At 39.8% G+C, this 144,179-nt stretch overlaps 4 protein-coding genes across 4 annotated transcripts; 2 read left to right on the forward strand and 2 right to left on the reverse strand.

The window, feature by feature from the left end:
* Nucleotides 1–14,676: 14,676 nt before the first annotated feature.
* On the forward strand, nt 14,677–33,065 carry rspo1 (R-spondin 1). Its single transcript, XM_040030379.1, has 6 exons — nt 14,677–15,115; nt 20,391–21,053; nt 22,999–23,193; nt 25,452–25,595; nt 26,189–26,413; nt 30,357–33,065. The coding sequence occupies exons 2-6, from the start codon at nt 20,957–20,959 to the stop codon at nt 30,524–30,526; spliced, it is 831 nt and encodes a 276-aa protein (XP_039886313.1). The 5' UTR covers nt 14,677–15,115; nt 20,391–20,956; the 3' UTR covers nt 30,527–33,065.
* Nucleotides 33,066–52,514: 19,449 nt separating this feature from the next.
* On the reverse strand, nt 52,515–80,866 carry fhl3a (four and a half LIM domains 3a). The gene is made up of 6 exons (XM_040030380.1): nt 80,652–80,866; nt 59,582–59,746; nt 58,429–58,603; nt 55,208–55,377; nt 54,870–55,056; nt 52,515–54,246 (listed from the first exon to the last, which is right to left on the reverse strand). The coding sequence occupies exons 2-6, from the start codon at nt 59,735–59,737 to the stop codon at nt 54,095–54,097; spliced, it is 840 nt and encodes a 279-aa protein (XP_039886314.1). The 5' UTR covers nt 59,738–59,746; nt 80,652–80,866; the 3' UTR covers nt 52,515–54,094.
* A 6,374-nt stretch (nt 80,867–87,240) lies between these two features.
* On the forward strand, nt 87,241–90,761 carry utp11 (UTP11 small subunit processome component). The gene is made up of 8 exons (XM_040030381.1): nt 87,241–87,445; nt 87,601–87,662; nt 87,755–87,857; nt 87,959–88,078; nt 89,810–89,903; nt 90,043–90,173; nt 90,308–90,418; nt 90,512–90,761. Exons 1-8 carry the CDS (start codon nt 87,386–87,388, stop codon nt 90,593–90,595), a joined length of 765 nt encoding a protein of 254 aa, XP_039886315.1. The 5' UTR covers nt 87,241–87,385; the 3' UTR covers nt 90,596–90,761.
* Nucleotides 90,762–113,143: 22,382 nt separating this feature from the next.
* Nucleotides 113,144–116,660, reverse strand: pou3f1 (POU class 3 homeobox 1). Its single transcript, XM_040030382.1, has one exon. The coding sequence runs from the start codon at nt 116,584–116,586 to the stop codon at nt 115,462–115,464; it is 1,125 nt and encodes a 374-aa protein (XP_039886316.1). The 5' UTR covers nt 116,587–116,660; the 3' UTR covers nt 113,144–115,461.
* Nucleotides 116,661–144,179: the final 27,519 nt, after the last annotated feature.

The following is a 144,179-nucleotide window of genomic DNA, read 5'->3' on the forward strand; positions in this document are numbered from 1 at the left end:
GTGTAATTATATATTTAACAAAAAACTAAGCCAAAATACAGAATCACTGTGTCAATAAACAAACTATTTGTATTGATTTCTTGTATCACTTCCTTTATAATTTCCTATATGGCCTGTATGACTAAGGTTGCTTCACTTATTGACATTGGTGGGCTTGGAGTCATTGTTCTATTTAGCTTTAGTTAGAGAGATGCTCTCACATATGACTCTGAATTATTTTGGCATACGGAGGAATTCATGGCCATCAGTGACTCAAAGGTGACCAGGTCCTGTTGCAGAAGTCTTCCAGAAGTCTTGTAGTTTGGTCAGATGCACGTTTTAAAGTTAAGCTGTGCTGCCAAGAGTCACATACAGTACTATAGACACCATTCCTAGTAATTTAAATAACTATCTCTTAATCTCATCTATATTTACTCTAAAGGATATATGTACAGGACATCAGAAATGCAAAAGCCGTGTATGTGGGTTTTTCCTGTAAAAGTGTGGAAAAGTATATTTGTTGAACTAAGGTTAAAAGAGTTGTTTCAGATGTTTTTGGTTCATCTGCCAGATTGGACATCTGTCTGGCCCAAAAGAGAGAAGAAATTCCAAAAATGTGTTTATTTTGGAGTGCATTTTCAGTGACCTCTCCAATCCTAACAAGATGTCAAGTATATAGCAGGTAAGGAAATAGATAATGCTGGCTTTAGACCTGTTCAATGATGTGATCAGAATTTCAAGCAGGGTACACATTTTCGGTCAGATTGAAAACTCAAATAAAAGTACATCAAAAAAGCATTTTGTGGTTGTTTTGCAGGAGATTTCTACTGCTTGGTAATAATAATAACTGCCTGTTTAAACAGTTATTAGGATGTTATTGGTGATTATCAATAGATACAGAAAACAAAAGAGAAAACAGGAAAGGTAGAATGACTCAGCAATTTTCCAGCAATTTAATCCAAATTTAGCTTTACGTCTTCCGTCAGAGAAAAGCATTAGTGTGAGTCACAGCTTTCTTCATCAATGTGTAGAGCTTTTTTCTGCAGTACCATTTCCACATCACTATTATTCATTCCTTATCACTACATTATCAACAAAGTGTGAATAGGGGAAGTGTTTCCTATGATTAATAGCTGAGTTCAGAGATAAATAAACATTATGCTATTATCCTTCAGTCCAAAACCTGTTTTAAGGGAAAGTTATGCTCTTTACGCAAATGCTTCCCTAGAGAGAGACAAAAAGATGCAATGACTTCACAGAAACACTAGCCTTTAGTTGTTTTATAATTGAGCGACTAGCTTGATGAACTTGAAAGAATTCATTAACTTAAAACCAGAAGTTTTAACCTAATTTTTCAACTGGAGAACAGTGACTGGATTTCTGAAACAGAATTGGCCTGAAAACTATATAAATAAGTGGAAAAACTTGATGGACAAATATTGTTGCCCATTAAAAAAAACTGACCACAACAAAGAGTGGTCCCAGCATTGTATTTGCTTCCATTCCCTGGCACTGCATAAATACCACAATGCCACACAAGCATAACTGCCCATAACTGCCCGTAGGTCACGTTGTAGGCTCTACAAAGCTTCCCTGCAGAAGTATCGATCACGCCTTAGGTTAATTTGTGATTCTCAAGTAGACGTATCTTGATGTGAATACCAGTTTTCGTCCGTCTCTATTTGTTAGCCCTGCGACAGACTGGCGGCCTTTCCATGGTGTACCCCACCTCTTATACTGTAGTAGCTGTAAGAGGGCCCAGCCTCCCCAAGATACTGAATTGTATAAGTGGAAGAAAATTGATGGGGTGGATGGATGGGATCAATAAAGTTAGTAGGAATTGTTTTCCTAGGCTCAAATATATCTGTAAAAAAATATTATGGCAATTTATTCAATAATTGCACAACATTAGTTTTTGCTAAAGTGGTGGACTGACCAACAACCAGACTAACAATGAAAGAAGAAAAGGGAAAAAAAAAACTTGTGAATTTAACCAAAATGTGTCCTTTGTGTTGTATTACACCAAACAAGAATGGAACATATTTAGATCTGGCAAAAGCCACCCTCTTACTAATGATCTCGTGTCAGCTTCAGTAAACAATTTAAAGGATGAAATGACCCATTTTTTAAAATATGTTTTGGTTGACATTCTAAGTGACTTTATAGTGGGGTTTTTCTTTTCTTTCTTTCTTTTTTTCTGTTTAAAAAAAACTTTTAAGCAGACTTTTTCATCGATTCCACTGAAGTTAAAAGAAGCAAAGCCATTATTCTGTAATGATCTTCTAATACAAAGACGATGAAGTCAGAATGATTAGGGTCATCCCAATAACTGATACAGTGTCTCTTGCCAAAGCTTAAATGAGCTAAAGACCACTAACACATGTGAATTAATATTAGGATGCTCTTCTATTTCCTTTTTTATGTGGGGTTAAAGCAAAATAAGGGATTCCCATATATAATAGGATTTTTCTTTGAAAGTCCATGGTAATTAGAATTCCATTGAAAAAGGCAGAGTTAGCAAACATCTATTGTCTTATGTAAAAAATAAAATACATGCATTGGAAGGTAAACTGATGGCTCTCTTAATAGGAACTGATAACAAGAAGATATTGGCTAAATGCAAAGCATGTGAAAAGCTGCATTTGTGTTTGCTACTTCTGGATATTATCCTTAAGAGTTGTTGAGAGTCAGTGGTTTATTTATTTTGAGAATGGCTGCAAATGTGCAAAGCATGTGCCATAACTGACTTCAAACATTTTCATAGTGTATGGATTTGTCTTTTGTGAAATAAGTGATGCAATAAAATCTGTTCAACAGCACAATAGCTGTTTTCTTTGCAACATAAATGTTTATATTTATTGTTGATTATTGTTGACTTTTATATAGTGTATATTTAGTATAACTTGTACAGCACTTTAGTCTATGGAGGTTATTTAAAACGAACTATATAATTAAACTTTCACTTGACTTATGAAAGTATGCCCTGATTCGGATTAGTTAATATATAAATACAGAGCAAAAATCTTTAATATGCTTTGAAGAAAAAATTGGTGAAGAAAAAATATGTAAACATATTAATATGTCTGCTTTGATGTGAGGGTTAGTCTTTATATATATATATATCATCGCTCGAAAGTACTCCAATCAAAACCACTGATTTCTTCAGAAGTTTCATTCAAACTGCATGCCTCTACAGATCCATTTAGCCTGCTGCTGCTGCTTGTACATTTTGTGGTGGTCTGTCCACACTTACCACAACCATGACAAGTCCTCAGTGTTCCCTGAATTTCTGATCAACCCTAATGAGAGCAGTTCACAGGCATGTCTAACAGAACCCTGGTGACCATCAGACCTGTGGCTTTTAGTTGCTTTTCAAACTGGCAGAGGGCGGAGGTTACATATCTGAAGGCAATTTTGTAAAGTCACGCAAGGCAACCTAGTTTCTTAACGCTGACATCATCCAGCCGTGCTATAGAGATTTTCAGGAAACCTTTGGTCTTTGGTGTGTTTGTGTGTGTTGCATTGTGAAACTGCACTTTTACTAAAATCTCACAGTTGCTCATGTTTTTCAGTTTACTAACTCTATAAACCAATTATCCAGCTCTAAACACTGAAATTAAGATTATTTATTTGAATTTTTTTTTGGTGAATGTTACAACTACAGCCCAAATGTGTTCATTTGGGGAGTGGCTTAGCAGTACTATATAACAGCTTGACATAGACCTAAGAAATATTTGCATTATTTTACTTGTAATTACACAATTTCTTTATATTCTGTTATGTGGGAATCATCCATCCATCCATCCATGGCGGCAGTCTAAGCAGAAATGCCCAGATCTCCTTCTCCTTGGCTACATCATCCAGCTTTTCTGGGTGGGCACTAAGGCATTCCCAAGGCAAAAAAGAGATATAATCTATCCAGAGTGTTCTGGGTCCCTCCAGGCCCACTCCCAGTAGGACATGTCCTAAATATCCTGCCCTAAATATCCTGCTAAGGAGGCACCCAGAGGGCATTGTAAAAGGTCTGAATCACCTTGTTTGGCTACTTTTGATGTGGAAAAACACTGGCTCTACATTCAGTCCCTCCTCAATGACCAGAGGCACTGTACCCAACTTCAATGTGAAGCTGCGGAGGCATGTCAACCAAGACAGCCCCACAGCATCCAGAGCCTTAAAAAACTCACATCCACATGCTGCCCAAAGTGATGGACAAGTCATCACCTTTGTCCCCAGACTGTGCTTCCACTATGGAAGGCATGTCAGCAGGATTGAAGAGATCCTTGAAGCATGACTTCCAGTACCCCATAATACCCTCAGCTGAAATCAGTAGCACTCATCCCCACTGTATACAAGAAGCATCATTTCCCTCCTGAGTCCTCTGACAGTTTGCCAGAATTGCTTTTAATTCTCACAGAAACCCTTGACCTCATTAAAATCCTCACACACCAATGTTCTTGTGTTAGCTCCTGCCAGAGCCACTCTTCCAATTATATCTACTCAGTACCTTTCAACCTTGTGTGCTCCTTCCCCTCGGAAGAGGTAACATCCCAAGTCCTGATGCCCAGTTTTAGAAACTAGGAATAAGACCTATGTCTATCCTCAATTCTTGTTTCTTTACACAGGTTTTCTAAATATTGCTTAGTATCACTCCTCATTTAGGACCAGTCTGTCTTGTGAGACTCAACCAGGGGAAAATTGCCCCCATCACCATTAATGTTTTGCATAAAAATGTTTTATAGTAAGTAATAATAATAATACAATACATAGTCTTTTATCTAGTAAGTTTAGTGCCTTTCAGAGGCCTCTTTGAGTTTGACGTGGTAATGAACTCATTAGCCTTTGGATGAGAAAAACACACCAGCCTTATAGAAGAGTTTTGGGTTGAAATCACGCCAGGCTCCTTTACACCACGGAGGACGTTACTTGTGATTAACACCCTGGACAGTTCCAGAACATCTGTGGGAGGCGAATCGCGGTTGAGTGAAACATAAACAATATCGGTCAGAGAGAAAAAGCATGACTGGAGATGTGTAATCCATGCACCACGCGGTGAAAGTGACGAAGGAAGACAGCAGATAGAAAGAAGTAGCAGAAAAAAGAGAAGTAAAAATTCAATAAAAGGAGAGCAAAACTGGGATATAAAACTATTAACTTGTTATTTTTTCTCTAGTATCTCCATAGGAATAACATTTTTAATACATCAGATCAAAATGCAAGTTAGACATTTTGATTAAATGAAACAGTGATGGTTGTCCTGGATGGCATCTGAATACTTATTCTAAAAGAAATTTTTTTTTATTAAAAATTCTTAAATGCAAGGCTTGTAGTCACGGAGGCCATCATTCACTCTTGATTTTATCCATGTGTGAGAGAAATCAGCCAAGACACAGTGGGATTTGGAATTTTGTCTGGATATCGCAGTTATTTATTTAATTACTAGCTTATTTATCGGTTCACAGCTCAGTATATCTGTGTATATGATTTGGCATTGGTCTTAGTCTTAATACAGGATAAAATGACAGTATAGATTTGTAAAATACACAAATAAAAGTGTATGGGTTATACTCTTGTCAGAAAATGCCCATTCAATGAACAATGGGCTGTGAGGTCATTGTGCAAATGTACAGTTTCTAAGGTTGGACTTGGACGACTGACGAAACGTTTCTGCCACTGAAAACGCTACGTCCAGATGAACAGAATCAACCTTTTGGGATTTACTTACCTGCATGCAGACATTAACAGTGCTGTGTATGTCAAAAAGCATGATATAAAACAAAGCACAGTTTGAAAATAGATTTTGTTATAACATGAGACTGTCACAAACTGGGACATGGGCAACCATTTAACTTCCCTGGCACATGGGATTGCAATGACAAAGAGAACAATGGGAACAAGTTTGCAAGACCACTTAAGCATAACATTCTTGAAATCCAAAAACACCAAATGCATCATTATCCTTGAATCTGATATATCAAACTGTCTTATGTTTTTAAACAGCTGAAACTGAAACCAATTTGTGGCTATGTCTGCAATCAAAAAGAAAATCAGTTTTCAGTCTAACAAACCAATGTCAAATTCCCAGTTTGATCCTCTGTAAAAAACTTGGATGAACACTGCACTAGCATTTTTGACACTGTTTAAACCCCATTGAGTATGACTTTTACAGAGCCATATTTCTTCTATTATATTTGTTTTGTTGTTACATAAAAGTGATTATATGGTATATATCAAGTTTTTAGTTACTTACAGGACACATTCAATTATTTCGACGATATTAAGGCAAACATCAGACAGAACTGTCGTAGCTACTTCAGGAACAGTGCACTGAATTTTGTAATTGATTTTAGATGAGTGGCTGAGAATGGATCACTAGAGACCAAAGGTTGACTATAAAGAGTTTATATGATTCCCAATCTCTTCATTTTAGAAACAATATATCAGACACTTACCTTATAGTGCACTTGGAAAATAGAAAATAAATATATTCATTAAAGGGTTCGTCGGGGGACTCCCTCAGACTAGCTTCTGGAGGGTATGAAAATGAAACAAGATTTACTGATATGAGACTGTGTGGAATCTCAGCCAGCAGCCAAGTTGTCTATTCGTGTGTTTCTTTTTATGATCAATGGAGTAATGTTCACTGTTGATTAGCTGTACCTTCATCAATTTTGCATAAAATCCCAGAGAGCTATTGTTTTATGTTCCACTGGCTAATGTAGATCATCTTCTTGCGCACCTGCCAGTGCACAACAGCAGGTTTATGGCACTAACCGCTACGACCATGCTCACCTTAAAATACCTTTGCCTTGGCTTTGGAAGTGTCAGCCAAACACAAGTGCACCTTGTATGGGTTTCTCATACTACTCTTTTTAGTATTTCTCTGTTATAAAAGCAAACAGAAATTTACATTAAAGTTTTGACAAAATGTTTGCATGTACACATTCTGTACTTCTGTTTCAGAGCAACCTATCCTTACATTAAAAGTAATTTGTTTTGTCTAGTGGGAAAATGTATTTAGCTGCAATAATAGACACTGTGACCACGATAAATCTGCTTTGCCATTCTAATAGCTGCTAGCAACAATTTTTCCTGTTTGTGAATTCAAAAGACACATTAGCAATAATTTGGAGTAATGTTTCTCCCTTTAGCTTTGTTTGGGTGTCCACCAAGCATGGGGAATAATAACTGTCTTTCCATAACGCTTGGCTGGCCACTCACTATTCCAGGTACTCTAATTTCTCAGGCAGTCCAAAAACATGCCTGTTTCGTTATTCTAAATTGGCTGTAAATGTGGCTATGAGAATGTGTAGTTGTCTGCCTCTCTGTGTTAACACACAAACACACACACATATATGTGTAGCGAAAGACAGATAGAGAAAGAGGGACAGAGTTGTTTCCCACCAAGTACAAACAACAGTGTATAGAAAATGCCATTTTGGTACTTACGCTTTCACATCTGGATCCTTCAAACATCTGTTGCTATTTGCCTCATGCATTTTGAGGCCCCTCTGACTCTCTTTCTCAGTTATATTATGCCTGAAATCTTCATGTTATGGGACCGCATCTTTGACCTAGACTTTCACATTAGCTAATTCCCTGAAAATAAAACTTAGCTTTACTTTAATTCAAATCGTATGGACCAAGGTCAGGTTACAGGTGGATATTTCAAATGCTTTGTAGTTAGTAAATTAGATTGAGACTTTTCTCACAGTTGAAATCTTAGAGCATGCAGTTCACCTGGTTTAAATTGTCTGAGTAGAACGCTAAATGTTTGTGTCATTCAGGCCTGCAAAAGGGGGGAATTTAAAATAAATGACTTTTGAAATATACTTCCTGTCTTATTTTCTCTGCCCTGCATAATTAATCTCTATTGAATTCACAGATTTTGCGTACACACTTTAAGAACTGAAATATGTTGATGTTGTTTACATTTCATACATTGTTATGTTGATTACAATAACTTCAAAATCAGAAATATCAACGTATAGAAAACCGAAGAAGAAAAAATCTGGGGATAGTCACAGCAGCAACATACATTTGAAACTGACTCCTTTCTTTATAGTTTAAATCTGTAGTTATGTTAATAATTTAGGTGAAGGATGTATTTCTGTCAAATGTGCACCCAAAGAAAGAGTACATAAATTTCACTGGAGTTGTTAAAAGAAAGAAAAAGTTTGATTATTGATAAATTGATGAATCAAAGTATTACTTTTTCATTAATACACTTTAAAAAACAAAACAAAACACAGTATTCTGTGTGTTCTATGCATTTACCTCATAGCTGTTATTCACTTGCTTGATTGCTGCCTCCTAAACAGTCCATGTGTCAAAGTAGGATGGGAATCTATACTAAAAGTAGTATGTGTCTACTTAAATGAAGATTTTGACTGCATGCTTAATGAATACTTGGTAAGCTGCAACACTGTTTATAAAGCACAGCCCCAAAACAAACCTGTCTGTGGATTGGTTATCCTGAAAATTGCGTAAGTTTTTGAGTAATGACAGAGTAGTGTTGTCACGCTTAAATGTCAATACTGATAGTACCCATCAAATCTTTCAAAGTTTTTCCTTAAACCAAACAGGATTAGAATTTAATTTCAAGATTAATGTTACTTATTTATATTTTGCATTATTTTTTGTGGTATCATTCTTGATTTATGACTGGTTAAGAACAGCCTCCTCCCTTTTTTTTTTTTTTTTTTTTTTTTTTCCATCTGTATTGTTTAATTTCAAATCTACTGCAGCATACAAAGCTAGAATTATAAAAATTGTGTTGTTGACCAAGTATATATGAAGCTATTTGTATTTCTTCACTACAAAAATATTTAGATAATACTCCACAGACTAATCCAGTGCCCAGTGATCTCCATTAGCTTTCTGTGAAGTCAGACAAAATTTACTAACAAAGAATGTGTTAAGTATTTTTCATATATTCTGTTTTTGTTTTTCTTCATTTGGATTATGATAATAGTTTAACTATTTGTAATTTTATACCTGTTTAATACTTGTATTTGTACACATAGTAAAAGTAATATGCCATATAGTGTTAGGTGAGGCTGTGTGCAGACAGGAATAGGACCCAAGGTGCAGACTCCGGAGACAGTCATAAACTCAAAATGGCTTTAATGTGATACTCAAAATATAACATAACTGAAAAAACTCAAAACAAACTTAACCTGGAGAAATGACAGAACACACAGCTAGGAAAACGGTAGATCACGACACAGACACAGAGAAACACAGGGCTTAAATACACAGAGGGAGCAATCAGGGAATGAGTAACAGGAGGGAAACACAGCTGGGGCAAATCAGGCCTAACGAGACAAGGGGAAGCAAAACCAGACACATTAACATCAGACATGGACTTTCAAAGTAAAACAGGAAACACATAACACAAACTGAACAACGACACAGACTCGCACGCACTGCAACAGAGGGAACAGAGACGTGGGACCAGGGCAGACACAGACACTGACTGGACACGGGGATATAGGAACTAAGGATACACAGAGACGCGAACTAGACAAGGGGATACAGCTGACAGGGGAGACAGAGCAGCTAAAGAAGACAGAGACATAAACCATAAGACAGAACTCAAAGAAACCAAAAACTAGAAAGTATAAATAATATAATAAACTCAAAACCCCTGGGTCAACGACCCAGGCATCCTAACATATAGTTTTGTTTAAAAATAATTAAAAAAAAAAAATTCCACTTAATGTAATATAGAATGAACAACTTGCTGGGCAATTTTATAAATCCGAGCAAGTTTAACCTTTTTAAGTTTAACCAGTGCAATGATGTTAAGCTAATGTAATGTAACTGTTTGCTTTAGCATTTCATTAACAATATAATTAAATCCATGTAAAACATATTACTACATTTAACTGTATATTACGTTTCCCATTAAAATAGGCTGGCTGGATAACTGGATTAAGTAAATACAACATTTCATTTCTTAGCGTGCAGGAATTGTGTTTGGCGATTAAATAATGACATGGAAACAATTCAAAAGACCTGTGACCCATGCCATTCTTATCTAAGAGTGCATACTATCAATCTGGCATTACTTAGGTAAGTTTATAATGATGGAATATGGTGTGTATGTCTTGTCTTTCAGATTGACTGACATACTGTAATATGTTTACTGGTATTGCACATCCTCTCAAAATGCCTTGACCAATCTGGCAAACACATGCTAACCTTCTGGGCACATTGTTTCAGATGTCATTAATCTTTATTTTCAAGTATTGGGACTAGAGTCAAAGAAAACACTTCCCGTTAACATATGAGCTTCTATTCACTTGACAAGAAGGGTTTTATTGAAGTTTACATGCTCATAATGTTGATGTAGAATAAATTAATGTGATAAATTGTGCACATGATGTTTATGACTTCTCAGATTGTTATGAATGAATTGTATGTTCAAAAATGAAACGGTTCCCCTCTTTAGTAAACATAGCTTTGCTAGGGTTTCAGCGGAAATGTAGTCGCAGTAAAAGCTGAGGTTCAACAAGTCCTACGCAGTTAAAACAAAAAAATCACATGCGGTTATTTAGATGGCTTTAAAATACAACTAAGACCAAGAAAATATTGTGCCTCTGGACAGCCCTCACCCTATTATGGAAACACTAGAATAGATGGCGAAAGTTTGTTTTCTTCCTCATTTTCATATTATTAGTTGTGAATTTTTCTTTAATTTTACACACTCATTTGTTAGTTTGTATAGATAGATAGATAGATAGATAGATAGATAGATAGATAGATATCCAAGATGCTGATTTTGTGTTTGTCTCAGGTGTCGCTGAAACAGCTACCAGAGTACAATAAAACCGAAATGACAACAAAAAACTCTAAAGTGTAAAATCACAAAAGTTTTTTTTTTTTTTTAATCAGGAAGATCCAGGATTTTCTGAAGAAAGAATCTACTCTCTTTAAAAAGGAGCAAAAATGAATTCTTTCTCCCTGTTTGAGTAAAAGGGAACTGAGGCACATGGATGTCCATATATTTCTTTAGTGGAAAGCTGTAATCAGAATATGATAAACAGTGCTGTCTTTTTTTCAGTTTTTTTTTCTTTGTGCAGTGACGTGAAGTTGTTCCATACACAACAGTCTTCCTCACAAAAACATGACGTGAACACAGCAGTGTTCATCGATCTCTGGTTACAATATTTAACCATTCATCTATCAGCACCACTGCAGAAATGGTGTGTGTTTTCCCAGGAGGGATTATTGTGTCTGCACTTTACCATGACAAAGTAGACAAGAAGCCTGGTGTTACAGTAAACAGCAGGCAATGGTTCAGGATATCTTTCTTTGTTTACTTAAGTTATGATAGGGTTTCACAGCCGTAATTAAACCTTTTACTTTGTAATTCTGTAATCATAGTTTTTCAGTCTTATGTTGTTTGTTAAACACAAAAATGACAACAGTCCAAAAGAGGAGTCAAATTAGCCTTGAGACATAGACAAAGAGACTGACGCCAAAAACACTTTTTTGCTTTCCATAAATTGTGTTTTCATTCTAAATTTCCTTATTGTTCTCCCAGGCTTTTTAATGGCCCTTTGGCAATGAAAATAAATTGCTGGGTCAATGAAATTAGTCACTTATACTATTTTAACTCCTATATTTTTTGCTTAAAGAAGAGAAACGAAACGGTCATTGAATCAGTCTTTTGCACAGCTGTGACCAACATCTGCTCAATCACTGGCCCATGAATAATTCAGTCACATTTATCTCAGTCAGCGCCACATCGTTTCACAATTTAGTCTCATGTGTAAAAAAAATGCTGAGATCAAATTTAGCATTTGTGCAGTGGTTCTCCACTGGATAGGACCAAATTAGATATTCGGGATGACTTTACTCTTGGCTATGGTGTGAGTGTCTGCAAAAGCAAATTTGGATTTTGTTCTATGAACATTTTGTTGAGCAACAAGCTTTATGGTTAAAGGTTGGGAAAAGGCCAATCTGTTTACAGTAATCAGATCACAACCGTAAATATTTTAGCCAAAATTTTGTCACTTTTAAAACAACAGAAAACTCTGTATGAACTGTAAGACTCATCATGCTGATGAATTCAGGCAGTTGGTGACAGTGGGTACTGAATGTTCTGTGGAATAATACACCATATTTAATTTAGATTTTAAGCTTCCAAGTACAAGGACTGGTGATGAAAAGTCTGGCTTTGGAAGTTCATACAGCATTTCCATCATATTTCAGACTTCCTGCTGATCCGTCTTTTTCTTGTTATTCTTTCTTGATAGCTGAAGTATTGCTCAGCTCTTTCTGTGATATGTAATTGTCATTTTGGTCCACAAGTTTAAACTGCAGAAACATATCCTAAAGTATGTGATAATAGTTCATGTGAGCGCTGAATAATGCACATATGGTAAGTTTGTATGTACTTTGGAATTGGCATGGGCCCTGGCGGTTTTTGCACTGATGACTGGCAGACATTGGTGCAGGCCTGAAAAGTCTCAGACAGTTTAAAGTTGTGAACGGTGCGCACACACACACATGCACGCATGCACATGTGTCTATTTACTTTTGACACATCCAGCAGTCAAAGTCTAAGATCATTTTTTTTGCATGAAAAAGTGTGTCAGAGCTTGGGTCCTGTAGGACTTGGAAAGTTAGGTATCTGTCTATCACCTTAGCTTTTGTCTGGAAAGCCACCCCCACTATGTGTGTGTCTTTGACAGCCTATAGTACTCTGTTTATGACTGGTCAACTGTGACTTTGCATTTGGTTTTTGAATGACATACTACAATATGTCAGTCAATCTGAAAGACAAGGGTTTTATCAACCACCCAACTTCTTGGTCTTCTTAAAACTGCTCCAATTGCCAGACATTACTGTCAGATGGGTTTGCCAAAACTAACACAGCTCCACAGGTTCATTATTAATATCCAATCGGGGTTGGATTAGGTTGTTACTAATCATTAAAACAAAATACTGATTACATGTGAAATTGAGGCCTCAAAACTCAATGAGACTTTAGACTCAGAGGCACAAAGCAGAGGAGAAAGACTGATCGACAGCAATGTAATCAAGGTACTCTTTTTATAGAGGTTGAAGACCTGAAACTGCCTGAACAAAGAAAACAACACTGACAATAAATAGATAAAGGGTATCTTGACATAAATACACCACCGGAAACTTCGAACAGGCTGTGTTTTGTTTGTTTTTTGTATAATCATTAATAATCTACCTATAAATCACTGCATTTTGCAGAATGGTTTTAACATCATCTCACTTTGATTTACATTTTTAGGGACAATAGTAACACTTTTCTTGTATATCTTTTTCAGCATTCTCAGTGTTCTGCACAGTCACAGTGTTGGAGTCATAAACCTATCATTAGTCATTAATAATTCCCTCTCTTTAAACTGCTTGCTCTGGAGTCTACCCTGGAGGTATTGCATTGTCCAAAACTACCCTTGGCTTTTCAGCTACGACAGAAATTATGACCTTAATAAAGTTGACTTTGTAATATTTGCATGCATAAGCATCTTAGAACTGATACAATAATGACTGTCTGGCTCTGTTTTAGTGCTCCTGTGGGATATCACTTGGCAGTCAGTGGATGTCCTCATGACTTTACAGCCTGTCAAAGTCACTACAGAACTTTAAGAATAAAGTCTGACTGTCCAATTCAGAAGTGCTGCTTGTCACTAATCTTCTTGTTGTAAAATAGTACCTAGCATTAGACAGTTTATATGATAAGATGCATTTTATTCTTTGGATTTGTTTACATTATCTATCTATCTATCTATCTATCTATCTATCTATCTATCTATCTATCTATCTATCTATCTATCTATCTATCTATCTAAACACCAGCTGGCAGAATACTATGACCAACTGCTTTAAATCTAACCTACAGTATCGTCCGTTTCAGATGTTATATCTTTGTCTACATCACTGGCCATCATCATGATGACGTGATCGCATATTGTTTGGGTTTATTTCTTGGTGACTTTGAAAAAAACAAACTCTCTGGACTGTAACTTAATTCTCATGATAAATCCTTCAGCAAGATGAGGGTAACTGAATGTGGCTGATGTTTATCCAGTAGTTGTTCACATAGTAAGTGTTGATAAACGCTGCAGTCTCAAAACAAGGAATTCTGGTCTCTGATCTCCAAGAATTGTTGTTTATGGCCCCCTGTTGGATAGCAAGAAAACGAGGACTGCTCATATCTAATACTTGTTATTTGTAGATGGGTTTAGTGATTTTGTGTTGATAGTAACATATATGTGTGTGTCTCTCTCTATATAGACACACACATGTATAATTTTCTTATCAAAAACAACTTTATTCCTCCACTCAGCTGACAGAAATCAGTTATCTGATTCTCATCTAAAAGGCACATTTCATGGAACTAAGTGGGAGGTACTGAAGATCATCTGAAAGCATCCTTATTCAGCAACTTGAGCAAAATGCTTTATATTCTTTATCTTATATTTTATGTTTAACCATAAATATCAAAGACAGAACTTATTTTACATTTCAGATAAAAGGTCATAAATAAAAGGCTTTATCAGTAACATCGAATACAGAAATAAATGGAAACTTGCATTAAACAGCTACATTTAACCTACACAACACTATCGCAGGTTTTGTTTCTCAGTAAAATTGTAAGGGGTGTGGCCTCTAATGCCCGCTGGCAGTGCTGGGGTTTGGATGCACATATCGCGGCTTTGCAAGTACTTGCCTGACTTGGATGCAGTTCGAGCTTCAAAGTGGACTTAAAACGCGCATCTCGCAGGAGCTCCAGTGCACACACGCGCACTAGAAAAGTCAGAGTGGCTAACTTAATCGGAATATAGTATATATGTATATATACAGTGTTACTGTATACTTTTTTTTATGTAAATCCTTTTTGTCGGAGGCATGGAATTTTAATCCTCTGCACATTTTCTGCCGTGTGCGTAAATCCGCCTTAAAGGCAGTTGCATCGCATTTAACGGATCATAAAAATCATGTCTTTTTAAATGATGACAGAAAAGTTGCATGGGGGTCTCATGGAGGAGGAGTTTTTTGTGACCAAACCACTAACAGATTTTCGCTTATAAAAAAGGAAACGGAGACCGGAGCGTTCATAAACAGTATTTTCGTGGGCTCCGGTGTGCAGGTGAGTCTGTTTGTTTTTCAACGTTTTGTACTTGCCGATGTCGTAGGATTACACACACATACACACACACACACACAGACACACGTGTGGGTATACACACCTGTATATATCACACATTAGTGTGGTATAGGTTCATTTATATGCCAGCATTTAATTTTACAAACGTTTCGAAGTTGTAGAACTTAAGAGTTTTTTTTATTATTTCAAACTATTGTGAATGCCAGTGTAGATGTATTATAGTTTAAATATAATACATCTTATCTCAGTGGCACGTGGAATAGAGGGAATGCCGCCTATCTTGGCACATGAGTATGGACTGAGATGATGAGACTTTTATATAAAGACTAAAATTTACCCCGAAGTATAATTAAGGTTATTATTATTTTTCTCACGCTATTTTTACATTACACAAATGTATTAATCTGTATATCTACTTATGGATTTGACAGCTGAGCACCACTGAAGAACAGCAAATAGCTTTTAACTAGAATGTGTGGTGCTCCAGAGAGAAAGTAAGTGTGTAAAGCTTATTTATAAATCTGCTTTTACAGACATGCAGCCACAAAGTGCTGGACAGCAAAATAAATAAAAGCTAGCATTAATCACAGTAATATATAACAGAAAAGCTGAACCGTGCCCAAATGAGCTGTGCAGAATCAAACCTTCAGACTGCTGGAACTGTGCAGTCTTGAGTCCTACATGAAAACTTCAAAAAAAAAAAAAAAGAGAGAGACAGTTTGCTTGTGCTTACATTGTGGGAAGATGCCAGAGATACTTTTGAGTGCTCTGCTCTAAGAGTTGAGTGTGTTACAACTGCTGCATATTTGACTTCTCACTCCCTTTACTCCTTAAGCCACAGAGGAAGTGATTACCAAAATAGCTGAGGCTTCTGTGGGTGCTGCTGGTGCAGCCAGGTGTTATGCCATACTATAGAATGAGTACAGGTTACTTATTATTCATACATTCAAACCTAATCAAAACCTAATCAGTGTATATGTGATTGTGAGTCTGGTTCTGTTTCTCTTTAGAGCCTCAGCTTCAGTAAACACTTATTTTCCCCTTTGTGTTGCAAATTTGATAATGTGAATTGGTTAGCTCAAAGCTCAGGTCTTGGCTATACATGTCAGGGATTTTACAAATATCAAAATAAATTTAGAACGAATATGAAGTATGACTGCTTGAACTCGCCCACAAATTGCCGTTGCACTGTTTCCTGCATTCATGAGCGACCACATTTTGGGGGCGTAAGTAAATAAATAGTCCAGAATTCACCACTAATTGCTTTTTTTATTGTCTGTGTGGCAGATGCTGTGTTAAAATTATGTAATTTTGAAATCGAAGGTTTTCAGATTACTGTAAATTAGTAGTAAATGGTAAAATGTGCCTCTAACATTTTTTCCTATTTTCATGAAGGGAAAAAGCTGATTAAATAAAATCTGTAATCGCTGCCTCTTTAGTTTATCGCCTTCTATGTTTTAGACTTACAATTCCGCTATCGCCGTTGTTCTATAACCCTTTCAGCAAGTCTCTGTGTAATTGAGGAATTCTGGCACACATTTTACCTACAGATGATCATTGTTTAGCTCTGAGGTTGAGTTACAGGCACTTGCAACTCTGAGCTCAGAGTTGTGGCACCTTCTCGAGTTCAATAAATTCCCAGTGTGAGAGCTTCCTTTCAGTATTTGAATAATTGATAGATCAAACTTAGGAGGCAATTTAATCTCCTGACTATTTGATGAGCTGGGCTTAGTTCCATTGTGCTCATTTGATTGTGGCTATTGTTGGGTAAAGACAGACTGTTAAATGGACGAGGAAGCAGCTTCAGAGAACTATTAAAGCTGAAGTGCCAGACTTTCCTAGAGAAATGACTGATTGTGATGTGGCACGTTAAAAGTGGCAGCAAAGACCTTTTCCTGATTGATGTGCTCTGTAGCCCAGTGCTTCCTCTCTGCAGCATGTGAGAGCACATATGGAGTGGGATGAGTTAGGTTTTTGACAGTTGTGGGAGTGCTGGGTGAAAGAGTCTCTGGCACATGTCTTGAGTTGATCCAGTCTTAGCATGTCCTCCAGTCACCACTCTCAAACCCAACAAACAGGTGTTGTGGAAGACTGGCTGCAAGCCACATTTTTGGCTCTTTCCTGGAAATAATGCTTTAGCTGAGATGTGTCAATGAGATAGTGTGTCATTAAGAATGAAGAATTAAATAAACTTAGGGAGACTTTCAACATTTTCCCCATTTAGGAAACCCATGTCTCGTGCCCAGATCAACAAGTTGCAGATTCTGTGGCACAAATGTTTGGTGGACCCTAACCAGCTTGTTTTGATGACCAGTTTTGTGTTTTTTTCTTTCTTCAGTAATGAGGTTTATCATGCAGGAGTGTGGACATACATGTACACTTAATAGTACTGTACTTACTGTACTTCAAGTAACCATCAAAATACATTTCTTTGAAGTACCTTGAGTTAAACGGAAAATGAAGCAGTCAGAGCTTTTTTTGTTTTTTTTAAAACAATAATATTGTATTTAATGTACGTTTTCGCGAACAAAACTGCTACTATCTTCTTTATCTCTCATTCTCTCTCTCCCTGTCTGTCTGTCTGTTTTCCTGTCTGTCTGTTATCTCCCCCTCCTTTCAGTGACTCTCGCCACAGCCCCGCTCCTGGATGAGTATTGAAAAAAATAATGAATTAGTCTAAGCTTTTCTCAGGAAAAGTACTTTTGGGATGCGTTCATTTAGAAAGGGAATGAACTTTTTGGTTTCCATGTTAAAAAACACAAAATAGAACTGTTTACTGGTTATTTGGATATTTGGTTGTTAGGTTCAGCTAGGCCTCCACGGGTGATGGCAGCCTGCCCCCTTCAACCAAAGTTTTATTATGAGCTACACTGCTACGACTAATTTACAGCTTGCAGGACATCTTACTGAATGTCTCAACAACTTTAAAGTTAACTGCAGTGTTTTCATGTTGAATTGCCTGAACAAAAATTGAATTTTTAAAATTTTTTTTTGCTTTGATTTCCATTTCATTTAGTTTGGAAGTGCTGTATCCACTAGCTAGCTGAGTTTGGGAGAGTCTGCTAGCCTTAAAGGATAGGGGAGAAAGATGCAGATAAAATCTACGGACATCTACCAATTATCATTTTCTTAAATCAGAATCAGAATACTTTATTGATCCCTGGGGGAAATTATTTTTTGTTACAGTGCTCCATTATAAACCAACATTAACAAGACAGACAATATGCTAACTAAGAATAGTACAATATATACATATATATATATATATATACATAAGTCACTCATTAATAAATAGCTAAGAAAAGAAACATGTGTAGTTGTAGCAGTAACCCTTGAAGCTCTTTTCTAAACTGAAGGGGTTTTGTCATATTTCAGGCCTTCTTATGCCGTTGACGGAATGACAAATGACGGAACGTTCATTGTTCGGTTATTTTTGCCTGTGCAGCTGTACTTGAGAAAACCCCCAGAAACTATCGTAATAGTCACAGAGCCACACCTTTATTGATACATACTGAGGGGTCAAAACTCATCATTAAAGGTACAGGGGAGGCCATTAAAAGTTGTCTTTATGAGAGTAAGCGTTAAGAGAAAACATTCCTGGTAATTTGTTTCTCATTTCTCTCTTGGATGGGCCTCCAACTGTACATAGTGCCCTAGGCATGTGCCCAGAAGCCCCATTGGCCCAGCCCTATCCTGAAATAATACTATCAAATTTTAATGTCTACTAAAGTAGTTTCCTCTTTTCAATACTAATTATTAGAAATGACAAATTTTGTGAGATAACTAACAGCAACTCTATTAAACTAAGCAGTAAATTATTAGTAGTAGTTTCAGTTTGTTCTTAGTGACTCTCCTTTCTTTCGTATAGTTGTGTAAATAACTTCAGTACTACATTTTCAGTTGCTTGTGTTCATTAGTTTGAAATGAAACAAACTACAAAAAATGATATGACATTTAGAAACTGTAAAACTATAGCTGTAAGTTCGATGTGCATGATCAAAATGTTTTCGTCTCCGGCCACCTAAAATAAATCTTGTGAAATTATCGAAAGGGACGAAATTATTTCATCCCTTTTGATTTGTATTTTAGCAACGAGTGCAATGTTGCCTCCTGGAATGTTTAAACACACCAAATGGCGTTGTCCTTTGTGTGATTCAGAGCCACAACCGACTCAACACCCAAATATGGTCCTATTTTTCTTTATTGGGCTGCGAGGGAGGACCTCCCATTGTTCCGATGCTAACATGTTCTGTGTGTCCTCTTCACACAAGAGCTGTAAATACAGGCAGCACATGACACTATCGAAAAAAGATCTCAGCACCAAATATGACAAAGGCCTTCAGTCTGACTGTGTGGTGCGTTTCTCAGAAGAAACTTACTTCACTGCATTTCCAAAGGATAAACATGTTCAATTTGTTATCCAAGTCTATGTTTGTTTTGTGGGATTTGGTTTCCTTTTTGTACGACTGATCATTTGATTTATCCAGTTATGGCTTTAGTTCCTCAAATTACAGAAACCACTAATGTTAAAGAGAAAAAGTATGCATCACACTGCAGTGAATGCTGTTTGGGCCAACTAAAACATCTTTGTTGTTTAATGTTGCTGGTTTGTGCATATAAATGCAGTGATAGCAAGCTTTTCTCTTATTGCTGGGAAACATAATAAAGCAAGTGAGATTTTGGAAAATATGAAACTTAAATATTGACTTTCCTGCTGTGAGTTAGATTGAAGCTATTCTGCTATGTGAACAATGAAGATGTAGTTAGAGTCACCAACTGGCTGTCTTAACTTGGCATAAAGGGTGGATAAAAAGGCAAAAATTCAATATTAACTTAGTGTTATTTGCAGTTTTGTGAGCGGTTAAGTGGGGTAGGGGCAATTTCCTGGCTAGGCACTTAAACTCCTAGTGTTCTTTTATAACCCTTAAGATGGGCAACTTGAAAAACCTAAGAGGTTAAGTTAAGCGGGAGGTAGGATAGCTGGTTGGATCCAAAAGACTGCAGCTTCTCATTTTTATACCGCAGATTTATAGTGATTAAGTGACATGACATTGTACAAGTGACCTTTTCACCTTTTGATCGAGCCAATTAAACCACCAGGCCACTGGCCTTAGCTTTATATTCATATTAGAGACATGAAAAGGGTTTTGAGTTAAAGTGTTAAAATATTGATTTACCATTTCTTCAACAACTAGTATCTATCTGTATCTAGAAACAGTCCAGTTCCTCAACATGTTTCTGTCTTCTTTTTTTTCAGCACGCTCTAATACCAGCAAATCTTTATTCAGCTGTAGTCATAATCAGCCAGTCTTCTTTTGTCACTCTGCAACCATTTAGTCGTTCAGTAACTGACAGTAAACCCGCCTTAAACAGCAGATCCGCTGTTACCGATCGAAAGCTCAGCCCAAGCTTCCTGTGATGACCCTGTTGAACTCCATCACTCTGCTCTTCTTCAGTCTCTGCACAACCCCGTGACCCCCGCCTCCCTCATCAACAGCTGTGCCCTTTTTACTGCCTTGCCAGTGCAACCAACACCAGCGTGATGGCTTGTTGTGCCGCGGGGACATTTGGACAAGCAACTGCGGCATCACACACCACTACACAGACTTCTAGATGCGTCAGCCACTAGACTGAACGATACAGAGAGACTGGGGAGGAGGGACAGACACACAGAGAAGAAGTGCAGTACTACAAGAGAAAGGAGGGATCATCTATCCCAGTAAGATAAGCATCCACCTGTCCCGCATAGGAAGGTGGCCCCCCCACCTGATCCATCTCGTCGCAGGGGGGGGACCCTGCATAGCCTGGAAGGCAACAGAGACTATGCAGCTGGGACTGGTGGCGCTGGCAATGGTCTTTCTCAGCTCCATGGGTCACAGTGATGTTCTGAAGCTCTCCAAGGCGAGACGGCATAGACGCGGTGAGTTCTCACTTTGTCAGTTTGTTTTGATTTCCTTTTTCTTTCGTAGCAGCACTGCTGCTTCTCGTTTCTGTGGTCTGAGTCACTGTGGTGGACGCCTTATAAACATTTAACAAGCAAAGTAAAGATAACGTTTTGTTTATTTTCTCATCATTCCTATTTGTTTTTCCTAGGTGGGTTATGTTCGGTTCAGTGCTTCCCCAGAATGGCTCGTGTTTCTTCCTCTTTTTAAGATTATGCCTCTCTCAGTTTATGTGAAGCTTTTCTGGGTATTAGGGTTGTTTATAAAGGGGTTTTTGATGGATTCCCTCTCAAAGCCATCGCTCTCTTCGTGTCTGGCTCCGTGGGCACATAATGGAATGAGTACCTGACAGTTCTAGCTCTCAATTGGACCATGCTGCCGATATTGTTGTAAGCATTTTTCTAACCTCACGCAACCGCAAAGACAGTGTTCAGGTCGGCTCGCAGTATATCTCTGGCTTCAGAGCCTTAGATCTGGTATTACTGTCAGCTTTGAAATAATTCTTCCCTTACACACAAGGAGCTTTCAGCCAATGCCAAGCTAACCCCAACCTCCCTGAACCAGAATTCATATAATACCAAGATTATCCACAATAACAGATGTGACATTATTAAAATCACACATACTGGTAAGGAATAGCTATTGTTTGTGTCAGTTTGTGTTAAGTCCGCTGATGTATATGTAGACAGTGACGTCGTTGCAGTTCATCTAATTTAGACAGAAGGATTGAGGTCACTCGCCATATACACGAGTGCCATGCAGACTGCGACAGTCTTATTCCCTCTAGATACTAAATAAATGTTTGCAATTTGCACTTCTTCTTTAGTTATTTGATTTAATGATGTTCATTTTTTTTTCATCCATCCCCCACAACAAGAAAATGATAATAAACAAAGGACAGAGCGACTTGTTCTGCTGTCTTAGGGCTGTTTGTTTTTCTTCTTTGAAAGGATTTAGTATCGTGCAGACTTGACTAATCAAAGCAGACTGATCAATTTTAACATACCGAGAGCACAAACTCTCTACACTGTTTACCAAAAAAAGTTCTTGAACTTATATCATTTACTGTCGCTAAAGATGACACCCAAGCTACTTTTATAGTTGCTAGTGGTAACAATAAGACTTGGCGGTAACTGGATAACGATAGACTAATCTGTTCATAGAAAAACACTTTTAATACTTTTATCGGACGAGTTATGTCAGGGAGGCAGGAGGTCAGGCTGTGTAAGATTGTGTGTATTTTTAGCTGAAAGTAAACGACAGTAAATCAACTCAGATGACTGCTGTTTTTGTCTTAGAATGGTGGATGTGCACTTTTACACAATTTACCCAAAATTGATTTAGATTGCAGATTGTGCCTTTTTGGAGAGTGAGGCAACTGGACTCATGTCCAAGTCTGGGATTAGATTAAAGGAAATGTAAATGCATTGCAATGCTAAAATTCCTCACTCGTTCAACACATTCAGCAACTATATTTCGGACATGTCGTCACCGTAGCATTTCTGCCCGAACCCAGTGACAGTTGGCTGAATCTGAGAGGCTCTTGGTCTTGACTGTCAGCCGCAGTTACCTGGCTTTCTCCAAGTTAAAATCTGTTAAGCATCTCTGACAAGCAGTTGGAAGTAAACACTGAGTAACCACTCATGTCTGGCCAAACCCCCCTTAAATTAAGCTTAAACCCTTGTTTGTTGGAATATTAAATGTTTGCATGTTTATGACTGGTGAGGACGCCAAAAAAATATTGCAATTCCTGATGTTTTTCTACTAGGCAGGTTGTTGACTATTGGACCTTTTTTATTTCCTCATTAAAATTCATATGTGGCTGGAAACAATTTATGTTATTTTTTTCCCGTCGGTGGACCATGCTGTTACCTACCTCAGTGTGGCCTTTTCTTTCTCATTGTTTACCTTATGTTTCCACAGTCAGCACTGAGGGGCCCCCGTCTTGCCCCAAAGGCTGTGACCGATGTTCTGAGTATAACGGCTGCATTAAATGCAAGCCCAAGCTCTTCATCTTCCTGGAGCGCAATGACATCCGTCAGATAGGCGTGTGCCTTGCCTCCTGCCCCATGGGATACTTTGGCATGAGGAACCCCGAAGGCAACAATCGATGCACCCGTGAGTTCTAATTGTGTTGTACCCTCTTGACCACAGAATGATGCAAGTGTTAGTGATATATCAACAGGATGCCAGCAGGCGCTTTAACTTTGTAGATACACATATGGAATCTTGCAAATATGTAAAAAGATCCAGCTAACTCTTTACTCTGTGATACTCCACACATCTGGTTTCAGAACAAGCCTGCGGAAGTGTTTATCCTCGGTTCATCTTCACCTGTTTAAGTTTTGTCTTGTGTATCTTATTTGATTGTTTTATCTTTTTTCTAAATCCCTTTGTGAATCTAACAAAGTCAAACTATTATTGCTATAATAGACACCCTCTATTTCTGCATATTTTTGCAGTTTTTGTGTTTTTGATGTTGTCTTATGTGATCCTGTTTGTGAGCGAATACCATATAGCGCCTCATTACATAATGCACGTTACAAAAAAGGCGAGAGTAATAATAGAAGTAGCCACTTGGTGATTAAATCATCTGTTGCTTCTTGTTTTCATGGGAAAAGGGCAAGAAAAATATGAACTAAAGCAAATTATTTCCTAATCAGAATGAATGTCAGTAGTTTTAATTGAAATAGTCCTTATTATGGTTACAGACAGGTTTGGCTCATTTGGAATATGGACAAAAGCACGGTCACATTCACAGTACTTAACAAACTGACATTACATACTTTTAAGAGGCAGTTTCAGCAACTCCGCCTGTTGTCTGTTTCCTCTTACGTGTGGGCAGAAAACAAGACTGGAAAAAAAATCCCAACCAAAACATTCGTAATGCATTGTTGTTTGTCTGTTTTTTAAGAGGATGTCTGTGTTTTTTATTTAGCCTTCATGTGCAGAGTTCATGCCAGGCCACAGTCGTGATAGTCTCGGTTTCCCTTTTACACACTTGTTATTCTGATGGAACCTTAATGTATCACGCACAGTACGGTCTGCATACACGCCTGTTTACTAAGTAACTGCGTTAAAGGGTTCCTTTGAATGTGAGTGTGAACTAAATCACTTGTGATTATTCTTTGCTCAGCAACATTTGAAAGATTGTTTAAGGTAAATATAATGAGGGCTGCTTTGTCGTTTGGTCATTACCACATTTAATGATATTCATTGCTTTAGTGACAGTGATTGCTTTGAGTTTAGTGTTCTTGACTGCCCGTTTTTACAACACTTAGTATCTGTCAGCAAGTGCTAAATAATGATTTCATAAACCAAAAGCAGATAAAGCCTATAATTCTGGTTATAAAGATGTAACTTTTTCACAACTGGTTATTTCAGATGTACGTAAAGTTTGTTTTATCAGTGCTAATGACACAGTTGTGTGTTTTTAGCAGATTGCAACAAATGGAATCTCATTTATAACTGTTTTTCTCAATGCGGCATTCATTCACCGTCCCAGTTTGCTGCAGAAGGCTGCTGAATTCTTTTCTGAGGCCCTCGGTGACTAACCTGGGTCATTATCCAATAATCTAACTTTATACATACCATTCCACAATGTGTTGTTACAAACACATGTCTTACATTATAAGGCTACAAACGTCAGGACGGTCAAATTTAGCTGTCAAGAGTTTGAAAATAGTAATCGGGAGACGGAAGAATCCCACTGAGGGATTCGACGTTTTATCATTTTGGATCTTGGTATCAGACCAGAGCTGCAGAGTAGACATTCTTAACATGCTATTACATCAACTATAGCTATAAATATATTTCCTATACTGAGATATTTTCACCTGCCTCCACTGTTTTTCTCAGATATAATGAATAAGGAAATGCCTTTCATGATGGAGCTTGAGCTTTTGGGAGTCCTTTACGATGTCTGGTTTTTATCCTTTTATGGTTCTCATTATCCAAATTTCAAGAAGTTGGTTGTTTGAGTCAGAGATTTAATGAGACTAAGGTGTGGAGAAGCCTACTTTTCCAAAAGTTAGTGAAGGGATAGACTTCTGGCTGTACTCATTCACACCCCGTTTCCAAAAAAACAAGGACTGTGGTGCATGTGTTTTTAGAGGGATTACTCCCCCTTAAAAGACCCCATCACTAATAAATCTCTCAGAGGAAATAAAATTTAAGTTCCCCTTGTCCTCAGTCTTCACAACCATGAATGAGAACAATGAATATTCCATATTATTATTTCTACGTTAACCTCAGAAAGGTTTCAGACCAATACCAAAAATTTGAAGGCAAAATAATAACACAGTCTCCAGTCTCAACGTGACTTTAAACTGACAGAATACTTACTCCTTTTTTTTTTGTCTCCCTGTGTTTTGCAGAATGTAAAATAGACAATTGTGAAGCGTGTTTCAATCGCAATTTTTGCACAAAATGTAAGGAGGGCTTGTATTCACACAGTGGGAGATGTTATGTCAGCTGCCCTCCAGGCCAACGCACCGTCAATGAGACCATGGAGTGTGTCGGTGAGTGGTCTTTTTCTTTATATTTACTGCTTACCAACTCACAGTGATTTGCTGGAATCTATAAACTTTACTTATCACTTAATTTCATCAGTCATCTATGTTCGGGTCTGGAAAAGCGAAGCGAACTCTTACAAAAAAAGCAAACTCTTGGGCTGACCCTTTTTGTTGTTTTATTTCTTGTGAAAATGATTCTGTCATAAGTTAGAAAACACAAAGGAAACTCAAAGCTCTCCAGACATCTTGGCACAGTTTTCCAGAGACCTGGAGTCTTAAGCTGCCTTTTTGTTCTTTTAAATTAGCCTTGCTCATCCACAGTGAATATACTGAATGGGCCCCTAAAACGAGACTTTGTTACATGCACTTTATGCTGTGCAGTTTGCTACATTTTCAGGTTCCTTCAGCTTCATCTATCTGTCCTTCTCTCATCAGAGATCAAACAAGCAAAAATTGTTTTCAGATTTACTTAAACTCATTATCCTCAGTTAAAACTGCTGAGAGGCTGTGAAGCAAATGTAAGCTGTGAACCATTTACTCAGTACCTTAGTGGTTTCCACATTTTTATGTACTTATTTATTTATTTATTTTCATTCCAGGTCAACGTGCCTCAGAGTGTGAACTGGGTGAGTGGAGCCAATGGGGTTCCTGTATGAAGAAAAACAAAACATGCGGATTTAGGAAAGGCACGCAGTCCCGGGTTCGTGTGCCCCTTCCGCAGGTTCACAGTCCGGATACCTCCCCTGCTTTTGTACCCTCGCAGACCTGTGCTGCCGAGACAGAGAGGAGGAAGTGTGTCGTGACCAAAACGCCGTGTGTGAGGGGTAAAAACCAAATACACACGCACCGAACAAACAGATTGAAGATGAAACCCTTAATAAATGTCAAATATTAAAATGTTTATGGGCTTAGATAACATGTTAAGAGGCAATGTATTTTGTATTATACTGCATGTATTTTATGCAATTCCTTCTTAGTCAGTATGATGATTGATGGAACCAGTACTCGACATTCAAAGGCCTGCGTTCTCGCCAGTGTGTCTGTGACCCACAGCGTGTTGATTGGGTTTGGTTTGGCAGAGTCCACAGCAGAACACAGAATTTCTTGACTTTTCTGCATGTAAACAATAAACTTCATCTGCGAGCCAAGCAGATGAAGGGCGGACATTACACACTGCAAAGCTGGATAAGGATCAGAGCTAGAAAGAGCTATTTGTTCTGAGGACTGCTGAAGCGCGAGGTTTACATGCCCATGACATGTTTGCTTGAGGTCTTTTCATCCACATAGCAGCTTGCTCTCCAGCGGGTGAACAATCATTGTCACCAGTTAGTGGTCATTATCAGTTTTCATAACATCTTATTAAGTGCTCTTGGGCTTATTTGCTGCTACGGCTATTAAACGACCGGTCTGTTCAGTTGAGTCAAGCATCCTGAGCATACTAAATACAAAAATGCAACAAAAACAGAAATAAGGCTTATTTTACATTTCAATATTTTGCTTCTTAGTCAAACAAATAAATAAGTATCAGCAGCAATTCTGGGGGTGATAAAGCTTGCAAACGACAGGAAAATAAGTGGATGGGTTTAACCCTGTTCCTGATTCATATCATCGGCTTTGGTCTCTTTAGGTGCAAAGGAGTTATTGCTAATGAAATGTTGTTAGAAAGTTTCTTTGTCTTTAAATACCCCCATATTAATCTGCTTTGCATAATATGCCAATTTTCAACTGTAAACTTATTTACAAGACTTAGAGAACTGTTAATGAGCAGTATTTAAGGTCTTTATTTTTCGGTGGCACGCTTTGGGGATTTCGGGCACAGCAGCAGCATTGCATAACAATATTAATTGGCCACAGTACAGATGTTGCAACACGTAACAGATGACATGGCTTGATATATGTGAGTAAACATGGTGGAGGCTTGCATACTCTGGTATCATTCTCTTCTTCTCCAGGGGTCTGAGTCTAAAAAACAGAACATGATCTGACACTTTCCCATAGATCTGCGGTAATGGGAAATGAGAGAGGTTGGCATGGCTCGTAACTGCTCAGTGAGGAGGGGCCGCTTCACTGGACAGGCTGTTACAGCGCAGTTTGACAAATGAGTGGCAGATTTGCTCTGTGTGGGGCCAGCACCCTGGAACAAAAATTCAGCCTTTGGTTCAGAATAATACTGAATAGTGAAATATTATAAAAACAACTGCTATGTAGATTGTCGAATTTTAAGCAAAGGGTGTGTTAGGTTTGATCTGAGGAGATGAGTTGTGGAAGCTTTGTGGATGTGATCGTTCACATTGAGTAAGCTACTGTTAAATAGGTAAACGTGTATAAACTGAAGACGCTTATTGGTGCTAAAACGTACAGGGATGAGTTTCCCTCTGTGAGGTCATTCATGCGTGATGGTACCACGACTCCAATGAACTAGTTTATGTGGGTAAATTCTGCAAAAAGAGCGCAGCTGTGGATTCATCTGTGGGGTGGGAGTTGGCTGGCAACTGGCTATATAAAACACAGGGGGCAGACCTTGTATAACATTAGTGATTTAGTGGTCTGCAGATCTCACGCTTTGTGTTGATTTGGCTGCGATTTTTTTTTCCACCCTTTTCCTGAAGCTCCACAAAAAGGTCTCATGCGAAAACAAAATTTTCTGGATGTGTTATTTCATTTGTCAGGCAAAATTGTTTAGCTTGGATGAAGAGGAGCTGCAATCAGAGCTGTCATAAACTGATGGAGTCCGCCTTTCTTGGCTCCATTAGTGATTTGTTATAGAAGTAATTAAGTCCTTACACAGTAAGCACATCATCTCAGAGGCTGCAGTGTGTGATTGAAGACCCTTACTTAATGCCATTCTCTTTCATTGTGTCTCAGTGATTTAAAGCGAATCTGTTACTTCTCAATATTAAGTGTTTATTTTAATAGTTTCTATAAAAGTCTAGAAATATGTTTATTCATTCAAGACAAATGATGAACAAGCTGGACAAACTCATCTTATGTAATTTAAGTCAACTAAACAAATGAGATCTTAGTGAAGTTTCCACCACTTTTGGCACTAATAGCTCCAAAAAAAAAAACATGTTATTCCTGTTTGTGCACTACTGTGTGGGACTGAGCCTTCTCGTTTACAGTTCAGACTAAAGTAACTGTGACATGCATGGGTCAGTGGTGGATAAATGTTATTGTGTTAGGTTTGTTCACATTCACATCAAAATTACGTCACGCCCATGTACTGAATTTCACTGTAGAATTCTGCTCTTTTTCAAGTTTGTGAAATATCATGGCTTGAGTTTTTTTTTCTTTTCTTTCAATTTGAACACAATTGAATGGGTGACAAATTTAAAAGTGCTGGTAGGGAGATAAACACAGACATAAAGTTACTACTGCATAGCAGCAGACGAACATGGTGGCGCCATAAGCTCTGAGTTTGTCAGCCGTGCAGTGAACACTGTCCAGCCCTTGGCACGTGTCCTCTCAGCTTTCCGGATGTGCAGAGAGTCTCAACACACAACTTTATAACAAACACACTCCAGCGTAACTATGCTCCCTCGTATATACAAAATCAAATAGTTTTCAGTGCTGCCTAAACAATAGTTGACAAAGTTAAAGTTGACAAAGTTAAACTGAAACCTGACACTAGACACAAGCCTCGTGTCCATTTGCACTTTCCGGCAGCTCTTCATATCATTGTGGGCCATTACTGGGTCCTTGACGATGTTTAACTCATTAAGCCAGATGTGATTTATGTGACAGCAAATTGTCACTTGTCTGTCCCTTCCGCTCTTACAGTCAGTACGTGTGCTGTAATTTAAAATCACCAGCCGATCTAAGCCCTTCACTTTTATGAACAGGTTTAGTGTGGAAATTAACCACACAATGATGGATGTTTGCATTTAGAGAGCAATTATGCTCTTAAAATGTGTGACTGCTGTGAATTTTAATGCAAGAGTACTAGCGGGGAGGTTTGAGTGTATGTCAAGTGGGACAAGGGAGTGGGTTGCTGAAAGAGAAATTAAACAGACTGAGAGCTTAGCGTGTGGATGACACCTTTGTGAGAATGTACTTAGGTACTGCAGCGCTTGGAGCTATGCTATGAAAATATCAATATGCAGGTGTTAGGAGATCCAATATTAATTACGATTACCATTTTCTGCTGGTGTTACACAGTTTTTTATTGGGACCCGACTGCATTGGAGATAAAAAAGTAAAGGGAGTATCACTGTGATTACAACCCGTCTGCATGGGAATACAGGTGTTTGTATCAAGTTTCCAGGCAACAGGTGCGATAGTTATGAAGATATTTTACTGAAAACAACAAAGGTGAAAGGTGATGCCGCAGAAGTCAGGGAGACTTTAAAGGGATTTGCATTCTACCTCCTCTGGCCGTGAACGTCTACACTGAAGACATGAGACTGATTCAACAGCTGTTGGGTTATTTCAGTCCAGTCGTGGACAAACTGGCTCCAAATGTTTAGATGTGTTATTTTTTGCTGGCTGCATGTTGTGCGGTAATTGCTGCTATACATATACTGTCACCATGGCTAAACATAACATTATTTTAGCTTTTGTTGTTTGGGATTTCTTGACTATGGTTTATGTCTGGTAGCCTGTATTAAAAGTTCTGATGCATAACACAACCCCTCAGGAGGTTTTTAGCCAAGCAGGAGTATTTCTATGTGCAACATTTTGTTGGGGCAGATGCCTTTTATATAAGAAATACAGTAATATGTAGTATAACCCCAATTTTTTTCCTTATACATTCTTTTTTTTTTTCAGAGAGGAAGAGTAAAGGAGACCGACAAGACGATACAAACAGGAGAGAAAGGGAGAACGCACGTGGGCGAGGACAAGATAGTCGAGGAGGAGGAGGAGGAGGAGGAAAGCGGAGAAAAGGCCAGAGCAGGACGACCACTGCTCCCAGCATCACAACCAGCTCTGTCACCTAAGCGCTGACGCCTGCTGGATGAGGCTGAGAGAAAACCAGAGACAATGCCTCGCCCAGCAGTGTCAGCCACAGACACAGATTGATGTTGAAGGAAGGGATTAATGCTGCTATGCTGCATTGTAGAAGATGCAGAGAGAACTGGAGGTTTGCTGAAACACAAAAGATTCCCTGAAGCTTTTTGAATAGCTCACCATATCTGGAAGAGACATGCTGTCTTAATGTTGGACAGCAAAGCCAAAATGAAGACTATGGTTGGACTTGATTTGTGTGATGAACTGACCACTCTTAAATTAAGACCAGACCATGTGTTTTAAATGCAGCATTCAAGCCTGATTATGAATGAAGGGATGCCGAAATCTCCTCTGGTCCATGATGTATTTTGTTCCAGTCTGATTTTAATTACCGTCTGTTCTCCATTTGTTTTCATGTTTGTAAGAGGTGGCAGATGGATTTTCTCAACTGTCACTGTCTGTGATGTAAAGACAAAGAAAGTATTACGTATTGGTACCTTTATTTCCTATTGTGAAAGGAAACAGAAAGAAAGGCACTGGAAATCACTTGTGGTTGCTGAGGACAGAAGTCTTCTATACAGTTAGGCTCATAATTTGTTGGACAAACACATTTTTTGTAGCACGTCATCTGTAGACCACAACAGCAGATTTTAAATCAAGTAAAAAATACATGATCTTTGAGCTCTGATTCAGGAGGTTTCATAAAAGTATTGCATTTACTTTTTGGAATTACAGCCATTTATTTATACATAGTCCCCCCATTTTAAGAGGCTCAAATTCAGCCATAATTTAGATGAAAGATTATTTTTCATGCTTTTTTTTAAACCTTTACAGTCAATGAATTACCAAATGTTGTGCTTCCTTTAGATTCTCCATTAGTCCTTTAGTGATTGTAGTCACTTTCAATATGCCCTTGCTTGTCAGTCTCTCTGCCTTCAGTTTTGTCTCCATTAACTGAAATTCATTCTTTATTGACTTCAAGATCACATGATTAACCTGGCTACTGAAGAATATCCCATTTCTTTACCTTGAAAAACTACTGGGTTTCTTCTGTAGTAGTGCTGTGGATCCTAATCCATCTGGACTTTGAAGCACCAGATCGGTTTTGCAGCTTTCGGCTGGATCTGAGCGCAGACTATAGCCCTGTACTCTTTAGAATTAGCTAAGGAGGCAGGCTCTTTTAGATGTTTTCTAGCAAAGGCTGATCTAATCTGACCTTCTGGTTCTTGGGCGTAACCAGTGATTTGCACCTTGTTGTAAACCCTCTGTATTTACTCTTGAGTGTATTTAGTCTTGAGGCATCTCTTGATTGTAGACCTTGACAATGATAAAACTACTTGCTGGCTGGTCCATTCATTCTTTTTTAAGACTATCTCTCTAGTAGGTTTTTTTGGGTTTTCAGCCTGATGATGGCCTCCTTTACTTTCATTTGGACTTCATATTGAGAGTTTTGAAGATATACACACAACCCTTAGATTCAAATTCAGATCATTCATCTGTTTAATTTGCTGTGTAATATTGAGAGAACAGGCCTCACCTGGCCATAAAACTGCTTGTCAATCAATACTCTGAAAATTGGGGACTGTGCATAAAACATCTTAAACTCCTAAACAGTTAATACATTTTTTTTTGTCAAATGTCTTGAATTAACGCTGAAAGTCTGTACCCCAGTCACATCTTTATTGTTTGATTTAAAACCCACTGTGTTGTGTACAAAAATTGAGTCGTTGTTCCAAAACAAGCTGAAGAAAATGCAGAGGAGGATTACTGGGCGCACATCTTATATCCTCTGGTCTTTAGTCACAAACTTTTGTCATTTGATAGCTTAATGTTTGTTTTGAAAAAAAAAATGTTTGTATCTGAAAATATCTCTGCACAGAAATGAGTATTTGCATGGCAAACGATTACATGTGTGTGCAAGTGTGTGTATGCGTGCGCATCTGTTTGTTTGTGCCTGAAGTCTGGGTGTTTGTTTATATGCATTCCTGCACGAATTCAAGTAGTTTGATGACAGAACTTAGTTGTTTGTAGGTTTGTTGATGTTTGCACATATAGTATATGGTAATACTGATATAACAGATTGAAGGAAAAGGATGTGGAAAACAGCAAAAAAATGTAAATGCACAGTGATATATTGAATACGCAGTAAATACAAGCCAATTATTACTATATAAGCCATCAAATCATCACTAATCAGTATGTTTGCAACAGGGTCTGAAGATTTTGCACAAATATAATGTTCCCTACTGCTCATATTTCAGAACGATAATAGCATTTTATAAACGTATACTGTAAAAACTGGCTTTGTGACATTGCGGATGGAGTGTTTTCCATGGGTCTGTTTGTTAAACAAGGTATTAGTTTCGGGGAAAGTTACACGCTCTATTATTCATTCATACTATGAGTTGTGATACTGAATATGTCAAGCTGTGTTTATCAACAAATTTAAAAGTATTAGTACTATCATGTATAGCTTATTCTGTGAAAGCCTAAATAAAGTTCAGATGAAGCTAACGAGCATCACTCCTACGCTCATGTTGCACCTGGTCTGTTTGATTTTAGATTGGCCGTTTTATTAATTTGTCAATAAATGACAAATAATTGCTGCTGTGGGGTTTACAGTAAAAACAAGTACTATGCATATACTTGAATGAATTCATTCCTTTTTACAAGGTGGTCTTATTTCCTTACTTTTAGTCTTTTTTTCACTTCCAGAAAGAAACACAGTCAGCCTAACTTAGTTAAAGTACTACTTTTGTACAAATCTCAAGCTTAGTCAAGCTTATTCAGAAGGAACAGGATAAACAAAATATCAACTTGCCTCTGATTTTGTGGTTTAACTTTGATCTTTTTAATGTCATTATGGCCACATAAACAAATGTTCCTACTTGTAATCTGCATCATGGGTGGGTTTTTTTTTTTTATTCCAGCAGCAGATAATTCAGTTAAGTTGGTAACATTTATATATAAAGTGTGTTTTACAAGCAAGTTGTCACAAAGCACTGCACACAAATTAGAGTAAAATAAATAAGAAACTTGAATTCCATGAAAACAAGTTAAGATACAGAATAAATTAAAATCAGTATCAACAAAAACCCAAGAGTCAGCTACACACAAATTTGCTATAATTTGCTTCACTTCAAAGTTAAGATCCTGTTCTTTTTGATGGCTGCTCTTGCGGCTCTTTTTCTAGCCTTTCAATGCAGCTGTGTTGCCTTAATTTGAGAAATGTGACTTTAGGTGAATACAGTTACATAAGCAATCGATATGATAGCCAAACCAAAATTAGGACTGTTATTATAATCATAACAAAAATGAAAATAGTAATTATTTATTCATTTCAGAGAGAAACAAAATATGTGACAAGGAAGGTCAGTCCTGTTCAATGTGATCTATTTTGGACAGTTTTGTACCTTAAGTAGCCATTTCCTCCTCGCTGTGCTGAATATAAACCTGGTAGATTGGAGCTGTTAGTATGTTGCTATCTATCTCCAATTTGAAAGATTTCTGTAGCTACGGCGTGTTTTTTCTCAGGCTACAGGAAGCCATTTCGAGAGGTGGAAGGGCTTAGATGGTGTGATGGTCCCGATCACTGGCCAAATGCTGGCGCCTGGGCAGGGGTCGTAAAAGCAGAGACAGAAATAAAAACTAATGGTGTGTCATAGCCAGAAGGGAGGGGGTATACCATGCACTGGCCCCACAACAAACAGCCGTTTCTCATTACCAAAGGGGAGGGCAGGGGGAATGGTAGAGTATGCACCGTAAATTACACATTCATCGCTCTTCCTGACCATAAATTCTTACCCTGGCTCCACTGGACGGAGCTCTCCCTCAGCTCCCACTCTCTTTTTTCGTTCTCTTGTTCCCCGCTCCCATGTTTTCCAAGAGAAATGAATGGTAAATCTTTGGAGTATATGGGTGCCCTTGATTTGCCAAGATTCTTAACACTAAATGATTTCATTACTTTAGCTTGGCTTTTAACCCAGACCCCAGAAAGTGCATCACATCAACAGGGAACACCCTGCTGGACTTGAATGCACAATGCTTTGACCAAATGTAAACAAAATAGTACTATCACTATAACAACCCTTAAAAAAAATCTAACAATGACAAAGATTACTGTTAGAGAGCAACTAAATCAAATCTGTTATTGTTTTCTGATGGCATTTGTAGTTAAAATAATCTCAGATCAGAAGATTCAGTTACAGGATTTTGAAATTTTTCATTACTTTTTTTTCTTGTGACCATCACAAATTGTTTTTATAAACTGACTCGTCTGTTTGATGATTTTGTCAAACTGTTTCCAGGAATGAACTTCCTTGTTTGTGGTATTTCTAAGTTGTCCATACAAGTTAAAGTTTATACTGTTATTTCAAAACACACCAAATCTATCTATCTATCTATCTATCTATCTATCTATCTATCTATCTATCTATCTATCTATCTATCTATCTATCTATCTATCTATCTATCTATCTATCTATCTATCTATCTATCTATCTCCTCATATCTTATTTTTATATCTTTTGATACTATGCAGCTTCCTCAGAATAACCCATAGTCAATAAAGGCTGTCATATAAAGTAACTGAGCCATGCCTTTAGAGCCTATTTCAGCTGTTATACTTCAAGGGAATTGAGTTTTTGCTCTAAAATACTGTAAGGTTACAGTGTAATGTGTACTGATTTGAATGGTGTTGTGGATATATAATTAAATGCTTATAATTTAACTTAAAAATGATAACATTTGAAAGGCATCTCAGAGATATAAATTTTAATCTGAACTTGAATGCACAGTACACTACAGTAACTTCAATGACTTTAAAGATCAGCCTCTGCAGATGTCCCATCAGCAATCCGATTTGATCATTTCTAAAGCCGAACATACGCTCTCTGTGGCTCAAGATCTGAGAGGCCGTTTCTGGAAATCTACAAAAAGAAAATGTCCTATTTGATTCAAAAATATTCCAGAGAATTGTACATCAGTACTGACAGTTTGGCATGTTTGACCAGCAGCAGATATCAATAAAAGTAGGGCTTCTAAATCAAAATAACAGAAGTATTTTGTGTTTTAGGGCAAGCCAGGATGCTTTGTGAGAAAGGACAAATCACAAATGTGCATCTGACAACAGTTAAACACACACGTGTAATGGAAATCAGAACTAAAAGACTTAGTGAGGAAGGACCTTTTCTTTAATATGGAAACTTAGGTTCAATGTTTAGTGCCAGACCCAAACATAGGGGTATTTTAGGGTGTCAGTGGATTTCTCAACTCTGGTAGTCTTCACTCAACACTTACTAAAGAAAGAGGCTGGGAAAATGATTTAACTTGTGTCAGCTGTCAAGTTATTTTTAAGAACGTTTAGAATATAGCTTGATTTAACTGGAAGGGACTGGCTGAAAAAGGTCGTCAGTAATTCCTGGTACTTAAGAGGAAAGGTTGGGAGATGCTTGTAGGATGGAAGGTATGATACTTGAAGTGCACTGCCCTCTTTTGGTTATAAAATGGTACTACATGTTAAAAGAATGGACAGTTTTTAATTTTGATATGACGTTTGCGTCTGTTTATATGTTTAAATGGTAAAGGTCTGTAAGGTGTATCGTTTAAAATAAATACGCTTACAGTGATCACATACCTTTTATTTATAATACTCTATTATATTTTATATACAGTGGTGCCAAATTTGTCAAGCAATCATTTGTAAAAATGATTTTTATTTTAAAAAATGTTTTGTATCACTACAAAAAAATTTCACGAGCTTATAAGATCTTTGAAAATGCCTTGCTGAAGACTGTAATGCTGTAAAAGTCTTTTACCTTGTTTTTATTATCCTTCCAAAGAGCTAGGCTTTCTCTTTTTGGTCATTTCTAAAGCGGTGTTGAGCAATCGTTCTTCAGGTTGTCTGAAGGTTTTTCAAAGTTTTCCTTTAGACACTGGCTCCTTTGTTGTTCATTTTGAGTCCATATATCTGAACATTTCACAGCTTTTAAAGTGGACACCTTTTTACACCTAACTTCAAAACAGTTAGTTGGACAGGTGGACGACACAACAAGAAGTTGCTGACAGGCCTAACAGCTATCTAACATAGATGAATAATAACTGAAAGTTGCCTAAGAGAGTTTAGGCTGTGTTGGAGAATAAAGGTGGTCAAACCAAATATTTACTTTCAGGCATATTAGAATCTTACAAACTCACTATACACTATACACCATACACTTTATACACTACCTCATACGTTTAAATTTCCATGCACATATTTTAGCAAAACAGTGCACCCACTTTCAATGTTCCTATCAAGATATGTGATAGGTCAAGACCAGTGTTGGTCAAGTTACTTGAAAAAAGTAATCAGTAACTAATTACTGATTACTTCCCCCCAAAAGTAATCCTGTTACTTTACTGATTACTTATTTTCAAAAGTAATTAATTACTTAGTTACTTAGTTACTTTTTAAAACGATTTACAACCTGAATAGGTGATAAAGCGATAGATTTTTCAGCCCAATTCTACTTTTTCTGCATAATCCATCATACATAATGTAATCAAAAGGAAAAGTCTCTTTTTTTAACTTGTTTTATCAGTTTTAATCTTTTAACTTTATGCATCAAGCAAAAATTTAATTATATGCAACATTCTCTGACTGGAAGAAATTAGTTTAACATTTAAACCTATTTTCTGCACATTCCAGCACATAAAATAAATTTTTTTGCGTGTGTTTACACTCAGTCTTTCAAATAGATGCAAGTAAAACACAGCAGAAAATAAATAAAGTCAAAGACTAGCAGTCCTTTTGCTCTATTTTCACCTGTAAAGCAGGAGTGGCGTAGGCGGTGGTTTACCCTGGTGCAGGTGTGCCGCAGCGGTCAGTGGAAGAATCCGCGAGTTTCTCTGTGAATTTCCCATTACGTGGTAGCGCACTCAGTGCTTGCTTGGAAGTTTAGGGGGGGGTTTTCGCTGTAAAAAGAAGTTTTCTTCCCACGGACAACGGACGCTAATGTTTTTGTCACTTTTTATGGAATCAAACTCAAAGTAAGGTCAGTACTTCCACGCTTTAAACACTGCATGCTCATACTCTCTCCCGCACTCGATATATTATCCATTGTTGATCTGCACACAGCTGTTGCCACTTGCTTATGTCACTGTCATGAGACATTCTTGCAAAAAATCACGGTTTTAGTAACGCAGTAACGTAGCGTTCCTACGGGAAAGTAAGGGTAATCTAATTACTGTTTTTGCAATAGTAATCCCTTACTTTACTCGAAAAAAGTAATCTGATAACACGTTACTGCCCATCTCTGGTCAAGACTTCTACACGGTCCTGCATCCATTCATCCATTCTCCAAGTTATCTAGTTGAAAGGAGGCCTGGAGTCTATCCCTGCAGCCCTGGTAGGTCACCAATGTGATGCAGGGCTAACACAGAGAGACAGTCAACACTTTGCATTCATATTCACACCTATGAGTAATTTAGATGCACAAGTTAACCTAACCCCTCTAACTGCATGTTTTGGGCTGTGGGAGGAAGGTGGAGTACCCAGAGAACAACAAACTCCCCACATATAAAGATACCGGCCAGATGGTCGATGCCAAATTCAAGATGTTTCTTCGGCTAACTACCACGCCAACCTGCTGCCCTATTCTATATCATATTGCAATTTAAGACCTTTTGGTTCAAGATTGCAATAACTGAATTGGACACAAGAGGGAGGTATGAACACATACAAAATAGGCAACAACAAACAAAACAAACAGAAAGAGATTGTTACAATGGTTTTCATCATAAACAAAGTATTCACTGTGACATTCCAAATAAGCAAGAAAAATGTCCGTTCTGAAATACATTTTGTTAGATTTCAGAAAGTTAGTGAGTCAGAAAAATGGAAAAAAAGAGTAAAAAGAAAAGATCTTTGCTGTTACAGGTCAAATGGAAAGATATACCATATCTAAGAAGAATAACTTAAATCATGCGACCCCTACATCATGTTCTGCTTTATTTTATTTTGATGGAAATCTAATTTCTAATTCAATTTTCAAGTAGCTCCAGAAAAATGCGCTTTTCTGGTGACCTTGCTTTTATCACAGTTATGTGATTTTAATTTCATCTCCTCAAATTTTCATAGCACTTTCCTGTAGAACTTTTTTTTTTCATTTAATTTTATTTACATTTTGTGGGGGCATTGCCAAGCATTTACAGGTTATAAAGATGAATTCAGAATGTGTTTAAAACCTATTCAGTTAGCACTATTTTTCCCACATTACAATACTAAAAGAAAACTGACCTCTTGAAATCTTACTCAACACTTAAAGTAGGTTTGAATAAATCCTCTTAACTATTTTAACCTGAACAAAAGACATGAATTAGAGGACTGATAAAAAAAAAAAAGAATTGGAGAGGTTTCCTGGTTTTGTCCATTGCTAAATCTTTCTGACATTTTAAATTACAGTCAATCACGGTCAATCCACTCCTCAAACCTTTTGCATTCCAAAAATCTAATCCCAAACAACTGTTCCATCTGAGCTGCCCAGCTGGCAGCCCTAAATGACTGGAGTTATGCTGCACTGCTCCAAAATGGAAAGCAGCGCAACTGTGTGACCACTGATCTGACGCTGGGTAAAGAAAAGCATGCGTGATCAGCAACTTTCCACCTTACCCTTTGCACTTACTTTTCTCATGTCTCAATAAGCCACGAAGTTCAAACACATCCTCCTGTAGAAATGTTTTTGTAGACACTGTTCAATCCCACTGAAGCAGAAAAGTAATCAAGAGGTTCCTCTGTTCCTCTCAGCACATTTGGGTGATTTGAGCCATCTTTCATTGTCTTCCCCAGTGATCTGACCTGCTTTCAACTGCTGTTGTATTTCCAAACAATTGCTGGAGAATCACTGAACCGTGACCTTCTCTCCATTGCTGTCTTGATTCCTGTTACCTCTTGAGTTTTGTTTTGTACTCCAATCTTTCACACTGAAAGTCAAGTGAAGAGTAAAAATAAAGCCCAAAAAGGTATTAAAACTGTATTTATTAACGGCCCATTTCTTTGTTTTCTTAATTTCCACTTTAGCTGCTTTAAAAGGTCAAGCTTTGAGATTCCAAGCTTTCATCGGTACCACTGGTTTCACCTCAGAATTTGTGAGCATTATAAGTGAAAAGATATACTTTTTCTCTCAGTCTAAGTCAAGAACAAAGAAAGAGATGTAAGCAAAGCTAATAATCTGTTGACACAAATCTTTCCTCTCTGCAGGAAAAAAGAAGATACTTTTACTACATACAGAACATTTTATGCATTGTATTGTTTGTGGTTTCACCAGACCAAATACAAAAGAGGACAAAGTTCAAAACCACATTCAGACAATAGATCTTAGTGTCCTTAATGTCCTTCTGTCCCAGGGATGTTCAAGTCTGAATGGCTTTGTAGGAATTTATCACATTCCTGCTTTCCCACATTAATACACTGTTTTAGGTCTGAAACCACATTAAACCCTTAAAAGTGTAAAATGTATGAGGGGGGAGTAAATGGCAGCAGAACAAACAACTCGCACTAACACATTTTGAGGCAGATGTGTGAAATACAGTGTGGGTGTGAAATGCAACAGTGACTGCACAACATTTCTGTAATGCATCCATTGCTGGAGCTGTGTTTAGTCATTCTCAGGACATTAAGGTTGTCAACGGAGGACAAATCAGAGAGGTGGACACATCCAACTCTGAAGTCTGGAAAAACTTTTTTTGCTTAGAGCATTCATTACGAGACAGTATAAGGAGCTTCCCACAAACAAGCACAACTCCTTGACCTCAGATGGGAGTGAATGGAGAGGACGAAAGTCGAGCCAAACCGCAGATGCAGACTCCAAACCTCACCAACAAGCACCAGCCCCAGGAGTGTCAGTTTGGGACACAGATGTATATCGTTTTTTTTTCCCCTCCATGCACAGCAAACAGACCTTCACAACACTTTGAGTAACTACAGCTGTGTGGAGCCTCACAATCTCCTGTGATACTTTGGCTAAAGAGAGTAGGTTTCAGAAGAAGTTTGAGGATGAGAAAGCATCTCTTTTATTCATATCAGTTGTGGGAGATCTCCGATGAGAAATGTCATGGTTACTTGTTCTTTGTTAACACACTCACTATTAAGATATCAATACATTTCGCTCATACGTTTCTTTGTTTATCATTTAACATATGAACATGTTAGAATTTGGTTATTCGTCAGACAATCTGTATAATATTTGCAAGAAGTCCTCATAGTGGAAACATTCTTATTATCAGTAAAAGGACAGGGAGCTATTCACAGAGTCCACAGAATAAACATGGCTCTAATGACTCTAATGGACTCTTGCATAGTAGGAATGTATTTTTCTAGTTATTTTATCTTTGTCACATCACTCATCATCACATCACTTTATATAAGCAATATATTTGATCAGTTCACCATCGACAAGAAAAGAAAAGAAAAGAAAGAAAAGATTTGCTGAAAAAAATTGTGACAGCCATGAAAATACTGAAAATATGAGGTCAGCATTGTGTTTAAGAAAAACATTTTCAATTAAAACTAAAAATTCCACACTCATTCCATTACTACAAAACCTTGTACACAGATACAAAAATACAGATGCAAAATACTGATACAAGCAATGTATAAATGTGCTAACTTCCTAAGAATAAGTCTTAAGTCTCTCTTTTTATTAAATTTTAACCTTTGTATTTGAACAATCCTGGCCGGAAGGGTTACCAAGGTCATCATTTAATAGCTAACTCACAGATCGGACAGCAGAATGTGCTTTTGTCCCCAGATCCCCAGAAGCATTTCATTACACATCTCAGAAATTTACATTTTTGCTGCTATAACTTTAAATTTCTGGACCTGACTTTCTCAAATGGATTAAATGCAAACCTGCAGACATTGGATTTAATGGGTATGTATTGGAGGCCTTCATTCTGTTATGGGTCTGTAGCCACAGGTGCTCACAGTCACCTATTGTTTTAACTTGCATTAAACATTTAGGTCAGCTAAGCATAAACCACTACTAAAAAGGCCTTGCTTATACAGAGAAAACAGCAAGGATTATCATTAGAGAATGTGCTGTTTGTCTTATCTCATTACAAAATTACAATATCTAACTCAGTTTGCGTTTTACTGGGAAAAGTAATAAAAAAAAAAACAAAAAACTAATTATAATTAATAAATTACAAAAACCAAGACACATAATAATAATAATAATGGATTGGATTTATATAGCGCTTTTCAAGGCACCCAAAGCGCTTTACAATGCCACTATTCATTCACTCTCACATTCACACACTGGTGGAGGCAAGCTACAGTTGTAGCCACAGCTGCCCTGGGGCAGACTGACAGAAGCGAGGCTGCCATATCGCGCCATCGGCCCCTCTGGCCAACACCAGTAGGCAAGTAGGGTAAAGTGTCTTGCCCAAGGACACAACGACCAGGACAGAGAGCCCAGGGATCGAACCGGCGACCTTCCGGTTACAGATGCGATTCCCAACCCCCTGAGCCACAGTCGCCCCACACATAGTGAGTGTCCCACACTCTATTTGTAAAATCAATTATCTAGAATTCTCTTTTTGTTCAAAATGTTGCCTGTTAAGATCATAAGACCTACATTTAACCTTGTGGTCTTTATAAAAGAGACCACATTTACTCACTCTGCAACTCAGTTAACCTCTCAATTACATCAATGCTTTAATGCTATTAGCTCATTAGGCACTGTTGTTTGCTAAGATGTCTAAGACACAGACATGCACATACACACAATTAGAACTCATTAACGATTAGTCAGCTGAGAAGAAAAAAGTCCACGTTTCAGCGACGGAATGAAAATAAATAAATAAAAGTTATTGTGATCCCAGTTGCTGCCAGAAATTTTCAGTTTGAAAGTGGCTACCCTTATCTGCAGCGCAGGGACGGGGCATGTACGCAGTAATTCAGTTAAATTAATCCAATCACACAATTAAGAAAATTAGATGGGTTCATAAAACCTTTTTCTGCTATCACATATGGTATCAGCTTAATTACCCTCCCAGGGCTAGGCAGTTAAGTTTCCCAAGGAGTCACATGGGAAACTAAGATTGTTGTGGAAGGCTGCACCAATGAGCCGAACTCCCATCTGTTCGTTATTTATATTTTATCTCTTTATAAGATCATTGGTGTTCAACATAGTCTAAAGCACCTGATCAAAAAGAGTTAACCTAATTTGTACAGATAACTATTTACTTCTATAAATTGACGGTAATATAAAAACGCAACAAATATTAGCCCGTAATGGAAATTTCTGAGTCAAAATTGAAGTTGGTCTGATAGCGGCCAAACTTGGTATGGTGGTGTCTCCTGGTACCTACACCTGCGCTCACAAAATTATTTGAAATCAGCCTTACTTTGAATGCTGCGCTGCTAGAGTAGTTGTCTCATGCGTGATTCCCAATATCATGACCTGGGATCAATTCCCAGACAGCTCACTATGGAGGGAGAAGTTCTCCTCTGTTCCTTATGAGTGTTTTTGAAGTGGCTGTGGCTTGGGAGGTAGAGCAGGTCATTTACTAATCACAAGCTTAATGATTCAGTCCCAATCAGGCTCCTCAAATTTGCAAGCCAAAGTATCCTTGGGCAAGATACTGAACCCTGAAATTGCCTGAGTAGTTCATGAGAGTGCGAATGTTAAGGAAGTACTTATATACAAGTGAAGCAAGTGTTTGTGTGAATGAAGCTTGTAGTATAAAGTGCTTTGAGTTTTAAAGCAAAGCAGAAAGGAGCTCTGTAAGAGGCAGTCCATTTACCATTTTAGCTACTGGATTGGGAATATTTCAGTATACAAGTTAAACTGTAAACTGTCATGATTTGTAACTCCATTTCATCCTGACAGTGCATCATCAAAGCAGCAAACATGCAGTTAAGTAGTCACTGAGGTATCCTTTATTACCAATGACAGAATAATTTCTCAGACATTTGGGGTTAACCCACGTCTGCTGAGGTTACATACTGAAGACGTGGCTGCGGTGGAGCAGTGCACTTCGTCAAGTGGACACCAAACACTGAACTGAAAAATCCTCAGGCCATTGGAGGCCATGATGAAACCATAGAGATGTATGGCTCACGTTTTAAGTTCTGTTTTTGACAGCTGTGGCTGCTTCTGTGATCTACTGTGGAAAATATTCATAAAGTCTGTTTTCTGTCAAAACTCATTGCTCTTTCGGATTATATGCAGTAATCAAAAGACATATTGCATGTTATTGATTTGTTTAACGTACACTGATGTCTTTAGTCTGGAATTCCTAGAGGTTCAACAAGGTAATAGAAAGATTCCTCAGAGATTTTGGTCCATATTGACATGATAGCATCACACAGTTGCTGCAGATTTTCTGGCTGCACATCCATGATGTTAATTTTCCATTTCATCACATTCTGAAGGTGCTCTGATGGATTTAGATTTGGTAAATGTGGAGGCCATTTGAGTACAGTGAAGTCATTGTCATGTTCAAGAAACCAATTTGAGATGATTTGAGCTTTTGGGCACGGCACCGTATACAGCCATCAAAAGATGGGTACACTGTGGTCATAAAACAATGGACATGCTCAGCAACAATACTTGGGCAGACTGTGGTGTTTAAACATTGCTTACTTTGTACCAAAGGGGCTCAAAGTGTGCCAAGAAACCATTATACCACCAGCACCCTGAACCATTGATACAAGGAAGGATGGATCCATGCTTTCATGCTGTTTATGCTACAGTCTGGCTCTATTGTCTGAATGTTGCGGAAATCGAGACCAGGTAATGTTTTTCCATGTGAACTGTAGTCTCAGTTGGCTGTTTTTGCTGACGCGAGCATGTGATCGGCTAATTAGATATTCGCGTTAACGAGCAGTTGAACACGTGTACATAATAAAGTGTGAGTGAGTGTGCATTACATATGTGGTGCACGTAGTGATCCTCACTCACATACACAAACGTCAGAAGCCCACTGTTGACTGTGGTGTGAAAGAAGAGACCTTTCCTCCCCCAAAGGCTCTTTTTCAGCTTTTGTTGTGTCACAGCTGATAAGTGGGCTTTAGACTCACACACTTCCTCTCACACTGTGTGGGAGCATGATAAAAGGGTTACATGAAACTCTGGCAGATGGGTTTAGAGAATAACCTAATTTAAAGCAGTTAAAAGGTCATGCAAGTTTCTTCTTGGAGTCATCTTTAGTTGCAGACTTGCCCTTACACATGTTTTTGCGGGAATATTTTACTCAATATTAGCTTTACTTAAGGTTTGAATTCTAATAGGACCCACTGTGGTGTAACCACCTGATATTAGTAGCCATGTTATTTAAACCTTTTTAAATTTAAGCTGTATAAAGTATGTATTGGTAACATTTTTTACGTTCAACATTATCACAGCAGGTTTTGAAGGAGTTCAATGAGTCCAATGAAGGAAATTTTGAAAACTGCTCAAACTTCATAGTCAGTCTGTTTCAATGCCACCAAACCTCTACAAGCGAAACCAAATCACACATTTTAGCAAACGAAAGACCTTTATTACTCACCACAGGTGGGCCTCCCAATATGTCATTAACAGGCGAGACAACCTTCGTATAGTAATTGTTTCTCATAGATGTGTCATTTGTGGCTACACCTAAAATCGATACTGTGAATGAATTACTTGAAAATTAACAAAGATTTAAAGTTTCATTATGTAAGAACTGCAAGGCTTATCATTTTTTTTGTCTATGCCCATTTCTAAAAAATAGAACAGCTCTGTGTTTTCTTTTTTGCATACTTCTGCAGTGTGAAAAATAGTACTGTACAACTGACTCATGGTGTGGATGTCTAGACACTAAAAAAACATGACCTGAAGTTGCTGCAACATCCGGCTTGTTAAAGTTTGCTCAAGTTTTTTTCCTTTTCTTTTTTTGTCATTGTGACTGTCTTGATCTTATGGCAAATGAAAAGCAGGAAGATGGTCATTTTGAGTATGTCATGCATTAAATCATGAATTTTATTGTTTTTTCTTTCTTCTGGATCATGACTCCTACGAAATGCTCACGATGTACAGTATGAGCAATTGCATTTTAACTCTGTAATACTATCTGGCAAATGAATAATTTTGTTTCACTTTTTATTCTTCCAAAAAGAAGTTTATTTTGTAGGACAATCAATTTTAATTATTGTAGCTAACTATTGGCTTTTTTGTGGCAATTAAAATCAGCAAAGGTACCCATCAGTGGAGATTAATTTATAATCCATCCATCCATCCATCCATCCATCCGGAGAGGACAAACCACAAGAGAGAGATTTAATCTCTCTAGTGTATCCTGGGTCTGCCTATGGGCCTCTTCCAAGTGGGACATACAGCGGGTGAAATAAGTAAAGAACACATCACCAAAGTAAATATATTTCCAATTGCTATTGTCATGAAATTCGCACCAGATGTCATCCAGTCATGGTAATAATCCAAAGAAATCAAGACATAGGTGTTTATAAATTAAATGATGTGTAGTAATGAGACATGACAAAGGAAAAAGCCATTGAACACACATAGAAAGGGAAGTGCAAAAAGCCATGAAAAGTCATGATGCAAGCTGTAATTAGAAAGCTATCCTGCCACTTAGTGCAAATGAATGTCAGCGATGTCATGCAAGAAACATCTCATGATGAGTAAAACTAAGAAGCTCTCTCCAGACTTTTGCAACCTTATTGCTGCAAAGCATACTGGTGGCATTGGTTACAGAAGAATTTATAATCCACTGAAGGTTCCAATTTGCACTGTTGGTGCCATAATCTAGAAGTGGAAAGAACATCATTTCACCACAAATCAGCCCCAACCAGGTGCTCCCCACAAGATTTCAGGCAGAAAGTGAAAAGAATTAGAAGAAGAGTTTGTCCAAGAGCCAAGGACCAATTTCTCGAGGGCTGTAGAAAGATCTGGAATCAGCTGGTTCAATTATTCTAAAGAAAAATAATGAGTAATGCACTCAGCTGCCATGGCCTGCACGCCATGAAAGCATGTCGAAGCGTGTTAAAATTTTGTTGAACAATATTTAGACAAGCCTGTGAAATACTGGGAGAGTGTAGGTTGGTCAGCACTTTGGATGCCATACATCATGTTTGGATATCAAAAAGCACTGCTGTGGTGGGGCATGGCCTGTGATGCCATGCAGGGAAGGCGGACGTACCTGCACGGCATCCGCAATCACGCCCGCCGACTTAAATATTGTACTGGGTCCTGTGGTGGTGGTTGTTGTTTGTTGTTTGTTGTTGTAATGGTGAGCTGGCAGCGGGAGAGCTGCAGCTCTGTGTGTATTGTGAATAGCAACTGTTTGTGTGCCAATAAAGAATGCTACAAAGCATGTTAATGTCACCGGGTCTGCCGTGGTCATTTACAACTGCATATCACCCCAAAACACCATATCAACAGTGAGGTTTGTAGATGGGAATATCATGGTGTGAGGCTGTTTTTCAGCATACGTGACTGGCACGCTTCACATAACTGAAGGAAGAATGAATGGAAAAATGTACTGAGACATTCTTGATAAAAATCTGCTGCCATCTACCAGAATGGTGAAGATGAAATGAGAGTGGATGTGTCAGCAAGACAATAATCCCAAACACATCCAACGAAAGTCCAATTTAGAGAGAGAAAATAAAGCTGCTAGAATGGCCCAGCCAATCGCCTGACCCGAATCCAACTGAAAATCAGTGGAAAGAACTGAAGCTCGAAGTTCATTGAAGGGTCCCACAGAAACTTCGGGTTTTGAAGACTGTTTGTGTGGAAGAATGGGCCAAAATCACAACTGAGTAACCCTTGTGACTAGTTTCTTCATAGAGGAAAATCTTGAAGCTGTCATCACCAACAAAGGTATTTTGTAAGATGTATTAAATGCATTTCAGTAAGCATGTTCAGTACTTTTCCCTGTGTCATTTCTCATTATTACACATAACTTAATTTATGGACATCTATGGTTTGATCTCTTGTAAAGTATGAATTGGATGGGTTGTCATCGACATCTGGTGAAAATTCCATGTCAATAGCACCTTTAGAAATATATTTACTTAGAAAAACTGGTGACGTGTTCAATACTTATTTTACCAGTTGTGTGTCCCACTGGGAAGAGGCCCATAGGCAAACCCAGGAGAGAGATTATATCTCTCACTTGCGGTTTGTCCCATGTATGGATGGATGATGCAACCAGGAGGCATTTAAGTCAGAAACAACCCGTAGTTATCCAGTCCAAACCACCTCAACTGGCCCCTTTCAATGTGGAATAGTAGTGGCTCTAGATGCTGGTGAATGACTGAACTTCTCACCCTATCTGTAAGTGAGATCCCAGCCACCCTTTGGAAGAAATTTCTGCTGCTTGCATCTGCAGTGTGATTCTTTTGGTCACTGCCTAGAGCTGAAGACCGAAGTTGAGAGTGAGGACATAAATCGACCAGTAAATGGACAGCTTCGCTTTCACGCTTAGCTCGCTTTACCACAATGGACTGGTACATTACTGCAGAAGTAGCACCAATCTGTCTGTCAATCTCCCGCTCCCCTTTCCTCTCACTTGTGAACAATACATAGAGATATCTGAACTCCCCCACTTGGGGCAACAACCCATCCCTGAAACTGAGTAGGCACTACACCCTTTTACAGCTAATCTCATTTCCATTGCTTAACATGTGGCTGCAATCATCCCCAGAGTGAGCTGGAGGTCTCCAACTGATAAAGCAAACAAAACCACATCATCTGCAAAAAGCAGAGAAGAAATCCTGCAGCCACCAAAGTTCTCATGATAAAAGTTATGAACAGAATCAGTGACAAAGGCAGGCTTGGTGTAGTCCTGGAATGGACCTGACCTGGCTCTGACTGCCAGCAATGTGGACCAAGCTCTCACCGTGGCTGAACAGGGACTGACTGGCCAATAGCAACTGGTCAAGTACCCCATACACCAGTAGCACGTGTAACAGAATTCCCCATGGGATGTGGTTGATTACCTTCCCCAATTTCACCAAACATGTGTTGAGTGGTTGGGCAAACTCCCATGAAATCTCAAATATCCTTGAGAGGTAAAAAAGCTGGTTTAGTGTTCCACGATGAAGACAAAAACAGTTTCTCCTCATGAATTGGAGATTCGACCAGCAGGTGGACTCTCTTCTCCAGTACGCTGGCACAGACCTTAGGAGTCCCAAAAGCTAACCAAACCTGGTAGTACTCTTCCAACTTGGTGACTCTCCTCAGCTCCAGTGTCCACCATTTGATTTGAGAATTACTGCCATGACAAGCACCAATTACCTTGCAATGACAGATCTGTACAGCTACTCTGGCAATGGAGGTATGGGATATGGGCCATTCAGACTCAGTGTCCCCAGCATCCCTCAGGATATGTATTGAAGTTCCTCCAAAGGTGGGAATTTGAGATCCTGCAGAACAGGGCCTCTGCTAGATATTCAAAGTGAACCCTCCCTATACATTTGGGTACTCCAGCCCTGTCTAACATCCATCCTCATCACCTGATCCAACTCACCACCAGTGTTGGTCAAGTTACTTGAAAAAAGTAATCAGTAACTAATTACTGATTACTTCCCCAAAAAAGTAATCCCGTTACTTTACTGATTACTTATTTACAAAAGTAATTCATTACTTAGTTACTTAGTTACTTTTTAAAAACACGATTTACAACCTGAATAGGTGATAAAGCGATAGATCTTTCAGCCCAGTTCTACTTTTTCTGCATAATCCATCATACAAAATGTAATCAAATGGAAAAGTCCTTTTTTTAAACTTGTTTTATTAGTTTTAATCTTTTAACTTTATGCATCAAGCAAAAATTTAATTATATGCAACATTCTCTGACTGGAAGAAATTTGTTTTAAACCTATTTAAACCTATTTTCTGCACATTCCAGCACATAATATATATATATTTTTTTGTGTTTACACTCAGTCTTTCAAATAGATGCAAGTAAAACACAGCAGAAAATAAATAAAGTCAAAGACTAGCGGTCCTGTTGCTCTATTTTCACCTGTAAATTAGGAGTGGCGTAGGCGGAGGTTTACCCTGGTGCAGGTGTGCCGCAGCGGTCAGTGAAAGAATCCACGAGTTTCTCTGTGAATTTCCCATTACGGCGCACTCGGTGCTTGCTTGGAAGTTTAGGGGGTTTTTTTTGCTGTAAAAAGAAGTTTTCTTCCCACGCACAATGCTAATGGACGCTAATGTTTTTGTCACTTTTGGAATCAAACTTAAAGTAAGGTCAGTACTTCCACGCTTTAAACGCTGCATGCTCATACTCTCTCCCGCAGGCGATCCATTGTTGATCTGCACACAGCTGTTGTCATGAACGTCGCACTTGCTTACGTCACTGTCATGAGACATTCTCGCAAAAAAATCACGGTTTTAGTAACGCAGTAACGCAGCGTTCCTACGGGAATGTAACGGTAATCTAATTACTGTTTTTGCAATAGTAATCCCTTACTTTACTCGTTACTTGAAAAAAGTAATCGGATTACAGTAACGCGTTACCGCCCATCTCTGCTCACCACCATCGCCCCTTTTTATATTCATGTGTCCAAGACCTACAGCTGTTGGTCTTGGGGTATGAATTACTCTTTGTCTGGTCCCCTCTTTGAATTGCTATCTTATCAGGATGTACAAGTTTGTGTGGCCCAGTGATCCCAGGAGCTATGTTGCTGGGGGCATTTGCTTCTCGTAGGGTCATCCAAGGCAAACTGGTCTTGGGTGAGGGACCAGGATCTACAGGTTTAGAACTGCTCAGATTTAATATGGTTGTAAAGCTGTATAGATGGTGTACAGGAAGCTGCAAATTCTAATCAGAAGAAATAAAACTTTCAGGCAAGTGAAGAAAAAAGAAAACAACTTTCAAAGACAGGAAAGCAAACCATAACATCTTAATACTTTTTACTATTACTCAGTTAACCCTATCAAATTTTTTGCTGCTTAAAGTGTCATTTTCTATTATACCTATACACATTTACCAGACTAAGAAAGGCTGTTCATGGTAACCACAGCTTTGAAAATGGCTAACCCAGTCTGCTCTGTAGGAAGAGACCACATACACACTGACTCAGTCAAATGAATTAAATCATGTAATCAGGAAAATGTGACATGAATTCATTAAACTATTTTTTACTATCACATAAGGCATCAGTCTAATTACACTTCGCCCACCCACTGGTGTTTGATGATCAAAGAAATCAGATTAGTTTAGGTTTCACAGAAAACTTTGTGTCATTATAAACAGATCATAATGTAATACTCTAAATTTAGTTTAATTTAATCCAAACATTTAAACATTAAAGCCTTTGAGAGTTGCACAAATCGTATTTGGTTTTTAAGGCAGGATGTCCGTGTATCCTCAGGAGACCATGAGTCCTCATATGGGGACATTACATTTTGGCTTTTCTGCTTTGTTCTGCTCATTAAAGTTTTTTAAACTTTGGTTAAATTAAAGGGACTTTATTGTGCTGTAAAATAAACTCACTGTTCCCATGAAGACATGCTTTCTGTTCAGAGATGATGTTCAGTTTTTTCTGTTTTATGTTTTGTATCAGGCTCAGCCAACACCAAATAGCTAAGAGAATTTAAGAAAATGCATCTTAAAAAAGTGCCTTGGCCTTAAAAGAGGTTAAAAACAGTAATTTAAAAATTTTGATAGTCCTATTTGACTTTTTCATTCACTTTCTGTAAACTTTTGGGTTCTTAGCCCATATGATTCTACCAGTCTCACTCCTTTTACTGGTGTTTTATAGGCCATACAAGAAGCCTTTACATGCATCCTTCAGCAGAACTTGTGAATGCTATGCTGGACTTTTTAAACACTGTCTGTTTGAATGTCTTGATAATGGATAAAGAGTTTGTATAGCATTAAGCATTTATAGTCATGTTTTCTAATTCCTACTGTAAAAAATTAAGTTTCTGCACTGGGAACTTGAATTGCATTTTCGTCTTTAAGCATGAAGCGCTAAAACAGATAACTGTTTATATTACATATGACCTTAAATCCACAAATCCTGTAACATGGCATCTCTCTGTAATCACTGTTGCCTGTTTGTATAGTTTCTGCATTCTGGTCCTACAAGTCAAACTGTTTATTTAAGGGTTGATGTTTTACTGAAACACGTTTAACAGCAAAATGGTGATTATAATCATTTTTATGTGACTGATCACGTAGGAACCCAAATAATGCTGCTGTCTACACACTTCTAGGCAAACAAGGACATGCCTTCTTTGAGCTGTCCTGATTTTGAGGAACTTGTTTGTGCGGTAAACTTCATTTTGAATGACAGTGGCCACAAACACGTCTGGCAGAGTCAAAGGAAAGGAAAAAACATTCTGTTGTTGAAAACCACAAAGAGAATGACCCCCAGTAAAGGGCAGTTATAGTCAGGTTTTCATATGAATAAGCACATTTTTCTTCTGTTGCAAGCAATAACTGTGAATTATTAAACTGCTTGTTGGGATCGTGTGCCATATGATACAGTTAACTGTCTGCCTCTGACCCTTCCTGTTAGCCATCACCTCCCCGCCTGCCTCCTTCTTCTAATAAATTCAAAGGGGGCTGTGAGCGGAGCTGACCCCCCTAGTGAAAGTGCCATAGAGCAACTCCAGATGTGAACATCTTCCCTCTCTTTCTCTCCTCCTCTCTGTCTCCCACACTCTCCCACTTCCACCACCAGTGCACCCGCCCTCCCCCATGCAGCTACGAGTTTTCCATTTCCTTTTTTGGTGAAAAAATCTGGAACAGAGGCAGGGAGGAGGACATTTCGCCAACGCCGACAGGAGAGTGTATCTGGAGGTCTGTGTATTTGTGCTTCATCAAGGCAATGAAACAGTCGACTCAGCATAAACACTGGTGCATGTATATCCATTCAGGGACATACACACAAATTTGCGCCCGTGCTCCATTTTTCACACGCACATGCGAGCACACACACATTCACACACCTACACACAAATATCTTAAAAATATCAGAAAATTAAAGGCATACACTTTTCACTCTTTTATTACCTACGCCTGGTTTGTCTCTACCATTTTCTCGCACTCACACTTTCATGCTCGGCTACTCATTCCCCTGACTTTACACACACACATACACAGAGATATTTTCTTCCTAGAAAGACATTTGACAAAGTGGGGAGGTTTCTGGTTTACAGAGTAAACACAAGTTCACAGAAATCTTCATACATAATGACCACAATGATGCACAGAATATAAACATAGAAAATATAAAAACTGCTAAGAAACATCAAAGTCAGTGTGAATTTATTTAACAAGTCTTCAAAATAAAACTAAGCATTCAGCCATATCAATTTTCATCTGAGTTACAGGTATGTTCATAGTTTTAATCCTGATGGCCTATTCTCCATCTTAAAATGTATATTTGCCAACTCTGACTCACCAGCATCAAAGCTGAAATAATGAAATTATTAAGGTATTTTTTAATAGAATTTTCACAAGTGTATCATACAAACTTACAATGAAAAAAACAAACAATAACAGCTTCAACAGAAACAAAGTAATTAGTGTGGCCAATCACGGCAGGCGGTGCGTATTCCTGCCACACACAACAGTAATGTTGATGTTTCAGCTTCTTTTAGGTTATTAATGCTGGCTCTTTGTAGAATGATTATATATCTATATATAGATATATATATGTATAAAGAATTATTAAAACAACTAAAAAAGGAAATAAGATAAAATGTTATGTAAAAAGTGTCATTGCAAAGCTCAATATAAGCAGATACATGACAAAAAATGCTCTGTATTTCTTGTGCCTTGTCCTCATAACAGCAAGTAACAGCTACAGGGAGGCAAAGTGAATGTTTTTATGTGCACGTACATATCTTACCCAAAGTGCAAATAATTTGGAGTGAATAATAAGAACCGACTACAATAATAAACATATGCTCAGCTTTTCATGTTCTTCTCATTCGTATTTTACCATTTACAAAAAAATGTCTAATTCTTTAAAATGTCCCACCTCTTTCTGGATCATTATATACAGTAAATTGTTAAGTTGAACAAAGAAAGACATACAATAGAGAAAGGCAACTGACACGTGAGGAAAGGAAACATTCAAAATGCATAAAACTGCAGTTATAAGAGCATTAAAACAGTAACTCCATTACACTTTTAAAATATTGACTGCAAGTTTCATCTACTATAATGTATCAGTGTTTGGTGTCTTTTCTTCAGAGTATGATTTCTACCTGAAGTTACATTATTGATGGAAAAAAATGTTTCACACAGTTACAAGCAATTCGCATTTGTAATAATAAGGCACTCCATGAACAAAATTTTTTTTTAAAATTTTTTTTAAAACTTTTTTTTGGAAATCTTTGTGAGGGTTCATGCAAACAATGCAGCATCAAAACAGGATTTTGGACACCAGCTTTTAGATTAAAATCTGACATAGATGGGACATTGAGTAACTGATGTCTTATATAAAGAAATTGACCTGAGGCAGTATGTGTTAGCCTGTGTTTCCTGTCTTGGTAATTACTCAGGGTTCTTGCCATAATAAAGAGTAAGTTGAGGGAAAGGTGGGATTTTAGGAAATGAATGCTCTATAGGCTGGTGTGGCAGTCACGGCATAAGATTCTGTCGCCATCAGGGAAAAACCCAGCACCAACAAGCGAAACAGAGCACTGCGAGCAGGTGAAACACGGCTGATGCCACTGACGATCTTCAAATGAGATGTACTTTCCTCCTCCAAAGCCTGAAGAGCAAGGAAAAACAAATTGACTGCTGAAAGTTGATACTTGAAAATAAAATATCAGTTTTTTGACACTAAATTATCCTGACATTTTTTTTGTCTATAACAGGGGTGTCAAACATAAGGCCCGGTGGACAGCATCGGCCAGGCAAAGACTCCAATCTGGCCCAGGGTTAGGAAGGCTTTCAGAAATGTTAACGACGAGTGGATACATTTTGAATTTTTTACTGTGTTTTCAAAAGTTTCATCACAAGACCAATGGTCATTTATACTACAGCAGGGTAGTTAGGTAATAGATAAAAAAATTACATGACAGAAAAGTTCATGTTTTTCGCTATTATTTACTATATAAATTTATATAAATATATATTTTTTAATATTTGAAATTGTATTTTTTTGTATATCTGAGGGAATAAATGTTAAACGTCTTCATAAGTTAGTGATTAGTTTCAGGTCTTCAATGCATTCAACACTTTTTTTTGCCATAAATTCTCTGTATCTACCCTCTGTGGTCCAAGCAGTCTTCCATACCATACTGAAATTCAATGTATGTAGTGTATAAAGGTAGCACTACAAGTATATTCACAAATCAAGATAGTGATGTATACACCGTGATGCATTCTTGCCTGTGATGGGTTTGCTGCAGGCCTCACACTTCTTGGCGTACAGGTTTCCAAAGCACTTGAGGCAGTAAGGGCTGTCATCCCGGGAGGTGAAGTGCTGACCTGCCAGCTGGGTCTTACAGCTGGTGCACACAAAACACTCCTTATGCCACGGCTCATCACGATAGGTCACTCCACCTTTGGTCAGAGTCTTAAAAAAAGATCAAGGGTCATGTGGAAATCTGTCACACTACTGCAGAGATTTAATACAACTAATTTTTAACTCATTTTTTGAAGTGTGGCAGTTTACCAGTTTCTCAAACTGTAATAAGTCTTTATAACAATGTGGCAGCTTTGCTGACCTTTTTACAGCGTGTGCAACGTGGAGCAAACTTGTCCTCGTAGCAGGCCACACAGTAGTGCTCATCCTTGTCAGGAATGAAGGACTTTGAGCCAATCGGCTGTGAACAGCTGTGACAGATGAAACAGCCCTCATGCCAAGTCGAACCTGCATACTCGAGTTTTCTTGTGCCTACAGTAACAGAAGAATGGAAACAAGAGACAGAAAATGAATGATGGAAAGAATGAATATAAAAGTGCTAAGTTTGCATCATTTACACGTCTTTATAGGATAGTTACGATCATTTTGGTATTTTTTGTGGTTTTATTAAAATAGGAAATAAAACAGTTGAATTGCATGAAGACATATAAATCCATTTTGTTTCACTACGATTTATTTTTCATCATAATACCACAGCCCCCATACTTCTCTCCTACAACTGGAAACTGGTGGCAGGCCTTAAAAGAAAAGGGATGATGCCATTTCCCCCTCTGTGTCCTCAACCAATCCATCTTGTATTCCACAGCTGTTGAGTTTTTTATTATACTGGTTGGTTTATTCTAGAGTGACGCAGTGGTTTGTGTTGGGCTGACATCTTGCATTACTGCTAACGTTTCCCCGCCTTAGGGTATATGTGCTGTTGTGATCTCTAATCAAAAACACTGAAATCCCCACCAAAATCTTTCCAGATTAGAAACTGACATTAATAACTGTGGCTCAAGAAGCATAATATTAACTGTTAGACATGCCTATTTGACAAATACAATAAAAGTGAACATGCTAAAATAGAATTCTGTTTTTCTTTCTTTTTTTTTTTAGAAGAGAAAGCATTTCAAAAGAATAGCAATAAGCTTTAAAAACTTTATAAACAGGCAGTAAGTTTATAACAAAGCACGAAATCTCTGCACAGAAAGCCGAATTTCTAAAGAATGCTTTCTGCATGTAGTCTAAAGTCAGTATTCTTTAAATAGTCTCTTGACTCTACAGGCCCTCTTGACCTTACACCACAAAACTACTGTGTACTCTGCTTATTACAGTACACGTTTACAGTACACTTCCATAAATGGATTTCCCATATATGTGAGATGCAATCAAAAACTTTCACTTACAGCACAGGGATAAAAGGAATTTCAATTTGGTTAACGTTTCATTCAAGGTCGTGTCCTTGAGCCATACACTGCTACGTTTTGATCACTCGCTTGAAGTTCTGTTTTGACTAGTCGCAGGCGTAGATTTGTGATACACACTGGATTTCCTCCAGCCTGTCAAAACAGCGACCCTTCAAGTTGCAAGTAACTAAAAGTGGTGAGTAGGGTGAGAGGTGAGTGAAGATTGTGCCCTTGTAGGACAATTGTGTGTGCTGTAGTTCATTTGCACATAACGTCCTTGCTCAGACGTCTCAAAGGACTGGCATGGCTGTGCGGAGCCTTTGCACAATTTTGCAGACTGTCACCTATATGCTGTAACTGATTACTGTCACCAGGTGGCAGAGTCAAAAATGTGTGGAAGAACCAGTCTGTGGGCTGTTCTTGTGATGCTGTTGATCCTTCAGCCAGCCATGGAGAAGATTGATGTTATAACATGCAAAGAGTTAAAGTGAAACCAAGCATTCAAAACAAAACAACTGCAGCCAGTGTCTGGGCTTTTTCACGCTACTGTTTTGATCTTTGGTATTATTTTGTTCTTTTTTCATGCTTCTGTCTCCCCTTTGCAGTGAATGCTCCCTTTCCTGCCCAGCTCCACTTTTCAACCAATCAGCATTCGATCTACACACAGCATCATCTTTGCTGAGCCATGCACTGTTGTCATTTTGAGGACTGCACATCAGCGCATCTCTGTAGGAATACTCACGCAAATGAGCATAAATACAGTACCATGAATCCCATTTTAAGACAGTAGAACTGGGCACTCACAGTCTGATCCTATGGGAAAATTTCCCAGTGTGCCTGACCTGATGCACTGCTCTTCAGGCTTGAAAACTCCAAGCTCGTCTACTGGAAATACTATTTGGTGTCTGAGTTTATAGCCAGAGACCAAAAACCCAAAATGATATCAGTTAGCTTAGGTAAAAATTAAATCACTTAAACTTTTTGGTGTTTTTTTAGGTGAAGCAGAACATATCTTGTATGTTTTGTCTGTTTGAAAAATAGAAAAGAACTTATGCAAGACTTCAGTCGCCACAACAACAGAAACGCTAAATGATTTTCAGAAGTGAAGAAGAGGACCATTGTCTGCGACTGCACAACAACATCTGGTTGATGATCTTTGGCAATGGAATAATTTCAGTACTTTTATCAGAACAATCTTGATAACCAAAACAGTTTCTGTGGAATCTTTATACTGATTCAGTGTAAACTGTGCTTTTCTCCTCAAGTCGCTAGCACTAAGGCTATCATTCAGCTATTACACAATGATAAGTATGCTTCTGTTTTTTACAGGTGTTTATGTTATTTGATGACAAATGATGGCAACTGGACGCACAAAAATGAAACAGGATGAAGTAAGTGTCCCGTAAATGTCCCTGTAAATTTGTCTTACATAATACTGAATAAAAAAGAGGAGTAATTGGGGGAAGCCAAAGTCATCCTTGAATTATTTGTAGATTATGAGGGCTGATAAAGATAGTACCGGGGACTGGAATTTGCAGATTTCTCTACTGATATGATCAGTTTACTTCCAGTCTGTCAGCCATTGGGATCTAGTTTAAACATGTCAATACAAGCAGACTATTCAAGCCTTGTCTTTACCTCTTTATCATTGCTCATCCTTTTTTCTAAATCCATCCTGTTTCGCCTTTTTCTATAATTTTAACTTTACACTTTTCATTTGACCCTGCTTTCTGGAGTTTACCATCTTACAGTTCTTTTAAAATGATGTGCCTATATTTTAACTTTTCAATTTGAAACAAGTGGAATACATAAAAATAAAAGGAGGGACAAGGAGGAGGGGGTTAGTAAGGTATCATATTTTATGACAATGTTTTTCTATTTTATTGAATTTCATCTTATGGCTCGGCTCATGTTTCAAAATGCCCCACAACTTTGGGGCATTTTGGTTCGATTGCATTTCGGCTCATGTTTCAAAATGCCCCACAACTTTACTTTTCTAAATGCCACTGGAAGCATACTTCATACAGACACAAAAAATAAAAACTGTAAACTGTTACAAACAAAATTTAGACTATCATGCACATTTCATCTTCAAAGTCCCTTTGCACAGAAACATTGCAGCATCCACACATACCTGGCATGACAATCTTGTCACAGGCTACACACTTGGAGGAGAATTCATTACAGTAGCAGTCATTGCAGAGCAGTGCATCATCCTGGCTAGTGAAGGGTTCATCTGCCAGAGAGCGATCGCAGCGGAAGCAACGGAAGCAGTGCTCATGGTAATGCCGGTCTTCATAAAAGAGTTCCTGGCAGCAGAGCAAAGAAAAGGCAAGGACACTGAAAGTCATTTCATACACTTACAAATGTGTCCAAGAAATGAAGTGACATTTCCAGGCATATAAACTAAGGGGATAACAAAAATACTAAAAAATAATTTGTGTTTATAGCATGAGCATTGAGGAGTTTAGTCCTGGGCTAGGTCAAATGTCTGTATATGCAGTGACAAGTAGGTTGCACATGTGCATGACTGTGATTTTATTGGTCAGGCATGTGGAGTGAATTCATTGTATACAGGGCTTTAAGCCAGGAAAACGCTGGCTTTATTTTTCATTTACCCCTCTTAAGGGTGTTGATAACTGAATGGAATGTTTTAGCTAAGTAAACTATCAAGCACTGTGTCATAACTCCACTTATTTGACTCCATTATGGACCATATTGGCTTTAGCTGATCCACTTCATATTAGTGTTTTCCACTGAGGGAGGATTACATTTTAACTTGATTGTGGGGAAGAAATAGACATTGCCTAATGCTGCATTTTTACTATCTCAAAATTAGTTAGTTGGCATTTATGGACTTCTGTGGAAATTACCTGCATAATTGCTTGTTAAATTAGCCTCTACAATGTCTTGCTACGCAAAATATATAGATCACGCCTCATTTCCTATGAATTATGCATCATTAACATGACATAACTTCTGTTTTAGCCATTCAAAGCCATGTCCAAACACTGTAAAAATGGCATAAAGCTCATTGGAGTAGTTCTTTTGTGTGATTTATCTTTGTTTAAACAGTTAATACAAAGTCCACACTGTGGAAAGAGGTAGATCATTATTAGTAGTTTATTACATAAGGAAATCCTATATATACAATCATGTTTTTATCTTTTTATAACAGCTATCGAATGCTTTTCAACTGCGAATCTAAAAAAATATTCCACTTGTTACTCTTGTTGTCGAGCACATAGCTGATTGCATGTTGGGTCACGTTGAAATGGATGCCTTACCCTTGCGTCATGGCCAATCAGTTCTTTGCACTCGTCACATGTGTTCGAGAACAAGGTGTCATAGCAGGGGATGCAGTAGGGGCTGTCATCAGACTGGATGTACTTGCGGCCATACAGCGATTCTTTGCAATTGTCACAGTCAAATCGGTCAGTCATCGTAATTTCCTAAAATAGAGAAAAGATGCATTCAGGTCATCAATGATTCTAAAGTAAAATGCTAAAAAGCAAAAGTGAGAACAAACAATAAAATCACAAGAGAAGAGAACAATGAACAGTGGACGAAAAGGAGGGAGCGTGCTCAAGAATGATTCAATCACCTTTTCCATCACAGCAGCCGAACATCAGTGTAGACTTTCACTGCCAATATTTATGCTGTAAATACTTCAGCTTGTACCAGCAATGGAGCTGAGCTCAAACAAAATACACAGTGCAAGTGGGAGCAAGTGGAAAGAGACGCAGGGAAAGGAGTGAGGGAGGGAGTTAGAGCAGTTCAAAATGCCTTTTAACGTTTTATTACTGTGTGATGAAAGTGTGTGGTAGGTGCAAATGGAAGGGGGCAAAAGAGGGAGCTGTCACTTGCTGTCTTTGAGTAAAACACCTTCCTGTTTCTATGAAGCGCAAGCTAACGAGCAAAACGCCAAACTGAACAACCTCTGCTGCGATTATGACAGAAAGACGTAGTATATCTGCGCACATCACATGAAATCCACGTGCGTGTAAATATTTATGATGCAAGGTTTTTTTTTGTATATAGCATGGACCACCAACAGATACAGAAATCTGGTGAAGCGTTTGAAAGTGTGTTTGTGTGTGTATGTCTGAACACAACTGCTCAGCAAGTGGCTTCCTTGCAGGACAAGATGCAGCTACAGTGTGTGCCTTATAGATAATAGGCAGTAACTGTCTATGAATATGGTTTCCGTTGTACGAAAGCACCCTTGATCATGACTGAGTGAACAACAAAGTGACAGAACAACATTGTGTGAGCATTATGGTAACAGTATCAGGTTGCCAAAACATTACAACATGGCTGGAGAAAAGCCCAGTGATAAGCTATACCGCCCTCTGGCAGGCTCTAGTGCTGGCTATTCATTCCCACCACCCAGTAACAACAATCATCGTTGATAAGACAATCAATCAAACTTTAAACTGCTCCATTGCTGCCTGTCTTACACCCACACCCTTAGAAAAACACCCACGGCTGCATGCACACAAGCATATTACACACAAATCCCAAAGGAGGCGTGTAAATACACATACTGACATTTTTTGTACCAAAGGGGGAAAAAAAGAACAAAGCCAAGTCACACAGGATCCACCATCAAAGAAAAAAATAGTCTCAGCCTCTCAAGTTTCAACCGTCTCTGCCGCTTTGGAAATGTATATGAACGGGCGCACCTCACTACACTGCCATATCACTCTAATTTAATGACTGAATGTCTTAAATTCTGGGGCTTATGCGAAAAGATCAGAATAAGCAGCTGTGGTTCTGTTGTGTTTTAACACTATATTTATGTACATTTGATACACCATCCATCTAAGAAACTGCTGCCATTGGCCCACATAACTACAAGGTCAGGATTAGATCAGCAAAGTATAAAGCTCAAAAGCAGCACTGCGACCTTAATATTATCTGCACGTCACGTTAACATACCTGGCACTGCTTTCCAGGCAAAGGTACGGGATGAGGCATGACTCACAAAGCCAGAGAGTCAGTGCTATGACGTCTGATATCAGATTAAATTTCCACAGCAAATCACACACGTATTTATTGCCTGTTTCATATTCATACATGATCTGTCCATTATAATAATAAAGTATATAGAAGTTGTTAAAGTAGAGAAGTGAGATGTTTACACTTCGATTCCTTAAAGAGTACTAAACAGTCTGCCTTTTTTTTTTTTAGGTTTGTCTAGTTTCCCTGTCTAAAAACTAGGTTAGGGTTAAGTATCCAAAGAACTCAGTGGAGCACAGATGAACATTAGAAGTAATTGCAAAATTTTCCAGAACCAAGTACAAATATATTGCACGTAATACTTCAAGAATCAGAACAAAGGCTGTTTTTTTTTTTACTCCCAGGACTTGTAGTGTTACAGTGAAGTGATTTACTTCAAATACCAATCCAAAGCCTAAAATGAAGTTCTAACAGCACAGACTCTCACAGAGAGGGGCATGACGTCAGTGCACTGACCCTGCAGTGATGGCTTAAGACGTGACTGCATGCAGAAATTGTTGGCCACTAATCAAAAGAGAAGAGAAGAGAAGAGAAGAGAAGAGAAGAGAAGAGAAGAGAAGAGAAGAGAAGAGAAGAGAAGAGAAGAGAAGATGGTGAGACAGCCGCAGTGAACTCTACTCTGAAAGTCAGTTCTCACAGGGAGAGGGCTGTGTATCTACTACTGTATATACTAGCTTTCTGGCAGAGTTCCATTGCCTTTGTGTACAGTACCAAGTGACTAAAAGCCCCACTCTGGGTTAATAATGTTCAAAAATACCAGAAGTGTGACTGAACTCATTCCCCTGGGAAAAGTGTGGGCTTTTCAGGAAAATCGCCACTGAATCGACATAGGCCCAAAATTATTGCCGAAAGTTCAAATATAGTGCTTCTTCAGAAAGAGACTTTACGCAGACAATGATGCATTCCATTCTCTAGATTTTCAAAGCAACATTCGTTTCAGCAGCGGGGTCGGTGAAGTTGATTCTGCAGGAATGTCACAGTCATATTTAGAATAAACTTGTAGGAGTTAAGTTTAAAAATGGTATTGTTTGAGAGCTGACAGTCAACTGTCATCTTAAAACTGTCTCAAAAACATTTGAGACAAAGGGGTCTCTAATGTTTTGCCCTTAGTTTCTAGTACCATTATCAACCAAACTCTCAGTCACCCCAAAAAATAAAATCTAATAAATTTCTGTAAAATGAATTGCAAATTCATACTATGCCAAGGATGAATTTGAAATAATTGCTCTTGCTCCAACCACATGTCAAAACGCAACTATAGAATTTTAGTTGTGTTTAAACTTGCTACAAACAGACCTTCAGACTTGTTTTCGTATATCAGGCTATAAGATAGCAGAAGAATGCCAAGGCCACATTCTAATAGTCATTACAGCCATCCATGATTGGCATCAGGAGGTCACGTTCAGGGTCAGTTGTGAGACACCACAAAGCAACAGACCAACCAGAGCATGCAGACTGTATCCTGTTGCTGAGCAACATAGTCATGGTTGGTCACTGAAGAGCTAGCAAACACCCTATCCAGTCCCACAGGCAGGCCTGTTAATCCCCAGCCCAAACTTTGCATACGCTCTGGTTAATTCCAAATGAACAGTCACACAGCCTGCTGGGAACAAATGTGCGAAATCTGTCCCTTGTCCTCTGCAGCTTATCTGGAGAACATGTTTGTAAAATATCTCCTGACATCATGCTACACCAACTGGGGAAAGAGATCATCTTGACCACAGAAAGCAGATGGATGTGTATGAGCTGTAATAAACACTCCTACAGTTATTTATATATGTAAAGATATATACATATACTCCACATTAACAGAGAAACTACTGAATCAATTTTCAGCAACAAGAATGAGAAAAACACATTTTATGACTATTTTATTAAACAGTTAATGGGGAAATGTCACTATTATTATCAAAGATTAATAATAGTGCCAGTGCAGAAGCTGTGCGACTGGTTGGACCAAGATAAGCCAGCATGACAACTGGAAGAAAAAGCATCACGGCCGTGGCACAGCAGTGACACTTTAGGAGCATATTTTAAAATTGTTCTGTTTAATTTTAAGGTGGAAATTACACAAAAGTTGTGGTTGCATTGTAATATGAGGCATGCATGCAATAAAGTAGTTAAGAAGAAGCCATTTAAGCATAAGAGCAACTGCTGTTTGTTATTGTAGGTCTGTGTTTATACGTCCTTTGTGACATGTGTGCTTTTAAATCCAAGTGGATACTTGAAACGTGTGGATTTTACTGTGGAGAGTAAAGCCTGATTTACTTTGAAAAAGTAGTAGCAACAAAAGCCACTCAATCACTTTAACTGACTGAATCTTTCGGCAGTAAAAAGACTCACAAACTAGATGGAGTGTGTTTTGTGCGGGTCACCTTCAAGTAGTACACCACAGGTTCCGTCTATAAAGGTTCCAGAGACAGTGATGAAGTAGAAATGAAGCCCAAAAACAGATAATGAGCAAAGAGTGTGAGATAAAAAGCAAAATGCGTGTTGTCTTACAAAAGTCTTACAATAAATTAGAGAAAAAGTGAAACAGCTGCATTTGGATAAACACATATGATCACATTGTGTCCTGTCTGCTGCCTGGACATCTTCCAAACACAGTAAGCCTTTTCTGGCTTTGAGATAGGAGAAATTTCAGTATATCGTTTTAGAGCCTACTTGAGCATATGAAAAATAAAGCACATTAGCAAGAAAAACACTTGTGAAAACAATTGTGTCTCCATCCAGTGGCTATATGAAAAGAGCCTGATGGAGATGAGTTCATTCATTCCAGTTCCTCAAAACCAAGGAAGAATTTCATTATGGTGACTAATGCAGTCAAAGCATGAATTGCACAATGAAGATTTCTTTTAATGGTTCAGAGCTTAGGTTTATGACACAATGTCACAAGAACTGCGTTCATGTTTTCTTTTCAAGTGACTCGCAACTAGACCTTCTGGGAAAATGTTCCAAATCCACAAGTCACTCAACAAACGAAATCCCATCAGTATGGCTGTTTTTATGAGGATCATTGAAAGTGGTCAGAAATATTTAGGTCGTAATAAAACAAAAACAGGGTTGGACATTGTTATGTATTTGCTAAATTACTCAGTTGTTTGGTGCGCTGTTCCTGTTGGCTTTCACTAGATCAGATAAATAAAGTCCAGCAATCAAAAGGACACACTGAGTCTTATCACAGGAAGAGAAGGAAATTGCTCATGAATGAGAGATAATGCTGCAGCTCTATTCAAAGACAGATGTGCTTATTTAAACAAGCATATAAGTGCTGGTTTTGGAAATACAAAAAAACACTTTAATTCTAGTGTTAAGCAACAACTTTGCTTACTTAAAAGTAGCAAAAAAATCCACCACAATGAACTGACAGTTTAGTCAAATATGCCGCTGTTTAGTGTAGCTGTTATACAGACTCTTAGCAAGAAATCCAAACTGCAATCTCTGCAATAAACTCTGCAGTCATCAGAGTTTATTTGATGGGGTCGGCACCAAGCCACTGTTAAGATGCTATTGGTAGATAACCAGTGGCTCCACTAGATCTGTTGTCATTTTTGCACTCTCCGTCTTTCATTAGAGGAAATCTTGGGCCACCCACATTCTCAGCACATTAGATGAGCATCTGAATATAAAGGTACACAGAGACACTTTCTTCTGCTGAGTTTCTTTCAACAACATGGTTGAGAAAGATGTGGCAGGGCAGAGAGACGTAGATATGGTCTGGTGTGAGGTCACGTGAGACTGCTCTTCTGTGGAAGCATGGGTCAGACTTGACAACAGAGCACAGGCTGCAGGACCAGACACTGGAAGGCTAACCTGTTATTGCCTCTGAGCATTTAAACACCGCCTGGTGTGGAGTGGGAGGCGACAGAAGGCTCAAGTTAAAGCCAACATCATAAACATAAAGGAAGAAAATGAGTACCTGCAACAGCAAATGTCACCATGGCCTTTGTAATTTGTCCATTCTTGGCAGCTTTTAATGACCAGTGTGGGGATATGACTTAATGTCTTTTAATATTAGCCTTCAGTCTGTTGTGTTGTGCACACAGCGGTATTAGGGAAAAGCTACAAGTGAATATCAGCTGGCTTGAAAGAACTGTATCTCAAACCTTCTGGAGTCCTTCATTAAAAGGATCTGACACAATGATTTATGTGTGTACAAAAGATAAACAAAAGCCCAGCACATACTGCACTTAATTTAGCTATACTTAAAACATAAATTTTTCACAGTCTGACAGTCACTTGGCCCAACTGAGAGTTGAGGACGTGTTAGCTAGAGGGCCTCCATTGTGCATGGATCACAAAACTCCGTGAAGAAGAACCCAGCTGAAAATGCAATTGTCACACGTCACCGCTCCGTTTCCAGAAGCCAATCTCAATCCGAGTGTTCCACAATACTCCACCAACACCAAACAATAACATTACAATTACTTTAAATCATACAGTGCTGTCCCAACCACCATGAGGGAAAGCTTGGAAGTGAACTGAATCTGAATGTATTTTTGTACCACTGTGTGCAGATGGTCAAAAGGCTACATTTTTGGCCTACATTTGTCTTCCTTTGAAGAAAAAAAAAAATGCTGCCATACATTAGTGCCTCACATCTGGTTTGCATTGGAGGAACTATGCAGTTAACTCCTGTGTGCCAGTGGAGGTTTTGGAGAATCAATGCCTTGAGAATGCAGGAAAAGCGATGTTTTTACTTTTTTTTATTTCTCTGTGCTGGTATTTAGATGGCATGGGGAAAACTAGAATGGGAGTGAGGACAAAGACAAAAAAAATGTAAAAGCTGGCAAGAAAGGTTAAAAAAAAACTAAAACTTGACAGTCTGCTCTGTAGTTAATCTTTGAATATATTTAAAGGTGGAAAACAGTGTGGAGTGAGGAGAGGAAAGTAAGGAATTCAGAAACAATGGCGCTGAAAAGAATGTGTGATAAACAGCCAATTCACAACAAACGATTCAAAAAGTTGATTCCTGCAGAAAACAAAGGCAAACAACAAAGGGAAGCCAATAAAGGTGCTGAAAGATCTCAAGACAAAAGTTCAGTTTTCTCAAAGTCTTACTCCTGCTTTGAATAGTTAAAATGAACAGAGTTGTTCTAAGCCTTCTATATAGCTTTCAGAGAGGATTTACCACGACCGTGTCTCTCTTTAAAGAAACACAGAGTTTAATACCAAGAACCTGTTTCTCCAAAGTTTCCCATGGCAGATTTGTGCACAAGCATGGAAAGTCACTGTACTGCTATCTTCACATCCTCCCCGTCATCCCCAACCCTATGATCCACAGGATAGGGAATCCCTTTGAAATCTGAATCCTTCACAGTTTAGTGGAGAACCTTTTCAGTCACCTGCTTTGTAATGCTGTGCATAACATTTGAATAAATGTATTCCCATTTTTTAACAGCCCTTCTTTTACTCATGTATTCAGTGTGGCCACCCTAGTCTCCATTCAGATCTAAGGACAGAAGTATGCTTAGTGAGGTCAGGGTACTTCCACTTCCAAGCTGGGTGATTCATTTACTGGTTTGCAAGCCCCAGGAGAGGATGTTTTCACGAGACCATGCTCCAGAGGGGGAGGGGGGAGCCCTTTTGATACAATATCTTCAATGGCAAAACAAACGATATATATTTTTGTCTGTCTCTTTGTGCCTTTGTTTCATGAACAGTCAGATTCAGTAATGACCTGCTAACTAAACCAATTGCACAACATTTCTGAACTTTTCCCCATTAATCCCTTAATAAAGTTCAGAGTATCATACTCCATGCATGGGTTTTTGTGAGTTTTAACCTTAATAAATTGCACAAAGTCCTTTTCCCCCCTTGTTTTACACAGGTCCTACTTTGTATTTGAGGCAGGCACTTTTGACCTGTTTATGGCATTTTGGGAAATTAAATCTAATTACACAGTGGTTTGGAAATGCTTTGACTTTGTTTTCCATGCTTTGTGATATAATAAAAATAACTTGTGATGGAGTCATGGACATTTCTCCTTTTCTTTTCTATTTGCTATGGCTATGTCTTTATTGTTGTACTTAAATCTGTGTTAAACAACTTTTGACCTTGTTAGGAATGGCTGTTTTCACTCTGAGTGAAAACAAGAGGAGCAGTCATTTTTAGAGTTCCTTTAGAGACCTGTCTGAAAGGGCCACAGATTGATGCATTGTAATGTAGCACAGTGACTGAATCTGTCATTAGTTAACACACAAACACACATGCATTTGTACTTGTGTCTCTGAGAGGACACTGCCCAGTCAAACTGTTATGTCATTCTAACATCAAACCTAAAATCAAGTCTTACAGTTTTTCTCGATTGCTAAGACTCATTCCTGGGAAGCTACTCTCCTTTTCCCCAAACTGTGAACACAAAACCCAATTTTCAAGCTACATTCACAAAACCTCTGACTCTTCTTCAAAATCAAACTTTCACCCCAAAACAGTTCAATCTGTGCTCAAAACTGAACTATGCCATCAAATTATGCCTCAAGTCAATCTAAATTAAATACTCTACTGAGTAGTCACTAAACACTACATAGATAAAAGGAAAACACAATGCTCAGGACATGAAGCGGTAGAAATAAATGTTTATTTAGGCTAAATGCATGTTGCAAACCAAAATACCTGGGCATTTCTAGAAATCCTGTGCATTTACATGTAGCACTTGTACGTAGAAATAAAGCACACAAATATAAAAATGAAGTACAAAGAAAAGAAGTGCATTACTCCGCCACAGCATCATTTCTCCGTACTGGGTCAGGCCACAGGACTTCATCTACATCACAGGCCACATTTACTCTGGCCAGGCAATGGGGGGGAAAACCCCTGGGATGCCGTATCCAGGCTTGACATGCCTCCACACCCATGTCACCACAGGCCAGTTCAATGGCTTGCAGGAGATTTACCCTGGTGTAAGGTTGGCATTCATATACCTTCCACCGCCATGAGGAGAAGAATTCTTCAATGGGGTTCAGGAAAGGGGAGTATGGTGGAATCTACAGATTTTTGGTTGTACCCTTAGTCCGACCTCCTTCATTGTCATACCATGGACAAGGACATGATCAATCACAGTAGCTCTGATTTCATCTGAAATTACTGTTCTTTGTCCTCGCTGACCACCTCGACCACCTTGACCTGCTCAACCAACTCTCACACGAACTCCTTTTTTTGGATGTCTATCCATTGTAGTGCCTCACAAACCAGTGCTCTGGCTTATATGTACCCTCACATCATTAGCCACAAGTGTGATAAATTTTGAGTTGTTGTGTTCAACCAGTGACACTTGAGCTTTACTTGTGTTTGACTTTTGCCACCATTATGCAACACAGGTGCATCACAATGACAATGTGTTGACAAGATGTGTCTAAACAGGTAAAAAGTGCTTATGGTTTTGCCAAAAGAGTGATTGATTCAATAAGTGGGTTCAGGCAACTGACACTTTGTAGTAACAAAGTTTGTAAAAACAACTGTAATGTTTGGGGGTAACTCACACACATGCACAAATCCACTTAATCCTGCCTATAATGTGAGTCACCAATGTTTCACATACCTGCTAACACAATTAATTAACTATGCACTTGTATTTTATGTCTAAACTTAAAGTATACTGGATAAGCATGGCCACAGAGGTGGGAAACTTAAACATGTTCAGACCTCTGCTCCTTAGACACTGATTTTGTGGCTATTAGTCACAGGGGGGCACTGAAATTTATAGGCAGTTTCCCAGACGAGGATTAAGCCTAGTCCCAGACTAAAAAAAACAACGCAAAACAGAGCAAAAAGCAAATAAATCCATGAACATCTCCATCGATAAAAGTTTGTAGTCTAGGACTATACTTACTTCATGGCTGGGAAACCAGCCCTGAGGCTAACTAAAGAACCAAAAGACACAAAATGGCTCCTTCAGACTCTTGGTCATTCCCAGGTGGTCTCCTAATGTTGCTTAGTCAGCATAACTAGCCAGGACATCAAGGAACCAGGCTAGAGTTTCACAGCCCGCACACTCAGCAATCTGAGCATGCCACACACAACTGTTGAGTATACACTCACAAGTGCAAGCAATTATTTTTAACTCATTTAGACTTGCGGCTCGTGGCTGCAGTGATGGCACCTGACCCTGAGGTTAATATCAAGGCAAGGGAGCTTTTTATTATTTCTCTGTTTAGACATTCATCCAAATATCCCCAGACATGAATATTCAGCATTTTGTAATAAGCAGGTGGATGTTTTCATTCACTGAGCGCCAGGGATTTTATGAGTTTTATGCATTATAAGGGGTGAGAGAAATCTACGTTCCTGACAACAGCTGCACAAACTGTCCTTCATAACCGCAGCAGACCAGAACACTCACCTCTCTCCCCCTTTGACACTTTTACCCTGAAAAGACAGGTTTATTTAAACAACAACAACAACAAAAAAGCAATTCACTGGATAAGAAAATAAGGGTAACATGCCAATTGTGAACTGGCTGGGATGATTAGCTTAGAAGTCATTTCCAGTACATGTTGCCATTCTTTCCCTTCTCAGACACATTTCCATGGCAACAAGTAAACAGTGCCCTCATTCCCTAGCACCATAAACCTCTTGGCAGTGACGTTTAGCTCTCATTTCATCCTGCTCACTTCTGCCTGAGGGCACTACCCAACGTTTTATTAGGAATGCTGGTGCAATGTGAAAACTGATGTGTTATGCCATCCTGAAAAGACGACTCTGGACTTCCTCACTATTTCAAGAGTGAAGCCTGTAACGCAAGCGTCATGTTCCCCGGTCATAAAAAAAGAAAAAACGACATGATGTCCACTTCCTTTACTCTGCTAATCAGTCTGAGAAACATACCCAGGTTCATTTCCTACTGGCCGATGACCGCTTTCACCCGCATGCGGTGGATAACAATGAGAAGTCCAAGACAGTATGCCACACACACATTGCTTCTTCCTGTTACCCCAAACACAGACATCTCTGGGACTTCTCAGAAAGATGTTCACATACATTTTGCAAACACACAGTCACAATGAAAAACAGATGTATTATGTCTAAACACAGTGAAACAGTCCCGCGGAAGGGCAAAGTCACAGATACACCTGCAGCAAATTGTGGACGTTTTTACACACACCTAATGCAAGTGCACACAAAGCTGAGGGTAGAGTGTAGAGAGATCAAACAAAAAATAAACACTGCAACCAAAACAGGGGGCAATAAGTGGCACGAAGAGTGCAATGAGCAGCTGCATACACACACACACCGTTTGTTTAACTTTCTTTGTGGGGACTTCCTGTTGGGTGTAATTATCTCTCATATTTATGATCCCCAGCTTTTCTGCTCACATAAATGAAGCTGATAGGGTCAAGCAGTCTAATGCATTAAGGAAATGAGTTTCAAACACAGTGGGAAGATCTTGGTAACAACAATCTAAACATGATGAGTAGTTGATGAATTCACACCAGGCTGACGATCAGGCGCCCCCTTACACTCGAACCCTCACCAGCAGTTCGGAAGATGGAAGCCTTACTTAGTCAAACAATGATGTCATTGTTGGTGAGACTACCGTAGAGTGAGATTTAAAGTGCAAGGGACGATAAAAATCAGTTTCCATTCAGACTCAACTTGAGATTGTATAAATTTCCATTTATATTTCTGCATACTGATGCAAAAAAAAGAAGAAAGGACTGTGTAGGAACATATCTCCTGTGACCCACTTTTTATGATCCGGAGATCAGCCGCCTCTTTTTCCTCTTTGTCAGTCTCCCTGTTTGCTTTAACCTTTAAATAGGTTACTCTGGGCCAAGTCATGTGACTACCTGATGTCTTGGCAGTGCATGTATGCTTTCTGGAAACCCCCCCCCAAAAAAACACATGATGATTGGCTACAAAACCAGGATGTGTATATGTGAGCGGTGCACTAGTGGAGGTTAGTGACCTAGAGGTCAGACATCCCCCTCGCCTGACTGCTAGGAGAATGTCTCGGCTCTGAAATGCAGCAGGTAGGCTCTGTGGCTGCAATGAGCTCACTTCAAAAGGTGTCCATAAATCACACTGACATGCATCCACCCTTACCTCCCCACGCCCCTCAGTTGCTCCTACACCTACCGATTTCCCCTTTTCTCTGCCGCCATCGAACAAAGCTTCAGACTATATGTCTTTTGTCCCTTACTAGTTCTGATCATTTATGTTTTGAGCTCTTGCATCCACTCACAAGGCCACAATCGCACAAGTGCATTCATTTATTTGTGTAGTGACCTATGCAAAGCCGTAGGAGTAAAAAAAAAAAAAACATAGCAGAAAAACCAGGGAGAGGTGGAGTGATAGTAGTAGATGTAAGCGTGTAGTCACCTAAAAGTGATTAGCACTAGTATCAAAAAACAGCAGTCCCTGTGATACACAATACATCCCAGTAGATTTATCTGAGATTGTTTTAAGTCCCCGAGATGAGCCGCAAGTTCAGAAATCCAAGCTTGTTTCTTGACTTTGCCGAAAGAGAGCTGCAATCCGTCAGGTCCTTATCTTAGAGTGTCACACACTGGGATCTCTTTATCATGCAGCCATGCAAAACACCATTCATCTTCCCCACCTAATTCATTATCGGTGATAAAATGCAAAGACCCAGCTGCAGTTGTTAAATGGAGAGGCGAGATGTGAAAACAGGTGCTTTGGTAAACACTGATAGCATTGCTGAATTATGTTGCTTCCGAAGAAGACCTGTCTATCTCTTTCAATCTATTAACCAGAGCTCCTACCCGACTCTTGTCTGACCTTATTCAGCTTTTGTCCTGCTTCTCTTTCCTATATAGAAGAATGATTTGGGAACTGTGCTGAACACAAAACAGACACAAGTTGAGGACTTAGCTAAAGCCACAAGGATAGCATCCTGGTTTCACAGCCTCTTCATCGATCAAGTAAAGTGTAAATGTAAGTCATGCTAAGTGTAAATTATCAGGATACATGGATCCACCTTCACTATTAGACTAGCAGTAGATAAAGGTTAAAAGCTACATGGCACAAAGTGCTGTGCAGAGACACTGAGATAATCCAATGTCTGACCTTCTCAAGAAACACGCAGTGTCTCAAATGAGCTTGATCATGCAAGTCTTCTCATACTATAGGACACTTTTTCCTTCTTTTTCCTTCAGCAATCATTAAACCTTAAACAGTTTCCACTCACCAGTGTTGAGAAAGCGTGCGATGCGATGAGGGATGGGGTTTTTTAAGGGGGGTTGAATACTTCCACAGTGAAGTCATGGCGCTTGTGTCATTGGCCCTCTGCTTTGCTTTGCTCACCGTCTGGCCTGCATTTTACCCATTGATCTAATTTCCATTGCCAACACTGGATGTGGTTCTGTTTGAAGCTGAATGTTTAGGTCCATTAAAGTACTGACAGAATTGCAAACGTATGGTGGACCTTAGGACAAGTAGGAAAACAACTTAGTGTTTTTTGCCAGGCTTCTGAAAAGACTGGAGAATATAGTATGAATAAGGAAGACTGTCTCGTTCTGAGGGGCGTTTAGCAGGATGGAAGAAGGCGAGACCTTAACGTTACCTTCTAGCATCTTTACTTTACTATATAAAGATGCCTTGAGACAATTGTTGTGGTGTAATGGCTTTAGATAAATAAAACCAAATTATTTCTTGTGCATCATATGTGAGCAAAGCGTCAGAAAAGCTTATATCCATTTACGTAGAATCTTTATGTTCAAATGTGTTGCTGGTAGTTATTATCAAATATAATTTTAAACACACAGTAGAATATCTCACCTTCAAAATCTGACTTGCCTATATTCTATTTTCAGTTAAATATGGGGTTTAAATGATTTCCAAATTATTGCACATCAGCATCCTAACTTTTAAAAAACTTTTTTTAAAACCCGGATGTCGCATTGTGTTGGAGAAATGTTATATTTGTACTGTGCTGCCACTAATGCGGTCAAAAACCATCTCTGTAGGTGGTTTGACTCGCTGCCCAGGCCATACACAATACATCAAGCTGCTAGTTGTAATGGGGGGTCTGTATCTGTCACATAATTTCTACAACATCACAAAGACATCTTTATTTCTACGCATAAGGGTAGAAAACTACACAGTGACTCTTATAATGCTCGGATAAGACAACATAGACACTATACGGTTAGCTGCAAGAAGTGAACAAAAAGAAGACATTTCCAAAGACACAAAAATACACTTCATTGAGGCTGCAACAATGAGGTCCAGACATTTATAATTTTTCCCCATCAAATGAAACTGAATTGCTGCAAAAGCACTCCAAGGTACTATTTTTCAAATTCATTTAGCCATATGTGTATTGATGTACCACATGTTCTGCAAAAAGGCCTATTTTGTGTGCCTTTTATGTTTTTCCAGCTGTGGCAGAGACATAGTCATCATATGACGACATCTTGGCTTTAGATTTTTTTTTAAATATAATTTTTTGAACTGTGCAGACAACTATATCCAAGAATAATTGCATCACAGCCCAACATATATCCGATAAGTAATAATAAACAAATAATCAAAAATTATATATGAAATGCATGTAAACTTACGCAATATTTAAGTTTAAGTGTCTGAAATTGTCTGTAAATTTTCAGCAAATATATAGTTTCCCTTCATATTCAAAAACAGTGAAAGGCTCCATGCTCAGTGTTGCATGCGTGGACTTTCTGTCCTTGGTAAAAGACAAAAAGGTTTGGAATTGCTACAGAGCCAATGATGGTTTTCAATGCCAGGTGATTACGCTAAAACAAAAGTAAAACAACGCCTACATAATTCTGGGGTGCTGGAAAAGTTTGAATCATTAGGAGCTGTGCTGAAAGTACTAAAAACATCCTGAGCTGAATGTGATTGGCTGGTTGTGAACACACTTTCAAACAAGGCAGTATTTCATTGTTAAGATTACACTGCATCACTTTTAAGGAGTTTCATAGTGGAGAGATGATGCCAGACGCATCGCTGGATGCACAACGTGTTCTTTTGCTTGTTTGCATTTTTGAAATAAAAGTAAATAGTTGTTGAAATTATTGCAAATTAATAGAAATTTCTCTAAGACAGAGAGGTGGTGCACAGAGTGTACTATAAACAGTAGGGATGTACATTTGCCTTTGATTACACCTTTCTGTAACAGTCCTTTGATAAATGCGTGCGCTCACCTCTCCTAGCCATCTCACCCTTTCATTCTCGCTTTTCACTTCAACCAAAGAAGCCACAAAATCCCTTCCCAGTTCTCTGTTAGTCGTTTTAGTCGTACATCACCGTCGTCTTCTCACAGAGAAGCTAACGTCCTTTTATAGCCAGACAACGGCCACTTTCTGCCATTTATGGCTCCTCCAAGGCACTGAATGAGGGCCAATCAGTATCCAGTAAAGGTGAGAGAAGACAGGGAAGCAAGGGAGGCCAAAAAATATCCTGCCCTCTTCGTACACCTATTCTATGTAACTTTGACAGGTTTACAATTAGTGCCAAATGCTACCCAAGCAGTAGTGAACGCGTTCTCCTCTGTGTATTTTGAAAAGGGCACAACTGTCATATACAGCACAATTTATTGACTGACATAAATCCACACCTCTGTGTATGCAGCGAGTCTGGCTTGTCTCAGCTTGTTTTCTCTGTAGAGACTATTGTCTCTGCCACAGACCCGTAAAGATTAAAGTGAGATGGTAGAAAAGTATGCATGTGTGCCTGCTATACGTGCGCGCAAAAGGCAAAAAAGAACTACGAAGATGGAGCAAGATATTCTGGCTAAAGAATCACATTCTTCATCATTTGCTAGTTTCATCATGCAGAGCAGGCATTTTTACAGTGTTTATGTTAAGCAAGGGGGAACGCGCTCTCTTACAGCTTCACTCCAAATAAACAGAGTTGTATTTATCAGAGACAAGATAATTCACTTCTGAACATGTACCAGCTTTTCACACAGGACATCGTGTAAACTCCCTGGGGTTCACTCCTTGGAGACAGTTGTGCAACACAGCAAACATTTGTGAGCAGTCAAATAAAAATGTGCACATGCTAAACAGCTTGCTTCACACCCAAACTCGATTGACGGCACTTCCTCTGTTGTGATGTCACAGTCTGGGTTCATTCTGTGCAGATGTGAGAGCCGACCCTATAAAGTATTTGGGAAGCAATCAACACCAGCACAGTTGGCATTGCGGCAAACTGAAGTTACAGCCAAATAAAGACACAACTACCACCGCAGCATGGGGTAAAGGTGAGATACAGTAGTGCCGTGGTGGAACAAACAGTGCAGGTATACAGAGCCAAGCTTTAATTACCTTTCCAAGACATCTGTTATGAGAACAGAGGTCTGCTAGTATGTTGTTTAGAAGAAATTCTTTGCTAACAGCCCATTCTTTCTGGGGGTTGCAGTGTTTTGAAAGGTGGCATTTTAAGCTGCAGGCACTGTTGCTGTGTTTGTTGCCTGCTGTGCATCACTGCGTGGTTAAGGACTGTTTGCCACATGCTCTCAAATTATTACCTAATTAAGCCAATGTACAAGACCATCCAATGGAAAGGATGATACAGTTGATGATTGCTGTTAGATTAATGTACATGTAGTAACCTACAAAGCATTTTAGCAGGTAGGATCAGGGATCTATAAGTAACAGACACACCAACTTGAGAGTCATCTACTTGTGACAGAAGTCATGATCATTTCAACTCAGTGAGTCCCTCATTATATTATCCAGAAGAATCTCTCTCTGTTATTCCACATGCAAAAAGTGTGGTGTTACAATCTGAAGTGTAAGCACTGGTTCTTTATTTTTTCATCTTCCCTAGCAGACATATGAGGATGGAATAACATCTTATTACCTTGGATGTTGAAGAAATTCTCCTCACTCAACATTCCTCTCCTCAAGTACTTCCATTAACCATAGGTTATCCTATGATTTAGCCACAGCCCAACATAACCATTAGTTATATGAATTTATAACACACATCTTATTACCAGTTATATAAAAGCCCTGCAATTTGTCCACAGACTTTGAATTTGAGCTTTCTTCTCAGTCCTCCCTTCTCCCTTTTCTTGATGGGACTTGCAACTATTCTTCCTCCTTGTCAAAATCTACTACTTTCCCAGGACAGCACCATTTATGGGTGCCAACTTTTTAAGCAACCAATTACATTATGCAATTCAAAGATCTTCACACCTTTTGGCAAAGTTTCAGTCAACACATAGCGGACTTGAAGGAGTTCCAAGAAACTAACGAAAGTTTTTTTCTGGGATCCTGCTCTCAGGAAAAAGTCAGGTTACACAGATGATGGAAGGCTTTGTAACGGCCGTAGGTTTTTACATGACATTCCTTTTATCAGGTCCCGTACATTTTGTTGGCACATGACCCTACTCTCTTCCCTTTAGGTGAGGGCGCAGGGAAAGAGTCATGAATGACTAACACATTTCTTCAGCGCACAACTGAATGTGATGACGAAGCATTGAATCGACAGGATTTCTGCACCCAAACAACATCTGTTTCATGTGAGAGGCTGCAAAGGAAACACTGATAAGCTACGAATGGTTTCCATAAATTCAATGTGTAATAAATTTATAGGACACGTGTGGAAAACTTGAATGGATAAGGTGAAAGGCGGAGTGATGTACTCTTTCATGCCATATAATTAGCTTGTATTAAACTCGCAGGTGTGTAGTTATAAGTTACCTATTATTCCGTCCTCACAATTTGGTATTTCTTCTGAAAACAGTATTTCCTTTAAGGATAGCAGGTACTATATTGTAAGTGCTAGGTACAGACCTGTAATTACACTCCTAAAGGAGCATAATTACCCCATTAGTGCAGAGTCAGTTACCTTTAACATGCCTTTGCAGTCTATATGAAGTTTGAGTTCTCCTTACATAAAATCTCATATGGACTGAACACTGTGGCAGTGAGAAACAAGAGCAGTTACACGTGTTAGGCAAGATGAATGAATTGTGAGGTGGTGGTGGGGCAAGGGGGGCACTACCTCCCACAGGGGCCCTGGCTCAAGGGATCATGTTTCAGACGTTTACCAACAAAGCGTCCATGGAGGAAGTCTTGCGACCCTCACAATAACAGCACAGCACCTGGGCCTTCCCCACACAGGAAACCTGAGGTCATTTCCCCCCTTTCACGGAATGCAGACACACTCATGCTGCCAGCCACGCGCCCCCATATCCTAATGAAGAGGGAAGTGAGTAACGGTGGAGGAGACACATTCAAGAAAAAAAAAAAAAAAAAAAAATATATATATATATATATATATATGGATGTATATGAAGCAGAAAGGACTACATTTTGCCTTATATGGTCTCACATGTAACACAGACATTAAAATTCTGGAAACAAGTTATGCAGTCTCATATCTGTACTGGGATAATCAAATTTTCAGATTTTTAACTGAAAAGAAAAACAAGACACAACAAGGACCAAAGCGTGGGGGCATGCAAGTGAGGGTTAGGAAGACACCACTATCTTTGTAAAAGACACACACGCCTTAACTTTGAAAGAAGCTGAAGCAGTAATCAAAATAAAACTTATCAAATATCACAATGACTTGTTGTGGAAACTGCCCAACGTGCCCTCTGACACATACCACCGAGGGACAGGAAAAATACAATGCGAAATGTCAGGGGAGAACCACTTCTTTACAAATCTATATTCTGCTCTCAAACCACCTGCAAGCACTTGACCACCAGTTCCTCCATCATTATCCTTGGCCTTATTTCAGATGGTGCCAACACATAAAACTAGCTACAGCCAATTCAAGTCATTTAGCTGCAGTCCCACTACAGTTTAGAGCTGGCCATGGTCCAACCACCATGCAGGGAGAAACCTTTAGAAAACACTGAGACCTCTGAAGAATGTGACCATGGTCAATGAAACAGAGAGGGAGAGAGGAAGAGGGAAAAAAGCAAACAAATACATTATACAGCCCGTGGGCTCTGTCAAAGCAGGCTCCCCAGATGCTAAATGGGACAGAATGACTGTCTTTTGGTTGCTAGGGTATTACTTCTGCTTGTCACTGTGGCAAAGCATTTGTGTAAAAATAATAAACATAACCTGTCAATGGTGAAAACACAACGAGAGTTCAAAAAGAGCACATCCCTTCAATTCTGTAGTGACACAAAGAAAACAAGGGTGCTGGATCTAATGTTGATTTAAACAGTTGTTGTCTTTGCATTAAAACACACCTTATTTAATAATTCATTTAGCATTTTTCTGCATTAAATGGGGACTCAAAGCACTTTCTACTACAAGCCTTCATCACGTTACTTTATGTATAAGCACCTTGCCTAACCATCATGAGCAACACTCACACACCAATGAATGCACTGGGGTAAACTCAGGGCTCAAAAACTTGCCCAAGGATACTTCAGCATACAGATTACAGTAGTCAGGGATTGAACCAGTGACCTTCTAATTAGTAGAGGACTGCCTCGGGCTCCTAGGCCTCAGCTGCTCCACAAAGACATATGTTTTTAAGGAACCACTGGGTTTCAGGAGTCAAGCCCTTACTTTAAATCTAATAATAATTTAATTTTAACAATGGATCAAGAGACTATGCATAAGCATTTGCTCATCACAAAGACATCACCCAGATCCGCAGGTTCCTTCATTGGCAAAGAGTATCAGCATTTTTGCCTCATTATTTTCTCATTTCTCATGTTCTCATCCTAACTTTATTGTGCTCACTGCGTATCTCTGCTCTCATTAAACCCTATTCCCAGCTAAAGCTGGAAAGTGTGACTGTAAACTACATGCTGAGTTCCAGACAGACAAAGCTAACAAACAGGAACTAGTTGAGAGAACAAAACTAAGAAAGGAAAGTCAATATCACAGCTATGCTCACTGTTTGGCCAACTTCAGAGCTCTAAACAAAAGCCTGTGTTGTTCCTTATCTGCTGGATATGCAAATATGCAACTGTAAGTGCCATATCAACTTTATATGGTGACAATACCGTATGTCAGTGCTGCATAACAGTTTCTGTGTTTCTGAGATCCCTAGTGATTCAAAGCATGGTTAGAATTTAACTTGACCAAATCTTTGTATGTTAATGATCTGTTACAGGCACTGCAATGTAATAAAAATCCTCCTAACACAATGGAAAAACTGAATTTGCATCTTCAGTCTGTAACTTGGCATCACATGTAGTGTCAGCACAACAGCAGTCGTTATGTCCCTGAAAGCCCTTCCAACTATACCCAAGAAAAAAACACAATACTTTGTGTCTGTAATCTGCTTACGCTGTAGAAATAAAAATAAACACCATTTCCATCTTCAATCCTTGGATTAAACTTTATCCCATTGTGAACACGTTACTCTCACCGCATGTCCACTGCACCCGCATGACACAACAGATGAAACACCAAACAATCACCACAAGGATGACACTGCTACTATGCATTATGATGTCACGATACACGCCCAACACAAACCTCAAAGTTGCAGTACGGACACACCCATCCCAGACGCACACTGCCATACCCCACTTTGTTCCGCTGGAGAAATGACAAGTTAAGCCCGAGGGACTTTGCTCCGTGAGGCCTTCACACGTTGCTCAGCCAGGAGCTTCAGTGGCACAAAAGTTCCTCCTTAATCCTTCCTCGACACAGTTCAGTGGGTCACACAAACTAACACACTCTGTTTCTCCATTGTTTGTTTTATGCCTCATTTGCATGTTTGCATATACTGTTTTACAATAATAAGGAAAAGCAAAGGAGAAAAGAAAGGAGAAAAACATATAGACAGACAGAAAAGATCCAGACCCCCTGAAATGTCTCTGGGTTTTACTTTGCAGGCTTATCCACGGGCCCTGTGTTTGACTAAGGTGTGAAGGATTAATACTTGTCATAATGTCAAGCCCAAGCCTGCTCTTTTCTTGCAATTCCCAACATGAATAGTACAGAGTAAATGTGATCTTAAGATGTTAAATTATACATGAAGCTCATACTGTGCAGCTAAGTGCAGTGCTACCAGTTCAACCACATGAAAGACAACTAATAATAATCAGTATTTCAGTAAGCTGATCACTATTCAGCTGAAAATACATTTCACAAAGAGTAAACTTTTGCCACGAGACACAATCAGAGGCTGTTATTTATTATCCATGTACTGAATATAAAATAGTAATGACACAACTAGTAATTACAACACTTTAAGTTCTTTAAACTCGAGATTCTTTGTGAAATGTATTTTCAGCTGAATACCTCACCAAGAATCAGTATGTATAAGTTACTTTATTTTGCCATGATCCATCTTTTGATCCATCCTGCTTGAAAGGTAAATTAATTGTTTAGTAAAAAGGAATACCGTGATAATAAGGAGAGGAAAAGTCTGTATCTCTCTCTATATTTTTTTTAAAAGAAAGTTGAATCCTACCAGGGGTCTCTGAAGTCTGGAGGCACCTTTGGAACTTCAAAGTGGTAACCCGCCTCCTCCTCTGTGTCAGCAGGCACTCGCTCAGATCAGGACTGGGATCAGTTCGCAGATCGCTCCTCCGACGTGTCGCCCGCAACTGTGCAACTTTTTGTGTTTCCTCTGACTGTTGATAAACCTCTGCGGCAGAGAGGGATGCAGCTTGCCGGCTACTTTTGTCCTACTACTGAGGAAGTTGCTGGTGAGTCACAAGATCCCGCCCCCCCAAAAAACATTCCTCCCTTCCTCCCTCCCTGCAGCGACTTCAAACGAGACCTGAGAGTAGTCTAGGCAGTGGAGGGTACATCCCAACCGGGCCTTATTTTTTCCGTGCTGCTGTCAGTTTTAGTAGAATTACATATTATAGCCGAGTTAATATCCTTAACAGGAAACACCGACTTACAATAAGTATGGTGGAGAAGGCGATACTGCTCACGAGCTTCCTTAATTAATTCTGACAAGCAATCAGCCGGTTAGTAAATAAATCAAGCATCTAGGACACAGAAGTAAAAAGTCTGACAGATGAATGTGAAATTATCTGTGAACCTCCCATGCAATGTTTAGAGTTAATACACATGAGACGTGACCACTCTATGAGAGCTGGGATAGACTCCAGCCAGCCCAGCACCCTCAACTGGAGAAGCGGGTAAAAAAAATAAAATACATTTCGATAAAAAAATTTTAAAAAAATAAAGCATGAATGGATGCATATAATAGTGTTCAAATGCTCTGACATTTTGTTCTCAGATCAATTCCAGATATTAATGACTTGGCTTCAAATAGAGACTTTATATTTCCTATAGTCTAAATAATGTGTAAGTATAAATATTAACTGGTGAAAGTGAACAGCAGCAAGCAGCCTAGATATCTATTAAGACATTCTTGCTTTTCTAAAACACACAAATCTCTTGCTTTTTAAGTGACATTTATTGACCTTTTCATGCAGTTACATTACCAAAAAGGGTAAAGAGCAAACCCAGTTGCTAAATTACACTTCCCTATTTTAAAGTGTGGGTCATTTCTCAACATCCCATGTTTCATTTTTTGTCATGACTCAACAAGTGGGAGTGACATTTTCCCCTGGATGCAGCTGGCTGCTGTTTTGTCATACAGTGAATGATCCTGATATCTCCATTTGAGTCATTACAGTTCCCAACCCATTAAACACAGTATCGTTGGCAGAATTGCCTCCATGCATGATAAACAGTACGGCACGTTCAGGTCGGCAGTCACCATACACTTTCTGTGGTTAGGGATTCAACCATATACACAGCAGCAGCTCAAACATAGCAAAGAACACAAAGACCACACTGTTTGTAGGACAAGTTTTCAAAAAATAACTGTTTGTGAATTGGTGAAAAAATCTCAACATTTAACAGTTCAATATGTGTAATTAAACAACTGTGGTGCTAATTTTCAACTCCATATTTTTAGTCTGCTAGTATAGCTTTGTATTGCAGTTCACAGTTCAAAGCAATCCTTGGCGACCTCATACTGACCTATGCTGCTTTGATGCGGCCCCTAAGATCATCCTGTGGTCAAAAAAAGCTGTTTTTAACCACTGTTTAAGCTCATTGCAGGACTTCATTTCAAGGATGTCAGTATTGTTATTATTACATGCTGCTGTTTGCAGCTATACTGAAGACCCTCTCATAGATTTTCCCTTTAAGGGTGCTCTGCAAGTTTTCAGTAAGGCGGAGATAAGACCATAATAGCCACCGCACCATCTGACCATATCTGTGATTTGAACCAGTAATTAATCTTCTCACTGTTTGATGATCTCAATTTTCAAACCTTCTCTGTGGTTTATATGCTTCTTGCAAGGCAAGCTATTTGATACTCTTATTTTAGGATGGCCTCAATCAAAGGCCACATAAAGGTCAAGTAAAAAACGTCACAACGCCACGCAGATGTGAACCATGGTGCGCGTTTTCTCCTGGAAGACATTATTCACGTTACACTGCATTTCAATCAAAAGTGTCACAAACAGCTTTGCAAACAACAAAAACAGACCATGCAGGAGAATTTCAAACCTTTCTCACTTCCACCTAACAAAACAGGATTAGTCTCTGGGTGATGTGTGCCGAGTGACAGTTTCAGAAATGTGCCAGTGTAAAGGGCTAAAAGGTTTCAGACACTATTTTAGCCATCTGAAAAACCCTCTGGCTGTAAGGCACTAACATACTAACTTAAAACTCTCTGATCAAGAAAAATTGTCCATCCTCAGCTATCTGTTAGCTATTTGTTATCACTGGGATTCAACTCACTATTTAAAGCAAGTTTCATGCAAATTTATTGCAGAGAGATGAAAAGATCTCTTCACTCTATGATAAATAACTGACTAGATGTTTGTATTGCATTGTGGACATACTTTGTGTAACAGCTGCACCACCATCAGTAAATAAGAACAGCGATCAGTCAATACACTTCTCATTCAAATAAGACTTTCACAAGAAATGCCAGTGCTCAGAAGTACTAAACACTACAATATAAATTCCTGCTAATTTCATTCACTTAATATGGCATCGTTGTTTCTTGATTGTTTATGGACGAGCAACAGAGGATATCCCATATTAAGTTAAAGTTCAAAACAAAACCCTCCGACCATGTGGCATGTTGTTTTTCATGGTTCTTTGAAAACTGAAAGAGTGTGATCCACACTCGTTTGACCCCTCACTTCCACGCAACCCCCTAATTATGAATTCTAATTTTACACTCTGAGGCGTGGTCCCATCAGGCTGTGTGAAACATTACAGGATTACAGGCCTGTCAATTCATCGTGGTCGAGATAGTCCGATGAGTTTCTTACTTTGTAACCAACTTAATTGTGACCTTTACCTTAAACATTTATATTTTACTTTTGCAAAACAAGTTAAAGCTTTAATATGAGTCAACTGAATGTGACTTGATCATGAACAGAAATGGATCACAATGTCTAAAGTGAATGCTATGCAATGAATGTTTTTGATTATTATGTGCTAAACTACACACAACACGCTCTTTTCTTGGATGTGTGGCTTTGAAACATCTGAAGCAAATTAGCTCAAATGAACAACTTAACCCTGAGCACAAGACCAATGGTGTTATTAAATTGCTAAATGCCCCACTTGAGTGATATCTAAATGTGTCCTGTACAATTTGTGTGTGTTTTCACCAGATACATAATGGCAAGTGGACATCGTGATGTCCCGCTATAATGTAATAAAAATATCGACATAATCAGTGGTGAGAGGCACAAAATAGCATGAACTCAAATGGTGTTTGGATACTTAAATTGAATTTACAATGTCTTTGTAGCTTTAGATAGAGAAGCACGTGGCGCACACTATCTATCTAAGATAAACTCAAAATAACCTATCACAAGACTATCAATTTCAAAATAAAGGCTTTTGATGATATCAGCAATTAGAGCTTATTTACAAAGCACATCAGGTCTGATCTAAAAACACTAACCCTTTTTTCTACACTTTGCAGCCATGATTGCTTGGAGTATAAAACCAGTTATGGCACAATATACACTCTCAAAACTCAAGCAGAGAAAATAAGCACCATATCAACACTTAATAGTAGACAATTTTGTTTTACAAGAGTTTGTGGTTAACATACTATTGTGAGAATCCCACCCAGTAGTGCCCCTATGTTGTAATTTACTGGGAACTGGGCATAAAGAAGCAGAATGTAACACTGTTCTATTACAAGGGAAAAGCTATGCATCACATTACTATATGTTACACCATTAGACTGAATCAATATAAATACTTTTAAACTATCTAGTATATCAGTCACAAGATAAATCAGGGGTGCTCAATGGATCCTTCTGGGGTATATAATATAATACTGAGTGTTTCTTCTTGTTTTGTTTATTAATGCTCTTTTCTTAATGTTGGGTCATTTTACCTTCTTAGTTATCTAAACTAAACCATATGAGGAATTCATAAGAGGAAAGATGCTTGACAGAATTGCTAACTACATGAAAACATCTTCATCTTCTGTTTGCAATAGGCAGCCAATCAGGAGAAAGTTGGCCTAAAGGCTTCCTTAAAGGGGGAAGAGCTACAGCATCTTGAAAGTAGATGACTGAGCAACTGCATGAAGTCCTGGTATGAAGTAAATAGGGATTATATTAAATTGTGTGCCAAGAAAAAGGCATTGTGGATATAGAAGTAGGCATAATGGGTTCACTCCAATGAATTCTTAAGTCAGTTTGAAGTGTAGCTGCCAGATGTTGTAAAAAGTTTGATATTTCCATCTAAGAATAAAGGTTATATATACAATGTACTAGAAAATAGAAATGATGTAAATAGAATTTTCCGAACACTACTTTCCACCGCTGACAGCAACAACTTATTCAATCTCTTAGGAGATACAACTAAATAATCACACAGGAGAAATTTGTAGCCCGTCCATTTTTCGACTGGGTTGGTCAAATGGCCCGTTGCAGATGAAGACCAACCACGGCCAGGGGAGACATACCAAAGTCCTGAGCTCACCCCGAGTGCAGCAGCCTCACAATATGTCAGCAGTGTTATTTTTACGAGGTCATATTTGAAAACCCAATGGCTCTGCATCTGCTCTGCAAGGGCATTCCTCCATTGCTGACCATGAACAAACCCACAAGCTGTTGTGCTCCTGTTCTTGTGTCAGCTCGTTACAAGTCCCTGATTTCCAAAGTAGCATTTACCCCTGCCGTGGCTCACCAGGCATTTTACTTGTAATGATAAATACTCACATGAATTAAACAGCACGGAGCCCAGTAAGTCAGAAGGCAGACATTAACCCGTAAATCCTGGCTGCAGTCTGTGTTTGCCTAGTTAAATACATGTTAGTGGGTGAGTGGATCAGTGGGGCCTTGGGCTGAAACCTTCACAGGAATTGGGGTGATTAGCCATCACACTGATAAACAAGCCCGTGACATAATGTGGAAAAACTGATCCCATTCAGAGGTCTCATCACCCGCAAGACATTCTGCATGCCAGGCAAATCTCGCACATATAAAACAAATTCCTTGCGGTTGGTGAGGAGATAGTGGGCTTCCATTGGAGAAAATGGCCGTTAAGTGGAATATCACTCTCTGTCTCGCTGGCTTTGTCCCACAGAGAGTTGAGAACCTGGGTGAGATTAGGGACTGGTGCCGTTGCGGCTTTGTCTTTGTCTCCCCGAAATGTCAGGAAGTGGAGAATCTTTTCTCACAGAGAGAAAGGTTGACCCTCATCTTCAGAGTGGAAAGAAAGAAAAACACAGAAATTCCTCATGTATATATTTCATTTAAAGCATATGAGCTAAAGTCACAGTGTCTTAGTTCTATAGCCATAAGAAAAGCACATATAAATGTTTTAAGTGTAATTGAGTTTGTTTTCTGTTTGAGAGCATGTGATTGTTTTAAGGCATATTACAGGATTTCTGTGTAATCCTTTTTAGGCCTGTTGGACTGGGTATTAATCAAAATAGGGGTCTGGAATCCCAACAGAAACACGCAGTGAATGCTCATGTTGGAAAAACATAAATGTATTACCAATTAGTGTTAACTGTGCTCTCTGGCAAATGCTGGCTGTTATTATAATAACCAAAGCAATTTGGTGTATGAGTAGTGCAGCCAAACACATATTACGTTAGCTGTACTATGATGACCCTCACTTGTTTTGGGTTTTTTTTTTCCTGTGCCAAGCCTGGCTTGTATATAGCCTGAGAGTACTTGTTAGATAAATAAGATTAATTCAGTTTGTCTTTGCCAGTAAGCCTTACAGCACGACAACTGTAGTATTATAGACCCAACATTTAAAACCAAAAGACAACCAAATTACAGGGCTTCGGATTTCAATGATATTACATTAGTTGATTTTTTTAAACATAACATTTATTAGAAAATGTATTAAATAACTGGTTAATATGTCACTGTTTTTCCCCATCTATGTAGACTAATAATATCAAAATAACTTCATAATTTAATATTACTGTTTTAAAAAATATTAAAATTATCAATAAAAAAAAGTTTAATAATCAAAATACTTAATTACCTTTCAATCGTCTATAGTCAGAATCAGAAAAATGCTGGGTTTTAATAAAACAGATTTTCAGTAGTATTTTCACCAGAAAGCCCATGTAAGTATTAAAAAGAATAGCCTATATATTTAATGTATGTTTTTGGATAAAGATTACAAATGTGCAGAAAAATATAATAATGAATTTTTAGCTGGGTTTACTATTTAAATATATCCAAAAATGCTTTGCTTAATATTTTCTTCTCTCCTCTGTGTAATACACTGAAGCGCACGTGCAGGTTATCTTATCAACATTTCAAATGCAACAGTGCCCCCTAGTGTTACTACTCGAATGTACAATAGGCAACACCAAAATACCGACTATTCTAATTTGTCTAAAACATGTTTAATTTTATTTAAAATGTAAATGAAAAATAATATAGAATTTTAAATAGTTATACAACTTGTTGCTGAGCTCCAGATTTTAAAAATATGACGACATTTTCAACGGATTTTGAGTTGCGAATCTGCGACAGCGAAATGAAAAACGGCTCGCTCTGAATCAGGCAGGAACCCACGTGTCCCTCTCACAGGGAAGCACTAGAAACCAGAGGCAGCAAGGAGGCTTTAGATATCTGTGTGTGTGTGTGCTTAATAAGTCATATATTCACCTATTTTAACTTATTTTTGCGTGTATACGGTCGGGGTCATTTCACAAATATGTCCTCGTTCCGAAAGGCACTGAAATCTCGACAGAGAAACCACCATGAAAGATCTCAGGTGAGCGTTGCAATGTTGTTGGCTAGCTCGTTAGCCTATTAGCCAAGGCAAAACAACACACTTCTCGTGTGTTCGGTTGTTTTTCTGACACACACACTTACAGTAATAGATACTAATGTTGGATCTGTCCTGTCTGTTTGTGTGTGCGTGTGTAGCCCGGCTTCAGGAAACAACTGGGATTGCTGGAGAAGAAGAAGGACTACAAACTCCGTGCAGAGTAAGGAAAAGTGCAAGTTTTTTGCCACACTTTATAGTTGTGTTTACATTTTGAAGATAAGATGTTTAAGTTTGCCTTGTCTGTTGGTATAGTGACTATCATAAGAAACAGAACACACTCGCTGCTCTGCGAAAGAAAGCTCTGGAGAAGAACCCAGATGAATTTTACTTCAAGATGATCAGTTCTGCACTGCAGGTATTAAAGCAACAAGAAGCACCTCCTTGCTTCATAGATTTGGTCATATATGAGTTTTGCCTGAGCGTTTGTTTGTTTTTTATCTTGTGGTGTGTTGACAGGATGGAGTTCACGTAATTAAAAAACCAAAAGAGCAGGAGGAGGTGACCGAGGAACAGAAGAAAATGATGAGGACGCAGGATATCAACTACGTGGAGATGAAAAGGGTTGCAGAAGTTAAGGTAACCTTTAATTTCCATGTAATAAGTCATGCAGAAGAAACAAAATACCACCACTGTGGCAAAACTGACTTGTTAATAGGCTCACTTTTCACTTAAAGTAGGCTCAGTGGCCACAGCTTATCTCATTGCCTTATAACCAAATTTGCATTTTTCTGCTCTGTTCAATTAGTGTGATGTTGTTGGGTTTTGTTTTTGTTGTTGTTGTTTTGGATTTTTTGGAAATGCTTGTTGACCAGTTATGAGATTAATTACTACAAATCATCTTACTGGATTACACTAGGCATCTGACTGATAGATAATTAGTTGGTTGGTGACATCATAACGTCTTTGAGCCAGTAACTACTGTGGTAAAGTAATGTGCAAAAGTCTTGACTCACCCTTCATTTCTTTATATACTGCTTCAAACGAGCCAGTCTTTCTTGTAATTATTTAAAATAGTATTTAATACTGATCTGCCAATCATCCAAGCATTAAAAATGCTCCTCAATTTATTAACTACTTGTCTGTCTACACATAGAAGACAATTTGGCAAAGTGCTATTAGCTGAAAACCAAAGGGAGGACAACAGAAGTGGCGGGGCTTAAAAAGTATCTGCAGCAGATGAACAATAACTAAAAAAGTCATGTGCTTAAAAAATAGGAATAAATATGGCCTGACACAAGCCATTCTTAAGCAACGGGAACAGGCTGAGGTATCCCAAATTAAATAACAACTCAGCTGACAATCAGTGGCAACACGTCTTATGGAGTGGTGAATCCAAATTGAAATTTTTGCTTCAAATTGTCATAAATATGTACGGCGCAGGTCAGGAGAGAAGTACGACAGTGAGTGTCTACGGCCATCTGGAGAACACTGAGCCTCTGTCACGGTGTGAGGCAGCATTTCAGCCAGTCGTGTTGAAGATCTTGTTAAAACTGATAAAATTACGAACCCAAAAAGTACAGCGAGATTTTGAGTCTCCACGTAACACCTTCTGGAAAGCTTCTGATTGGCAGCGGCTTCATTCTTTGGCATGATCATGACCCCAAACACACTGCTGATGCAGGACCAGTAACAAGTGAATTTGGCGTGTATGAAGCTTTCCTAATGAGAGATGTTCAGAGTTTGTTTTAGACATCAGAAATGCACCTGTGAAGATCTGAAAATTAAGTCAATACACACGAATAGCAAAGGTGAAGAATGGTATGGATATAAATTATACCCCTTAAATGTTAAAAGCAATGCTACTGCAGTGTAATTTTTAAATACTCACGATACCATTTTGGAAGTGGTTACTTTGCAGGGCAGTGTACCCAGGCTACATATTATCCTTGCACTAATATTTTTAACATGCATATTGTGCATGACTCTTTCCAACAGCATGAGTTCGCAATTTGGAAACATAAAGAAGACCTAAAACAACAAAGAAATAACTTCTCAACATACAAATCATTGCATCACATCACAATCAAATGTTAAACCAAATGGTAAAAGTTGTTCCCCTCTGAAAACTGTTCAGTTTCCAAAGGCTCCACAGAGTACTGGAATATAAAGGGGGATGAAGGGTTTCTGTTCCTGAAAAGGCAAATTTCCAGTAGCTATCTGCAGTAACGAATGAGAGGGCTCTGTGGTGGTACATGTGTCTAGTAGTTTAAGGGCAGTGGCAGCAGCATGAGCATAGATATTATCACCATCATTTATATCTGTGGTGGTGCCTCGGTTAATCTTTCTGGGTATATGATGTACTTCCAGAAAATTGAGAGGCTGAAAGGAGAGCTCCATCTTCTGGATGCAGAGAGCAAACCAAAAAACAAGCACACATTTTTTGTGGACTCCAAAAAAGAAGGTAAATATAAGCGTTTGGTAGATTTAATAAATTTAGTGAGTGCTTGGAAATGTGTAAGTGCTGTGCACACAAACTATCCTTTTCCTCTTGTGCTTTCAGTCTTGAGATTGCCTGAGAAGTTGTTTTTATTCTCCCTCAGTGCAGTCATTTAACCTGGCGGACCACCTCAACACAGCTCCGGAGCTGGTGGACAGAGTGTACAACAGACCAAGTCTGGGAACACTGGAAACCAAGAGAATACAGGGAGCTGTAGACCCGCGTGCTCTGGGGGTTTGTGGAGATGATATTTATTCATTTTTTGAATATTTCTTTAAAATTTAGCTCCTCAGAATTGTTCATTGGTAATAAAGTTTAAGATTCGGCATTTCATTCCACTGATGGGTCTATGTGATTTGTACCTGTAGAAACTGGCAAAGCAAAGGAAACATCAATACAAGATACTTTCCCAGCGAATTGACAGAGAAAAGAAAATGTTTGTCATCAGCCAGAAAATTCAGACCCGTAAGGACCTGCAGGTGAGGAGGACATGGTTCTTAAAAGTTTTGGTGCTGGTGTGCTATGACTGTCTTCATTTCAGTTTTTTTTTTTTATGTTTTGCCTTTGTCCAGGATAAGTTCAAGAAAGTGAAGGTAAAGAAGGAGACCACCAGTTCTGCAGCAATTTACAAGTTTGAAGCTAAGAGGAAACGTTGACAAGAGGAGGGAAAGAAAATCACTGTCGGGAGGTGATACTTGGAAATAATGAACTTCTCGAATCCTATGGGTCTGCACAGCAGAGGCAAAGGATAAAAATTCAGTTTTGTATATATTTATCAACTATGCTTAATTTGTTTCAAATAAATATCAAAAGAACTTGCAATTGGATTTAATTTCTTGATTTGGAGACAACTTATATTTTAAGGATTTCTTTGCTTGTGAAGAAGTGGAGAGCTCTCAGGCTCTATGACTCGAGGGGTGCTGTATGATCTGGTTAGCTAAGAAATATAATTTTTTTTTTTTTTACCACTAGGGGGCATTAGTGTTCTTCATGAGTGTTCCAATCTAAGGCAACTAGAAGAGAGCCATAAGTGCATTTGTTCCCAGAAGTTATTATAGTGGTTCTTAAACTTGTTTTTAGCATACTCTTTTTAAGAGGATGAAGAAGACTTGCATCCCACACCTCACTCTTTTCTGACAGGTAGTAGTAAAAGTAGTGTTATTAGTAGTAATAATAATAATATTAAGATCCAAGCTGAACTGTAGTTAAATAAAGCCATATTCAGTTAAAGTTGGCTCTGCACTGTATTCCAGGCCATCCTTGCCCCACAGTTTGAGTTACAAGTACGACCTACAATTTCCTTTTTGTGTCAGATTGAGGTTATAACATTTCTCACTCATGTGTTGTTGCTCTCTAATTCAGTAACTGTCCCATTTACACAACAACATCAAGAAATACATTCTCTTTATCCAGGTTTGAGGACAACTTTGGAAGTTCTCCATATTACACACGTAATGCTTTGTTGAACGTTGAGATACCCACGATGTGTTAATGTGTTATTTAGTCCTGAATAACACTTGTATACCGAGGTTAAATATTTTGGAAGCTCTGATACATTATCTAAAAAAATGAAGTCACATTTATATATTTTTAACATCAACTGAGGACATTGTTTGCGTGCTGAAGTGCTGGACTGCTTTCTGTGGTGGAGACACAGGCTTGGCTTAGCCTTCAGAGCCTCTGAAGGACACGTCTTTGTTTGCAGCCCTCGACTTGGGATGCAGCACACCTCTAACAGGCCCTTTTCACATGTCGCAGCAGGGTAGACACAGCTGCAGCTAATACAATTAAAAATGATTTAGGTGTCAGTTAGCAAGCATCGATAACAATAACACTATTGCCAATGCTTGCTCATTAGCTCACTTTAATCAAAATTACCCATTATTAATTTTATTAGCTGCAGCTGTGCTTATGCAATAACATCTCTGTTAAAAGGCCCCCTTGAGAGATAAATTGTTGCAGCTAGCTCATTTTCAGCAGGTAGTTCTCTTTCAGCGAACTGATTTGAGGCTTCCTAAGAATCTTACTGGACATCAAGGTGCTAAAAATGAAATTTTAATTAACCAAATGAGTACTCTCAATCAATTGTACAATATGCTGATGATGAAACTTGTCTGTCAAATCCTTTCCAGTTAGCCGTTGATATCCTATTCCTGGGTGGGCAACAGAGGTTGCTCTACTCCCTGAAATGTAGGAAAGCATCATGATTTAGGGTAAAGCAAGCACACTTTCAAAAAAAGAAAATAAAGGTTGGACTTTCTTGCTCCTTGTCTCACGATCTCCACTAATCTTTTATGTTGTCTTGTCTGCACATAAAGCAGGTAAAAATATATTTGCTTACTTCCAGTAGTTTGAAACAAATTGAGTACCTGATGCCCAGCAACAGTTCAGTGACCCGGTCTTGATTGATCCTTGTTGGTTGCAGCAGCTTCATAAATGGGGCCCATCCATCAGTTTCTCCTGGGAGCCACTGGGGGGGTAAGAGGCAGGCAGGGAACCTAGTGAATGTGTCATCAGGAAAAGTGAGAAGCATAGAGGCTGCAGGATAGGGACCACAGGTCTTGGCCCAAACTCTGCTGACCAGAGGAAAGGTGCGCCAATAGCTCAGAATGGGCCAAAAGAGGCAAAGAGTGATAGCAGGACTCCTGCTTGCTTCAGTTGCACTCGTCTAGAAGAACAGCTTGACAAATCTAGCACTACAAAATGTTCTGTTAATGTAAGTTCAAATACCTCTACACGTACACCTATATAATAAACATCTCGAGTATATAGTGCACAGATTGATGTATTTCACTTTAATCAAAGCATAAACAAGGCTCTTGTATGTTTGACGATTTATGTCAGAATTCTGTTGTACCCAGTACGAGTGATTTGCATCCTCAACCAGCTCTCCCTCCTCCTTCCTTACGCCTTCCTCTCACCCTCTCTGCCCTCTGTTACTGCGTCACACTCCTATGAGGGCGTGTGTGTACCGGGACCCTGAGGCTCACTGTCCATAAGCGGAGGGGGTGGAGGTCATTGAGGAAAGCCCAGGGGTCAAAACACTGTGTGCGCAGTTCCGGGACCCCAATCCGACTATGCGACCCAAGCACAGACCAGCCACTGTTCCTCCTCAAGTTCTCCTTTCATTCTCCCCAGTAACGGGACTCTTATGCAGGGGTGCAGAGGCAGGGCTCAGGGGTGGGCAGTGGGTGACCTTCTGATTTTAAAGATATAGACAGGCATTCCTCTTTTGTCAAAAGGCTCATAATTCATTTGACTACTCTCACAGGCCATCCTGTCCCCCATAAGCCATCTCTAAAGTTAATGACCCTTGAGGTTTGTTAACGGATAGTCACTTTTGGAATTGGGGGGTGGAGGAAGTGGAGTACTGTGGGGTAGTCATACAGCTGCAGGGTATGACATTGACCCTGATATATAGTAACTGTTCACTGAGAGTGAAAGTGTAGCCTGGTTAAAATGGAATACAACAGAGCTTTGTTCTTTAACTTTAGTTATTAAACATATGAAAGAGCAAAACTAAAAAATGACACACTTTGGGTTTTTTTGTACATTTCTACTGAATACTGCACATTTTAAATAAACTTGAATTGTTCAAGGGCTCATTTGTTAACAACACTTAATCTGGGTTAGAGTGATCTGAATTAGGAGTCCCAGTGTGTGCTATCTGGAATCAGGTAATCCATCTTATTTTGTTAATTACTGTATACAAGCTACAGGATTAACAAATCAGCCTGGACTACCAGTGATTTATGCCTCATATTAGTAATTGCTAAATGGGTGAAAAACAACTAGTAGAGCGGGCAGCATGGAATCAATTTCTTTTTTTTTTTCAAGAAACAAAAAACAGCAGAATAAAATCATACCAACATCTATTTTTTTGTTAAAATCTTTTGAACAGTCATACCCCTCATGTGATTATTAGTGGCCTAATATATTCAAGATTTAACCTAAACTGATGTCTGATATCTGGTCAGTTTTCTTCAGATTGTTACATTCTTCTGGGAAATTTTGTCAAAGTGGTCACACAACGAGTTCAACTAGTACAGGCAGAGTGAACAAAACCTCATTTTTACTGCTTGCAGTATTGATATTTGTCATTCAAAACAATACACAACTCCTCTTGAGAGAGATCTAAAGACCACACTGTGAGCAGTTTTCATTTAAACATTACAAATCTTCAGTGGCTTTGATGTGATGGCTTATTATTCTGGAAAGTGGTGAAATTTTATTCTTATTTATACAGGGTTCTAATTAGACACGTGCTGCTGTCACCTCCCTTAAACAGGTGCTTGATCCTTACAACCTGCTGCACTTCACCCACTTCATTTACCAGTACCACTTTTCCTCTGCAAAGCCAGCGTTCAGTGCCACAGTAAAGCGTGATTTGGGGACAGTACTTATCGATCCCCCAATTACTGAGAGGTGGAGAGTGAGAGGTGGTGAGAAGACTGAAGTAGCCTGAGGTTTGAGTTTTTGGGAGGGCATCTCCAAATGTGAGGGGTGGGGGTGAGAGCTAGTCTTTATCCATGGATACCCTCAATCCTTTAACTTGAAGCTGGGTGTCAGGGACCTTTTGAAGTTGTCGAAAGAGAGGAGAGACCAAAGAGGGGGAGCATGGGGGATGTTCAGGCAGGGTCTCTCTCCACGCCAGGGGGAAGGTATCTGAAGGAAAATCTTTACAACCATGACAGTCCCCCTGATGTGCATTCATTTTTGTGTATTTGTGTGTGAGTATTTGGATATCTGTGTGTATTCTAGCATGATTGTGTGTATATACTATGAACGTGTGCCTGAGCCGAATGTCTGGCTCATGCAATGAGGTGGGATCACAGAGCCTCCTTTTTAAATTGCCGCTAATGAGCCCTGGCTGGCGAGAGGTACTCGAATTGATTAAATTTGCATGGGAGCCTAAATCATGACAGAGGCCTCATACTTGCGCACCCCACCTCTAGTTGCGCACACACATACACAGCACCCCTGCTATTCCCCCACCTCCATATCAGACCTACAGGGGGTATCTCTCTTCAGGAAAGAAGGCCAGAATAGACCAGGGGGAGGGTGTGGGTGTGTGTATGTGTGTGTATCTGTGGTGTTGAACGGGGCGTGGAGCGCACCCATCTGCCCCGGCATTACTGTCAGTCCATCATTCAGGGGAATGCCAGCCGCGTGCCTTGGGGACGTGTTCATTACGCTTTAACTACCGGATCTGTCCTTGTCTCGCAGTCTCCCTGTGTCATTGTCGACTTGAGATTGTGTGTATGTATATTTATGCAAGTGTCTGCTTGCATCACAATTGAATGCACCCAATTCAAGTGTACTGGGGGGGGTGGGTTACTTGGTTACTTAAAATTAAGAACTATTCTAGAGACCCACGTTTGAGTTTGATATCGTGTTTGTGAGTTTTTAAAAGCCATTCATTATATTTATACACCTACAAGCATGCTCATTATGACTTAATTATAATCTCAATATCTTAATCTACCTCCATCTTCCACACAATCACGCTCTCCTCCATGCACTTTTTTTTTCCCTCTCAAAATTTGTTAGTGTTTTGCTTCTCTAATGCTTTCCTTTAATGGTAACTATGTGACAATGCCTGATCAGAGCTACTTTGTGTGCACACGTTTGCCTTCTATCTACTACTACTAACGGTGAGGTGTGAGAATCAGTATGTGTGAGCGTGTGTGCGCCGGTGGGGGACAGTGCTTGTGCGTGGTTATCTCGGGTGATTGCAGTAATCAGATGGGGGTGTTAATCAGAGTTTGTTCGTCAGTGGCCTGATGAGGGGCGATGAGGGCCGCTGATTGTAATGTGATGCTTCGATCGGTCTACGGAGACAAACCGCCAAGAGAATCATTATCATAGCGTACAGTTTTTTCCCCCCTCCGCTCTTGGAACGCTGCAGCAAACAAAGTGTAAACAAACAAGCAAAACAGCACACTTCAATATGTGGGGAAGTGTGTCATTGTAAAGATGCAGACTCTGTTGTTATTATTATTATTATTATTATTATTACACGAGATGTTTGCATTGTAGTAAACACAATGATGCACTGTGACACGACAGGTTATATATCACTATTTTGGTGTCAGCGTCACCCCTATTGAATAAAAAGAGCAGGGGGAAGGGATGTGTTGGAGTTGGAGGGGAGAAGAGAAAAGATGCAGCTGAAAGAAAGGTTTGGGGGTGGGGATGTAAATGTGACCCCATGGTTTATAGTACTGTCTTACCACAGACAGGCTTGCATCAGATCTTTTTCTTCCTTTTTTTTTTTTTTAAAGGAGGGGGTGATGACGCTATTATGGCAGCCTCATCAGCCAAGTCCCTACAAGGGCTGATACAAATTAATTAACCTAATTAGGGGCTGTGATTGCGGGTGTGATTATAGGGGCCGGGAGGGGAGGGGGAAAGGGATGGAGGGATGAGGCAGAGAGGGATGGTTCATGGAAGTGGGGGTGCGCTGGCAGCCACGGCTCAGGCGATGATGAGCCGGGAGGTGTGGGAGAGCAGCCAAGATGCTCTGCATGGCTAATGAGGAAAGCTAGCAAGCTTTAACCATCCCACCCTTTTCTGTTTTCATGTCTCCACCTTCTGTTTACTTACATTTTTTTGTCGTTGTTGTTTTTGCTGTTTTCAGTCATTATATTTCACCTCTCTTATCTGCAAGTGCAATTCTTTCCCTTTTTGTCAGCTCCTGAGTTGTTTTTTTACAAGTCACGCATGACCTTAGGGGCCAAAAACTCACAATATTTTTGACCATTTATTTGACCGAGCAGGATTCCAGATTACAAAGCCGATGCCTTCCTTTTGTTGATCATCTGTAGTATCGTGCAGCGTAGGGTGCAGTGCAGCACTGCCTATTGTTCACTTTAACTGTACTCCCCACAAGGAACAGAAATACCCTGTGGGAACACACATACAGTCACACGCACACATACAAGCTCACATAATAGCTCATCCTTTGGTATACACAACCAATAGCGGCTCAACTTCAGATGCACAGACTCTCTGCCTCACTCTCACAGAGCCACCCAGGCACACTCCAGAGGAGCAATATTTAAATCTCCTTCTATTTGTATTGGAAGCAGAACAAAGATATTCTTCAGACTGAAGCAAAATGTGTTTTCTTGCCGGCATCAGCAATTCTAATGTTTCTAATGAGTTGGCAGAGAAGTGGAGCGAGTGGAAGTGGTTTAGGTATCGGTAAATTAAAAAAAATAAAATAAAATCACAAGTAAAGAAGAGAAACACTGTAAGAGTTCCTCATAAGTGCAGTTTGTGGCTACCACCTTCCTAACAGTCCAGTAAACATGTTACAGTATTCACCATCGATTACAATGTCACCTCTGAATGCTGCTGCTGCTGTATATGTGCTGTGCTAAGCTCACGGTGGATTGTGGTGTTTGATTTTCAAGACTGTGTCTTCAACTGCCCCACTCTCTCTGCTGCTCATCCTATCGCTCTTCTTCTTGCTCACTCTTACTCTCACATTCAGTGTTTCGGCCTCAGTGTCAGTTGCAGAGATGTGATTAGGAAGCCACTAGCAGAGAGTGATAGGAAGGTGCTCTTATCACCAGTCTAATCTAGAGCACTAGGGAAAAAATTCCTCCCCCCAAAATTCTGCAATGTAAATCTCTGTAAGGTACCTGCTCATATTTGAAAACAGCACTTAGAAGGAGAATTCATGAACAATGAAAGTTCAAAAATATTAAAGACAGGGAAAAAAAATGTTACATTGAAAGAGACACTTTGATAGCTTGGTAAAATGAATTATTTTGCATAGAATCAGATCAGTGTGACAATATCACTTTCATGTATGAATTTGAAAAAAAAAGCAGCTTAAATTTAACACTAGAAACAAGTAGAAACAGCTAGTAAAAGGTCTGTACAACAGAACATGTACTTTATTTATTTAAGCCATGTAAAAACTAAATGTTAAAGGAATATCTAAGCGTTTCTAGTCTAGCTCAAAGCTTTTTTTATTACAAACAACATTCACTCAGCACTTTATTCAACAAAGTGCTTTTTAACAATCTCACACACAGTCAGATGAATGTATCATGGGAAATATGAGGTTCAGTATGTTGCCCAAGGACACTTCAGCACACAGACTGGGGCAGATAAGGGTCAAACCACTAACCTTCAGATTGGTAGACAACCCACTCTACCGCCTCAGCCACAGCAATGAAGTATTTGCTTACTACTGCATCACTGGCTTCAGGAAGTCACTGATGCTGGTCGAATCCAACCCTCCACAAAGCCACGCTAGTCATTCTTTATTCTTATGCAATATTTCTCTTGTCTCTAGCTTCATATCTACCAAACAGAAAAGCAGAGAGGAGAGTATCAGCCCTATTAACTAACTCTCTGTAAGAAATACAAACAAATCCAAATATCAAACCATTCTTTGAGTTAATAGAAATTCATTAGATGTACAGTGAACATGACATATTGTATGAATGAAAAAAAAAAAATCACTGCCTATAAAAACAATAATCATACCTGATATCAGTTTTTCCACACTCTCTTTTAGCTCCCCTTTGGCTGCACTGCTTCCATCTTGACTGCTTTTTAAAAAAAAATATTTTAAACCCTTTTTAGCGTTGTATTGTAACATCAAAGGTGTGCATCTTTTTCGTTTTTTAAATGTCAGACTGTGCATCGTGTTATTGCTTGCATTTGGATGGCAAATATTTTTGTACATTAGGGTTATATCACCACCTGTTGCATGGTCTTAATGCCACTTATTCATTTTCATTTTGGAGACTGCATTGATAGCCTGAGCCTGGGATGCAAATTTACAATGTACAAACCAGTGAATGTGGAAAAAAAGGGGCCCACAAGCACACAAGAAGGTGACCTTGAAATGGAAATTTGCTAAAAACTTTGCGAATGCACCTCGTACATCATCTTTAATGAAAATATGTTAGATAATTAGAGACACACACATAAAACTAAGTTTTTTTTTAGTCGTAAAATCAAAACACAAGAGCTGGAAAAATGAGCTGAATGTCAGGAGAGAGTTGAGGTTACTTTTTATTTATTTGGATTTTATCCTCCAGTCGTCCCTCAGAGCCTGTTATCCAAACGCATTCATAGTGAGGAGCAGTTTGGGAAAGACTGTACAACGTTTTCATTGTTTTGTTTTATTTTCTGTTTCTTTGTTTTTTATTCTTTTTGTCATTTCATGTAACACATTATAATAGTGATAATATGAAAGTTGAGCTTTTCTAAAACATGTAGAAGTCATCTACATCTTTCCAGAGTAAATTTCAATTGTTAGGCTAAACAGCAAGTGAAATGTTTCAACAACAGAAAAAAAATATCCTGTTTGTTTGAGATTAAAAGAATAATTACCATGAATCACTGCAACCATATAACTGAGCATAAGATTTTCCCCTTTCACGAGTGAAAGTGTGAAGCATTTGTATTCCATTTGCATCAAACAGGGAGAGATGTGCTACAAGGTAGGTATGCTTAGATTGAAAGAGTGTATGCATGGGTTTATTTGTTGGGAGGGAGAGGGACCCTAGCGATTACTCAGACCTTTGAGAAGTCCCTGTCTTGTGGCTCCAGTACTTCAGCCTTACTGATAAGCATGAGCCCTGTCAGAGGGAAGGTAAATACAGCACTTAAGGATTCCTCTCTTATTCTATAGTCACACTTAACTTTAATTAAAACCAGGAGAGAGGGAAAAAGAGAGAGCGATAGCCCTGCAATGAGGCGATGGTATCAGGGGGCCCGGCAGGTAGAAGCTGAGATCTCGTCTCCAATCGGTGGACACATATGTTTGAAAGAGCGAACAATACAGCAATACAATGCATGTTTAAGCACCTATGTGCTAAATATGATTGGACCATTCGGTAAAAGTGCTTTTTATTTAAATACACACACACATATATATTTATATATATACAATGCAACACAGTTTATGTTGCTTTCCCAGCTAAACAGCTGTAGCAAGGCGGCTATCAGATATTTATAAGCAGCTCATGAATATGGATGAGCAGTGAGATGGGACTGATGTTTGTCCTCTAAGAGAGGATGAAAGGAGAATCTACTCCCTTCCCTGAGAGACCCAGTCAGGGCCGCTCACAGAGCAGGGGATGCCAGCTCTGGATTGGGAATAAGACAAGGATTGGGGTGGGTGCCGGTGGTTTAGGACAGATGGTAAAATTTAATGAAATGTGATTTGGATACTCAAGGCAAAGCATTTCCCTTATGGCTTTCTAAATTAAAAACTTGTAGTGAAGCATTAACGCTGCTGTCAAAAGCTGTTTTTTCTTCCTTCCCACATTCTCAATTCAAGTCTGACTGCTTTTTGACTTGTGAGATTGTCCAATAAAAAGGGAATTAAGAAAACCTGAATGTTTTTGGTCTGTGCAATATACTTAACAATGGCAGAGGTAAGATATTTGTCTTTTAAGAATTGTTGGCATAAAAAAAATCATGTGCATTAGGTCCAGACTGTTACGTTTCTGTATTTACATGTGGATTTTAGGCAAATTAAAGTAAGGTAGATAAAATAACAATGAGGGTGCCTTCCAACCTTTCTCATCTTCTCAACCAAATGGAAATTAAGTAATTATATTTTTTTTTAAAAAGGTCTTTGTGATTGTCACAGTAAGTAACTCATCCATAGCAGACATTCTGCTTCCCAGCATGAAACATTTGGTCAGGGGCATGTGTATCTGTCCACAGTAGAGGTCACCACACTGAGAGACAGGATCAGAGGACGCCAAGCGCTGGGGCAAAAAGCAGTCTTGTAATACAATGTAGCTTTCAATGCTAATCACTGAGTCATCTATCAGAGCTAATACATGGGCGCTAAGCAACCTGTACATGCATTAGACCTCGCCAATTACCATAATGGGTTGGTTTTTAATATGGCTAATAGACTGGCACGACCTTGCCTATTCACTCAGCAGGTACATGCACTGAGCCGTTATGAAGTGGACATATTTAGAGACTGAATGACCATTAGGGACTTTTAGCTGTTATGGGTCCATAGTTATGCATCTGAAAACGGAAGGCAAGATGGGCGCATAGATTGATAGATGACAAACAGGAACAATTTCAGGGCAGGAGTCAATTAAATGAGAGGGGGGAAGTAGAAATGGTGATGTATGCAGAGGAGAATGGACATTATTGTTGGCTTTCTTCTTTTGTAGTACAACACACAAAATGGCTATTTTATGGGGCAGCATTTTGACCATGCAGCTTGCATTATATCTGAATGTGCTGGTGTAGGAGTACCCCGTGGGCACTGCTGGGAAGTGCGTCAATGTGGGTGCAATGTGGTACCAGGAAGGCGGATGGGTAGAGAGGAGAAGGGGCAGAATCTGAAAAATGTGTCTCCGCAAAACCCTGGGGGTGGTTAACATTTTGGTTTTCTCTGAGCCTTTGTGGTAGTGGACAAATGATCCCAGGAACTGGACAATAATGTTTTTATGGGACTCTAAATGTTGAGCTCAACAAGGTCATTGTGGGAGTGTAATGGCCAACACGTGGCCAGACTTGAACTCCAGCAGCCTTGCAGTTGGTCCGTGGGCCAGGGAGGAGGAGAGGAGGGGAAGCAGGGAGGAGAGGAGGTGGGAGGAAAGCAGGGACTCACCCCTCTGGGTTTCAACAACAAGCCCTAACTTTGTTCATATAGGGGACAAGAGCCTCTTAGAACATAAAGTACCTAGATAGCCAAACTATGCCAGTCCTGGCCTCATTGGGTTTTGTAAACTGGCCCAGAGAGATAATGTTTCTCTGTAGCTAATCTCTGCCGCGATGCCCACGCCCAGACATCTAGTGAACAATAACCCCTTCCTGCTTCAAACAAGAATCCTTTTCTTAGTCAGTCTTGTTAGACTTTTACTGTCTATCTCTCCACTGTGTGAGGTGGGTGGGTAAGGGATTTATCTGTTGTAAGTCAGGATAAAAGATTTTACTGTAGTCTGACTGTCAATTAAAAAAAAAACACAAAAGGGAGAAGTTTATGGGAAAACAAGGGCAAGACAGGACTGAAAATGTTCAAATTCTAGTCTCCTGTAAATGTTGGCAAAGGCAGGTGATTTGCATGTTTTAAGTATTATCTAGTGTTTTATTTTTTTCCCTCATGCATGTGCTGTTTCTCTAATGTGGTTCGCATTTTTAGACATAAACACGAGGTTTCCACTACTATGCATGTATGCCTTTACACATACATTGTAGATAACTCATCTAAATTTCAGGAACAGTCATGTTTAAATGCCTTATTTCCCTACGTGCCTCTTTCTTGTGTTTTCTGTACCCCAGCCTCCCAGTTTGTCACCTTCTCTCATTAGTACCAGGGCTGTCCGGCTAAGGCGCCACTGCTGTTTCTCAGTGAAGCTGTGCCTAAACTGCAGTCTTAGGCCTAGATAGCGTACCATCCATCTATCAGTAAATGTTATCTAATCATATTTGAGGTTGTGTTCCTTGCTGGCTGTGGCTAGTTGTTTATGAGGATGGGTTTTTTGTCTGCAGTCAGTGTGAGGTGAGGTAATACATACCAATCTCATTTATAATAACAGTAAATGAGGGCCATGGGCATCTTTGTGCAGTAAACAGATACTGCAGGAGACTTTTCTGAAACACGTGTTTTCAGCACATGCGTAGTTGTGCACACCTTTTGTGTTGTGTCAAATGCTCATCAGCTGCAAGTATTGCCTTATTAGATCATGAATTTCTTTTGTCTCGTAGTCTTGATAAAAACATGGTAAAAAAACAAAAAAAGAAGAAGAAGAAGAAGAAGAAAAAAGAAAAACATAACCCATGGTATATATTTGTTCATGTGAGGCCAGGGTTTATGGTCCCCTGAGTAAAGACATATGACTGCTGTTAAAAAGGGCTTAAGCACCAGACAGCTACTCAATAGATCAATCATAACATTTCCACTTCAAATCAATTATGCTGACTTCCTATTCATCTTTGTTCCTTTGTTTCAATAGATTTTTTCCCGAAGAATTACTAGTTATGTTTAAAGTATTATTAGGAATGCATCGGTTATATTATCTATCAGTATATATTTTATATGTGCCACTGACAGTACTGGCACAATGAACCTTGCAGCTACATAAAAGGAATGATTAAAAATTGAGTGACAGTAACAGAGAGACATAGAAAAAAAAGTAATAAAGAGGGCACATTGTTTCCAGTCTGCACGCATGAGCTTGTCTTTCGACCATGTTGAATTCCGGCCATTCAGATGACTGGAGTGCGTAGGCCAGGCCTCCAACGCGTTTCCCCGTCACCATCACAACAGTTGCCATTCATGAGGCTCCGCTAGCTGTGCAGACATCTGCACCACAACTCTTGTCACCTCAGTCCCTTTTCCCTGCTGCCCCACTGAAGCAAACACACACACATACGCACACACTGAACTTCACCAGCTAAATGCCAGCAGAGCGAATCAGAAGGGCATCAGAGATGGCTGTTGTCTGCAAACGCCCATGTGTGGTTGAGTGTGAATGGGACCCAAGGGTGGGGAGGTCTCTGATACAACAGGGTACCAGCAGGGGTGGCACATAGCTTGGCCTGATCGGGCGTGTTGTGATGCTTGAAGGGTTGGGTCGGGTGACAAACCCAAGGTTTTCGACCAGCACGATCCAGCATTCCCTGCAGGCTTGTTACACCACAGTGACGTGGGTGGGCTAGATGGCCTTTGAGCCTATAGATCTCTCTCATGTGTCCATTTTGCCATAGTCTCTTTATCAATTTCTCAAATCTACGCAGTGTGGCTCTTACTAATTTCTTACACTAAGCACAGAACTCAGACTTAATCTAAATTTTGTATACAGCCAGCTGTTTGCTATTCTTTTTGTCTGTATCCTGTAATAGAGGAAACACCAGTATGACGATCATTCATCTGTCATTGTTCCTTGCTCACAAAGTTAAAATTGCTGAAATAGGTTCTGGAAAAAGAAAAAAGCCTATAAACTCCCCATTCATGATATTCCCAAACTGGCACTTGTGTTGGCATTTCACACTATTGCGTGCTGGGCGTCAACACAGAGGTTTGTTAGATAAACATCCAACGCTGAGTAGGAGCGCCAAGCATCACTGTTATTGTTGGTGCTTAATGCCATCCACCAGCATTGTTGTTTTGGAGCAATCAACACATACATATGTAATAAAGCTGAGAGGCAGTGGGACAATACAAGCTATTGTATTGTAATGCCTAGCTCCAACTCAGATCAGCACAAAGGCCTCCACCAGTCGAGGTCCAAGCTGACACCAACTTTGCAGAACGGTTCCAGCGCAGACAAATGTGGCCGGTCTCTTTTGGGAGTTACCTGTCGTTCGTCGTGATCTCATTGGGTTGGAGCCATCTGTTGAGCATGTTGGCATTTTTGTGAATGATGGGTGCTGATGAATGGTCATGAGAGTGCAATCGAGCGAAGGACAGGAGGTGACGGGACATTTTGGACTGAGTGCCAAGATGTTGTAGCTTGTCTATATGCGTGCTGCTTCAGTGTCTTTGTGTGTGTACACGTGTGCACTATTAAGGACAGACATCGATGACAGTGTCAGGGGTGAGTGATAACCGTGGTCTTTTCAACACTGCAGGGCAGGTCAGATAGATGTGATGGATGGTTTGCAGTCTGGCCCCCTTCTTCACGCTTTTCTCTAGCCCAGTGTCTGGAGATCGGGGCGGAACGGCTGGGCTGCTAGGTGGATGGGGGTTAACATGGCTGGGTTTGTTAGACAAATGTCTGCAATCTAAACAAAGCATATTCAAGTGCTTTGATTCTTTATAGGCTGAAGGACAACAAGTATTAGCCAAATCTTTTGAATTTCTTAATGCTTCTGTCAGTTATTCAATACAAATAATTTTTATTAAATATTATATTTTTTATATATATTTGTATAAGAAACAAAATCTGATAACTGACCAGAAAAAAACTACTGTAAAAAATATGTCCTATCATCTGTTAGTGTATAAATCTAGTTGGCAATGGTCATTTGTGTGTTAATGTGTTTCCTTCTTGTGTTTGAAGGCTCTGAGGATTTTGTGGTCTTCATACCCATGCAGGCTAACAGAGGGCTGACAGCTAGAAACCAACACCCCAGAGAAAAGCTACAGTAACCTGCCTTGTGTCCTTTCTCAATCTTCAAACATAAGGGAGACAGAGCACGGGAGACAGAAGCAACAAAGGCTCATGTGAAAGAGCACAAGGCCTTCGAACACCCGGGCTCACTAATTGACGGCTGCAGGGAGTGGGAGAGATGTGAAAGACACCATACCATGCTTACACTAAGCACACCGTACGTCCAAATGTCCATCCAGACACATATAATATATATAGTCACTAATACATGCACACAGCACAAATTATAATGTATTTTTAAAATTACCTCAGTTGAAGCTTTGATGTTGCCACACCTGCAATCCTTCTGGCCTTTATTCACACATAAAGAAAATTCTGCAGACGCATGCAGAATTCGTTTCATCTCATCCGCATATGCACTGAACTACGGGCACAAGGAGAAAAGACCCAATTTGCAGCTTTGTCACTGGTTTAGTAATAGCAAACTGAGGGCCTAGGGCCACCATTTAATTGCTTTGACCATGTGCACCAAAGAGGTGCCACACCAATTAATCCCCTTGGTGGCAGAGTGTCCTGTCCCATGCCTGCACCCCCTGGCAGGGCCGTCCCGCAGGGTAGAGGTGGGGTGCAGTGGTGGAGAGGCTCATGGGGACCAACAACAATCAACAATGTGCACCAAATCTATACCGTATGCTCTGCTTCACCAACATCCCGCTTCTACATCAATGGATCCTTTTCATCTATCTATTCAAGCATGCAACACAAAACGACTATTTTAACTAATGCGAGTATGTAAAGATGTGTTCGTAATGCCAGCAAAAGTAAAAATATTCAGATTCTTTATATAAATGAAAGCAACATACCACATGCAAAAGAAATGTATGTATAATGGCTATCCTAAGTAAAAATGCTTGGTTATTGTACTTAAGTATATTTGAGTAAATGGCTTCAATGCACCACTGATCACAAAATGAGGAAAAAATGACATACAACTGCATAAGACCCATTGGTATTTAAAGTATTTTTCATCCTAAAATCACCCTGATTTCTTTAGTTAGGTCCCCCCACAGAAGGAAGAGCCGAAGCTACCGAGTGAGAAATCATTGATTCCACTGCCTCAGTCTTAAGTGACATCAGTTACTTACTGACATGTAGAGGTGCAGCAATTATAAGTCACCCACTTGAAAAGACATCTGTGAGGGATAGACCCGTATTTCCTAAGTTCCTGCAGAAGCCTCCTTGCTCCTTGAGTTGCAATTAAATGATTGAAAGATCCTGCATCTTGGCAGAGGAATGATTTCCGGGTCACAGTAATAGAGAGAATGCAAAGGAGCATTAGTTAACATAATGAAAAGCACGCATTGATTCCCCCACCCTTTACTCTATACTTACCCATGCGCCCTGAGTCTTTATCCCCAACAAAGGACCTGTCACCTTTACCCATCACTACCTGATCCCCAGGCCCCATGACTGCCACTGCAAAGGGTAACTGTGCTTGTCTGACCACTGCTTGGAGAGCAGCAGCTAGACAGGCGGACTGAGAGAGGCAGATTAACTGCGAGAGAGGATCAGATGAATTCTTTATTTGCCTCTTTACATGGGGAGAAAATCATAGGGAGCACAGTGGATGTCAGAAAGGAGAGAAAAAGAAGAGGAGTGCTGTGGGTAGATGCAGCATCTGGCTGATATGCAGGCGTGTACTGAGGAGATGAAGCGCCTTCAGTCCAGGAGGAGGTAAAGAGGAGTTTGAGTGAGGCTAACACAGATAACCAAAAAGATAGACAGTGATAACAATAGTGCCCTGTAGCACCATTCACTCATGCCACTGTCACTAACTTCAAATACTTAATTCTGTGAACCTAAAACTCTGCTAATCATTAATTCAGTTTGTAGCAATCCAGACACTGAGATCCATCATGAATAAAGAAGAACTGTCACGTACAGCAAAGGTGATCACTGTAAAGACAGGGCAGGGTGACGACTGACCTTTTGTCTTATTTAAAAATCAAAAGGGTGCCACTGCTAGGCCCGCTGGGGATTAGAGGTGGGTTGGCTGGAGAAACCAGGGTTGGCGGCGGTGTCTGGGTGCCATCGATGACCCTTGACCCCTAGGGGCACGAAGGGTCGGCTGTCCCGAAATGTGTCAACGATAGTCAAGCCTTCCCTCTGCATTTTGCGCAGGCAAAACCTCCCAAGGCCTCCGTCCAGTAATGATTTATGAGGCAGGGTGCTATCGACACACGCTTAGCCCTAGGGATGAGCCTAAATGGTAGTTTTGACACCACTGAGGGACGAGGTTAAAGGTGATCAATAACAAGCCACTGAAGGCACAGAGACAGAAGGACAGACAGAAGGGGATAGAAAGGGAGGTGGAAGCAGAAGCTCTTTTAATTGGCCTGTGCTCATTAGTGGGTTCTTTGTACATCCTCGATTATTTTGTGCACATCCTGGGCTTCAGCTCCTGGTCACACATGTATTGGGTGTTTTTTTCTTTCTTGTACTTTTTCAGCTGATATCAAAATGCATTGCTCAAAAATGTCTGGTTTAAAGTTGAACCTAGAAAGTGACTCAGAGTAGAAGACAGAAACATATTCTGGTTCATAATATTCTTGCATATGATTATTATTATTATTGTCCCCATATTTATCTTTAAGAAAAACAATATCATGAGGTCTTCTCCAAACCTCCTTATTCTCTCTGCTTGCTTATTCACAAATCTTCTCAGAAACTTTTCGTCATTGTACCCTCCCAAAGCTTGTAGTGACAGGAGTAGTAATATTCACCCCCCTTTCTACATCACCTACACACACACACACACACACACACACACACACACACACACACACACACACAAGTAGTGGTGGAGTATCTCTCAGAAGTGAGCTGATTAGGCCTAAGACTGGAGACTGCTTTGCCTAATCATATCGCTGCATCCAAATCATCTGTGTACATTTCTAATTACATGGTGGCATGCGGTGTCCTTGAGCACAGTGGCAGTTCTCCATTTCATCTTTGTGCTTTGCCTACCCACACACACCCCCACCCACCCCCATTTGCCTTATTTTTCCCCTCTCCTCTCCTCATTCCTCCATCCTTTTTTATTTATTTCCATCAGCCTTATCTTTATTGTTGTTTCGATTGACTGCGAGCTGAGCAACCGCACTCATTTGCCAACCGATCTTCGTCCTTTGAACTCAGCGTAGCAGGGCAAAGCCGACTGTCTGGGGCAGCAGGATCATCTTTGATGATCTATTTATTGTCCGGCTCCAATTTGCAGGGCTTCACAATGTGATATCTGTTCCATCATGCATAACAGGAACGATCAGTCGTATGTAAAGGACAACGGCAAAGAATATTGTTTAGGTTTGGGTTATAAGCCTGGTACACAGTGCAGAGCAAACAATAGATCAGCTCAGGGTGAGCAGAAACATGATCTTTCAGCTGTTCCTATATGTTTTTGAACACTGACTAGCCATATTTTTTTTTCTTTTGAATACACATGACTGAAGAAAGGCCCTGAACATCTCAGTGTGCTCGAGGTTCAGATGACCTTCCTACTCTGGTATGTGTCTCTTTACTGCAAGGCCTTGTCTTTTCTTTTTCTCTCCTCTTCTCTTCAGTAAACCTTGTAATTGAAGTCAAGAGATACTGCAATGCCTTCACTACAGCTGACAAAGGACTGGCATAAAGGCGAAAAGAGGGGGCAACCTTTAACATATGACTACTATGTCCTTTTATGCAAAAATAATTAATTTTGCAACCTTGTGCAGTAGTCTAAAAAGCCTCTTTAGCAGCACTTTTAGAAGTGCCACGAGGTTCTGAAAATAAAATAAAACCATCATTATTACTGCTTTTGCTTAGTTAGAGAACAATCCCTAAAACATTTCCTTTGGTTCCTTTCAACCTTTTTGCCTGACAGCCCACAAAATGAAGGCAGCTTTTGCAGTACAGATGATTGTATTTATCTTGCCTTTCCCACTCTTTTCTCATCACCTGCTAAAGTTGTCACAGGCAATGTTTAATGCCTACTAGCTCACTGAATCACTAGTAATTACTGCTACTGAATGCTTCTAAAGTATGACTTTCGTCTCATTGTATGCCACCAACAGTAAAATCTATGTGCAGCTGCCTGAAGGCAAGTTCCTGAGATATTAGTTCTCCATTCTCAGAACTGTTAGTCACACTGACAGACACCTGAGGCGATATAAAATGTCGCTCAAAGCCATGACAGAGGGAGACGGGCTACTTCTCTTCTTCAAAACCTCTCAGTGAGGAGCAAAGAGATACAGTGAGGAGGGGGAGTAACTTTATAAACCTGCACTTATACCCCTTCGCATATGGGGGCCATACTTCGGAGTAGACATGAAGAGGTAACCCATATAGCTACAAGGTCCAGTATCATAAATAACACAAGACTTCTCCTCTCCCTTCTCCGTCTCCTTCACTTCACTGCTGGAGTGTTTCATATGGTAACTAGGTGTTCACTGTGTGGCCACATTGTTGCCCATCTTTCAAGTGGCTCAGAGGAGGAAACCTTGAGGTAGGGGAAGAGAAGGAATTTTTGATGAAAAAATGCATTATTCTGTTCTTTTTCCAGTTTCCAACCCCACTTTCTCTACCGCTTGCTGTGGGAGAGGAGTATTTATTACATAAACGGTGAGAAGAGGAGAGGAGAACTCGGCCAGAGGAAGAGGTAGAAATGGAGAATAAGGAAGCTACAGGCTCTTTCGCCTTCTCTGCACTCCTACCTACAGAGTAATATGATAGATGTAATTTGTTACAAATATTGTCGATGCCATCCTTGTGCACTTTGATTGCATAAAGATGTCAGTATTGATCCAGCAGAACTTCACCATTAACTGCAATAAAATGAAAATGGATACACATGGGCATACCAAAGGACAAAGTATACTTTGGTAGCCACTGCGACTTATCAACACTGTTTAAATTATTCACCACATTTCTTTTCACATTTTTTTAGAACGTCTAATATTAAAGAAAATCATTAACACACCACTGTGTATTAAATCTTGCTTCTTTGTCTTAGTTCCCTTTTTTTAATGGATATATTAATGTTTTTTATGAGTAATAAGCAAATATTGTCTTTGAGTTGGCAAGTTAGAGTCGCTAAACTATGAGTAAATATTTACCAAAGGTTTAACTATTTGATCTTACAGAATCCTTCTCTTCTACAAATGCTGCTCATCTCTGAAAGGGTTCTTTTTGGATAAATTAAGGTAACAGTTAAAAAGACATGTTTTGCTGCACAAGGTTGTATGACAACCAAAATGAAATTTCATAGCCTAGAAACGTAAAACATGGGATTACGAAAGGCTTGTTACCAGCCTATAAAGCAGTGATAAATTATTTAGTAAAAATCAGAACATTAACAATATATAAACCCCTTAAAGTATGTCCCAGTAGAAGGTGGTACCCAAAAGCTACATGCGTCTTTGCCACTAAGTAGCTTGACTTTCCAGCATCACCCCAAACCTCTCCATGAGAATGAGCTGGAATCCCAAGAATCCCAGCCTAACTTATTCAGCTGCTCCTATTATTTCCATAATTGCCAGCATTGTAGTGGTGTTTGTAATGTCATTAATAGCAGGCGTTGGCGTATAATACGCTTAATGTTATTTATCTGTTGGCAGATAGCTTGATGCTACTAATCCTCATTCATTTGCTGTGGATCAATGCAAATCCGCTAGTGTGAGTGAAATCCCCTCCCCCTCCAAGAGCCGATGGTTCCTAATGTATTTTCCCACCATTAACCAGCCATAATCCCTGCTAATCATCACTAATCCACATCTCCTGTGTGTGACGATACTTCCCTGATGAAGGAGGCATTGGTGTTCATCGGCGCCCGGGCAGTGCTGAGGCTGGAGCTCCACTGCAAGGGCTGCCGAGGGCCCGCTCAGTAGGAAAGCAGACTGCTGAGAGCGAATGAGATGGAAGGGAGGAAAGAATGAACTGCAGTGATACTTAGGTCAAATACCTGGGTTTTGCTGTTTTGTGATGAGTTCTCCTCATGTATTATTGATTTAATGGCATAATGGAGGTTGTGTCCCTCCATACGGTGCAGAATAAAAATTGCATATCATCAAAAAATAACAGTTGGTGTGAGTCACCACAGTCTCTCATGTCTGGTCAACTGTGGATGTCTTCTGTTTAGCCTTCTATGTCCCCTCTGCAGGCCTCTGTGCATTTGCCACAATTTCTGCTGGTCACTTTAGGTGGTTTGTGAGCCTGATCTAACACAGGCGGGCCTGTTGTTTGATCTCTGTTTGACTCACCTATAAAACTTTTAATAATGAGAACAAGTGGCTCATTGAGAAGCTTTTTACTATGAAGAGATGAACTGGATGCAAGGCTGTGCATAAAAAGTCATTCTCAACAGTTTATCAGGGTGTCCCTCAGCTCAGTATGGGCCTTTGGGGGGGCGGGTAACATGACAGTAAGCATGATTGATCCAGGTATAGCAGAGGCAATGAGTCTGTGTAACCTTATTTAGCTGGAATCTATGTATTTTTCATGTAACTAACATTTCATAAACAAAAATCTGTATTATACTTGGGTAAATAAAAAAATTATAATAGTGATTTCTTTTACTATTATTGCTATTATCATTAAAACACTAAAGCTTTTTCACTGTATCTGGGTAAAATCTCTCTAGGGGGGTTGCAAAAAATGCTACAAGCAGCAAAAACCCTTTTAATGTCTATCAGAGTCATAAACCTTAGCCCAAATGAATTTATGTATTAGCTTGATAGCGGACTAAAGGAAATAGAGCGCAGTGTTGTGTTTAACTTTTGTAAAGCTGTTTGAAGATTGGCCAGCTAAAGGTTCTGACACAGCCACAAACAATGAAGAGAAATAATCTCGTTCCTGATGATTATTGGAATATTACGTTCCTCGTTTTAAGGCTCATTTGACATTGAAGTACCCCAGTTTAGCCAGCAGGGGGCGCCTGCGACTCGCTGTTGTCTGGCAATTGCTTTGCTTCCTAATGTGGCCTCTTCTCCCACAATTTGACCACCTCAGCCTATGAAAAAAAATAAACTTTTACACTTCCATCACAGAAGCACCAAAGATCGACTAAAAAAACCCAATACAATCTGAATTTTTGTTTTGTTTTTTGTTTCTCTTGTTATTTTATCGCAGTTTTCCAAAGGCATGCCATGGATGAACAAATGATGCTCACAAAATCATGTTTAAAATTAATCGGAACATCCTAAATTGAAGGAAATAATTCACGAAGAGAAATTTTAACGTTGGTGCATATATATGTATACTAACAGACGAAGGCATTATTTATTAAGAAAGTTAAAAAAAATTAAAAAGTGGCTTGAGTAGAAACTGAACGGGACACAAAACTTTGCATTGCGAGTTCCTGTACGATCACCACAAAAACCATGAGGAAATGCGTAAATATAAATGTGCAATTATTAATAATATGAATTTACTATCCTCTAATAAAAGTATAAATTCATCAAGAAACACAAACTATAGATTTTAGCTATAATCCCATTTAGTGGTGGCTACGTCAATAAGAGAAATCAACAGTAAATCTTTTTAATTTTCTCGGTTTTCGTCATGTATCAATAAACAGTAAATTTTCTTAAAATATCCGCAGCTGCACAAATTTCACTACATATATGTTGGTTTTATCTACACATGCAAATGTAAAAATAATGCTTTCTGCCGCTTTGTTCCGTTGTAATTGACAGAAGGCTCCATGAGGTGAGACTGTATTTAATTTACTATTTAGTGATGTCGATTTTTTTAATGCTAGAAACACATAAATATGCTGCCTGTTTATTAGGCTTGTCTTTATCCTTATAAAAGTTTAGGGCCCGTCGTTTATGTCGATCCTATGGGCCTGTGTGCCTTTTCCTCTCTCTATCTTTGGAAAAGAGGCTGATGTTTGCCTGCAGGCACTTCTGTCTGAGATCAAAGATTCATCACAATTCGCCTTTTAAATGCCTAAAACACGTCAAGTGATGATCGATGCTTTTTATAAAGAATACAGCTCAAATTATAATTCCAGAAAGCATATTTTAGCTACAAACGCCTCTGTTAAATAATAATAATAATGATAATGATGATGATGATGATGATAATAATAGTAATAATCACTCAATGAAAAGACAGTAATTCCGTATTTATATTGCACAATTTAATACTGCGTTTACACAAAGATGTGAACAACGTCACAGACTGTGAACTTAGCAGGGAATGCCTGAGGTAAAATACTGTTGTCTATTCCCCTTAACAGCACATGTACACAGCTTCTGATTTTAAACGATCCCCTGTTACATAACGAATCACTGCTATTTAAAATGAACACATGGGGTGCTCACTTCTTCCCGATGCTCAGCACAGTGAAAAGCATTCAACTTGATGATCAGGTTTATTTTTTTTCTTGCCTGGTGATTCTGTAGCAGACATCAACAAAAGACGAGTAGTTTGGATTTTAATGAAGACAGAAGACCATTTCTTGTATATATGTTTTATGTAAGTAATAAAATATTACTATAACATAAATATAAATGTGACTTTGCAGTCTACATTTAGCAATCAACATACAACCAATGTAGTAAACAAAAAGGAAAAAAACATACTGAAGTCCACTGCAACGTAACCATTAACAGAGCTGAACAAAAAAGCTCCAAACACTTTTAAGAAATAAATATATATATATATAAATGGTCAGATTCATAAATGAAATCATATTAAAATATCTTCTTGGAATTAGTAAGTGTACAAAACTGCCCGGAAAGAAACAAAAACGAAAAAACAAAAAACAAAACAATATCTCGGAACAAATACAAGTTTACATATTAGACATATTTACATATCGGAAATAATCCTGGCAACATTTTCTCTAAAATCTTTATTATTATCATTATTTTTTTTCCTGGAAAAAAAGTTTCCCTCATCTGTATTGAATAGCACTGCTGTAGGCTTTTGGACTGGTCCAACACTGAGATATGACACACGACACATGAGATTTTCAGATTTCCTTATAGATCGGGAAAAAATAAATATATCTAAAGTAAATCCCTTCATCGCTTACCCTCAATGAATGAATTGTAATTTTCTTTTCTCCGATTCCAGCGTTTAACTATAATACAATGACAATGTGAAACAAAAAAAACTGAATTATATTAAAAAATAAAATAAAAATAAAATACACACTCAGAGGAAAACAAATCATGTACAGGCGTCATATTCCGACATGGGGCACTGAAGTTACCTGAGTTATTATAACTTTTCATATTTGACCAATCTCTCAAAATGTTTGGGATACAACAGGATAACAGGCAGTAAGCAGTGTGGGCTGACAGCGCTCTGTGGTGATAACCAGGAACCTGTAAACATGTGATTTTTAGGCTTTTGTGTTTAAGCCTAATGAGATCAGCTACACTCACACTTTTATTAAAAACATAATATAGCATTACTAATATTAACGAAAGAATAAGTGCTCCATGCAAAGAAAACAATAATTTTAGAACAATCAAAACCTCCAAAAAGAAAAGAAAAGAAAAGAAAAGAAAAGAAAAGAAAAGAAAAGAAAAGAAACGCTTGCTTCTAATTTGGTGCTTTTTGCAAATTTCGGCGTGGTCAGCTGCAAAAAGCTCGATTTTTTTAAGGCATGCAGTCAGAACTTGGATGTCCTGTTGCACTTGCACAATTTCTAAAACGTGTCTGGCGTTATTTGTAAGTGTTGTGTTTTCGGGTGCCACAATTTCCATCACTCCTCCAACCATCAACTCCCACTGAGTAAACAGAAAAAATAAGAAATTAGCGGTTGCTCTGATGAGATACAGTACCCATAGCAAATAATGAACAAAATCATAGACACTTTGCAGGAAGAGAGACACTGAAGTTAAAGAATTTCCCGAACCAAAACATCACACTTAATATAACAAAGAAAGTATACACTAATATTCAGATAACCAGTTTAAGCCTGAAAAAAGCTAAATGTTCATTCAGTGTAGGTTTTTCATCTCCAGTGTTGATCATTTTCAGGCAACAACCTCATTCGGGTCAGCGCCTACAGTTCATGGTACACCAGGAGGAGATGGACTCAGTTGCCACATTTAATTACCCCCTATTTGGGGCAGCCATTGGATATCAAATTTACTTTATATGCATGTCTCCTCTGTAAAATTTTGGTAAATAAAGATCTTTGTTTCACTTTAAATGCGCACGGAATCAGTAATAGCGAATATTTTTTTCTTTTTTATGATTCTTTTTTTCTTAACGTTTTTTTCCTCTTGCCATCTATTTGATGAGCACGCGAATCGCGAATACTAAAGGCAAAACTGATCTGTTCAACTTTTCCACGTCTCTTTTCTCTCAGGAAAACAAAAGCCAAACTTAAATACTGTAAACTCCATAGCCCCTTTCCCTTTTCTATCCCCCCGCGGAAATGCTCGGATTGTTCATGAAAACAGTCACTGCACAGGACTCTGTAGTGTGCGGTGTAGAGGAGGGGTCTCTGCTTGGGAATATACGTCCTCCATATTCGGGTGAGGGACCCCCACTGGTGTCATTCTTTTCTCTTTTTGTCTTCTGTTGCAAAACCAAACACGGACAACCTCTTTATCCAACTGCAGAGTACCGGCTAAAGTGCTGATTTCATGAGCAGATGGCTTTGGGCATTTTAAGAAATGATTTTCCAGCGCCCCTTTCACAGCCACTTCGATGGAGGTCCTCTTCTTTCGTTTCCTGCCCTGCGCAGCAATCTTGTCCAAATTGGTGGGGCTGCCCGTGTTTGAGTCTGTCTCCTCCAGCCACTTGTTAAGGAGCGGCTTAAGTTTGCACATGTTCTTGAAGCTGAGCTGCAGCGCCTCGAACCTGCAGATAGTGGTCTGAGAAAAGACGTTTCCATACAGGGTGCCCAAGGCCAACCCCACGTCCGCCTGCGTAAAGCCAAGTTTGATCCGCCGCTGCTTGAACTGCTTGGCAAACTGCTCCAGGTCGTCGGAGCTGGGCGCGTCCTCGTCCGAGTGATCCTGGTGGTGGCTGAAAGCCTGCTGGGGCGACTCCATCTGGTTGTCGTGGCTGGCCGAATCATCGTGGAGTGGGTCCCGCATGCCATGGTGCAGCGTGCCGGGCTGGGGACTCAACATTGCGTTGAGGTTTGTGTATCCAGGCTGTGAGTAGACAAGTGACTGGTGGCCGTTAGATGCTGGGGACAGCGGGGATAAGTGGTGCGTCGTGGCAGGCGCCCACGAACCATGGTGGCCACTCTGCGCCTGCTGGTGCACCAGGTGAGACCTGTGGTGGAACCCGTTGCTCAGGTCCTCCCTGCTCGCCTGCACGCTGGCTTTGTGCTCCTGTCCGATGTGGGTGCCGCTGGACCAGTCTGTATTGGAGGTTGGCAGCCACTGATGGTGCGTCAGGCTCATCGGGTGTCCCGTGTTGGTCGCCGCAAGCCCTTGCAAGTACTCGTGGTGCATCATTTTCTGTACCTCTCTGTAGGTCGTCCCCTGGTGCATCCTGTCCGAATCCGGATGCATGAGCGGGTTAGACGGTAAGGAGTTATTCCTCGGAATATACTGAGCTGTTGTCGCCATGGCTCCTACTTCGAAAACTGACGAGCACTTCGGAGGTCTCCAGGCTTTAGAGCCAAAACGCAACAACCTGCTCTGGGAGGTCTTGTGGAAGAGCGAAGACACGCCTCCTCTCCGCTTGTATTGGCTCCTCTCCGATTCAAGCCCACTAGGGACACACTCAATAGGCGCAGGGGTTCAGAGCACGGTGCAGCGCATTTTTCGCACAGAGCTCCGATCTTACATATGTTATAGAAAAACACATGTTCTATTTAATAAATGTCTCTGAGTTTTTAACAGTAGTTTCTGCAGCTCGTTTTGGCGAACCTGCACACAAGGCGCGTCTTTTAATTCATTTTTTTTTTTAACTTTTTTTTTTCTCTCTCTCTCATTTCATCCAGTTTTCTCCAAGGAAGGTGAGCAAGGCTACAGCAGCGGGGTTTGATTAGGTTTCCCCTGGTTTAGATCGGTTGTTTTGCAAATAACCACGTGGGGGAGTACGGAGATCTTTTTGAAGGATACCCCCCACCCCCACCTCCCTCTAACACACACAGATGCACTTACAGACACACACCCGTGCACCTTTATAATAGGTCACTGATGATTATAGCGCTCCTCGTTTTAAACAGATTATAAGGCGCGCTGCTCCAGTTCTGCAGCCACCCACACAACGAGAGGCGTGTAAATAATATGCGACGTGTCTGTGGATGCTGTCGTAAATGTGTGACAAATTCGAAAGCATTTGCTCTGTTTCAAAGCCTCCGCGTGTGTCATTTATTTGTATTGTCTCGGTAATTTTCAATGTTGTGTGATCTCATCATCACCACCCACTTAGATCAGAAAGGCCAAAACGTGCTCCCTCGCTCCTTAGCCCTCCTCCCTGCACATACGTTGAGTACAGGTGACAGAGGTGACATATTATAGCGATGCAATTTAGTCCCATCATTACGCCTCTTGTTTTGATATCCTCAAAGCCAGACTGCCACATCTGATAATTACCATTTATAATCATAAAACAATCTTTATTTTTTTTTAATATGACACGGACTCTTCGCTGCCAAGCTCTTGCAGTTAATCTGGATATTCCCCAGCCCTGGAAATTTAGATTTAACAGATTCCAGATTTTTCTTTTAATTGTTAATTTTTTTTAAGTCTATATTCTACTATCATTTACCTCTCCAAGCATTTTACTAAGCAGCAACTTGGAGAGAGAAACCTTGTGTTTCTTTCTCCTGGCTCCTTCCTCACTACCTCTCCCGGTTGATCTGATTATTTTTCCCTTCACGTTTTGTCCCAATAGCAAATTACCAATTCTATGAATTGCAAAGCAGCCTCAGAGACGCTGAGGGGTAGAGAGAGAGGGGGGGATGCGAAGATTGAAAGGGATCTTTGCAAACACAATCACGTTCTTAAATGGAAATGCGGGGCTTTAAACAAATCTTACATCTCTCCCGTTCCATTCGCCTAAAACTCTGCAATCAGGCACATGTTCCGCTCCTTCTAAAACAGGAGCTTTTTGGAAGGTTTTTCAGGCGCAACAGTCCCATTTTAATCATTTACCTGAAAGCAATGTTTTGCCTTTTTATCTCTGCCGCGTGTTTGTTTGTTGTCATCTTCCCCATGCGACTATTCTCTTTCTATTTACAGTACGACTCAACTCGAGTGTTCATTTTAATCCGGGAGTACAAGACTAAAAGGTAAGTTGTCTCCTTTCTGCTGTCACTGCGTCCTTGCTGTACTCTTGTCTCCAGCGTTAACAATGTAGCGAGTGTGTGTGGCGTGAGTGTGTACGTGTGTGCGGAAAATGTTGTCGGGGTCACAGGTGCTCGTCATCATCTCTTGAAAGGCGTGGTTTTTGTCCACCCATCCGTTATATATTTATTTGGAATGAGTGGGAGACAGTCCTCGCGAGTTATCTTCGTGTCATCTCGGAGCAATTTATTAGTAACAGAGTCTGATATTTGGGTATAAGATTACGTTTCTGATGCAATGTAAGAATTTAAGAAAAACGACTCGTGATTGATAAGTTACACTTGATGTTTCCCTTTAATTCTTAAAAAATGAATAGTTTGCATGAGTAATTTGTCTTTATACATCATAAAATACATTGATGCATAATTACACTATGTATTACCACATTTATCAACTAACCTTTACGTAGTTTAATTAATATTTTATGCAATACAACGCAGAAATCTGAGAAAAAAATAAAAAAGTAACATGTATGACGAGGATGACAAAGCCCCTCTAACGCGACTCCTTTAATAAAAATCACTGTCTTTCCTCTGTCTTGAGAGACCCCGGGTTTGCGCGTCACTGCTATAAGAGACCAGAGCTCCATGCAGCTCTCAGTTAATGAAGATGCGTTAGCCATTCAGTCATTCTTGTCCCCAGTCTATAAAAAGCAGTGGTTTCTGCCTCACAGACCCAGTCTTGTGCTTTGCCATGCCAGCGAGTAGCTGCTGGAAAAGAAAGGTCCAGATGCTTTGGCCCTTTTGTAAAGAATATGGCCTTGTGTGCGCTGAGGTGCATTTTTGCCAGGATGCGCGAGGTTTCCATGGTGCGCTCGATGAAAGGGATCACACAGAACTTAGTGGTGAATGACAGGCCGTACAGGAAAAGCGGCTGGAAATGAAGGCGATATGATGGATTCAGAAAACAAAGTGGGGAAAAAAAGAAAGAAATTACGAGGCACACTTACAGTGGAACCGCAGAGATGAGGAAGTTGGGTGACCTCTTTTACCCGAAATAAGTCCCCTTTGTGTCACCCTGAGAAGACAATTCTCTGATTTATTCTGTACTTTCTTGCGAGTCCCTTTCCTGCGATGCACTGACGGATTTGGAGAGACAGTGTAACGAAATCTGAACAACAGAAAACTAACCAAACAACGTTTTCCCGGACCGCTCGCAATTTTAGAATATCCGTGCTTCTCTAATTAAGGTTGTTGTTTAGGAGTAGAGGCATTTTTCTTTTTGGGGCAGTCACGTGTTAATCTCCCCCCTCAATCCCAATCTTCTTAAATGCAGCAGTTTTTGCCAGGGCGCAACTCAGCCAACAAAACCTCATCGACCCTTCAATTAACCAAACCCCACCTTTCATTTACGCGCTGCCTTGTTGTGAGTACAGTTAGGATGGGAGGGATGCATTAAAATTAAACACGACAAATAGGATGATTATAAAATGATCTCACAGCCGTTTCTGTATCTCGAATAAAATGTTGCTGGAGACAAAGTTTAAATGTTTTATCAGAGAACAAATGAAACAAAGTGAATATATATATCATTTCATAATGTAACTGATTTTAGCAGCAAAGCTTTACATCAGATTTTTTTTTGCATTTCGAGGTTTTAGTAGTTTCGACATTTAAGTCCGAAATAAAGTTAAATCGGGTTTTGTTTTCCACAAATATATCCGAAATAAGACACTCGCGTTCCTAAAACGGCAGCGGCTTCATATTAGATGTTTAATACAAGTCTTCCTCAATTCCAGGGGGAACATTTCGAACTGCCACAAGCTATATTTAGATTTTAAAATTCATGTGATGTACCCCTCAACTACCGCGAGTAGAATAATATCCACCAACTCACTCAATCAGATAATTGTAATTCGTTTCCTTTTTCTTTCTTTTTTTTTTGACAGACATGCGTAATAGGCACTAAATATGCAATTGTAATTAAAAAAAAAATCCTGTTTGCCCATCCATTCTGAAGACCAAAATCGTCCCGTGCTTTTCAGGTAACTTTTTTCGCTTTCTTTTTTGGCTAATGAACTTGGGCTATTCTGCCAGCATCCCCCTGAGAATGCGACGGGGGAAAAACGCTTCTCTTGTGGTAAAAGGTGCGAATTTCTTCCTCTATCTCCCGGCTAATTAGGCGGGGTCTGAACACGCCAGAATGAATATTCATGAAAGCACCGGCGCGCAATTAGTAGTGGAGAGAGTTCCCAACTTCAATCCCCAAACAACGCAGCTTGTACAGGAACGGGGTACCGGTCCCCCCCTACTCCATGTGTCTCTGCTTCTGCTCAAGCACTCTTTGAGCCCTCACTTGTACTTTCAGCTCTTATCAGCCAGTCTCCTGCTCCCCTTTTCAAAGCAGCCACCATCACAAGTGATTTGTCCACTTCATATAAATCTCAGTGTTGTGAACAACAGCTAATCCAATTATATTTCTCAATAACTTTTTAAGTGCCCATAAGAGTTATCCTATTTCCTGTGCCAGCAGAGCTTTTTGAGTTCACTTTTTGACATACAAGCAAAAATTTCAATTCAATTTTAAAAGACTCCTCGTAAAACTCCAGATTTAAAGCTCACGTTTAGAGTAGAGCACAAATGTGCCTATACAGAAAAACAACCTGCACAAGCATCCATCACCTAATGACACAGATCACCTGACATCACACACAATTTTGAAAGCATCACACCTTACTGTTCCAAATCCTCTGAATTGCTAATATTCTTGCTGCACACACCCCTTCCCCCTGCCTAAAGCCTCTTTCTACCTGTCTAGCAGTTTTGTGTGTCATGCCAGTGTGATCCTTAGCCTATGTGCCTGGTTTCCTGTCCATCCATCCGCCCGCCAAGGACCCACAATCCTCTGCTTTGAATTCAAGGTGATTCTTATCCCCGACACCCTCCTGGCCCAGCGCGTTTGCCTCTTGCCTCCATAAAGACGTGTTTATGTATGTATGTATGTGCAAAGGGGAACACGAGGAGGTTTTTCAAGGGTTGGGGGGAGATAAGCAGAGGAATTTGAGGCCGGTGAATATGGATGGGGTCCCAGCTTTTAGAGAGGACCGCTGATAGAGAGGTAAACAGCTCCTGGCCCAGAGGAGAGTGCAGGGGGGTGGCTGATGCATGCACTGGCATACATTTGGGGCCTAAGTCCATACCCCCCCTCTCTGTCATTCACTCCGCATCTCTGAAGACTATCTATCATTATTTCTTCAAGTTATTTTGTTGTTAGAATGTCGAGTGTTTGCTTTGGACAATCTTGTGGATTTTGATTATTAGGTTGCATTATCAATGCACGGGAAATGAAGTTTGCAAATCTGACTTTAGGCTGAAAAAGCCAAAAGTTTTTGGGTTCACTTTGCTGATAGTGCATTTTTAAGAACAGTAAGATCAGTGCAGGCCAGGATTTAACATTGGAATTGTTTCTGTCCCTGTGCCATGAAAACAAATGTAACAATGACCACTGTTGCCATCTTTACTGAGCATCAGCTGTACCCTACACAGCCCACACCTCTTCTCTTCAATATCCTCTTGTTAAAATGATGACAAGACTGGTAACACATTGATCTCAGACTCAGACCATCTCTCTCTTTCTGTCTGCTTTTCGCCTGACAGACCCTGCAAGGCTGAGCGGCTTGCCGACATGAAGGCCACGACCCCAAAAGGACACGGCAGGAGTGAGTCGACGTGTCTCACATATTGTCAAAATGCATGTGTGTGCGCGCAGAAGTGTGCAAACATGTTCTGTGGGAAGTCTGTTGTTCATGACCGATCATTGTTCGTGACTCCTTTTGCTCCATTTCAATCTTTCATTCTATGTAAACCCCTCTTCTAGTTTCCTGTATGTGTGATTGTTATTTGCTTGTGTAGATACGATGACACTGCCGGAACTTTCTGACTCACACGATTCTTTTATTGATTATTACCGTTAATGCTAAATATCTTATTAAAAAGCCGTTTTCAATACCCACAAGTGTGTGTACATTTAGGCCCCTAAAACCACTTTTAAGTTAAGAATGAGGCGTTTTCACCTGGTAAAGCTACACACAAGATTTTTGTGCATTTTTTAAAATTTGAAATATGTTGTTGACATTTTATTTATTTTTTTTTATTTTTTTTAAATTGACAGATTACAGACAACAAATGGAAAGAAATGCAGCATACGGATTTGTACCATTGAATCTGCGGTTCACACTTTTAACCTCGAAGCCAGCTGGATGCCGGCTTCATTTACTGTAGTTTTTGATGCTGCAGGATTAAACAGTGAATAAAGTTAACTTTATTTGCTGAAGAACATCTTTTTTCAGAGTTGTCTTGTTCCAGAGGTAAGCCCTCTCAGGCCTTGACTTTCCTTTGGGGCAGCTGCTCGGCTTTATCCCACTTGATTGCTCTCTTGGCTGTGACAAAACACAGATCTTCAAATACACATACACACACTCCAGACACACACTCCAGAGAACTTCCACACTAAGGCCCCACCGCAAAGTTATTAATGAGCTGTTTAATTTTAATTAGATAGTAATTCATGTTAATGCCTGCTTAATGGAGCCAAATAATTCCCCTCGGTCACTCGGGGTCTTTATGCTTCGTTTACCAGCCCCTGCAGTTATTCTCTGGCTTTTGTTTTTATATTACATTTCCAGGTCTTTTTTTCCAAGCAGTGAGTGAATGATGAAACAGTAAAAACAGGAAACATATGGGGTGACTGAAGCGTTTTAGTGGGTGTATGTGTGTGTTAAAGAGCGCTACTGTGTATTTTTAGAGTGGAAACTGGTGCCAATATGTTTGTGTTCATGCCTCTTCTATCGCTACATCATTTAGTTTAAGGATTGTGCGTCTGCGTGTGTGAAAACTTGGACTACACAGACACACACACATATACTGACCCAGAGTCCACTATAGTAAATGCCTTAAGTCAGCCTGAAGAAAAGGTCAAACTCAGTATTGAACGCTAAACAGGGTTAAACCCTCAGGTTGAAGTACAGGTACCAAGACATTTGCAAGACAGAGGTTGTGACCTTTTTGTCCAGGCCAGGCCTCAAGGTAAATCTCTCCCGCCTCTTGTCACGTGCACATCTACTACACTGCTCCCCACCTAGGGATGCATTTGTTCGAGACAGCCCCCAGGGGTTCAAACATCGGTAAGGCTGTGTAGGTGTGACCACACTGGCTTGGACCACCCCGTATGTGTGTGTGTGTGTGTGAGAGAGAGAGAGAGATCTGGAGTGGAGAGGTCAAGGCTGTTGAGTCTGTCTCGGCTCTGTCTGGGTGCCTCGGCTCTAACGGAGCACTAAGCTGAGTGGTTGAATTGAGTTAGTGGCTACAGACAGGCTTTTAATTGTTGATTGACCAGTCTGAGTGCTTCCTGGGCTGGGGTCATTGCAGAGAGCAGGTGGGGAGGTCCCCAGGCCCCAGCAGCAATTTCAGTCACATACACCCAAGTGCTGCAGACGGGTGGAGAGGAGGAAGTGTAAAGGTAGTTAGGAGAAGGCGAGGAGAACAAGTGAGAGCTGAGAGACTTTAAAAACTTGGAATATTTGTTGTGCTTTATTCGTTTTTACATGAAGTCTGATCTGTGGATTTACAGGGGCCACACAATTCAAGCAAACAGAAACGCATATTGGTGAAGGCGTTAGAGTGACTGCGAGCAAAGCAGGCTTTGAGGTCCAAAGATTAGCAAGTTCAATGTTTACTCCTCCACAAAATCTCAGCTCCTTCATCTGTTTGACAATTACAAATTTACTTTGTACCCGTTCCATCCACTTCTTTACCTCTCTACTCCCTCCTTCTTTATCCTCTTCTGTCTCCCCCCTTCAGCCCTCTTTCCTCTAATTCTGCACAGGGCTACAAAAGCCCATTCTGCTGTTTTAGTGGGTTAGCTCTTCTCGTCTCTCCTCCCCTCTTCTCCTCCTCTTCTTCTTTTCGGCTCACAGCAGGTGCCCGTCCTCGGCTAACATTTGTTATCTCTAATCCTGCAGGTTCGGCGCACAAAAAGAGCGTAGTAAACTCTCTCTCAGACCTAATCCCACCAGTCCTTTTTTGATGGCACTCCCCCTTGCCCTCCTCTCCTCTTTTCTTCCTTCACTATCTCTCTTTTAGGCTGCTGGGGGGACACTTCACTTCTCTGATTGCCACATAGCTTTTTATCACCATGGCCTTCAATTTGGGGGGCAGCTGTTGGTAGAGGGGGTGTCCTTTTTTTCCTCCCCTTCTTTATACCTCTGATTCGAACTCTCTTTTTCCTTTCTCTCTCCCTCTGTCTCCTTTTTTGGCTTCTTCTCCCTTTCTCTCTGTATCATTTACAGTCATTTTCTGGCAATTAAAATGGAGCGCTGCTGCAGGATTTTCGCCTGCAGTGCAACACTACAGTGCTGATGAATAATTCTTCACCCTGCAAACTGGAAAGCTAGCCTTTCTTTCATGTCGGCCCTTTGTTGATTTACCATTAAAACTTACTGCACCGTGCTATGAGTGGAGGACCCAGCTCTGCGGGAACTGGCAAAAAGCAAAAATGAGGATGAAGCAGATATGTGTATATATGCCTTAGGGTCTTTTTTCCCAGCTTAGAATGAGGAAGTCACTGAGTTATGTTTGTGTGTCTTACATATTTGTGTTTATGGTTCAGATTTATGGTGTGTGAGGCCTCCTTATTTAAGTCCACTGTCTTGTTCTGTACCACTTAGTTGTTATGTTAATTTTTCTTATCAGTGGTTTTCATTATGGAGCTTAGATGCATTGTGTGCATGATTAGACGGTCATTCATCTCTGTTTCCCGCACTCTCACACACACACACACACACACACACACACACACACACACACACACACACACACACACACACACACACACACACACACACACACACACACTCTCGCTATCACACACACAGCGAGCAGTGACTGATGTGTGGATAGAGTGTGTGGGGTGCTTTGGCTATATAGGTAGTGTGGTGTTGGCAGTATGTTAAATGATGTAGGTCTCTAGGCCAGCCCAGCTCTGGGTGAGTTTCTGTTAGCAACATCCCACTGTGGTCTCTTTACTGGTTTAAAGAATTTTATCTTTGCTGTCCAATAGACAAAAATAAAAATTTCGATTTGGCATGTAAAAGTAAAAAAATGCAAAATGACTTGTCAGAAATATTACGACAAAATTATGACATAGCTTAACACAAACGAGTCTGCAGAAAGTGTGTTTTATGCTACAGTGAAAAGGAGGTTAGTTCAGAGGTTTAGTGTTTTTTTCTTCTTTACTTTATGTCAACATTTCTTGTCAGAAAAAAATACATTGCCACTAATACTCCACCCATTCTATTTATTTGAACACGAAAACAAGATTTTAAAGGTACCAACATGTTTCCAGATATGCCCGTGTTTACATACTAATGAGAACATTTTACCAATTATTATTATTATTAGAGTGATTAATATATTATCAATTAAGCAGATTTATTAGGATTCCCTGACCTGCTGCATATATGCACATAATAGAGTGTCCAGACGCACTTAACCTGATATGAGACCCATCAACCTTTATTTTAATCCTCTTGTGGTGTTTTGAGATATACAACAACACCTGATATCAGCAGTATGAATAGATTTTACCTTTTGATCTCACCCCAAGCCTACTTTAAGTTAGTCTTCAACTTGCAGTCAGCTATTTTAGGGGTCTTAGCGACTCTTGTCTTCTAGCAGGAGATTATATTTATTTTACACTAGATAAGTGTAGCTTCAGAGAAGTTTGTCCACTTAAATAATTATAATGAATGAAAAAGTCGTCTGTGAAGTTTAAGAAGCTTTAACCCTGCCCGGAGGGGTTGAATTAAGGTCTGAGGAGAAGTATCTTCCCGCTATGTCATCTGGCTCACTAGTTATCCCCCAGTCAGTTATATTGGCTTCAGCATATTGAACAGCAAATGTGAACACACACTTATTCGGATTTACTGACAGGCGCACACATGAACAAGCAAACACTGGCATGCACACACACACACAGGCACACGCACGCACACCAACATGCACACAGTAAACAAACAAACACTATTTTTCACACTGTCACACTCACATGGACACAGTCATGCACTGAAGAGATAATGGTGGCCAGAGGCGGTCTGAGTGCCCCCCCCCCCCTCTCTCTCTCTCTTCGTGTCTCTGAGGCAGAAAGCGTGCTCTGGTCCTCACTGTCTGTTAGATTTGATCACCATCACCCAACTGCAACGGACAGTGCACAGCTCAGCTCATTGAAACACGTACACATAGAGCCACTGTGCCAGAGGATATTACATGCAGTGTCTGACACCTCTAAATAAGTGTTTACTCCTTGTGTGTATGTGTGTGTATATTGGAGAGTGTGTGTGTGTGTGTGTGTGTGTTTGCACGTGCATGTCTATTTGCATTTTGTTTGCTCGTATGGGTGTTCCTCCATCCATAACTGTTTGTGTATGTGTGCACGCACACACGCCAGACAACAGCCCTATGAAATGTATCCAAAATGATCATCACCCATCGTCTGCTTCTACACGACTGTCTCCGTCATTAACATACGCGGCATGTAATTCCATGTTCAACTGCTCATTTGGATTAAAAATGTCTACATCATATGTATATGCCAGCGAAGTACAACTGAACTGTTTGCTGATTAAGTGAAACAATCTAAATAAAAAAAAAATGTGAATGAAATTTTGTCTGATGTGGAGTTTTTAGAGGTGTTGTGAGAGCTTAAGATACAAGATACTTTTTTTTAAAATCATGCTGTATATTTTTATTTTTATTGTTGCCCCCTTTTTTTCGCTAGTCACATAAATACACAAAGATATATCTTATTCAGCGGTGACAGACAAGAGCCTGCAAACTGTTTGTGTCTGTATATGCCAACATGTAACTGTGTGCATACATATATCTCGGTCTGCATAGAGATTTTAATAAGACAGAAGAGAGGGGGGTACAGTAAATCCTACATCAGAGCACGCCCATCTCTGAGACCCGAGGGTGCCATTCTATGATTGACAGGTCTCCTTTCACTGGCGCTGTTGGACGCTGGGATGGATTAGGGCCGTCTCGCCCTAAAGGGCCATTGTGGCTCCACGTCTCCCAGCTGCTTCAGCATGCACCCCTCTCCAAAACTAAGGAGGGGCTCTTGTGAGCGAGGCTGGGTATTAGGGTGATGAGGTTTGCATGGCACGGGCTCGCTGTGTGAGCTGTTAAAACAGCAGTATGTTACCATTCAAATGAATAGTCTGTATTGTTTTATTTGTGGAAGTATTGCATTAAAGCCACATGTCTGATTGTTTGAACCTGACTTAAAAATACATCCTAACTTCTCTCAACTAGTCTCCATGCTGACATAAGCTGCATATACAGTAAATGCCAAGTGTGTTGCTGTAGTGGCCTGCAGCTCTGCCTCTGCTCCGGTGAATACTGGAGGACCCTTGAACCCAGGGATCGTATTCATAAAACCGCAAAGAGCTGATCCGAGTGACAAAATGTTTAAAATATTGCCTGCATTGTCATACTTTCTAAGAAATTCCCCTCACAGTCCTGATTAGATGTTGGTAGAGGTAAGTTATTTGCAAAGCATTTTATAAGATAGGTCATAGTTTGAAAAATTGTTAATGGGACCTTTAATTCAACAGTCTTAACCGAAGCAGAAAAAGAGGTATGAAAAATATTCTCCAACTGCTGAAGGACAGTGAGGTAATGAGACGTTACACAATTGATTGTGCAGAGATAATGTTTGTGGTCTATCTCATTTGAAATGCACACACATCTTCCACTCAACACTCAGATATTTGGAAGCTGGAAAAAGTGCAACAATGCAGCAAAGATGACTCGGATCTGTCGCAACCTTCCATCAGCAGAGTAATCACACAAACAATTACAGCGCTTTCACAGTTTCACACTGTGACATAGTTCATTTCACCACAGAAATTGGTAAAAGCTGAGGCTTTTTCCTCCCCATTTCCCACGTCGTTAATATCAAATAGATTAAATGCTAAAATTACCAGCATGGTCAATAAACATAAGCAAATAAATATAACAAGCACGAGCGTGTGAATAGACCACTGTGCAGGTAGGCCATTGCATAAAATAAAACAGCATTCAAATTAAAATAAAATAGCTTTAATGGAGACTAAATTGTATGATGAGACTCACTAAGAATGAATTTAGATTTTTTTCATGTGTCAGATGCAGCAAAGAGCTCATCACACCTCCACATCCTCAGTTTCAGCTCCATCAGTGTGCCACTGTGCTCTGTGAGTTTTCCTGAAGCACTCCTATGCTGCGATCTCTTTGGCAATAGGAGCTCTCTAAGAGCATTCTTCTCATTTTTGGAAACACTTTCCCATATGTGCGAAATACTAGTTTTTGGTATAATCATCACTGTCTTTAGCATTGCTCCCTTTTAAAAAACATAAAATTGTGTTTTAAGACTGCTTATAAAATGTCTTTCAACATCTCTTCTACATGATTTTTTCTTTTCTTTTTTATAATAGGTATATAATAAATGATAGCTGATGATAAAATGATTATAATTTCCTATTATGGTAACTTAAGCCAAACCCCCAAAATCTAAACCATTAATTCTGAGTGTGAAAATTTACAGAGCGAATTAGAACAAGTAGTGCTTTTGGAAATAAATGTAAGTGATGGAAGCACCTTTGTGTGTGTATATGCTTCCATATATGAGAGGAAACCTGAGAGAGGTGATGGGATTTCACTACATGCAAATATGTGCCAGTATTTTGACCTTTCCAACCTTTCTCCTTCTTCCCTGGGGTTTTCCATCCGCTTCCAAAGAGGCCTTGTGGGGAGTTCCCAACATGGGATCCTTCTGGGTTATGAGACCCCTGGCGTGTGTGCTGGGCAGGGCGGGCTGGCACTGCGGCAGTACTGGCACAGAGCTTTGCCAGGAAAGGCAATGCCAGAAGCCTGCCACACTCCTGCTGAGAACCTCCCAGGCAATTAGACTGCTGCAGCAGTGAGCTGCCGTCTAAACTGTAAAGCAGAGGAAGAGAAGACCGGCGATTAGCAATGTACACCAGTTTATGTTGACACTGTGTTGACACAGCCAATCGACTGAGTGTAAACAAACATATTGTTTCTGGTTAAAGTGAGCATACTGTTAACATGCAGCCCCCCAGCCCTACTTGTAAGCATTTTGTTCTCAAAGTGTGCGCCACATAATAAGTCCTTGGAAGAAGTGCCTTGATGTGATATGTGCAAAGGGTGAAAAAAGTTGCCCTCCTTCTATCCATGTCCCTGTCACCCCAGCGGAAAAAGGAGTGGATCACTCTCAGTCTCAGTGTCTCTTTTCCTTTCTCTTCTTTCCATCTCTCTGTCTGATGAAAGAGGAGCTATGATCGTTTCGACAACAAAGGGGCCAGCCGCTTGTGTTTGGATGAGACTCTCCTTTCTTCTCTCCTTCCTCCTCCTTCTCTATCTATTTCTTCTAACCCCCTCTGATCTCACTTACTCTCTCCTTCCTCTATGCCACCCCCCCCCCCGCGCCTCCTCACACGTTCCCTCCCTGCCTGCTCTATCTCTTGCTGCCTGATGTTACTCTCTGGCGTTGCTCCTCCGTTCTTCGTTAGGGCCTCAGCGATACAATCAGGGGATGGAATTAAAAATCAGAAAGTGTCCTTGTCGAAGAGACACCCCGGATGGTGCACTTTGATGTCTCCTCAGAAATTTGAAATTCATATGTTGTCACACTTGATTTTATTCCCCCTTACTCTCTCACTCACTCACTCACTCACTCACTCGCTCACTCTAACTCTCTCTTACTCTTTTTCTTTCAGCTTTTTTCCTTTTCTTCTTCTTCCTACTCCTCTTCTCCGTCAAGTGCCATCATGTACTATTCAGCAGAAAGAGAGAAACGAGGAAAACAGAGAACGTAAAAAGCATTGTACAAGTGTTTCTGAAAGACCTTTCTTGTCTTTTATTTTTTATGTTTTTACTTTCTGAAGAAGGCAGGAAGATATAATGAATCATTCAATTTCCTTTTGATTGTAGGTGCTGGGGTGCGTGGGTTTAGAGGTAGAAGACAGGGAGTAGGGGACCACAGGACGGGGTGGAGATGTGGCGGCGGGCCACTTTGATGTGATTTCAGAACTCTGCGCCAAGTCAAAGCTATTTGACAGAGTGAGGAAAATGTGGCTGCCACACACTAATACACACACATTTTCAGACAGGCACATAATATCTTTGGCTGGAACCCCGACAAAAACAAATAAATGTTCGTGAGTTTCTTACAGCTCATGGCTTCCTCAAGCCTTCAAAATGAAGGACAGGAGTCCGGATGTAATCCTGTTTGGATTACAATGAGGGAAACATCAAAATATTATTTTACCACTAAAAAAATAATGTGAGTCACCACGCGCATATGTCTTGAAAGCATTGTTGAGATCTAAAGGAATTTCTTGTAAGAAGCATGGAGGAATAATTAGATTTGAGTCAATGACATTAATAAACAGTATCCATCCAAAATTAATCTAAAGAGCTGGATTGTGGTGTGACACATTTCTGGACATATTTCTCATTCTTGTCTTCAAGAAAATGAGGGGGCACATCACTGGGTCCTTGATGGCCCCTCCCACGACAGTTACAAATGGGCACGAAGGTGGGGTGGCGAGAACTGGGGGATTGGGTAGGAGGTGGGGGGTGGATGAGCAGGATGGGGATGGAGACGTGGATGGGGAGTCCCATTGGTCCACTACATCCCAGATTCATCATTAATCACTCCTGCTGAGCCCCTCACACCCTCCTACTTCTCCTTGCCACCCCTGCCTTCCGCCCACAAGACCCAGTCCCCAAGGTGATGGCAACCCCCGCCCTCGACACGTACAAACGCACAAAAACAAAACAAACAGACCAAAAAAAAAACCAACAAAAAAAGAGAAGAAGAAAAAACAGCACCACCCACAACACTTGCCCCGCCTTAAAACAACAATTTCTCTGATCTAGCATTTTGGGGAAAGATACCCTTCTTTGTCTCGAGATCTCTTCCTTTCTGTTTATGTCTCTATATATCCCCCCTTTGGTCCTTTCCCCTCTCACTCTCCATCTGTGTGTCTCTCCCCTCCACACCCCCCTTCCCGGTACTTTTTTCTCTCTTCTTCTTGTTTTCTCCCTTTCTCTTTGTGAAAAATGGGTTTTAATAAAAGCTGACAGAGCAATGAAATTAAAGGAGTGCATCCCATGGCCAGCTATAGCTCCAGCCTGAGCGTGGCACTGACATATTTAAAAGAGGGCCTTAATTCAGTAGCCTGTGTGTGTCTTACATCACCAGGGCTCCTCTGTGTTATCAGAATCATTATTACTCCTTTACACAATACTGTTAAAAAAACAAAAAGCATAGTTACAGCTGGCAACAGAAGAGACAAACATTTAGCAGCCCCCTTCATCCTTGTGCCATCAGTGACCCCTATAAAACAGTTTATTCCATTGACCCTATTAGCAGATATTAGGCCCGTCTCCCATGTTGCCTCATTATAGCCCTAGATCATAAAAAAGGGGGTCGGAATGGAGGAAGTTGTTGGAAACAGAAAGGGAGCGTGCGTCTTTTCCAGGGGAATCCTTCCATAAGGAATAACTGACGTGGAGGACTGACCCACGCCTTGAGAGCTCTTACTAGACGTTAGAAAGCATTGTTTTGTTGGATTACAGGGTTAGGAGGGGAACCTAATCCCCTAATTTTTAATCTCTCTTGATTTCAGAGGGATGCATAAGAGACTAGGCGGCTTCCCTGACACAGCTTGGGTAGGTGGGTTACAGAGTGGAGGGGGTGAAGGAGGGCTGAGAGGATAAGTGGGAAGGTTTCTTAACAAAGGGAATATGGTAGTATTGCTTTAAGGAAGTGTGAGAACAACAAACAGAAATCGTTCAATGCAGCAACAGTGGGCATTTTTAGTCACTGTCAAGTCACAAATCACAAAATGCAATAAAGTGCTTGAAAAGTTGCCAAACTCGAAATATCGGAAGTGAAATCAAAGTAAAGAGATAGCAGCTTATGGCTTCCTTGTAACAGGAGTGATTCCGATTCTATTTGCAATCTGTGCACTACACAACATTCAAAATCGCCATGTGACAGTGATAACATATCCTTCTCCCAAAACATTTCTGCTTTGTCATTTCATACCCTCACCACCATGTGTCTGGGTGTGTGGATAATTTCTCAGACAGCTTAGGGTGACAGGCTTTTGGGACGAAGGGATAAGTTGTCTGGGAGCTCATCCCTATAATCTGTGAAGGATATACAGGGCCTCCCCAGGCAGAAAACAGGGACTGTTCACCTGCAGCATTAGCTAAATAAGATTAGAAGCTGGACTGGAACCCAAACACTCGCTGTGGGCCAAAAAATATATACGAGTATATACAAAATCACATAAGGGAAATGTGTTTGAAAATGTGAAGCTGAAAACACAGTTAATACATTTTGGAATGGGATTTCAAAATCCAGTTGATGCACAAAACATAGGAAGGAGGGACGTAGAGACATCAAACCTCCACATGGGTTCAACTGAAGGCCTCTTTCAAATGTAAAGTTAGCCATGGAGCTGGCAAGAGATGGAACGGGAAAGGATAGAAGCAGGGATGGAAAAAGGAGGGTGGTCACAAGGAACACAGTGAGTTAGAAATCATTGCGTCCAATCACGGAGTAACCTTGGGCGGCTTCCAGCATGACTGAGAGAGTGAGTGAGCGACGGGGTCTTGGAGCCTGGCCAAGCGAAGCCTTTTGTGCCAGCAGCCGCCACATTCCAATCAGCCACGGATATTTATACTCCGGGCCTAATTGAAAGGTTGGCTTGTGAACCATCTGCATGCACCCCCACTCCAACATACACCCACACACACAGACAGACACACTTCGTAGTGCCCAGACGCATCCTAGACACAGTTAGCTTTGACCCACAGAGGTGAGAGGCCATTCATACTGCAGCTAACATCCCAACAGAGCAAAATTGCAAAGGCTGACTTATGGCAAAACCCCTGCTAACAAAGGTTAAATTTGGGTTTTATTTCCCTTGTATATTTACTTCTAGCAATTAGAATAAGCCAAAAGGACCCTGATCAGGAAGTTAGCCATTGCCCCGAGCCACTGCCCCAACATAAGCCTATGTTCCTTTCAGCAGGCTCAACATTCACATAATAGCAACATGGGGTAGATAGGCATGGGAACTTGGCGTTTTTATCTACTGGTAATTTTGACAAAGTGGGCCAACGAACCTGCAGTCAGTAATACTGTGCAGCTGAGGGAGTCTGGCAGTTGATAAAAGAAACTCAGCACCAGGGTGAGATAAATGACTTGATGATTGATTACCGCCTAAAGCAGAAAAATGAGCAAAGCACAAAACTAGTCAGTGTTTGTGTCGTGAACATTTTCTCACAGTAGCTTCTTTATATCACACAGTGATGACTGGGTTGCTGGTGCATTTCAGGTAGGTTTTATAAGTCATCAGATAAAGGCTCAGTGTTTTCAGTGGCATTATATCCACTCCTGCATGCCGTAGCTTCTAGCCTGATGCTGAAAAGCAGGAAAAAATAACTGTGATAAAATGGGGAGTAAAGTAGTTGTATGGTAAAGACTACAATTAATATATTTAGTTTTAACTTACCGAGAATTCAAATAAAATCTATTCTTAAATATGTTAGATACAACTTTATCTAAGTGACTAACAACATGCCAATAGCAGGACTCCAGGGAGTCTTCAAACTGTGAAACACAAATATCAGACTTCTGTTTCACAACCACTGAAATGCACCAGAGGCTCATGGGATCGGGTAACTAAACCCACTGATTAATGCACAATTAGTGTTGTGTTTTGTCAGTTAACAGGATGGGCTGATGGAGTTTACAGCAATGGTGAGGAGTGTGTTAAAGCTCTCGGCGGGCATCCAGCTGGCCCTTTGCTCATCTCTGGGACGTGTTAGGCTTCTATTGCCAGCTGGCACTGAAACACACCGCCATGTTCATTCATGACAGGCATCTCCAAAAACTTGTGAAAAACCTGGTGATTCTTGAATGCTCCTTTTGCAAGATGCTTTCAAAATGTGCAAAAAGGAAAGAAAATCAAAAAAGAAAGGCAGGAAGAACACCGTTTATGCCTTTTAAGCCAAGGACATTTGGGGCGACTTAGAAAAGATTATTCAATATGCTGCCCAAAAGATTATTTATGTGTCTTTCTATGACGCTTCTCACATTTACACTGCCATAGAAAAAAAAGACCAAAAAGCCTCATACCCACTGTCCCTGTCATATGCTACTGTATATGCTAATTGTGTCCCTACCTGGAGTTTCTTGTATGTATTAGATAGAAAATGATAAAATTAAGAAATATTTTAAAATGCCAGCACGAAATGGTTCATTTATTGAGTGCGATGTTGATGGATGTTCATGCTTCTGAATAACAAAAAGCAATGGAGTTGATAAAGCCGCTCACAGCTTGTTTTTTTTTAATGTGGAAACAGCCTTGACAAGAAAAGCCATTAAGTAAAAGTTATTGACAGTGCCTGCTTGCATCTTTTTGGTTTAAAAAAATGCTGTTGTTTGTCAGTGGTGGTATTTTTAAAGAGAAAAAATATGCTTGAAAAGTATCAAATTTCAAGCAATAACTTAATAAGTTATTATACATGAACTTTTTTATATTATGGCAACACGTGCTCTAAACGTGTAAAATTTCCACTCAAACTAAAACTCACATATAAATAAAAATAAATTAAAATGCATGATATGTCTCCCTCTGAAATATAGTGCAGCAGATGTAAAAAGAAACTACTACAACACCTAACAGTACATAGTGTATATGATATAAAAGCCACAGAGTATTGCATATTTGCAGTATGTATTTAGGACAGAGCTGCAGCACGCACAGTCGTTCTTTCAGCTGTACCCAGAGTACTGACTCACTGAATTTCGGCATTTTACCAGAAAACAGAATTTTCGACATGTTCCTGGGGAACGAGGACACTCTGCCAAATGCAAAATCATCCTCTGTTCTCCCTTGGCTTGTGCCTGTGATAAATCAAAATGCCAAACAACAATTAGCACTCAGTTGACACTCTATTCACATCCAACAGTTAATACACGAAGTCGGCCAAATGATGTCGAACACAACTCATTGTCTTGCCAAGTGCATCTGCTATTATCAGCAGTGGAAATCCATCCACTTGTTGTATAAGCTTCTGAAAACAAGTCTACAGGTCCTGCCTGAACAAATGGTGTTGTATAATATATCGCTGGCACTGCAAATTTACACAACATACATACCGTGAAAAACCATGAGGGACAATTAATCCTCAACTGATTATATTAATCCAAGAATATGAACTCACTCATATGCTTTACAGGTCAGACATACAGCAGTGTGTCCCCCTTCTTTACATTCAATAGGAAATCATTTGCTCAAAGCAATTCCATACTTCAATAACAACAGAGATAAACAACACTCATCCGGTCTAATCTCTCTGCGGACCACCCAGCTCAATCAATTAATTACCTAGACTGTGCGTTTTCCTTCAGGGCATTAGTAATGATCTTTAAATATTAATTTATCTTTGTCCAGGGACTGATGCGAGGGCCTTGTTGTTGTCTTCTGGATTTTTAGTTGTCAAGTCAGAGACGCTCTACTGTGTGAGGTAAACCTGAAGAGCCAGAGGAGGTCTTAGGCTGTTTGGCTAACATGTGCAAATAAAGAAGTATTCTTTCTATATCACTTCTCCAACATTTCATCTTGACATTTCTCAGTTTCACAAAGAAAAGGACAAAAGTTGGATTTATGGTTACTGTTGCAGAAAGGTTCTGTGGTTTTTTGTTGTTTTGTTTTTTTTACTGTGGGTGGCTCATTTTGTGCTGAGTAAGAGATTGCACCCACCAAATACAGTTTAAAGCCCCTCAAATTTGAACTGAGTAAGACACAATTCAGTCATGCCCTTTGATCCATTTTTATTAGAGTTGTCAAGGTTTTATTAGAGTTGTCAAGGTTCATTTCAAATACACATTTGATCCAGAGCTGTTTGGGATTTGTCTGCGTCTAAGTAAGTGTAATTTATGGGAAGTGAAGAAGAAAACGAGGCCAAAAGAAATTCAGCGAAACTTGTCGAAAATGACAAAAAATAACAACACGAAGACTTACACTAGGCCATGTGTCTCCTGACCATCAGTGGGGCAAACAAACAGGAATCACAAAATCTGAGTTAAGATCAAGCTTGTGGAACCACCAAGTCTACAGAGGATAGTATCTATCTTCGTTTAGGCTGTTTTTAATAATTAAGCTAGTACATTTATTTATTACTCTTCTACACTGAGATACCCAGGTGAGTTGAGTTTCTCTCGGGATGAATGCTCAGGAGAGGTGATGAGGGAGTGGAAGATTCCTCTCTTTTTTCTCTTCACTATCTTGCATTGCATTAGTGTTTGTAGCCCAGAGCAGAGGAAGCGAAGAAAAAAACCTCAGATTTGGCCTGTGTCCACCTTACCTGTGAAATATCCAGCATCAGCATATTCTGCAGAGCTCCAAAGGGCCAAAAGCAAAGAACGAGGGGAGGAAAAAAGATGGAGGCAATGAAGCTACTTGTCTGATGCATTCTAAATAGCCTAATTTCTATTTTCTTTTAAACAGAAAATAAACATGAAACTAATTTCATTAGTGTGAGTCGAGCAAGTTAGGCTTAGGCTGAAGAGTGCCTGATACCCTTGCTTAGTTTCAATATTTGTTAGATCTTCAATCCAGCCGCATGCTGTGATCAAAGACTCCTTTCAACATCAGCCTATATTGAAAAGCACAGCATTTGCAAAGACATATGGATAGGTTTTAGTCTGTGTGCTCATCGTGCAATAGATATGGGTCAAAGGTGTTGTGTATACAAGTGCATAAACAGTAAAACTTGATGTGTGGTTATTGATGTTTGTGCTTTATGATTTATCCACTCCTGCCTTGTTAATATCTCCTCTGATCCAAATTCAATCTGAAATATATTATTTCTGCGATCTTGGTATATCTAGTGCTCATCTTGCGATCTGACCACAACTTGACTGCATGCCAAGTCGGGGGGTGAAACTAGTGCAAACAGGGAACAGCTTAACAAATTAATACTCTGCTGCCAAGTCCTGGGAGGGAGGTAGAGGCACAGAGGCTTAAAGAGGGAGCTAAAAACCCCTGCTACAGACACAGAGAAACCCCAGAGGGTGAAGGGTGATGAGGAAGAGAGAAAGAAAAGCGAAGGTGGGAAAAAGAGAGAGGAAGCAGAGGGTAAAGAACAAGCAAGATAAAGAGGCAGAGGGAGATGGAAAGAGTGAGAGGCAGAGCAGGGAGAGTACAAAAATGAGGGAACAGAAGAGGCTTGATATGATTTCAATGGAATGTTTGTTGACAGTGCTCCGTGGCCCGGGGCCTTGGGATAAATGATTGAACACTGCGCCTGTCAAAGCCAGAGGATTTCTGTGGGCTTGTGTTTCTCTCCACGCTTTTTTGCTGGAGGGAAGGTAGCAGTCAACTAATTGACACAGAATTAAGCATGAAATGCACTAAGCACAGCCCTCTTCTGCCATGGCTGGCCTCACCACCAAAAAAACGGGCGCTCACAGCGAGTTAAAGGCTGCAGATAAAACACACATACGACCATATTAAGATAAACATCAGACACGTGCAGACATACAACCATGAATAGATCTAAACAGTAAAAAAGGAAATATGCATCCTAGCACATGGCCGACTATTCAATTACATTTGATCGGTAATTTGACATTTTAACACCCACACATCAGCAAGTGCACATACACACATCAGCGGGAGCAAAAAAAACACAGAGGATATTCACAGAGCACATAAGTAAACGGTATAGACTTTTTGTGTGACAAATTGCTCTATGAGAAAGTAATCCTTCAAGATTAACAGTGTCATTCTCTGCCACACCTTGTATATTATGCTCAGGGAGCAGCGATCTCAGCCGCAGGCTTCTTGCAAATGGCTTACCAGGCGTCTACTAACTGCTTTGCACTGAGAAGCCAAACACGCAAGAGAGAGACTAAACTGAAAGGAGGACAGGGCAAACAATCAAGGGGGACAGTTAGAGGAGGGAAACAAGCAGGAAAGCAGTGAAAAGAGAGAACAAACAACAAGTAAGTAAAAAGAAGAAAACAAAATGTGCGTGTGTGTGTGTGTGTGTGCAGGGGGGTTGGAAAGGTAATATGCAGCACTGTGCACAGGTGCACAGGTAGGCTGTTTTCCATACTTCAGCCTGTGATTGAGCAACGCAAAAGGCGATTAAAGTCTAGCGCCACAGACTTTTCACTGTAAATAAAAAGCACTGCCTGCTGTAGCTCAGCTAGTAACACAGTGGTATACAAGGAGTCTTAGCTCATTAAAACCTAGAGCTGCGACAACAAAAACAGCATGACTAGGAAGCAGTTGTGTAGGGTGGGTGCACTTTAAGAACAGAAAAAGAGAAGAGGGGGGGTCCATACACGTCTCACAGAAGTGCCAGTAATGTCCTTGGACATAGCCAAGTCACGCATCTCCTTTTTCTGTTGTCTCCACTGGCCACGTCGCCACGTGAATACCCTTGTGAAGGAGGTCGAGACAGGAAGAGAAAGGGAGAGGTGCGGAAGGAGGGAAGAGAGGCTGCAGGTCAAAGGACCAAACCTATCTTGCTGACTACCAACCAATATGGAGGTGTCCTGTGCTGTCTTGGAGGAAACAGAGGGGGGAAAGAGGAGGAGAAGGTGAAGAAGAGGAGGAGGTAAGCAGGGAAAGTATGAGGGTGGGTGGACTGCAAGGCGGATCCCCAGGGTCAATTATCCCTGCGAAGGAGGTACTGTAGCCAACACTCTGCATCTCATTTGCAAGGCAGCAGCAAAGGTGCACCTGAGCTCAGCTAGTGAGTGTCCTGCCATAGCACCAAGGCAATTAATGTCTTCTTTCAATGACATGTGCTTCTCAGTGTGACAGTGGCTGGCCAGCTGTGGGCTGGGCCAACTGGCTAAAAGAGAAGGCCTCAGCAATGCCTCCTGTCTTCCCACAGAGACTAATTTCAGATAGAGCCTCTCCCCTGCTCCACCAACAGTCTAAGAGGACCTCAAGCCCAAATGCACATATTAAATCACTCACACAAAGAAATTCATGCCAAAAATGTTGCATGAGCAGTGCCACAAATTAGAAGATGAACACACTGACACGTATATTGCAAAATTACAGCATAAAAATAGAAAGATAGTAGTTAAAAATGTATAAGATTTTATTGTTATTTATTTATCAACTTTACAGTTCTTGAGTTTTTAGAATTAAAAAAACACATTGACAGTGTTGATCTGCTAAAACCCTTAAAAGTACTGGTCCATAAAGCCCTGATTTTGTGCTGTTTGATAAAAGCTCATGGAGTGAATGGAAAGAGATTGTCCAATAGGGGGTATCTATATGCTCTTTCAATATTATACATATTCCAAATGTAATGCATAGGTGGCCTGATCGTTGCATTCAAAGAAATGTCAAAGGTCAACAAACACGCTAGAAATAATCTGCTGTGTGTCATAAATATCAGCAGTGAATTTATTGGGATCCCTGCCAGCAGATATCTCGCTCGACTGGATCGACTGACTGAATTTCATCAACATACTTAAGCCTGAAAAGACAAATACATGCTCGCACTACTAGTCCTACAAATCACCATAAGATGACCGGCTCAATGTAGTAGGACGTGTAAACACTGGATAAATAAAAACTTGACAAACTTAGATAAATAAAGAGTTCACAGAAGATAAAGTTAGAGATTATAATAAGAATAATAAAAACATACCAACACCTTGAAAGGGACACAAGATGGGATAGACATAATTCTATATTTCACAGTAAATATATATATATATATATATATATATATATATATTAGGGGTGCAACGATACACAAAATTCACGGTTCGGTTCGGTTCGATACTTTGGTGTCACGGTTCGATATTTTTTCGATACAAAAAAATGTTCATGCATTTTTAATTTGTCATTTATTAAAATTATAAATATATATTTTAACTCAAAAGTACAGTTTTTAAATTTAACCCTAACCCTTGTGCGTGTTTTTTATTTTGACAGCGAATGCGCACCTGCGGATCACTTATGTGCAGCCCTGGTTATTTAGCTCACCATATTGCAGCCACAGAAATTCTTTTGTCCATGAAACCATAAAGCTGCACTTTCTTTTTGCCTTATAGTCTGATTTGTCATAACTTCTCCGTTTTGTGGTAAGCTTTTCTTTGGCTGTCACTTCTTCACCCTGACCTGTCTTATTTGGCTCAGCAGAACTGAAATGCTTTTACACGCTCACTCACATAAGCTCAGCGATTCTCTGCGCGATCAACCTCTCACATGTTTAAGCTTGCTGCGGGAGATTTCACTTGTCATGTTTGCATAGTAAGCTAACGATTAATAAGACAATGTCAGAGGAATTGGTGCACAAATTATCATCACTCACAGATCAGTGCTGTCGCTCTCTATACACAGTTCGCACGATTGCAAAGTGAAAGCAAAAAACAAGCGCAAATTCAAACGCGACTTCAATATGTCCACATATTGACAGTGGCTCACCGATGCCAATGACATAATTACCCAGCTACATTTCTGAAAGAATGCAAAAGCATTGACATATATTTTCCTACAATAGCCCGACGGGCAGGGAAGAGATAGATTTTGGTAGCCCGACTGAAAAAATCGCTAGCTCCAGGACGTCGGGCTAGCGATATTGCAAGCCCTGTATCTGATTGAGGAATCACTCATCTTTGGAAAGAGAGTTTATTACAGAGAAATGGCTCTTTCCAAAATAAAAGCTATACTATCCGCTTCTTCTGGGCTATATTCTCAGCAGCATAAGGAGAATCATGTGCTAACAGCTGTCTAAATGACTCGGCTAAAGTTAGTAGCATGCTTGCTTTTTTTTGTCTGCTTCCACTTGTCTTTGCACTAGGATGAGTCGGCGTAAATGTGCAGTCATATTCGTTGTGTTCCCACTAGTGCTTTCAGGTTAATCTCGTTGAAATGACCTTAACGCCACAACACGGCAAATCTCCGTTAAAGAGCTACCGCCTCCGTGCATGGGGCTAGACGGCAAACACGTTAAGGAGCTAACTGCGCTAACACACTAGTTCACACCAATGTAATTGAGCATTGCATGGCACATCCAACATACTGTTTTACTTTAGTCCATGACTCGCTTACCTTCAGGGTCATACGTCACATGAAAACCAAAATAATTCCAAACGCCAGATCTGAATGTTGCAAGTAGAGCTTAACTTCTGTCTCGCTAGCTTGCCCTGCTCTCTTCCTTCTGACTATGCTGTCTGTGTTGAGCGCTCAGTGGATCTGCGCTCGACAGTGCAGCCTAGGCGGAGTAGTCGAACACAGATTCACTGAGCGCTCAACACAGACAGCATCGTCAGAAGGAAAATTAATAAAATAAATTACAAATGTTGTATTGTTCGATACATATGCGTACCGAACCGAAAGCACTGTATCGAACGGTTCAATGTCGATATATATATATATTAGGGGTGCAACGATATTCGTATCGACATTGAACCGTTCGATACAGTGCTTTCGGTTCGGTACGCACACACAACAGGACTTGTGTTTATTAGAAAATAACAAATGAATAATAAAAAAAACCCTCATAAAATCACGATGCTGCCTTCTGCTCTGTTGGAGTATTGAAAGTATATGGAAAATTCATGTCGGGTGTATGTTACTTATACACCAAAGTCACCAAGTGTGTTACCATGTAATCAAGTCATGACCTTGTATGAGACCTCATTGCTGCAGGGCATTGCAGCAAGCAAGGCTAACATGGGGCTAATGAGGGACATTCATTGCATCTGGGTGGAGCGGAGACATGCAAGCACACTCATACACACATATTCAACAGATCCATCCTTCCGATCACTGCTCCCTATAGCCCTGGAGCTCACAATGAAACCCAGTGTCTCCCTGAGTGGGAAGTCTTTGCTTTCCTCCCTGACCATTCTCACTCATCCGCGACAGAAATAGACATCGCTTTGCTTCCCTGCTCATTCTCCTAGTCAACTTCTGGTTGACACACACTGGATGAATGACTACGTCCTCCTGCTCGCCTCAGTCGACTACTGAGGTGCAGTTCCGAGTTGTCGAGCTCGCAACAGAGAGAATAAAGAACAAGGGAAGTTGGGTTTGGCTTGAGTGTGGAAGGGGTGTGGGCTGGAGGGATCGGTAGACACTTCATGCAGGCACACAAACACACATTTACACACTTACAGCAAAGCTAGCTGGCTTTTGACAGTAGCAGAGTTATTATGGCGAGGTGAATATTACCCCCGTGGGACTTCATTTACCTCCAGCATATTCACTGAGTTTCTCTGTGTTTTACTGCTCCTCATAATCCAAGCCAACCACACACATGCACAAGCACATATACTTGCACTCACATCACCATATCACACACTATTTTTATGTCCATGAATGTTGTCAGGGTTATTATTGAGATCATTATGGGATGTGGATTCAGATTCCCCCACCTACTACCCCCGTTCCCCTCTCCAATCCCACCCATTTTGTTGCAGTTCTGAATCTTAGAGACCTCTCATGAAAGGTTACTAAAGCTTTCCGATTTGAGCTTCTATTAATCAATAAAGCGTACAGTCACACACAAACACACACACACATTCACATATTCAAAGAGGTGTGTTTGTATTTTGCAGCTTGTATTATTGTAATTCTCCTCTTGGTATTTAGCCAGTAAAGGTCACTGATGGACTTCTTTTGTTGTGCTGTTTGAGGTCTCTTTCGCCCATTGTGTTAACAACTCATTAAAAATTGAGGGACGTGAGGCGGGCAAGGAGACATTGCATATGTTTGGAAGCATTATTATTATTAAATAATCATGTTTGTCTCCTAAATTGAGAGTGACTCATGCCACAATATCAGTAATTAGATAAATTATTGATGGGCTAGCGGGTGGGTGAGAGGATGGTCGGTGGTGGAAATGGAATTGCCAAACCCAATTACTGTCTTTTCCTCAGAGTGGCCCCATTAGGGTTGTCACTTATACTACCAAATGGCGGTAGTAATAAAACCACAACTAGCACTTAACCGCTTAATTAATAGTAAGATGATTAATATTTTAATTGCCCGGGATTAAATACCACTCGTGCCGAGAGTGAAGCTTAACAGGAGCAGAAGTTGACATCCTGTGCCCGCCGCTTAAAAACATGTCATGCTTTTCATCTTTTTCACACAGGCTTGAACATCGTACTTGCCCTAGCCAATCACAAAAAGATGAGGCAGGTAGGAGTAAAAGTAACTTAAATAAGTATCACAAAATGTGTTGAAATTTTTAGGAACTGAAATGCCTAAACCAGTTACACGAGATTTTATATACTGGGATGCCACAAAAGAGGGGTTGGTACAAGGTTGCCCACATCTAAGGTGTCTCCTGATGGTTACACTATACTATTAATGTCATCATCACAAATCAATTTGGATGTTTAGACTAAATTTTTGCACTTTCCTACACTTGAAACACCGTAAACCCTCAAAAAAAATTGTTATCTTGCCTTTATAGGATGATGTGAATCTCTGACATTATTTTTGTTTTTTTCAAAGTCTGACCACGTTTGTTAAATGTGGTCCTTTACTTTATTGTCCTGTACTCTGGATAATGCTTATATATGTGTCTGTCTTCTGACTCCATGTCACATCTGTGTAAGATGCAGTTATGAAGGTTTACAGGTGCGCAGTCAAGATCAAAATAACCCAATGATGTCTGTAGTCTCATTCAAGAACAATAAGTAAAGCGCATCTGTGATAGCGAGGCAGCAGGGGCCTTTGGTATAACCACTTCACACACCTGTCCCAGTCTTTTTATTTTGTTATCTAT

This window comes from Simochromis diagramma, unplaced genomic scaffold, assembly GCF_900408965.1.
Source record: "Simochromis diagramma unplaced genomic scaffold, fSimDia1.1 OVJJ01000361.1, whole genome shotgun sequence".
Classification (NCBI taxonomy): Eukaryota; Metazoa; Chordata; class Actinopteri; order Cichliformes; family Cichlidae; genus Simochromis; species Simochromis diagramma.

Bases quoted from the DNA above. Each gene is read 5' to 3' on its own strand.
- pou3f1 (XM_040030382.1), bottom strand. From the start codon at position 116,586: ATGGCGACAACAGCTCAGTATATTCCGAGGAATAACTCCTTACCGTCT.
- rspo1 (XM_040030379.1), top strand. From the start codon at position 20,957: ATGCAGCTGGGACTGGTGGCGCTGGCAATGGTCTTTCTCAGCTCCATG. The intron at 21,054-22,998 runs GTGAGTTCTCAC...ATGTTTCCACAG, and splicing joins GGCGAGACGGCATAGACGCG to TCAGCACTGAGGGGCCCCCG. The intron at 26,414-30,356 runs GTAAAAACCAAA...TTTTTTTTTCAG, and splicing joins CAAAACGCCGTGTGTGAGGG to AGAGGAAGAGTAAAGGAGAC.
- utp11 (XM_040030381.1), top strand. From the start codon at position 87,386: ATGTCCTCGTTCCGAAAGGCACTGAAATCTCGACAGAGAAACCACCAT. The intron at 87,446-87,600 runs GTGAGCGTTGCA...GTGCGTGTGTAG, and splicing joins ACCACCATGAAAGATCTCAG to CCCGGCTTCAGGAAACAACT. The intron at 89,904-90,042 runs GTAAATATAAGC...ATTCTCCCTCAG, and splicing joins TGTGGACTCCAAAAAAGAAG to TGCAGTCATTTAACCTGGCG.
- fhl3a (XM_040030380.1), bottom strand. From the start codon at position 59,737: ATGACTGACCGATTTGACTGTGACAATTGCAAAGAATCGCTGTATGGC. The intron at 58,604-59,581 runs GTAAGGCATCCA...CTCTGCTGCCAG, and splicing joins TGATTGGCCATGACGCAAGG to GAACTCTTTTATGAAGACCG. The intron at 54,247-54,869 runs GCAAGAATGCAT...CTTGCTCTTCAG, and splicing joins CTGCAGCAAACCCATCACAG to GCTTTGGAGGAGGAAAGTAC.